Source organism: Delphinapterus leucas, chromosome 1, assembly GCF_059928025.1.
Source record: "Delphinapterus leucas isolate spDelLeu-1000000601 "Yukka" chromosome 1, BTC_Dleu_Yukka2, whole genome shotgun sequence".
NCBI classification, from domain to species: domain Eukaryota; kingdom Metazoa; phylum Chordata; class Mammalia; order Artiodactyla; family Monodontidae; genus Delphinapterus; species Delphinapterus leucas.
In genome coordinates, this window is record NC_143129.1 from 39,993,328 (window position 1) to 40,115,223 (window position 121,896).

General features: G+C 50.2%; 1 protein-coding gene across 1 annotated transcript; it reads left to right on the top strand.

The window, feature by feature from the left end:
* Window positions 1-38,250: 38,250 nt before the first annotated feature.
* Window positions 38,251-115,135, top strand: NFASC (neurofascin). The gene is made up of 30 exons (XM_089908345.1): window positions 38,251-38,450; window positions 44,544-44,561; window positions 45,178-45,283; window positions 47,001-47,197; window positions 47,660-47,782; window positions 51,094-51,264; window positions 63,132-63,243; window positions 63,686-63,870; window positions 65,199-65,330; window positions 67,799-67,942; window positions 68,603-68,714; window positions 69,010-69,176; window positions 69,673-69,820; window positions 71,104-71,228; window positions 72,121-72,165; window positions 73,413-73,514; window positions 73,805-74,002; window positions 74,822-74,892; window positions 76,238-76,460; window positions 78,444-78,559; window positions 80,182-80,386; window positions 81,561-81,683; window positions 82,791-82,964; window positions 85,401-85,415; window positions 90,855-91,076; window positions 94,578-94,694; window positions 95,875-96,027; window positions 103,529-103,660; window positions 105,930-105,999; window positions 109,468-115,135. Exons 1-30 carry the CDS (start codon window positions 38,360-38,362, stop codon window positions 109,697-109,699), a joined length of 4,029 nt encoding a protein of 1,342 aa, XP_089764471.1. The 5' UTR covers window positions 38,251-38,359; the 3' UTR covers window positions 109,700-115,135.
* Window positions 115,136-121,896: the final 6,761 nt, after the last annotated feature.

Consider the following 121,896-nt stretch of genomic DNA (forward strand, 5'->3'; position numbering starts at 1 on the left):
GCAATGTAGGAGGGTTCCAGTTTCTCCACATCCTCAATCATCAGTGTGTTTATTAGCCATCTTTCTATTGGATTGTTTATCCTCTTATTTACTTATGGAACTTATTTATATATTCTTGATAGTAATCCTTTGTCAGATGTGTATATCCAATAGCTTCTCCTAGGTTTTAATTTGTCTTTTCCCATACCTTAAGAGGTTTTTTCCCAAGTCGGGTTTATTGAGGTATAACTTAGATAGAATAAAATTCACTTTTGTTAGGTGTACAGTCCTATGAATATTACAAACACATACAATTATGTAACCACCACTGTAATCAAAATACAGAGCATTTCCATCATTCCATAAAGTTCTCATGTACCCCTTTTTGGTTAATCTTCTCCCCCTCAATCCCAGCTTCTGGTAACCACTGATCTTTATTATGTCCCTAGAGTATGCATTTCCTAAAATGTCATATAAATGAAATCATACAGTATGTAGTCTTTTGAGACTGGCTTCTTTTACTTAACAATGCACTGGGGATGCCTCTGATTTGCTGCATGTGTTAGTAGATCATTTCTTTTTATTGGTAAGTAGTATTCCATAGTATTATGTACCACAGTTTATTTATCCACTCGCCTGTTGACAGATATTTGGCTTATTTCTAGTTTTTGGCAATTATGAATAAACTTGCTATAAATATTCACATGCAGGTTTTTGTGTAGAAATATATATTCATTCCTCTTGCGTGAATACCTAGGAGTGGGATTACTGGTTTATATGGTAACTGTATGTTTCACTCTCTAAGATTCTGCCAAACTGTTTTCCAAAGTAGATGTACTATTTTTTTATTCCCACCAGCAATGTATGCAAGTTTCAGTTCACATCCTCACCAGCACATGGTATTGTAAGGTTTTTAGTTTTGGGGGTTTTTTGAGCAATTGTTCTAACAGGTATATAATGGTATCTCATGGTATCTCATTGCGGTTTTAATTTGCACTTCCCTAATGACTAAGGGTGTTGAACATCTTTTTGAGTGTTTATTTGCCAAATATATCTTCTTTGGTGAAGATCTGTTTAGATCTTTTGCTTATTTTTTATTGGGTTGTTGGTTTTCTTATTATTCAGTTGAGAATTCATTGTATATTCTGCAACCAGCCCTTTATCAGATTTATGTTTTGCAAACATTTTCTCTCAGTCTGTGGCTTGTCATTTTGTTCTCTTAGCAGTGTCTTTCCAGTGGCCATGCAGGCCCCTCTAGCCTCTCCTGGTTGTTCCTCCCCTTACTGTGCAGCAGGCAAAGCTGCAGGGGCCCACTTGATGCTGGCCTCCCCACTATCACCAGCAATCACTCTGGGCACATTTTTTAATTGAAGCATAACTGATGTACAATATTGTATAAGTTACAGGTGTACAATATAGTGGTTCACAATTTTTAAAGGTTATACTCCATTTATAGTTATTGTAAAATATTGGCTATATTCCCTGTGTTGTACAACATATCCTTGTAGCTTATTTTATACGTAATGGTTTGTATCTCTTGATCCTCTAACCCTATACCCTGGGCGCATTTTGAAGATACCGTTTCTCCACATTGTTTACTGTTCTGTTTGACTGGTCTAACTTTGCTGAAACTGTGAGTGACAGTGCTCACATCTGTCTTGAACTTTCCAGAGTGAATGCCCATCTTTCTTGCATTTAGAGAACCTCTTTTTCCTCTTGCTGATGGCTTCGGAATGCAGGTCCAGCTGTACTGAAATAACAGTGTCGGATTTTAGTGGGATTTTTTTTTTGCTCATTTGGAATCTGAGACCCAGTTAGTGAAGCAAGTTATCAAGGAAGGCTAACGAATCTCTCTTCTTGGAAATGTCATTTCTGAACACTCGTGATGCTTTTAGCGTTGGGCAGTTTGTTGTGAGGAGCAATAGCTTTTAAATACATCTAGGTTTTAGAAATACTGTCAAAATTCTGTAATCTGTGCTAGCCTGTAATGAGAATATGTTAAAAAATTATTTCCATCCAGTTTGTATTACTTTATAGGATAGCAGATTTTTCTTTCCTAATTTGTTTTCCTATGCCTAACATTAAGTTGAATCTGCCAAAAGAAAGAAATGAAGTATAAAAATTGGAAATGAGGAGATATAATCATTATTTACAGATGATATAATTATTTACATGGAATTCAAAAGGAATCAGCTGAAAACTATTTTTAATTAATTTTTAAAATTTGAGACAATTATAGATTCATATGCAGTTACAGCAAATAATACAGAGATCCCTTATACAGTTTGCCCAGGTTCCACCAGTAGTAACAACTTGCAAAACTAGGATATTGACGATATACTGTCAAGATAAAAAACACTTCCATCACTACAAAGATACCTCTTGTTGACCTTTTATAGCCATACCCACCTCCTCCCATCACCACCCCCCTTCCTTAACCCGTGGCAACCACAAATCTGTTCTGCATTTCTATAATTTTGTCATTTCCAGAATGTTATATAAATGGAATTACACACTTTAACCTTTTGGGTTGACTTTTTTCACTCAGTATAATTCTCTGGAGATTTATCTAAGTTAATGTATGTTTCAATAATGTATGTTCTTTCCTTTTTATTGCTGGGTAGTGTCCCATGATGTGGACATACTGCTGTTTGTTTAACCATTCATCCATTAAAGGATACCTGGGTTGTTTCCAGTTTTGGGCTATTATGAATAAAGCCACTATAAACATTCTTGTACAGGTTTTGGTGTGAACATAAGTCTTTATTTCTCTGGGATAAATGCCCAGAAGTGCATTTGCTGGGTTACATGATAGTTACATGTTTAATTTTTTTTATTTGAGAAACTGCTGAACTGTGTTCTAGGCTGGATGTACCATTTTACATTCCCACCAGCAATGTATGAGTGATCTAGTTTTTCCACCTCTTGTCAGCATTGCTGTTGTCACTATTTTTTATTTTAGTCATTCTGATAGATGTGTAGTCATATCTCACTGGGTTTTTCTTTTTATTGTGATTTTAATTTGCATTCCCCTGATGGTTAATGACGTTTAATATCTTTTCAAGTGCTTATTTGCCATCTGAATATCTACTTCAGTGAAGTGTCTTTACCATGACTTTGGCCATGTCCTAATTGGGTTGTTTGCATCTTTACTGCCGAGTTTTTAGGTTCTTTATTTTATATTCTAGTTATATTCTATGACAGAGAGTTAGTTCTTTGTCATATGCGTGGTTTCTCCCACTCTTATCTCCTGAAAAGCAAAGTTTTAAATTTTGAAGTCTAGTTTATCAATTTTTGCTTCTATGGATCTTGCTTTTGGCATCAAATCTAAGAACTGTTTGCCTAGATTTTCTCTTGTATTTATTCTACAAGTCTTATAGTTTTACATTTTAACTCCACCATCCATTTGGAGCCCATTTTTGTGTAAGGACTTGGGTTAAGAATTTTTTTTTTTAGCCTGTGGATCCTATGGATGTCCAATTCCTCCAACACCATTTATTGAAAAGGCTATCTTCCTCCATTGCTTTGGACTCTTTGTCAAAAATCAGTTGAGCATCTTTGTGTTGGGCTATTTCTGTGTTTTCAATTCTGTTCCATTGAACTAGGTGTCTATTCCTCCACCAATACCACATAGTTTTGATTACTGTAGCTATATAATGAGTCTTTCAATTGGGTAGCCTGATTTTTCCCATTTTTCTTCTTTTTCAAAATTATTTTAGCTATTCTAGTTCTTTTGTATTTCCATATAAATTTTAGAATAATCTGTCTATATCTACTAAAAATCTTGGGATTTTGATAAAGGTTGCTTTAAACCAGTGTATCAATTTGGGGAGAATTTGCATGTTTACTGCATTGAGTCTTCCAATCCATGAACATGATGTCTCTCCATTTATTTAGATCTTTGATTTACTTCATCAGTAGTTTTCAGCATACAAGTCCTGTACATGTTTTGTTCATTTTATACTTATTTATTTTTTTGAGGGACTGTAAGTGGTATTTTAAATTTTTTCATGGGTTCATTGCTTATTTACAGAAATACAATTGATTTTTGTATGTTTACCTTGTATCCTGAGACTTTGATGGCTCCAGTTTGAAGACAATTTTTTGTAGTTTCCTTGGGATTTTTTACATAGACCATCAGGTTATCAGTACATAGAAACAGTTTTATTTCTTCCATTCTGACTTGTACGCCCTTTATTTCCTTTTCTTGTCTTATTCCAATGGCTAAAATGTCCAGCACTGTGTTGAATAAGAGTGGCGAAAGTAGACATCCTTGCCTTGTCTCCAGTTTTAGGGGAGAAAACATTCAGTTTTTCACCATTAAGCATAATGTTAGCTGTGGATTTTTGTAGATTTTTAAAAATCAAGTTGAGGAATTTTCTCTCACTTCCTATGTTTCTGAGACTTGTTTTCTTTATCATGACTGGGTGTTGAATTTTGTCAAATGCTTTTTCTTCATTGATGGATATGGTCATGTGTTTTTCTTCTTTAGCTTGTTAATATGGTAAATTACATTGACTGATTTTACAATATTAAACCAGTCTTACATCCCTGGAATGAACCCTACTTGGTCATGGTGTATAATTCTTTTTATATATTGCTGAATTCTATTTGCTAATATTTTGTTAAGGATTTTTGTATCTATATTCATGAGAGGTATTATTGATCTGCTAATTTTTTTCCTTCCTTCCTTCCTCCCTCTTCCTTCCTTCCTTCCTTCCTTCCTTCCTTCCTTCCTCCCTTCCTTCCTTCCTTTCTTTCTCTCTGTCTCTCTTTCTCTCTGTCTCTCTTTCTCTCTCTCTCTTTCTCTCTTTCTCTCTCTCTTTCTTTCTTTCTTTCTTTCTTTCCTTCTTTCTTTCTTTCTTATACTGTCTTCATTTGATTTTGGTATCAGGATAACACTGGCTACATCAAATGAATTCGGAAGTGTCCTCTCCTCTTCTATAGTTTGGAAGAGATTTTATAGAATTGGTGTTGATTATCTTTAAGAGTTTGTTAAAATTCTGTAGTGAAAGAATCTGGGCCTGGAGGTTTCTCTTTGGGGAATTTTAAAATTATAAGTTCAATTTCTTTAATGATTATAAACCTATTCAAATTACCTAGTACCTATTGAGGACTGTGGTAGTTTGTGTTTTTCAAGGAATTGTTCCATTTCAACTACATTTTTTAATTTATGGGTGTGGAATTGTTCATAGTATTTTCTTAGTATTCTTTTGATGTCTGCAGGATCTGTAATGACATTCGCTTTTTTCATTCCTGATGTTGGCAACTGTGTCATCTCTCTTTTTTTTCTTCTTCAGTTTTGCTAGAGGTTTGTCAATCATATTAACCTTTTCAAAGAACCAGTTTATTTCATTGATTTTTTTCTATTGTTTTTGTTTTCTATTTCATTAATTTCTGCTTTTTATTTCTTTCATTCTTCTTGCTTTGGGTTTATTTCGCTCCTCTTTTTCTACTTTCTTGAAGTGGGACCTTATATTACTGATTTGAAACTTTTCCTTTTTTTTTAAATGTATGTATTTAGTGCTATAAATTTCCCTTCAGCACTGCTTTAGCTGTGTCCCACAGATTTGGATATATTGTATTTTAATTTTCCTTCAGTTCAATGTATTTTTAAAATTTCCCTTGAAGCTTTCCCTTTGAATGATGAATTATTTAGAAAATAAAATTCAAAATAGTGGAATTCAAAATTAATATAAAACAATTATTTTTTTTAAATTTTTATTTATTTATTTATTTTTTGGCTGCGTTGGGTCTTCATTGCTGTGTGCAGGCTTTCTCTAGCTGCAGCGAGTGGGGGCTACTCTTCATTGCGGTGCGCGGGCTTCTCATTGCGGTGGCTTTTCTTGTTGCAGAGCATGGGCTCTAGGCACATGGGCTTTAGTAGTTGTGGCACACGGGCTCAGTGGTTGTGGTTCGCAGGCTCTAGAGCGCGGGCTCAGTTGTTGTGGCACATGGGCTTAGTTGCTTCACGGCATGTGGGATCTTCCCGGATCAGGGATCGAACCTGTGTCCCCTGCATTGGCAGGCGGATTCTTAACCACTGTGCCACCAGGGAAGTCCTTAAAACAGTTCTTTAAAATAGCTTAATGAAAGATCAAATGCACAGTAATAAATATAACAAGAATGTATATAATCTATATGAGAAAACTTTAAAATGTAGTTGAAAAACCCCAAATAAAATTTAAACAAATTTAAGGTATGTCACATTCTTAAGTAGATTCAACAACATAAATATGTCAGTTCTAAGTTAATTTATAATTTTAATATGATTTTTATAAAATACCATCTGATTAAAAGACAAACCTAGAGAATCTGATTTTGTAGTTCATGTGGAAAAAAAAAGCAAAAATAAACAGGAAAATTCTTAAATATCAAATCAAATAAACTACAGTAATTAAAAGTGTATGGTACCTGCGTATGAAGAGATAAATAGATGAGTGGAAGAGCAAATCCAGGAATAGACCCAAACACATAAGGGGGTTTAATATATGAAAACAAAAAAGGCATTTCAAACCGAAGGGTAAAATGTGAATTCTTCAGTACATGGTGTTGGGAAAGCCATCTTATATATTTATAAAGTTATAGTCCTCCCTCCTATGATTTCCAGATGAATAGAAGATTGGAACATAAATATTAAACTATAGAAATGCTAAAGAAAACATGGGAATACTTAAAAATATTCTTGAAAGAAGAGGCCTAAGTATGACAAAAACAATGACAAAAGATCTATAACTATGAAAAAACTTTTTTTTGCGTGGCAAAAACACCATAAATAAAGTCAGGATAAAAATAATGATATGGACAGTTTGCAGCTACTCTTATAAATTAAGGGGTAATTTTCCTAAAAAATAAAGAGTTCCTTCAAACTGATAAGAATAAACCAACTACCCAGTAGAGAACTGGGCAAAGAATACAATAATTCAAAGAAAAGAAAAGTGCTCAACCTCACTATAATAAGAGAACCACAAAGGGACACCAATTTCTGTGCATCAGATGGTTAAAATTAAAAAATAATAATAGCAACAGCATGTTGGAGAAGGAAAACAGGAACTTTTATAAATTGCTGGTGGGAGTTTAAGTTGTGAAAACTTTCATGGAGAACAATTTAGCCACATTCCCTTTGACCTAAGAATTCTGCATCCAAGAATTTATCCTAAAAATAATCTTGCAAATGAGAGAAATCATATTTATCCAAAGATATGTATTGCAGCAATTTTCTACATCCAGGGATTACAAACATCCTAAATGTCTATCAGTAGAGGGTTGAGTAAATTATTATATGTTCATACAATGGAATACTATACAGCTGCTAAAAGTAATAAGGCAGTTTCATATGAACTAATATAGAAAGACATCTAAGATATTAACTGAAAAAGGCAAGTTAGGAGAAAATTTGTATAGTATGCTATAATTTTTTAAATGTATCTATGTATGCATGGACATCTCTGGAAGGATACACAGAGACTGGTAAGAGCGGCTGGTGGGGGAGAGGGGCTCAGTGGGACTAGGAAGCTGCAGGAGAAGATTGGGAGGGAAATTGACTTATATATACTCTACTTCTACTATACACGCTTGTATCTGTTGAGTTTCATATCATGTGAAGGGGTTACCTATTCAAAAAACAAATAACGTAATTTTTTAAATGTTTAAGTAAGAACCTCAAGCAAGAGACAGAGACGGAGAGAGTTCTTGTTCCCTGAGCTCAGACTAAATATCCAGAGGGAGGCAGCACATGAACCAGGACTCAGGACAAGTTTGACTTTGTACTTCTTCAGAAATAAGCATTTATAGAATCATGGAATTCCAAGGTGAAAAAGTCTTAGAGTCCCCAGACCCACTTTTCTTCTGTGGCAGAGGGAAGGACAATCTGAGAATGAACATGAGATGCCCAGCAACCTGGCCATGGTCCCCACCCAGCTGGGCCTCAGAGCTGCTCTTCTTGCAGCTTGCAGGGTATCAGGTGTCTTTCTTGATCCCTGATCGTCCCCAGAGCATCAGGTGTCCCTCCAGGAACCTTCCTATCCCTGGGTCAGCTGGAGAGCCTAGACCCTGGGTTTGAAGCCGCACTTCTCATTTAACCCTGAAGTCCTGTGAGTGATGATAGAGGTATCAGGGTAATGGCAACCTCACTCATCTTTGAGAGTTTTCTGTTTCTCTCTCTTGATATCTGTCTATCTATCTTCAAATCACAGTTCTCCGTGGATCCTCACAGCAACCGCATAGGGCATATCTGATCCCCAATTTTCAAATGACAGCAAAATATTTATACAAAGATTTGTTTTCCAAGTACGTTTCTCATTGCAGCCCCCCATTAACCTCATATAGGCAAGGAAAGTTTTATTAATGCAGATATAAAAGATGAGAATATTAAAGAGGCACCTCTGAAATAGTGAGCCTTTGGGCTAAGAACATGTGGGCTTGAATCCTGAGTCAAAGGATTCTTTACACTTATTTCCTCCAGGGTAAAGTGGGGATAATAATATCTATATCCTTGGTCACCATATAGGGTTGTTGTTAGGATTAAATGACTCTGGTTCTAAAGAGTTTCAAGACATTCTAAGATTTCTCATTTCTCAACCTGTTCTATCATTTAAAGTTTATTTTTATTTTGAAAATGTGTTACAAAGAAGAGAGAATAATGTAATGAACCTGATGTATCTATCACAGTCTTCAACAATGATCAGTACAAGGCCAGTCTTGTCTCAGCGATACCTCTACCCACTTCTCCCTCTTTTGCTTTATTGACCAGATTTTAAAATAATAAAGTGTATTCCTAACATCCCAAAAAGGTGACTCGCAGGTTATTTGGGCTTTTAAAGAATATTATTAGCGATTTATAAGATTTAAATGTTTAAACACATTTGTTATGTTTCAACCTATTGTAGTCATGATCCTTTTTAATGCTCAACTTGACCAGGGACACCTTATGCTGGGTAGCTTCCAAGTCCTTTTGGCATAACTCTAGTAATCTTTTTTTTCTTTTTTTTAACATCTTTATTGGAGTATAGTTGCTTTACAATGTTGTGTTACTTTCTGCTGTATAACAAAGTGAATTATCTATATGTATACATATATCCCCATATCCCCTCCCTCTTACGTCTCCCTCCCACCCTACCTATCCCACCCCTCTAGGTGGTCACAAAGCACCAAGCTGATCTCCCTGTGCTATGCAGCTGCTTCCCACTAGCTATCTAATTTACATTTAGTAGTGTATATATGTCAGTGCTACTCTCTCACTACGTCCCAGATTACCCTTCCGCCTCCCCGTGTCCTCAAGTCCATTCTCTACGTCTACGTCTTTATTCCTCTCCTGTCCCTATGTTCCACTAGTCTGAAGTCAGGGAGCCTGATTCCTCCAGCTCTGTTTTTCTTTCTCAAGATTGCTTTGGCTATTCGGGGTCTTTTGTGTTTCCATTCAAATTGTGAAATTTTTTGTTCTAGTTCTGTGAAGAATGCCATTGGTAATTTGATAGGGGTTGCAATGAATCTGTATGTTGCTTTGGGTAGTATAATGATTTTCACAATGTTGATTCTTCCAATCCAAGAACGTGGTATGTCTCTCCATCTGTTTGTATCGTCTTTAATTTCTTTCATCAGTGTCTTACAGTTTTCTGCATACAGGTCTTTTGTCTCCTTAGGTAGGTTTATCCCTAGGTATTTTATTCTTTTTGTTGCGATGGAAAATAGGAGTGTTTCCTTAATTTTTCTTTCAGATTTTTCATCGTTAGTGTATAGGAATGCAAGAGATTTCTGTGCATTAATTTTGTATCCTGCTACCTTACCAAATTCATTGATTAACTCTAGTAGTTTTCTGGTAGCATCTTTAGGATTCTCTATATATAGTATCATGTCATCTACAAACAGTGACAGTTTTACTTCTTTTCTGATTTGGATTCCTTTTATTTCTTTTTCTTCTCTGATTTCTTTTATTTCTTTTTCTTCTCTGATTTCTGTGGCTAAAACTTCCAAAACTATGTTAAATAATAGTGGTGAGAGTGGGCAACCTTGCTTGTTCCTGATCTTAGAGGAAATGGTTTCGGTTTTTCACCATTGAGAACAGTGTTGGCTGTGGGTTTGTCGTATGTGGCCTTTATTATGTTGAGGTAGGTTCCCTCAGTGCCTACCTTCTGGAGAGTTTTTATCATAAATGGGTGTTGAATTTTGTTGAAAGCTTTTTCTGAATCTACTGAGATGATCATATTGTTTTTATCCTTCAGTTTGTTAATATGGTGTATCACATTGATTGATTTGCGTATATTGAACAATCCTTGCATTCCTGGGATAAACCCCACTTGATCATGGTGTATGATCCTTTTAATGTGCTGTTGGTTTCTGTTTGCTAATATTTTGTTGAGGATTTTTGCATCTATGTTCATCAGTGATATTGGCCTGTAGTTTTCTTTTTTTGTGACATCTTTGTCTGGTTTTGGTATCAGGGTGACGGTGGCCTTGTAAAACGAGTTTGGGAGTGTTCCTCCCTCTGCTATATTTTGGAAGAGTTCGAGAAGGATAGGTGTTAGGTCTTCTCTAAATGTTTGATAAAATTCGCCTGTGAAGGCATCTGGTCCTGGGCTTTTGTTTGTTGGAAGATTTTTTTTTTTTTAACATCTTTATTGGGGTATAACTGCTTTACAATGGTGTGTTAGTTTCTGCTTTATAACAAAGTGAATCAGTTATACATATACATATGTTCCCATATCTCTTCCCTCTTGCGTCTCCCTCCCTCCCACCCTCCCTGTCCCACCCCTCCAGGCGGTCACAAAGCACTGAGCTGATATCCCTGTGCTATGCGGCTGCTTCCCACTAGCTATCTACCTTACGTTTGGTAGTGTATATATGTCCATGCCTCTCTCTCGCTTTGTCACAGCTCACCCTTCCCCCTCCCCATATCCTCAAGTCCGTTCTCCAGTAGGTCTGTGTCTTTATTCCTGTCTTACCCCTAGGTTCTTCATGACATTTTTTTTTCTTAAATTCCATATATATGTGTTAGCATATGGTATTTGTCTGTTGGAAGATTTTTAATCACAGTTTCAATTTCAGTGCTTGTGATTGGTCTGTTTATATTTTCTGTTTCTTCCTGGTTCAGTCTCGGAAGGTTGTGCTTTGAATTCGTCCATTTCTTCCAGGTTGTCCATTTTATTGGCATATAGTTGCTTGTAGTAATCTCTCATGATCCTTTTTGTTTCTGCAGTGTCAGCTATTACTTCTCCTTTTTCATTTCTAATTCTGTTGATTTGAGTCTTCTCCCTTCTTTTCCTGATGAGTTTGGCTAATGGTTTATCAATTTTGTTTATCTTCTCAAAGAACCAGCTTTTAGTTTTATTGATCTTTGCTATTGTTTCCTTCATTTCTTTTTCATTTATTTCCAACCTGATCTTTATGATTTCTTTCCTTCTGCTAACTTTGGGTTTTCTTTGTTCTTCTTTCTCTAATTGCTTTAGGTGTAAGGTTAGGTTGTTTATTTGAGATGTTTCTTGTTTCTTGAGGTAGGATTGTATTGCTATAAATTTCCCTCTTAGAACTGCTTTTGCTGCATCCCATAGGTTTTGGGTCATCGTGTTTTCATTGTCATTTGTTTCTAGATATTTTTTGATTTCCTCTTTGATTTCTTCAGTGATCTCTTGGTTATTTAGTAGTGTATTGTTTAGCATCCATGTGTTTGTATTTTTTACATTTTTTTTACTGTAATTGATATCTAGTCTCATAGTGTTGTGGTCGGAAAAGATACTTGATATGATTTCAATTTTCTTAAATTTACCAAGGCTTGATTTATGACCCAAGATATGATCTATTCTGGAGAATGTTCCATGAGCACTTGAAAGGAAAGTATATTCTGTTGTTTTTGGATGGAATGTCCTATGAATATCAATTAAGTCCATCTTGTCTAATGTATCATTTAAAGCTTGTGTTTCCTTATTTATTTTCATTTTGGGTGATCTGTCCATTGGTGAAAGTGGGATGTTAAAGTCCCCCACTATTATTGTGTTACTGTTGATTCCCCCCTTTTATGGCTGTTAGCATTTGCCTTATGTATTGAGGTGCTCCTATGTTGGGTGCATAAATATTTACAATTGTTATATCTTCTTCTTGGATTGATCCCTTGATCACTATGTAGTGTCCTTCTTTATCTCTTATAATAGTCTTTATTTTAAAGTCTATTTTGTCTGATATAAGAATTGCTACTCCAGCTTTCTTTTGATTCCTATTTGCAAGGAATATCTTTTTCCATCCCCTCACTTTCAGTCTGTATGTGTCCCTAAGTCTGAAATGGGTCTCTTGTAGACAGCATATATATGGGTCTTGTTTTTGTATCCATTCAGCCAGTCTATGTCTTTTTGTTGGAGCATTTAATCCATTTACATTTAAGGTAATTATCAATGTGTATGTTCCTATTACCATTTCCTTAATTGTTTTGGGTTTGTTTTTGTAGGTCTTTTCCTCCTCCTGTGTTTCCTGCCTAGATAAGTTCCTTTAGCATTTGTTGTAAAGCTGGTTTGGTGGTGCTGAATTCTCTTAACTTTTGCTTGTCTGTAAAGGTTTTAACTTCTCCATCAAAACTGAATGAGATCCTTGCTGGGTAGAGTAATCTTGGTTGTAGGTTTTCCCTTTCATCACTTTAAATATGTCCTACCACTACCTTCTGGCTTGCAGAGTTTCTGCTGAAAGATCAGCTGTTAACCTTACGGGGATTCCCTTGTTTGTTATTTGTTGCTTTTCCCTTGCTGCTTTTAATATTTTCTCTTTGCATTTAATTTTTGATAGTTTGATTAATATGTGTCTTGCCATGTTTCTCCTTGGATTTATCCTGTATGGGACTCTCTGCACTTCGTGGACTTGATTGACTATTTCCTTTCCCATGTTTGGGAAGTTTTCGACTATAATCTCTTCAAATATTTTCTCAGTCCCTTTTTTTCTTCTTCTTCTTCTGGGACCCCTATAATTCGAATGTTGGTGTATTTAATGTTGTCCCAGAGGTCCCTGAGACTGTCCTCAATTCTTTACATTCTTTTTTCTTTATTCTGCTCTGCAGTAGTTATTTCCACTATTTTATCTTCCAGGTCACTTATCCATTCTTCTGCCTCAGTTATTCTGCTACTGATTCCTTCTAGAGAATTTTTAATTTCATTTATTGTGTTGTTCATCGTTGTTTGTTTGCTCTTTATTCTTCTAAGTCCTTGTTAAACGTTTCTTGTATTTTCTCCATTCTATTTCCAAGTTTTTGGATCATCTTCACTATCATTACTCTGAATTCTTTTTCAGGTAGACTGCCTGTTTCCTCTTCATTTGTTTGGTCTGGTGGGTTTTTACCTTGCTCCTTCATCTGCTGCGTATTTCTCTGTCTTCTCATTTTGTTTAACTTGCTGTGTTTGAGGTCTCCTTTTTGCAGGCTGCAGGTTCGTAGTTCCCATTGTTTTTGGTATCTGCCCCCAGTGGGTGAGGGTGGTTCAGTGCCTTGTATAGGCTTCCTGGTGGAGGGGACTTGTGCCTGTGTTCTGGTGGGTGGGGCTGGATCTTGTCTCTCTGGTGGGCAGGGCCACGTCTGGTGGTGTGTTTTGGGGTGTCTGTGAACTTCTTATGATTTTAGGCAGCCTATCTGCTAATGGGTGGAGTTGTGTTCCTGTCTTACTAGTTGTTTGGCATGGGGCATCCAGCCCTGGAGCTTGCTAGCCGTTGGGTGGAACTGGGTCTTAGCATTGAGACAGAGATCTCTGGGAGAGCTTTCGCTGATTGATATTACATGGGGCCGGGAGGTCTCTGGTGGTCCAGTGTCATGAACTCGGCTTTCCTACCTCAGAGGCTCAGGCCTGACACCAGGCTGAGCACCAAGAGCCTGTCAGCCATACAGCTCAGAAGAAAAGGGAGGAAAAAAAATTAAAAAGAAAAATTATTAACATAAAATAATAATAATAGTTTTAAAAGAAAAGAGCAACCAAACCAATAAGCAAATCCACCAATGATAACACGCGCTAAAAACTAAACTAAGGTAAACATAAATATCAGAAACGAATCAGTTGCAGACAGCAAACCCCAAGTCTACAGTTGCTCCTAAAGTCCACCGCCTCAATTTTGGGAACATTCATTTCCTCTTCAGGTATTCCACAGATGCAGGGTACATCAAGTTGATTGTGGGGTTTAATCCGCTGCTCCTGAGGCTGCACAGAGAAATTTCCCTTTCTTTTCTTTGTTCGCAGTCCCCAGGGTTCAGCTTTGGTTTGCGCCCCACCTCTGTGTATAGGTCGCCCTCAGGCATCTTTTGGGAAGTCTGAGGTCAGTAGGTGTTCTGTAGGAGTTGTTCCACATGGAGGTGGATTTTTGATGTATTTGTGGGCAGGAAGGTGATCTCCACATCTTACTCCTCCACCATCTTGAAGGTCCCCCCAACTCTAGTAATCTTTGACGCTTTGTTTGCTTTTATGGTGTAACAAGATGCTCTAGGCTCATCTTATATATTTGCTGCTTCAGACCCTTCTCCAAGGAAGCCTGATTTCTTTGTGGGAGTTCATAATCTGATTGCTAGGGGGTACTCATTCCTTCCAGGATGATCCTTGTTTCTAGGCCTTGCTAGGTATTTTGTGTGTGTGTGTGTGTGTGTGTGTGTGCGTGTGTGTGTGTGTATGGATGGATGTAACATAAAACATATGGAGTTCATCCTGATACTCTCAGTTCACAATCAGGACTACAAAATTTTAACCTGATCTCATCGAGCTTACATTTGTATCTTCTTGCAATAGGAAACCCTTGTTTTTCAGTAATATAAATATTATTACTCATTTGGTTTATCCCACAATACACATACAAAAGTCTCAGAATAACAACAACAATAATAATACCATAACTTCATCAATAATATGATTATTGAAAACAGATTAGGATTTTGGGGTGGGGGGAATGAGGCAGTTCTTTTTATTCTTAGGATATATCCCTCCAAGGATACAGAGTCAAATTACTGTGTTTTAATTTCTCTATGTGTAGTTATGCCAACCAGCTGGACATACAGACTCATTTGCTACACTTTCATTTTAGGGATTTCTTTCAAAAATATTGTTCCTTATAATTATGTCAAATATTTACATGTTCCAAAGCAAATCCACAAAACAAGGTATATTCAATATCCCTGTTCCCGCCACCTCATTCCTCCCCCTCCCTATAAGTCCTTTAAATTTTATTTTATGCTTTATCCTTTTATTGTCTTCGCAGAATATAAGCAAATACATATATATCTTTGCATTCATTCTCCCTTTCTTAAATAAATGGTAGCATATTAAGCACACTTTTTCCTGTCGTGTTTCTTTTCACTTGACAATAATCCTGTAGGTCAGAACTTGGGCATCATATAAGATATATTTCAAAAAGATTCCTAGAACTGAGGCTACTGGGACAAAGAGTAAATGCATACTTATTTTGATAGATATTGCCGCATTCCCCTCTACAAAGGTGGATGTGACCATTTTCTGCAGACACGTTTTAATGTTAAAGCAAATGATTAAGTGAGATATGTTATCTGTAGTGAGAAAGGCTAAATGATTGCCGCAAAGGACCAGACCTGGGACTTGAACTCTTGAAATGCCACCTCAGAGTCTAGTGGTCTGACCCACTGTCCTGTACCTTCTCCCCATTTAACAGATGAAGAAAATGAGTCACATGTAGGGACGTGATCTATGCAAAATGATAAAACAAGCTAGGACCTGAAACCCATGTCTCCTAACACTAAAATTAGATCTCCTTTTAATGGGTAATTTATTTATGGTGAACTTGGTTTGATTATCTGTAGATGGGGGAGAAAAACATAACAGTTCTCCTAAGTAAAAAAATTAATGAGATAATTATGGGTAAATTCTCCCTTGGGTGTAGGAGAGATTCTTTGAGGAATGGCTTAACTCCTTCAGGTGACTAGGGATTCAGCAATTCGATTATGATGTCAGGCCACAATAATGATCTTATGAAGAGAGAGATGATCCCCGCTTCCCAAAGTCCAGCATGCTTAGGCACCTTGCAGAATCGGTCCCATTTCTTGCAGAGTGCTTTGAATTTTTGTGAACAAAGATGCTGTTATGCTATGTAAAACTGCCCAAATGGGTGTGGACAACGATGTAATTTCCCAGTGAATGAACAAGCTGCAAAGCACAAAGGCTTTTCTTTTCCTCTCCTAAAGTGACCCTGGGGTTCTTCTTTGTGCTTGCTTTGTGACAGGTTGATTGACTTATGTGCAATTTGGGACGCTGGAGTGTTCCTTCCCGCTGCAGACTGGAAGGGAGCCCCCTCTGGTGTTACAGGAAGGAGGCTGAATGAGGCAGAGACGGTGAGTGGGGCTTGGGCCTGGGCCTGGGCCCCATGTCTCAGGGGTAGGGTGGGAAGAAATTCTCACCTCCTGCCCCTTCTCTTTGATGAGAGACGTTTCAGGCCCCGGAATTTTCTGAGGGGACATCTCCTTCCTTCTCCCCAGAGTTGGCCACAGAGCCAGACCTCAAGGCTCTCCTAGGCCAGAGGCTGACTTTGGGGAAGGATTTGTTCCTTTTTCTCCAGCAGATGCAGTGAGCCGGCATTAGCCCTGCCATTGTCCCGACTGTTCAATTGAAAAATTGGGAAACAGCTGTGTTTGTGACCCTCACTCCCCCTTAGCCTGGCCTCCACAACCTGGGAGCCTCCTGAGTGACAGCCCCAGCATATGGGGGGCAGTCTGAGAACCCCTCCTCTGGGCGGAGCAGTGGGCCCTGGCAGATGGACAGCTGTCCAGGGCACCGTAAACAGCTGAAGCTGACATCCCTGAAGCCACACCCTGTGTCCAGGGTCTGCATTGTTCCATTCTGGGGTAAAATTTCCTGCTGCTCCCAGCAACTCCTGTCTTAGTCTCAAGGCAGGGATGGCAGGGGAGTACATGCAAGCAATAAGGGCTACAAATTTAACCAAGGAGTAATTGGCATTGAATCACACGCTAGCAGCCTGGAGGCTTCTGGGCTGGCGGAGTCTGACCTGGAGGCCTGAACAGAGAACGGTTTCCCTGTTCTTGAGTGTGGGCATCTCAGCCTCATTGCTCCAACTCCCTTTTCAGATGGCTTCTGTTCTCCCAGAAAGAGTTGGAGATTTAGGCTGGGAGGATGCAGGCAGGGAGGGAGTTGAAAGGTAGGAACAGAATACGCTGATGACATGGATTCTGGCTGTCCTTGCTTTGTGACTGTAGGAAAGTTTCAAACCACTCTAGGTTTATACAGTAGGGATAATAATGAACATCTTGTAAAGATTAAACACATAAAGAACCCTGCACTGTGACTGGCTTATACTAGGTATTCAGTAAATGAAATTATTTGTCATATCAACAGCGGCTCAGATATACTTGTTTTATGAAGGTAGTTTCTGTGTGGGTTCTCTTAGGTCTACGACTTGCCTTAGAACAGTGTCAGGTTTCGGGGACCACCAGGGAAATCCATCTGACCACAGGACTTTTTCACCTGTTACTAAGTATTGAACTTTAACATACTGGCAGTAGTGGGGCAGGGGGTGGGGCACCATTCTTTTGGTTTGTATTTGGAGGACTCTGCAGAAATAGGGTACAGGTTATTATAATGGGCCTGTAAATATATGTAAAACAGCATGGGAACAGATCCCCAGGTTTGTGCCAGAATCAGGGGTTAGTCCAGCTTTGTGGTCACTGTGGCCCCTCTCTTGGCACTTTTTCATGAACCCACCCTACTTTCTATCTCTGCTCCCGCTCCTAAGGCCCCTCCACACTCCTCCCTGGGCACACACACTCTGGGTTGCCTAACCAGATCCCTGCCTAAGGAACCTGGGAGCCCCCCGACCTTCTCTGATGATAGCAATGTCACTACCCAGCAGCACATCTGAGTGGCAGCCAGAGTCACACCCTACTGCATCCTGCCTGATGCAGAGCAAACCTATTCAGGCTTTGCGCCTCTGGACACTTCCAGTCTAATCCACGAGCCCTAAAATTGGAACCTAATATTGGTTCACTATAGTTTTACAGTGCATTCATTTACATTAGTTGTGTCATTTGACTTTCACGACAATTCTGTGATGTGGGCAAGGCTGGAGTCATCATTCACATTTGATTGATGAATACAATGAGGCTCAAGAAGCTACTTCTCCAACGTCCACAAAACGGACGGCAACAGAACTCAGATGTCCTGGGGCTTCCCTGGTGGCGCAGTGGTTAAGAATCCGCCCGCCAATGCAGAAGACTCGGGTTCGAGCCCTGGTCCGGGAAGATCCCACATGCCGCGGAGCAACTAAGCCCATGCACCACAACTACTGAGCCTGTGCTCCAGAGCCCACGAGCCACAACTACTGAGCCTATGTGCTACAACTACTGAAGCCCGTGTGCCTAGAGCCCGTGCTCTGCAACAAGAGAAGCCACCGCAATGAGAAGCCAGCGCACCGCAACGAAGAGTAGTAGCCCCTGCTCGCCGCAACTAGAGAAAGCCCGCGCACAGCAACAAAGACCCAACGCAGCCAAAAATAAATAAATTTTTTAAAAAAAGAAAGAACTCAGATGTCCTGAATTGTGGGCCGTTTTTCTTGCTGGGACACCACACTGCCTCCTCCAGTCTGAGGCACCCACACCTTCAGGAAGTCAAAGGATCAGAGGACCTTAAGACATACAGGGAAACTTTTAACAGAAGAAGAAAAGAGCACACACATATGGCCACATGAGGACCACTAAGCTCTGCAGGGGTCTGAGCCGGTTCTTTAGAGGTGGTAACAGCCATCCTTGCCAGAATCAGCACTGGAGGACTCCCCAGCCGCCAGCGCTGTGCATTTTCCATTTAATCCTCCTCACAGTAACCCTATGAAATAGGGCCCATTGTTACCCACATTTTACTGGTGACGGAAATACAGAGAGGTGGAGGAACATGCTCAGAGCACCACAGCTGAGAAAGCGGCAGCACCTGAATTCGAATCCCAGCAGTTCTCCAGCTCTGGGACCCACACGGTTGGCCATTTGGGCTTGGGGTTGCAGGGTTTTTTCAGGGTGGTTTGGGGCTGCATAGATGTTTCTGAGCAAGCTTCCGGCCAGGTTCCAGGTAAGAATCTGATTTTGTCTCTCCACTTGGGAAGCCTCAGAGGAGCAAGTCCTCTGTTTCTCTGTCCTCCTTCCCTCTGGCTCTTCTCCTTTTGTTCTGGGCCACTGCCATCTGGAGCGGCCCCAGGCATCTGCTCCCCAGCACAGGTCTCCTCCCTCCCCCCTCCTCCTGCAGCCCCAGCGTGAGGCACCTTCCCACACAGACTAATCTCTCCCATCCCGTGTCTCCCCTGCCCCAGTGCTTCAGCCCCTGGGCCTCGCCAGGCACTCAGAGCAGACACCTGCCCTCTGATGCAAGGCAGAAGAACCACCCAGCTCCCCCAGGCCTTCAGCTTCTCAAATGGAGTCATTTGGTTAATGGCACTCACACTCCTCAGCCCCTCTGCCTGTTGGTAAGAAGCTGGGCCTTCTCTCTCCAGAAACATTACAACAGGCTGCTGTGGCCAACGTGGGCTCAGGACACACCACTGTGGGATGATTGGGGAAGGGCCGTGGAACTGCATTAGGAACTGTTTTGCCTCCGCACTCCCTGCCCCAGGACCAATTCCGGGCCCCTGAGGCGGCATCCATGCTTAGCCACCTTCTCCTGGGTGCTGAGATCTGCAGGGCTAGGTGTGGAGCCACAGCTGGCAGCAGTGAAAGCTATTCCCCTCGATCGCGTGTGCTATCTACCTCGTTTCTGCTGAGGTGATGCAATCGCTTCTATACCCCTCTCAGCCTTCCTTGCTGCCCTACTAAACCCACCTTTTTACTGGAGGCTGGGCTGTTGGGTTTGAGACAGCATGTCACCCTGTGAGTTTCCATTTCTAATGGAGGATTATAGACTATAGCAAAGGGAGGCCTTTCTACAAGCAGGTGTATGCACTCACTCGGGGCATTAACACCAAGCTTTTCCCTACACCGCTGGAGCCAATGGTGCCTTCGGTGTGAGCATAATAGCCAGCACTTTGCACCAGACTTCTAGACAAATGCATCCTATAATGCAGGAAACAACCTTCCCCTGTCTGTTCCACCTCCTCTCCTCCACGCGCCTGTATTTTCACATCTCCTCCAGCCTGTAGAAGCCTGCCAGGATGGCAGTTGGATCCAGACCGATGTCTGTGTTGGATGTGAATGCAGAGGGCTGGAGAGAGAGGAAGAACAGATGCTGCTCCCTCCTGCTGTCTTAGTCCTTTCCTCCCTGTGCCTCCTTATCATGTCACACAGGAATCTTAAAAATGCCACCGGGGTTGTGCAATCCTTGGAATATCAGCAGCTAGACCAATATTGACAGCAGGATGGAAGCCTCAGAAGAACTGACCTGGCTCCACTGAGGTTGACTCGAGTCTGGTGCAGTTGATGTCATAGGTCATGGACCACTGGTGGAAGAAGCTGGCATGAACAAGGGCAGGACTGGGGCCGTGCAGGGTGGTCTCCAGGAGTTTGAAGCACTTTGGTTAAGGAGGCCAGGGTAAAGGCAGGAGAGAGGGCAGCGCAGAGCTGCTTTGGCTGGTCTGGAATCTTGCGGGAACCTCCCTGCTCTCTGGTCCACAGTAGACAACACTTGTGCAGATAACCGTATGTCGGCTCTAAGGGTGAATAATAACTCCTTGGCCACAGAGCTAACGTATGGTTATTAGCACAGGCATTGTGTACTTTGTACATCTACAAAATAGATCTGTAGGTTCGAAAGTCCAGCTTGTCCAAAGTCATGTAGCAAAGCATTGCACCAGCTGTAACTTGTGGGGAAGGGGAAATGACCAATAGTTTTTGAATGCTTCGTTTGGGCCAGGCCTTGTGTTAGATGCTATACATAAACGTTAGCCCATTAATTCATTTAAAATGAATTAAATCAACTCAGTTAGTAATCATCACAATAATCTTATACTAAGTGTATTACCCCGTTCAAAGACAAGAAAACTGAGGCTCTAAGAGAGAGAGTAAACAAATTGCTGGAGACCATGCAGCAGGTAAATGGCTGAGGTGGGATTGAAACAAAGGTGTGTGGCTCGCAAGTCCATGCCCCTTCCATGTGCCAGAGGGATTATACTACGTCACTTACTCTTGAAGCTGCGTCTCAGAATCCATGTCTGGTGTGTTTCCCCTGGTCTGCATCTTCTTAGCTAGCCCTGTTCTGCCTTGAGCTGGGGCTCGCTTCTATGAAGAACACAGGAAAAAGGTAGAAGCCACTGCCCTCACTCTCAAGAAGCTCCCAGTCCGGTTAAGGGGCTGGAGGTCATCTCTCTTTCCCTCAACCCAAGCTTCTTCAATAACCTTGCCCCCCCACCCGCCCCTTTTTTTTTTTCCTGCTTGAGCTCATCCTATGGTTTTCAAATGGCTTTAGAACCCTGGTCTGTTGAAACTAGGCTTGGAATCCCACAAATAGAGGGTGGAGTAAGCAGCTTAACGTGAGTGACGTTTGAGCAGATGGGTCCAGATGGTAGCTCTTCAGATGGACAGAGGCCCCGGCTCCAAATGGACACCCCACTCAGGGAGCCTGGGAACGCATTGGTCAGTGACTCGAATGAGGAGCTGGGGTTTGAAAGAAAGGTGGCTATAGGGGTTTGTACAGCTATCACCCTTCAGGAAAGACAGAGGTTGAGCTTTCGGGCTGTTCTTTCTGCAGCATTCCCTTTGTACAGCATTTTGCAGTTTACTGTGGAGATAGAGACTAGACAAACAGTGACTTGTACTGGGTGGCATCCAGGAACTTAGCCCTAGGTCTTTTTTAAAAAATCAATATTCAATATGTTAAAGTTAGGAATCCCCAAACCTAATTTTTCTTCAACTTTTCATTTCAACTGACAAATTTTACAATTCTCTTCATAGATCTCATAAATTTTAACAATCACTTGTTTGATTCCATTAATAAACTTAGTTAAATTCCTTTGAACATTTGAAACTGCATTTATAAATGTAATCATTCATTTCCCTTTTTGAAGTATCCCAGTTTTCTTACAAAGTCTTCCAAGTTCTTATGTAATTAATTCTTTTTTCTCATTGATATTTTAACTAAAAGCTTTATTGAGATATAATTCACATACCACACAATTCACCTATATAAAGTATACAACTCGTTAATCAACTATACTTCAATAAAAAATAAATTTGAAAAAAAAGTAAAGTATACAATGCATTGATTTTTAATATATTCACCAAGTTGGGCACCAATCACCATAATTAATTTTAGAACATTTTAATTACCTTCCACTTCCACCACAAAAACCCATACCCATTATCAGTCACTCCTCTTCCCACCCCCGACCCTGGTCTTCCTCTAGCCTTAGGCAATCACTAATCTATTTCCCACCTCTGTAGATTTGCCTATTCTGGACATTTCGCATAAACGGAATGGTACAGTATGTGGTCTTTTGTGTCTGGCTTCTTTTACCTAGCATGATGTTTTCAAGGTTCATCCATGTTGTAGCATGTGTCCATGTGTCATTCCCTTTTTATGGCTGAATAATATTCCTTTATATGTAGATATACCACATTTTACTTATGCATCATCGATTGATGGACATTTAGGTTGTTTCAACTTTTTGGCTATGATCAGTTATGCTACTGTGAGCGTTCATGTTTAAGTTCTGATGTGGACATACATTTTTAGTTCTCTTTGGTATATACCCAGGAGTGGATTGCTGGGTCATGTGGTAATTCTGTGTTTCATGTTTTGAGGAACCCTAGGTCTTCTCATACTAAATCCAAGCCTCCCTTTCAGGCCTTCTACCTTCAGTCTCTACCTTCTCTCCCACTCAGGTCCCTCCTTCTTACCCTTCCCAAATATTGGGCTGTACCCTTGGACACATAGGATTATGTCCATAAGATTATGATTACTTCCCCCTCCAGCCTTCCTCAGAGCAATTTCCCTTTACTAACAGGCCCAGGGGAGCCGGCTCTGCTATCCCAGGTGTCTTCTCCCCCACTTGGAGGTGGGTGGAGAGCTTCACAGCCCTCTGTCTTCTCCCTCCAGCTGTGAAGAAGATGTGTGTCTAATTGCTGTGAAACTTCCTCCCTGAGGGTAGAAAACAGGGAGATGAGTGTGAAGTTGGTTCTTAAGCTGTAGAGAGGTGGGGGCTCTTCTTCTCCTTCTTGGAGGTGGCAGAATTTCTCCCCCCACCGAGGGAAGGTTGTTTCCTGTGTCCTTAGCTGATGTCTCCAAGGTGGAGGCTGTCTGCATACCCTACATGTTAACTTTTGTTCCCTTTGCAATTTGCTTTACCTGCTAATATCTATAAGAAAACTGGTCAGAGCTCAGTTAACCCCGAGCAGGGGCAGTGAGTGGAGCCAGAATAAGGGAAATTCACAGATATCCACAAACCTTATTGAAGGCAGCCCCTGCACAGCGTGTCACATCAGCTAACAGGCAGCTATACTGACTACATTTGAGAGTCTTTTCCATTCCATGTATGTTTCCCAGTCCTGCCTCTTGGAGGATGAACGAATAAGCAATAATAATGAGGAGAAAATGGACAGCCCCAAAGAACTTCAGAAGGCTGGCTTGGCCGGATTATAGCACCAGCGATATCCCTCCCAGTGTGCCCAGCAACTGCCGGCCTGTGAGGTCGGCTGTCCAGGGCTGGGCTGTGGACCCAGCTGCCTGTATACTTTGGGCTGTCTTGCTATGCCAGGCTAAGATGTGTCAGGCTCCAGTTGGCCTGGGGTCAAAGAAACAGGATAAGGCAGCAACCCCACTTCTTCCATATATCGGATTGTATGTACAAGGGTGTTCATTGTAGCATTGTGGTGATGGAGAAAAAATAAAGAAAAATAATCTAAAGGTCCACTATAAGCAGATGGTTAAAAGATTTGTTGTAGATCCACAGAAATCAGTTATGAAAAAGTATGCAGCAGGTCTCTTATGTCCAAGCTCTATTGACTTAGTGACTCAACCAGCTCTGCCCCCACAGTGAGGTGCCTGCGCCTTTCCCCCTAGAAGGGGGGCACTTTCCTGGTGGGCGCAGCCTTCGTGTGGAGCCTGGCTGCCTGGTGGCTTTTGCACACCAAGGTGCCCTGCAAGTGCTTTGTGCCCCAGAGAGCCTGCAGTGAACACGAGAAATTCACTAGATATTTATGGTGGGCACCTCGAGGAAAAGGTCCCTTCCCCCTTTCTTCTTTCCTGACCCCTCCTTCCCTCACCCCCAACTTAATAAATAGCCAAGTGGTTCAGGTTTCAACCTATAGATTAGTTCTGGGTGTTGAGCAGGAAACAGCTGTTTTCAGCCAAATCCTTAATCCTAAACCCAGGTGTCCCCCTCCACCCCCTCCCGGCAGGAATCAGGGCCACCTGATACTGTTGTTCCCCCACCCTGCACTCCTGCTGAGACCCGGACGGCCTCTGTGAACTTAGCCCAGGCAGGGAGAGGAGGGGCCGGACCTGCTGGTGCCCCTGCTACCAAGCGGAACCCTATCAATGGTTAAACACACAGCCCCTCACTCCTCCCAGATCTCTCCCCCTGACCATGCAAGGGAGCCAAGCATGAAACACAGCCACCGAGCAGATGGAGACCACCCCCCTCCAACCCTGAGAAGGGAGGAGGGGGGAGGGGGCTTGAATCCCATAACAAGGTGTCTTTAGCTGTTGGAAAATCCTAGAAGACAACTGGTTCAACCCCACACAGGGAGGAAGCGGGGTCTCCCCTCCTGGACGGGGGAGAGGCAGATCTAGAAGCAGGCTGGTGAGTGCTTTCTTAGGCTGTCAAGTCCTTGGGCCCGGGAGGGTTTGGTGCCGTTACAGCCCCATAAACGGGAGGTGGGAGGATTGCGCGGGCAGAGAGACTCTGTAAAGATGCTGAGACTGCGGTCATTTCGTGAGCGGTGAAGGGGAGATGTGAGATACCCAGCTTGCCTGGGGCTTTCTCAAGAGGAAGGCAGGGAGCTACCCCTGCGGCTTCCCCGTCTTGTCTCATCCTCTTCCAGAGACCCCTCTATCTTCCTTCTCCCTGCTTGGCGCTCTGTCTCTTTGGGACAGGCTGATGATCACTAATAGGGGGCATTTCCAGTTTCCTAGGAAACCCCTCTGGCCTTCAGATGCCTGTGAGTGGAGGGAGTGAGTGGGCTCAGGTCACCATCTGTTGCATGGTTCCTTCCTTGGCATGAGAGATGGAAGGGAGGAGGGGACCCGAGGTAGGAGGGGAAGCAGGGAGGAGGGTCCTCCACAGTGCCCAGGGCAACAACCCTCTGCTGAAGGTGACCTCAGAACCAGGGCAGCTAAGCGGAAGCGCTCGGGATGAGGACGTGGGGAGGCTGGGAACGGAGGTGATGGCCGTTCTGGGGTTAGTGCCTGGAGCGGCTGAATCCCAAGATTCTGAGAGTCTGTCTGTGGGTTGGAGAAAGCAGGGTGGCCTGACTGCGATCAGGCAGAAATCCTGAGAGGGAGTGGGGGAGGATTTCAGGAAAAATGGAGATGAATATGTCTGCTGAGCAGGGACAGGATCTACCTACTTCTTGGGACGCTTAATAGATATTATTATTATTATTTCGCAGCTGTTATTTTTATTACTCAGGCTTATACCGTAACAACAGTTTTTATCATTTGTGATTTAATCGAGGGTTTATAATATACTAATTCATTGATGGGATGCATATCTCTCAGTAATAGGAAATATCTGATAAGATAGCTGTTCACTCGCCCCGCGAATATTTATCGTACTGTCTCACTACAAAGGGAGACAAAACATGGACTCTGACCTCAGGAAGTTCAGAGTCTGATGCAGGAGATGGATGTTGGAGCAACTATTCCCACAGGCAGGAGGAAATGACCCCTAGAACAGAGTGTGCTGGGGAGCACAGGGGAAACTGCAGCCCACTTTCAGTGGGAAAGTAGGGTCAGCATCGCGGAGAGGTTGCCACTGGGGGTCTTGTAGAGAGGTAAGGGGATAGCACTTCCAGCCTATGCAGAGTGTGGCCAAAGGTCCAGAAAGCACCTGGCCGGTCTGGGGAGTGGTGCGAGGTCTGGGCTGGACCTGCGGGAGAGGAGGCTGAGCGGGGCGGGAGTCCGGTCACGGGGGCTTGCATGGTGCACAGAGACTGTAGATATCGTCTCTTAGGCCAGTTCCTCGACTGTTTTTTCTGCCAAAACAAACGGGATAGAGGACACACACTGGCTCTTTCTCCGTTCTTCAAGAAAGAAAACAGAAAGTGAGGGAAAATGTGATTATTATAGCAGTAACCTGAGCCACTCAGATTTATATTTATGTATAAATCATTTACAACTGTTCTTGGTTTGTACTGGGAACAGATTACTTGAGAAATTCCTTATATCCTAGTCCTGAGTTCCAGCTAAGAGGGCCTGCCTGCCTGTCTACAGGGAACCCCCCGGCCCAGTCCGGAATACTTCCGAGCTCTTTTCAGACCTCACACACACGGCCCTTCCTCACTTATTTTGACGTGCCTCTGTTTCCTCTTTTGTTTCAGCTCCTCTCTCTGATTTCTGAACAGGTTGCTTCTGGGCACCTATAGTAATAAACCCTGCTGCGTGTGTGTTTGTTTGTTTTTAATCTAATGCAGAATGGCTGAGTTTTGCGTTGGCTCTGTCGGGCTTTTATTATCTCTCTGTTCCCCCACAATATCCTGTGGCAATGATGTGTGAGTGTGCTCCTTAGTTGGTTCTTGTAGAACTATTCTAGTCATTCCATTAGTTTATTCTAAGGGCTAGTTGCTGGCACGTGGCTTCACAGCACTAATCTGTTGGTGTGCGTATCCCCAGGCAGTAATTCGGGAGCACAGCCTCAGACTACCTGCAGAGCTGTTTGTTCATGACCCTGGGCATTTCGAACTGAACTTGGTTCCAAGCTCATGATCTCCCTGAGCCCCAACCACTTCCAGACTTTTCCCCTTTCTTTATTCTTTTTTTTTTTTTTTTTTTTTTGCGGTACGCGGGCCTCTCACTGTTGTGGCCTCTCCCGTTGCGGAGCACAGGCCCTGGACGCGCAGGCTCAGCGGCCATGGCTAACCCAGAGACCATCCTCAAATCTCAGGGAGGCCTTGGAGGCCATCAAGCCACTCATCTGTCGCACACACAGTCTCTTTCACACCTGCCCAGGGGCACCTGTGGAATCTGGAATCTAGGAGAAGGCAGGTGGAGTGACGGGGAGAGGAGAAGTGGTCGAGAAACCTCACCCCTGGGCTTCGCTCCCAGAGCAGGAGGATGATTTAGGGCAGAGAGTGGCCTGTGGCTAAGCCCCAGACCGGCCAGCAGATGGACAGCACGATGGGCAGATCACAGGCCCTCTCTAGGACTTAGGTTTACCTGATAAGGTCTGTGTGTCGTGGAGTCACTTGAACAGTGAAACAGCTTCCATCTGGACTGCGCTTCACATTCCTATGCATTATTCATGTGCTTCTCACGATGAGCCTCTGCAGCAGGCAAAGCGGGCATATTTATTTCCATTTTTGAGATTTTAAAAAAGGCTTAGAAAACAAGTAATTTACAAAAGATAAGTGGCAGGACTGAGATCTTTACTTGGATCTTCCTTTCCATAAATGTTTCCTGCCAGGGACGCTGCGAGACACTAGGGACACAAAAGTGATCAGGGCATTGTCTGAGCCTCACGAATTCCACAAAGAGGGGAGAAAGCGTAAGCCAGTGCTGAGCAGCCTACAGCCCTCAGGCCAATCCCAGCCCACTGCCTGTTTTGTAAATAAAGTTTTATTGGAACATAGCCATGCCCATCCGCTCACTTATTGTCTATGGCAGCCCTCACACTGTAATAGTAAAGTTCAGTACTTGTGACAGAGACCGTCTGTCTTACAAAGCCTAAAATATTTACTGTCTAGACATTTACAGAAAAGGTCTCCAACCCTTACTTTAATCACATAGTTTTGCCAGTGTGCTAAGGGCCTCAGAGAGGCAGGTTTAAGCTACAGTAGAGATGAGATGGACTCTCAGCTCTGCTTGGGAGTGGGGGACACAGGCTAAGCACAAGGAATTCTTCACTGAGCAGAAGATGTCTGAGCAGTGAGGTCTTGAAGACTGAGTAGGAATTAATCACGTGACAAGGAGGGAAGGCCTTTCCAAGCACAGGGGATGGCACGGGTGAAGTATGGAGGCTGTAAACGGTGTGGTATGCTTAGAAAATGGCACAGCATTCAGTAAGGAAGCATTTAGGGTTTGGGTGGGCTTGGAGAGGCCTCCAGGAACCTGATTTCAAAGAGCCTTATATGCTACGCTTGGGGGTTTGGATTTGATCTTATAGATTGATGGGGAGAAATGGAAAGGTTTTGCAGCAGAGCACTGATATGATCAGGTGGTGGTTTAGAAAAATCACTGTAATAGCAACACGGAGAATGGATTGGAAGGAGACCAATTGGGAGGTTATTGCAGTGGTTCATGAGACGTGATATTTACCAGAGGTAAACAGGTGGGAACATGCAGAAGGGAGGGGGGATGAGAGACACCAGGAGGGAGACAGTCCAAGGGCCTTGGTGCCTGGATGTGAGATGTGAGAAGAGGTGGGATTTAAGGGTGCTTCCAGGTGTCTAGCTTGGTGACTTAGGTGGGTACCACCAACAAAGACAGGGAATAGAGATGGAGGGTCAGGACCCTGATGGAGACACTGAGGACATCAGACAGAAGAGGATCCAGCAGTGTGATCAGTGCCGTCGTGGAGGCTAGAAGGCCCAGAGAGAAAACGAGGCCCCAGGGTGGTGTTTCAGAGGCCAAGGAGGAAAGGATGTTAGGAGGGATGTATGGGGTGGTTAACAAGTGTTAGTGCCTCCAAGAGGTCTGGCAAGATAAAGACTGAGAACACTGGTTTTGGCCATCGGGAGGCCAATGGGAGGTCCAGACAGGAGAGTTCCAGGATGTCGTTGGATGAGGAGTGAATGGGAATGAAATAAGTAAAGACAGAAGCCACTGACCACTGTAGAAAAAAAAAAAAAAAAAACAACTTGTATGAGAAGAAAAAACTTCAGGTACATATAGGGAGGCTGTGAGACGCAGAGAATGATGTTATGGTTTCGTTATGAGAGAAACTCATGAACATGTTTCTCTGCTAAGGCAGGGAGCAAGTTGAGAAGAGTTTGGAAATTCAGGAGAGAGCAAATAGTTTTGGGGGTTTTTTTCCCCCAATTTATTTTAAGATGGGGAAAAAAGCACTGATTATGACACCCTCCTGTGTCCCTCTTCACACACCCCATTAGCACGGGAGGGTTTCTTGGGGGGGTGCTTTATCTCCTTCGTTTCCAGCATAGCACACACTTTGGCTACATTTTAAGGGCCTCAGGAGATGGAAATGCCCTGAGTTTTCTTTCTTTCTTTTTTTTTTAATATCTTTATTGGAATATAATTGCTGTACATTGTTGTGTTAGTTTCTGCTGTACAACAAAGTGAATCAGCCATAAGCATACACATGTCCCCATATCCCCTCCCTCTTGAGCCTCCCTCCCATCCTCCCTATCCCACCCCTCTAGGTCGTCACAAAGCATCGAGCTGGTCTCCCTGTGCAATGCAGCGGCTTCCCACTAGCCAACCAATTGAGAGCAGAGGGTTGGGGCCGGGTTCAGGCAAAGGCAGGCAGGTAGGTGGAGGGAGGGATGCTTTTTTAATACAGAAAGTGGAGGTCACGGGAAGCTTATGTGCTCAACCAACATACTAGGGGCATTTCTGACTCTGACAGCACTGTCATTTCCAAGTGATAGAAAACTCAACTCCAGCTGGCTTAAAAGTTCAAGAGAATTTTTAATATAAACACACAAGTAATTTAAAATCCCCAAATAGGGCTTGCTTCAGGAAGCGCTCCATCAGTGACTCAGTGACGCGAAGGGTCAGGTCTTCCTGTGCCTCCTCTCTGCCTTCTGCAGTGCTGGAGTGTCCTCACATTATGCTTGGAGACCCCCCAGTCCCACTCCCTGAAGCTCCATCCTCTCCCCTTAGCGGGGTTCCTCACTGGACCTCTTTCAGAAGAAAGGGGGAAACTTGTCTTTCTCAGAGCTTTCAGCAGAAGTCTACGTGAAGCACACTGCCTCCGGCTGGATGAAGTATCCTTTCCTAAACCAACCATAGTGGTGAGGGGTAGGGAGTGCTAATTTTCTTATACTAATCACAAGCCAGCCCTGGAATTGGGGTAGGATCATGCTGCGAAAGAGGCAGAGATAAATTTGCTGAAGAAAAATGTGGGTACTATTATGGACAGAATCGTGTCCCCCCCCAAAATTCATATGTTGAAGGTCTACCCACAATGTGACTCTATTTGGAGACTGGGCCTTTAAATAAGTAATTAAGGTTAAATGATGTCATTATGATGCCCCCTAATCCAATAACGTTGGCGTCCTTATAAGAAGAGGAAGAAACACCAGAGGTGCATTTGCACAGAGGAAAGGCCGTGTGAGGACACTGCAAGAAGGCAGCCATTTGGAAGCCAAGGAGAGAGACCTTAGGAGAAACCAACCCTGCCGGCACCTTGATCTTGGACTGCCAGCTTCCAAAACTGTGAGACAGTGAATTTCCAGTCTGTGGTATTTTGTAATGGCAGTGCTAGCTGATGAACACAGGTACAGTGGATAGGAGGAGGAGAGCAAGGATGCTGGATAAACATCCGGGAAATGCCCACTAGGTTCTCTGTGTGCTTGACAGCCTCAAGGAGTTCACTGGGGAGACAACAATCTACACCAAGACCTAGCACTCGTTACAGCGAGTATATCCCAGAATTCTCTGAGAGCAAGGAGGATGAGGACTGCATCCAGCCTTGGTGGGATGGGGTGTTCCAGGGAAACCAAGGAAGGCTTCCCAGAGGTGGTGTCACCTGCGCTGAGCCTGAAAGATAACAGAAAGTTGAGTGAAAGAGCAGAAAAGGCAGACTAGGAAAAGAGAGTAATTTATGTAAAGTTAGTGTGAAAATAAATGCCACCCAAATGAGAACAAGTAGAGGCTATTTGGAGTGAGCTATAGCAAGGGAGTCAGCCACCATCAATTGCTTTGGCAGAGACTTAAAGGCAGAGAGGGGAGAGGACAGGTTTTTAGTGAAAGAAAGGGAAGACTTCCTGTATGCTCAGACTGACATGGGCACCTGGAGGCGGGCTAAGTAGAAGCAGGCATCCCATGTGATTGGTCTGAGAAGCATATTTGTCTTTCCCTGGTTGGTCTTGAGTTGGAAATACTGGTAAAAAATATCTGACAGCCTGTAGTCACTGCCCGAGTCCTGACCACTCTGGGCTGTCTGCTGCAGAGGCTGTGGGCCAGGCTCCTGCTGTCGTAGATGGTGTGGCCGTCGTCTGTGCGGTCCTCTCTCAGTGGGTGGATGAGCGAGCAAGGACTATTCATGGAACTAGGAATAATTCAGTATAACTGGGGGTGAGTGGAGGAGCGGCGGATGAGACGGGGCAGGTATGCAAGGGCCTGATCAGGGAGGGCTTTCGAAGCACGTTTTATTTTAAGAGAGACATAAAGGACAGAAGCAGCTGGGGTGGGGATGGACACAGGTTGACCAGGGGTGTCAGGGATTGTGAGGCTGTCCCGAGAAGGCACCCCAGGCCTCAGTGAGGAGATGCTAGCCACGGGAAGCCAGACGGTTTCCAGTGCAGTGCTGCGGCCCCAGCCTGGTGCGCTGTTCCTCACGCCTGCACCTGGCTGTTGCACTCACATGTTTTTGCCACTGGGCGCAGGGTTTCTGCATTTGGGAAGTTAGGCTGTTGCACAGGGGTTTTCAGTTCTTTGTTTTACTAACAGAATCCTTTCTTGAAACAAAACCTTATGCAAAAGCCCAATGTAAAACAAGGACTGTGAAGCAGCTAGCCACCCACCCTCCCCCTCGGAGAGGGCCTGAGGCACTTCCAAAGAAGCCACCCAGCTTCTCTGGACCCATCGTAAACACCCAGCACTAAAAGATTTTTGCAGAATTTTTCAGCTCTGCCCTCACCACCGGGAATAAAACTTTGTGTGATGAAGTTTCTGGGTTTGGAAGCTGAGGGGATGGCCTTGCCCCAGAGGATACAGCGCCTCCTACAAGGTCTCCCTGCTTCCAGTGTTGTCGATCTACATTCCACCCTCCACACAGCAGAGTGGTCTTTACAGACAAATCTTATCGGGTCGATTCACCACTTAGAACCCTACAATAGTTTCCTGACATGCTTAGAATATATTTTAATTCCTTACTTTGGCCTTCAGCCCTCTGGGAGTATACTCTTGTCTCCCTCTCCAACTATGACTTGTTCTGTTCCCCACGTACCCTCCAAGCTCCAGTCACACCGGCTTCTTTCAGTTTCTTGCATGTCCCCATCTGCTTCCTGCCACTGGGCCTTTGCACAGGCAGTTCTGTCTGCCTGGAATGTTTTTCTGACCCATCTTTACAAGGTTGGCTCCTTATTGCCGTTTATATCTTGGTCAAATGTCACATTTTCACAGAGACCTTCCTTGACCATTCACTTTCTTTTATCACATCACCATCACTGTAGTTTCTTTTTTCTTTTTTTTAATAGACTTCATTTTTTAGAGCACTTTTAGATTCACAGCAAAATTGAGCAGAGGGTACAGAGAGTTCCCATATGCCTCCTGCCCCCACACATGCACAGCCACCCCTGTGTCATCACCATTCCCACCAGAGTGGTACACTTGTTACAACTGATGAACCTACACTGACACATCGTTATCACCCAAAGTCCACAGTTTGCAATAGGGTTTACTCCTGGTATTGTACATTCTATGAGTTTTGACAAATTATAATGATACCATTAGAGTATCATACAGAGTAGTTTCATTGCCCTAAAAATCCTCTGTGCACCACCTATTCATCCCTCCTTCCCTCCAACCCCTGATCTTTTTATTGTCTCCATAGTTTTGCCTTTTCCAGAATGTTCCATAGTTAGAATCATACAGTAGGTAGCTTTTTCAGATTGGTTTCTTTCACTTACTAACAGGCATTTAAGTTTCTTCCATGTCTTTTCAAGGCTTGATAGCTCATTTCCTTTTAGTGCTAAAAAAATATTCCATTGTCTGGATGGACCAGTTTATTTATCTATTCACCTACTGAAGGACAACTTGGGTGCTTCCAAATTTGGCAATTATGGAAAAGGCTACTGTAAACGTTGTGTGCAGGTCAGATTGTGTTTCCTTCTTTGCACTTACTGCTGCCTGATTTTGTTGTTGTTGTTGCTGTTCAACGTTTATTTCCTGTCTTCCCCACTGAGACGTAGGCTCTGCAAGAGTAGAGAAAGCTCAGCTCTTGTCCCTGTATATTCTCTAGACTGGCGCCTGCCACCAGGTCTGGTAAGTGAACGAATGGCCGGCTGACTGCTGGCCAAAAGTCCAAGGCGGGTTCTGCTGCAGGGGCCGTGGTGCTGCCGACTGAGGCGTGTCTCCGCGCAAGCCTGTCTTTTCTCCCCATCACTTCAGATGTGTTGTGAACACCGGTGCAGCTTGCTCAGAATGGGGCTGCGGGAATGCGGGGAGCTCCTGACGGCAACAGCTTGTGGGAGCTGTGGGCCTCTCATCCATCTGCCAGGGACAGCTTGTGGAATCAACACCAGGGGCCCCCCAATCTGGGGAAAGAAAGCAAACCAGGACCCAGAAGAAAGGAAAAATAGAAAAGCACCCTGATTGCGGTTGGATAAGTAGTATTGCTCCTTGGAGCTGTTGCTGGTGGTGTCCTGGAGATAGTTCAAAGCCCGATGGATAGCACTAGCTAACATTTCTTGAGCTTGTGCCCCCATGCTTTGTTAAGTGTTTTATATAGGATTTGGGGTATCAAGTCACAGTGGCAGCCCTCTGGAATAGGTGCTTCTATTATATGCATTTTTCAGATGAGAAATACAAAGCTCCAAAGTTTCAGTACTTGCCCATGACCCCCCCCTTGTAAGTGGGGAGCGGCTTCAAACCCAGGTGGTTTTGCTGCATGGCCAATGCTCTTGAACTCACCCGAGAGAGGCTGTCAGGTCTGCTGTCCCCCACAGTGGCTGATCGTCACTCAACTCACGTGGGCTTTCCTGGGCCCCATCTTAGATATTTTGAATTCAAATCTCCCACAGGGCTTGCAAATTTAAAGTCCTTGAGTTCAAGAAGGACTAAGTGTGTGAAGCACCCCCATGTAAGATAACAGAGGCTCTAAGGGCATTCAGATTTAAAAAAATGTTTTAATCTGCAGGCTTGATTTGACACCCTACCTAGAAGTTTGAGGGTCCAAGGATTTGTGTATTTAAAGAGTACCCAGGGGGGCTTCCCTGGTGGCACGGTGGTTGAGAGTCCGCCTGCCGATGCAGGGGACGCAGGTTCGTGCCCCGGTCCGGGAAGATCCCACGTGCCGCAGAGCAGCTGGGCCCGTGAGCCATGGCCGCTGAGCCTGCGCGTCCAGAGCCTGTGCTCTGCAACGGGAAAGGCCACAGCAGTGAGAGGCCCGCGTACCGCAAAAAAAATAAATAAAATAAAGAGTACCCAGGTAATCCTGATAAGCATCCAGTTTCCCTCCTGTGGGGGCACATTGTCAGGGACACACCTGACCAAATGCCACATGGATTCTTTATGAAAAGCAGTGAGCTCAGCACATCACATGCAGAACACTTCATATTCAGGTGACTCTTCTCTTTTTCTTTTCTTTCTTCTTCTTCTTCTTTTTTTTTTTGGCTTTTCTTTTCACGCAGTGGGTTGGGTGCGGGCGCCTCAGATACACAAGCACTGAATGAATCATATGCTCTAGTTCATAGCACACCAGCAGTCCACACAAGATCTCTCCTTTGGTTTTATTTATTTTTGTTCTCTTCCTCACTCCCCATGCAGCAGGCCCCCCTTCAATGTATTTTATAGCCTTACAGTTCACCTCTTACCTGTTTGATTCTATATAAGAGGATCCTTCAGGTACATCATAGTGGTAGTGTGTGTGGGTGGTGTGTTTCATTTTCATGAATGGTTTTGTACGATGGCTGTGGATTATTCTTCCTTGCATCTCAGAGAAGCATCTGCCTCTCTGGAGCTTCCTCCCATTTGATCCTTCTTTTGCCCCCACGGAGCTAAACAGAAAAATTCCACGCCCTCTTCCGACTTTCCAAGACAGTCATCACCACCCCCTCTTCTGCAGCCTCTATCTGCCCCCTCAAGGATATGGGATTTTCCTTATTCCTCCACGGGATGCTCCACAGTTAGATAGCATTTCCCTTGAAGAGCCCTGACAACTCCACCCCCAAGCCCCGCCCCCGGCCGGATGGTCTGCTTCTCCTCTCCCAGCGATAACCTGCAATTTGTTTATTCATTTATTCTTTGATGGACATTTGGGCTCGTTCCACCTCTCAGCTATTGTGAATGATGCTGCTATGAACATGTGTGTACATGTAGTTGTTTGAGTCCCTGTTTTTAATTCTTTAGGACATATACCTAAGAGCAGAAATACGGGCTCATATGGTAATTCTTTGCTTAATTTTTTGAGGTACTGCCAAACTATACATTTCTTTTTTTAAGTTGCAACTTTGCTTAGGACCTGTCATGCATATTGAGAGACAGGGAAATAGGATGGAAAAACCCTGAGCTAGGAATCAGGAGACCTGGGTTCTTTTCCTAGCTTTGCCACTAACCTGCACAGTGACCCTGAGCACATCACTTCCCCTTTCTCCGCTCTTGTTTCCTCATCTGAGAAGTAAGGGGATTGCATAAAGCTACATGCTCTTTAAATTATCTTCCTTTTTAAAGACTTTATTGGAAAAATTGGATTCCAGGAGAAGAGAGAGAATTGTCAAACAGCTGAACGTGATTATTTCTCTGTTCTTTTCCTGCTGTGTTTTTAAATTGTGAGTTAAAGACACCCCAAATAATTGGACTTTCTTCTTGCCAGTGTGTATCTAGTTAATGAATAGCTTCTGGCTTCCCGTTTCCATCAAGATTCCCAGAATAAGATATCCTTCTCTTTCCCATCACTTCCTACCACTTGGCAGCTCCTGAACAAAACATGGCGGTCATGGAGCCAAGACTGGAGCCATCCCCACTGTCCTCCTGGAAGGAAAGCTGAACCTCCCCCCGGTGCTGGTTCCCTCAGCACTAAGGTTTCAGTTGGATAACCTGAGTCTAGTCTTTGGAAATGCAGGAGCCATGGAGAGGCATTAGCAGACTCTTTTTGAGACAGTGTGAGGATCATCTTAGGAGAAAGAACCAAAGACCTGCTGTGATGCCTTCCAGCCAGACAGTCCCCCCCTTGGGAGATTTTCTACTTTCTTAACTCTCTTACAGCTGGATGGTTCCCTGGCCAGAGAGCAGTGCCTGTGTAGGGAGGGAATTTTGTCCTCCACTGATTGGAAGCCTTCGCAGTTTGCTGCCCAGGTCCAAAGCCTGTGTTCTCCTGCGCCACCTGGTGGTTTTGTGGGGAAACAGGTTTAAAACATGTGATCCAAGTGGTTTATTATTTTATTTGCTCATTTTTCATCCATCCATCACATGGTTTTGAGTGCCTGCTATGTTTTAGGCACTATGCTGTATTCCAGGAATAACAAGACGAGGCACCTTCCCTTACAGTACCTTCCTTTCTATGGGGGTACAGACTAGTGACTTTTAGAGTACTTTTAGAATACAAAGTGACAAGTGCTATAATAGGGGGTCATGAGTGGTGTTCAGGAGCGCAGACAAGGGGGCACATAAGTCATACTTAGCATAGCCTAATGAGAGAAGGCAGGTGCAAAGAGTGTTCTAGACAGAAGTTAATCTGTGCAGAAGTCAGCACAACAGAGCATTATGCACTGAAAGACCTGGTAGAAGACAGACACAGAACACAAGGGGATGGTGATAAGAAATGACCTTGCGGACGGGGCTGCATCATGCAGGGCTTCTGAGCCATTTCACGGGCTTCAGCTTCCACTTTGGAGCAGCAGTGAGCTAGTGAATTTGACTAGGGGAGTGGCATATTTATACTTGCATTTGAGGAGTAAGCACTCTGGTTGTGGATGGAGAATGAACCAGAGAGGCAAGAGTAGAAGTGGGGAGAGACCACTTAGGAAGCTGTTGCAGTAATTGGCGTGAAACAGTGGTGCCCAAAACCAAGGAGGAAGCAATGGGAAAGGAGACCAGCAGATGGAGTCCAGAAATACACATGAGGTTGGAGGCTGGTATTGGGCCCAGCTTCCAGGAAAGAAATTGCTGAAATCTGAATCAGCATCCTCTAGTTTGCTCACATCCCGGCACAGGGCATGCCTTACACCCTCAGTCTGGAAAGCTGCGAGACGGTGGGGTTGTACAGGTGATAGAGGCTTCGTTTTGCTGCCAAATTGTTTTAAACAATGTGTCCATTTGCTAGATGGCTGTTGGTCCAGCAAAGCTGGAGGAATTGTGGGGAAATTGCCTGCCACTGTCCTCTTTGCTTTCTTTGGCCCCATGGTAGGTAGAACAGCAAAACGGACCAGTTTTTACAAATCGGTGTTTCCGAGCCTCGGGCAGTTTTATAGCTCAGTATCTGAGCCTCAGCTTAGGCCATGCTTGCTCTTCTCTCTCAGGACAAGGGGAAAAGGGTTTGTCTCTCAAGGACCTGTTCCAGGCTCCTTGGACAGCCATTTTTAACCCTTACCCCTGTAAGCCCTGGAATGATGTCTGGTGCTTGAGGATGTGAACATCGTGCTGTCATAAATGTTGCTTATTCAACCAACCTTCCTGGAGCCTCCTGTCCTGGGCCCTCATCTCAGCACTGCCTTTATCTCTTAAGGGACAACATCAGGGACCACCGCCAAATATTTAGCTGCACAAAGTATTAGCAGAAATCATTCATTTACAAAAAGTCTTTGGGGCAGCCAAGTTTTCACTTGCCAAACTTCTGGCCCACAGTGCGCTCCCGTCCCCCTCTCTCTGGGTCAAAGGACAGCACTGTGATCTTGTCTCTGTGCTGCTACCCCAGACACACTCGGCCTCGGGTCCACTCATCACACGTGGTTCATAGAGGCTGTGAGATTGGCGCATTTCCTGCTGGCTCAGTGCGTGGCACCTTCTAGGCGCTGGACCTAGGAGCCGGTGTTTGTTTTCATGACTGCTCTATGCCGAGTTGCCCTTCCTTCTAGAATACTGGTTCTCAACAGGGGGTGGTTTTGCCCTCCAGGGGACAGTGGTCAATGTCTAGAGATGTTTTTTGATTGGAGGCAGGAGTGAGCTCTACTGGCATCTAGTGTGTAGAGGCCAGGGATGCTGCTCAACATGCTACAATACCCAAGACAGTTCCCCACACAAAGAATCACTGGGTCCCCAAAGTCAATAGTGCAAGGTTAAGAAACCCTGTGTTAGAACATAGGTCTATAACCAAGGGGACCCTTGAGTCCTCGAGGCCCCGTAGGATTGCTGGAGCAAACCAGGAGTTCAAGAAAAACTCACCTGTCATCACATTTCTTTCCACAGCTGAGCTCTGTCCGGGAGGCCCAGTTACAGCGGCTGGAGGCTGTGGGCCAGGGAGCAGGGAGCGAGGCCCAGTGCTCAGGATGGCCAGGCAGCAGCCACCGCCCTGGGTCCACACAGCCTTCCTCTTCTGCCTGCTCAGCCTCACCGGGGCCATCGAGATTCCTATGGATCGTGAGTCCTGCGCTGTCCTCTTCTATTCTCCTGATTTGTGGCAGAGGGATTGGAGGGTAGGGAAGGTCAGGGGAGAGTGAAGACCATTCAAAGAAGTTTGGGGATGGGAAAGCAGTGGCTTCTGGATTCAGAGCTGGGTTTCCCTCCAAAGAATCGATGCAGGTAGCCTCATAGTTGGGGACCTGAGACCTTGAGTCGCAGTGCCGTCTCTCAGGGCCATGGCTGCGAGGATGGCTGCCTGGAGCCTGCTGAGTGGGACCGGAGCCGGCAGAGTTTGGAAGTCGGAGTGTCACTGGGAAGTTCTTCCCTCCACACCCCTCCCTCGGCCCTCCGTCGACTTGACTTACCTATCGAAGTGGAGTTTCCAGGGGCCGAGCGTGGTGGACAGCTCTTATTTGCCTTTCTCATATGTCCAGGTCCTCTTGACTGAAGTGATGAGGAGGACAGATGGCCTGGGAGGGTTGAGAAGGAGATTACTTTTGCAAAAGACTGTGACTAAATGAGACATTAAAATAGAGCCCCATTATAATGTCACCGTGGGAGAACCAGGCATGGATTCCTTCTGTTTCTTTTCAACTTTCCCATGGTAAAGTTGAAAAGTAAAATCCATGGCATCTGTTCACCATGGTGGGGGAATTATTCGGCCATCAGGATCATAAAGTAAAGCTTAAAATGCTGATCTAACAGCCATGTCTCCAGCAATCGTATCTGGTGTTGCATTCGTAAATGGCCCATTGACTGGCAGCCATGCTCCTTGGCTCTGCATTTAGTTGTGTACCACCTTTGCCACAATTCTGACACTTCTGCCAGAAAGTCTTGGCATCCCGGTGCTATGATGTAGACATACCACCTCTGTCCCCTGTTCCCTGCTTCTAGGAATAGATGGGGCCCACGTGATGCCAGCGATGACTTGGGCTCTCTCCAGGTGACAGGTGTCTGGGGAGGGGTGAGAGAGTGATATAGCCTCCAAGAAGTCCCCACTGAGCTCTCCAAAACCAGCCCCTGGGGCCTGGAATTAGCACAGCTTGGAGAAGAGTTGCAGGTATCTCTGCTCCCCGTCCCCGACTTCGCCAGTAATAGTTGCTCAGAGCAGTGGGTGCTTCTGGACGGAGAAGGCCAGGAGAAACTCTCAGTTGGACCCTGAGTAAGATGGACAAGGTCCCTACTGCCCTCCCTATGGCCCCAACGTGTGTATGTGTGTACCTGTGTACGTGTGTGTGTGTGCGCGCGCACTCGCACGCACGCACTTAGGGAGGGAGGGAGAGGGGAGTTGTAAAGGGGACTGTTCCCATGGAGACCGTCTGCGCTGCTGGCTCAAGGATAGTTTCTCATTAACAGTCCCAGGCAGATAGCCTAACAAGAAGCATGATAAGGCCTCGTCCTTGGAGAGGAGAGGGGCTGCAGAGGAAATTGCGTTATGAAGGAAGTGGTGAAGGCTCATTCCTCTTCTGCCGCTTCTCCTCACTCACTCACCTGCCACTTTGATCCCCGGGGCTGGTGGGTGAGGGGTTCCTGCAAGGTGAACCTGTAAACAGATGGCTTTGATGTCTGTGTTAGGAATCTGGAGTCCTAAAGCTCAGCCGTGCCCCGGGCAGGACCCCCGCAGTCAGTCTCTCCAGAGCACCGCCTGTGGGCCAGAGAGCTGCCAGGACCCTGAGGAGGGTCTGCAGGACCCCTTCCCATGTGTTCACGGGAACTCAGGTCCCTACTTGCTCAAGGTCACACAGCAAACGGGTGATGGACTCATGGAAAGAACCCAGGCCTCTTGGATCCCCGGTCTGGCACGACATGCCACACCCCTACCTCTGGTAATCTGCCCCCTTTTAGCTCCTCTTGGAGCCCCCATTATTCTCCCTGGAACAGCAGCTGCCGTGTGCTTAATAGAGAGCTAAGAGCTTTCCAGGCATCATCTCCCATGATTGTCACAGCGAATCCATGAAGTAGGTATTATCCTTAGCTGACAGGTTAGACATCTGAGGAGCAGAGAAACAAAGCTGTTTTCTCCTGCTCATAGTGGCGGGGCCAGTGTTCCTCTGAAGGAAGAGGTGAGTCCTTCTGCAAAGCCACTCCCAGTGCCCTGGGCTGTGCACTCCTGCTGCCGCTGCTGGAGCCTGCCTCATACATACTTGTGCCTCCCTGGTTGCTGCAGGCACAGTGGCCGTGGCGACGTCTCCAGACTGAGTCTACAAAAGCTGAATGCAAGGCAAGAGCGAGGCAAGCCCTTCAGAGAATACCCGGTTGCCATGGGAAGAAGTCCTCTTCAGCCAGGATTTTCCCTCCCCCTGGGCCCAGGATAGACGCCCCCCAGATTATCTGAGCCCATCCTTCCGTCTCACCCTGGGCTGAGCCCCAGTGGAATGGGCTGGGGAAAGATCGGGCTTTCTCCCCTCCACCCCCAGCTTTATTGAGATATTATTGACATATATGTCAATTTAAGGTGTACAGCTCGATGATTTGATGCACATATACAGTAGGAAATGGTCACCAGAATAGGGTGAGTTAACACATCCATCTCCTCACATAATTACCTTTTTGTGTGTGTGGTGATAACTTTGAAGATCTCTCATAACAATTTACAAGTATATAGTACAGTACAGTTAATTATAGTTGCCATGCTGTACATGAGATCCTCAGAACGTATCCATCTTGTAGCTGAAAGTTTGTGCCCTTTGGCCAGCATCCCCCTACTTCCCCCACCCCCGGCCCCTGGCAACCACCATCCTACTCCCTATTTCTTTCAGTTTGACTTTTTTAGATTCTACATATAAGTGAGAACACACAGCATTTGTCTTTCTCTGTCTGACTTATTTTCACTTAGCATAATGACCTCAGGGTCCATCCATGTTGTTGCAAAAGGCAGGAGAGGTACCTGCACCCCCATGTTCATGCAGCATTGCTCACAATAGCCAACGGGAACCACCTCAGATCAGGCACTCGTAACTTTCTCTGTGTGTTGGCTGGAAGGGACTGAGGGGCTCAGGCCAGAGGCTCCCCGGCCCGGCGTGCCCTCCACTCGCTTCCCCTTTGCGAGGGCGTCGTCTGTGCCTTAAGGACCAGGGCGCTGCTTCTGCCCTGGGGAGATTGGGTGCAGCAGGCTTCCTGGAACGGACCCCCGGGCTGAGGCACAATCCTTCATTGAACACTCGGCCTCCCGTTCCCACTGCTCTGCCAGCCGAGTCACATGTACCCCAACTCTCACCACCCCGAGCAGAACAGCATGACCTTTGGAAAAAGCAAAGGGTTGCCCCGTCCACCGGAGTGATTTTGCCAGAAAAGTGAGTCTGCTGGCAGCTTGCCCCTCCGTCTCTCTCCCCACATCAAAGAACTCGGCATTTTTCTCCTAGGAACCCACAGAGGAGGGCCCTGGGGTAGGAGAAACACTTCCTCCTCACTGTCATCCCGGGCAGTGAGGCTGCAGGACACCTCAGCAAAGCACACACACATACACACACACTCCATTCTCCAAGGGATGACTGCTTTGGTGGTAGATATCAGAGCCAGGGAAAGAAAAGTGGTTCATGAATAAAGAAACCTTGCAGACTGGGCAGGCATCGGCCTCACCCCCTGCAGAGACCATTGGAAGACTTTTCCTCCCCCTTGGAAGTCAAAAGAGCAAATTCATTCTCCACTTGACATCGTCATCCAGCAACTTCCATAGAAGGAGAGAGGGCAAGTGGTGTGACACGGGGGGCAAGGGCGTTCCCGGGACTAGATGGGTCGCCTTTGTCCCTAGGCAGGCTGTCCTCGCTGTCTTCTCCCTGTGGCGGCATGTCCTCTGGGTTGATTGTGTCCCTGTAATAAACGCCTTGGTAGCACCATGGTGGCTGCACATGTCATTGCCTCTTTAGGCAAGTAGTTTCTCAGGAGGCCCCCGGCCTGACTTCAGTGTGGGGCTGGGGACAGCATCCTGAGCGTCTCCCCTCCCCCAAGCTCTGTCCAAAGTGTCAAGGAGAACAGAGTGCCAAGACCCTACCAGACTAGCTCATCTCTCCGGCCAAGGATGGATTTGCAAAAAGAGCTCTCGACCAGCAGTGGGAGAGCTGATTCTCATTCCTATTCTGCAGCAAACTTCCTATGTGACCTTAACTGAGTGACTTCCCTTCCAAGAACCTGAGATTCCCTGGGCAACGTCTAGGGCTGTTTCCATTGAACTGGCCTTTATATAAAAGAGGCTGGAAGCCCATGTGGGCAAAGCAGATCCTTTGTCAGGCTTTCCATCCAGGGTGAGGCCAGAGTCCTCAAATGGATAGGAGGACCCAAGAGACGTCAACTGTGTCTTGAGTTGAAGAACCCAGGGGTCTGGGCTGGTTGTCAAAGGAGTAGGTCAGGTGTCAGCCCTGCTGCTCCGGACAATGGTCCCTTACCCCCAGCTCCCCCTCCCTGCCCAGCCCCACTGATTTTCCAGAATTACCTTTCTTGGGCCGTGGCAGGGGAATCATAGATGGGTGAAGATGCTGCAGTGGGGTGCTCCACAGAGCCTGTGTTCAGAAACCACAGATTTCTGCTGTTCCCCTGGACTTTTCTTTTCCTTTTTGTTTCCTGCCAGGGCTGCCCCAGGCACATGGTAAAGCAGATAAAATTTCTCTTCAGTGCCCGAACAGGCCACACAACCCTGGCCCAATGAAAGAATTGTTTTGAACCTCTCCATAAGCCTTACTCTCAACACTTTCACTTCCTGATAGCATGTGTAGCAGGGCCCTCATCCCTGCTACCCTCCGTCTCCCCTCTCTGTCTCCCTTCTCTCTCCTGTGGCTCCTGTTGCATCTCTTGGTCCCGTCTTAACTCTGCCTTCTCCAGGCCGCCCCCTCTCTGAGCCCCTAAACTCCCCTTGCATAGCTCACTGCGGTCAAGTCAGAAAGCTTTGAGGTCACCGTGGCTCAGCCTTCCGCCAGGAAGCGATCACTCGGAAAAGGTCAGCTCACAACACCGGCAGTGTCTGACATCCCCACCAGCGTGAAATAAGAATGGCATAAAGTAATATAATCATGTAATAATATATTATATAATTGTAAGGGAAAAAGTTATAGCAACACATGTTCTCTTTTCTGCAGACAAATTTTAACCAAGCCCTTCTCCCCCCCAAGAGTATACCCTCTAAAACCTCTGAAACCTTGCTATTCAAAGTGTGGTCCACAGACCACCAGCACCGGCATCACCTGGCTGCTTGTCAAAAAGGCAGAAGCTCAGACCCCGCCCAGACCTACTGAGTCAGAACCTGCATTTTAACCAGACCCCCCTGCAAGGTGATTCTCATGCTTCTCAAAGTGTGAGAAGCCCAAACCCCAAACATGCGCACACCTGTACATGATCACATGCACATCTCAGGTGAGCGCCGGGGGAAGTTTGTGCCACCCGCCTCTTTACCCTCTTTGTAAAAAGCACAGAAAGGAGCGGTGGGCTCTGCTTCATCCCCAGAGTCTTTCAGAAGCAGAGTTTCCATAGAACAATGTACTTCTGCCATGAGCAGACGACAGTAATTCATCCGTCCCTCGAGTTTTCCAAAGGATGGCAAAGGAGGAGACCATGAGGAGAGAAGGTGCTTTCAGGTGTGAAAGAGAAGAAGGTGTAGAGGGAGGAGTGAGGCCTGTGGACCTGGCTGGGCCCTCGGGCTTCCCCCTGTAGCGGTGGTTCAGATCCACTCCTTCCCTGGTGCCCCCAGCCTCACCCTTGCACCCTTGGCTAAGGAACCCGCTTTTCTCGGGGGCACCTGGAGATGACAGGCTGCATCTTCGGACCCCAGCCTCTTCTGAGCAACATTGCCACTCCTGATGGGAGACATCCCTGGAGACGTCATCGTTTGGTCAGAAGGTGGTCATTCTGCTCAACTGCGCAGTCTGGTCTCCTGGGGGAGGCATCACCTTCTCCGTGAAGCACTTGCCGGGTCTGTCCCCACCCCTGTTTGGCTATTCATGGAGTTCCGCAGCTGGGAGGAGACAGCCCCGCACACTGCCCTCCCCAGGCCTGCCTCGCCCTCTCCCTGTATGCTGGGGTGTGAGGCCGCCTGGGCGATCAGTCGTGTCCGACCACAGATAACCGATAACCGTTGTCTTCTTTTCTCCCCCCTCACAATGCTAACCCATCGGGAACTAACAGCAAGCATTCAGAATGAGCGTAAGTCCCCTGGGTGCCTGTCTGCACTTGTGCCTCCGGGAGTTAGGAGGGCAGCAAGGAGGGGCGGGAAAAGGCCAGGGCGGAGATCCCTGGAGAGCTTTGGAGTCCGGGACTGGGAATGAGAGGAGCTGGCTCTTTAGCTGCAGACAAGTAAGTCCCTGGGAGGGCTTCTGGGGACCGAAGCGTCTTTCAGCTCCAGCCTCACCACAGTTTGGCCAACTGTTGACCCTCCAGGGCTCAGAAGGTTCTGGAAATGGCCGCTAGGTTCTGGAAATCGAGCAGCTTTTGGTTCCTTTATTCATTCAACAAACATTTGTCAGGAACTGTTGTACGCTAGGCATTGTACTAAGCACTGGAGCACAAGAATGAGTAAAACAAAAGCCTGGCCTTCAGTTTCTCACAACGATATTATGAGATCTTAAAGGGATTCTTCTTATGCTTAGTCCTTGACACACACCCCCTTTCCTGCAGCCCCGTTTAAGGAGCTGGGTCTCTGTTCAACCCCCCCCCCCCCGCTTGCCTGCTTGTCTGTGTGGCTCCGGAAGCTCTTAATTTCAGCCGTTCCCCAAGGGCAGGTCCCTGCAGCCCTGACTGCCCACTGTGTGTGCTGTTGCAGTGTCCCAGCCCCCAACCATCACCAAGCAGTCAGTGAAGGAGCACATCGTGGATCCCCGTGATAACATCTTGATTGAGTGTGAAGCAAAAGGGAACCCTGCCCCCAGGTGAGTGTACTGGCAGGTAAATCCAAGCTGGGTGGAGGGGAAGGGGCCTGCGAACAGGGCATTTAAACCGTCCCCTTCCCCCTGGATCTGATGGTAGGTGAAGCAGCTGAGAAATTAACTGTATCCATTCAAAGAATGTCCATTAGGCACCCACGAGGTAGAAGGTACAGTCTGGATAGCCAGGAAATTGAGATGACGAGGGCGCTGGGGGCCAGGAAACTCAACTGGCTTAAGTTCACACCACAAAGCCAGGACTAGGTATTAAGTTTTCCGACTTTGGGTCAAACATTCTTCCCACTGCCTATGTTCCCAGCATCCACCCCATGCTTAGGTTATAGGAAGTTCGCCTTCAAGCTAACTTGAGTCTTTCATTCTGAGCTCGTCTCTGCTTATTTACGTGCACAGCAGGATCACATGAGATGTCAGCAGACATGAGTTGCAAGCCTGCTGTACCGGGCTCTGTGTTAGATGTTCCTCACGCTGTCTGTTCAACCACCTCACTGCCGTTTGGGGGAACGACTCATGTCCTGGTGAAGAGGCAGTAAAGTGGAGGCACAGAGATGTGAAGTACCTAATCCCAGGCCTCTGACTGCCCAGGCCAGGTTCGTTTCTACCAAGTGATAAGCATCGGTGATAAGGATGCACTACGCGTCCACCATCTTCAAAACAGCATCCACAGGCCGGAGCTTTCAGGAGCCTCATGCTGGATTCAGACCCAGACGTGACAGGCCCCCACGTAGAGTGTGTCTGTCAGCAGGAGAAATGAGGCGAGTGGAGCCTGCCTCAGGTGTGTGGCGTCCTGCTTCTGCCTCCCTCCCCGGTGTGCCTGAGATGGTCTGGCCCAGAGCTGTGAGCCTGGGAGCAAGCAGGGCCTCTCTTGCCCATGACGGGAGAAGCAGGAGTCACCCTGAAAAGTCAGGCAGGGCACTGGTGACCTTGCTCCTGAGGTTTGGTCTTTCTTCCACGGTCCTTCGCAGGAACAATGACTCTGAGACACTGAGCAGCCACTATTGCTCCTGCTTCTTTTACTTAAGTCCTGGGCAGCTGCAGACACACGTCCCCCCAGGAGAAGCAGAGGGATGTTCTAGTCTCTCCACCCCGGGGCTCAGTTTTATTAAGGCTGCCCTTTCTTTCAAAATTGCTCCTCCCGAAATGTACAGCCACCGTTTTATAATCTGCATCCACTGAGCAGCGGCATAGGTAACCCGGGCCATTTCGATTATCAAGTAAAAGACACAGGAGGAACAGGGCCGGCCCTCGCTGATGTGTTCCGGTCAGGGGGAATAGGAATTTGGGTTTGCATTCCTAGTCGGAGGTTGGGAGTGCTTGGGGGTGGAAGTAGCAGCTGACTCTGGATTTTAAAAACTCAAAATTGCTGCCTACTCCTCTAAAGAGCACAGTCCCCCAGGGGCTACTTGGTATCTATCACTTAGAGCCATGACTCCCAGCCTGGGTTGGGTAAAACTACTAATGTCAGGGACCTGCCCCAGGGGTTCACCTGGGTGGGACCCGGGTCTTGGCATTTTATCAGGCATTCTAGCAGGTCCTGCTACTCAGCCAGGGCTGGGACCCATTGGTCTGGAGGAACAGTTATGGGCCTGAGTCAGAGTCTAGGGCCCTGAGATTCTGACCTGGAGCTCAGAGCCTGGAGCCCACCCTGCTACTCTTCGCTGTCCCTGCCCACCCCCCTCCAACCCACCCCCTTCATTGTCCACAGCTTCCACTGGACTCGCAACAGTAGGTTCTTCAACATCGCCAAGGACCCCCGGGTGTCGATGAGGAGGAGGTCTGGTACCCTGGTGATCGACTTCCGCAGTGGCGGGCGGCCAGAGGAGTATGAGGGGGAATACCAGTGTTTTGCCCGCAACAAGTTTGGCACGGCCCTGTCCAATAGGATCCGCCTGCAGGTGTCCAGTGAGTGCATGGGGCGGGCCCAGGATGCCCTGGGTCAGTGGAGGGCAGGGCATGGAGGGTCATTCCAGAAGGGTTGCCCCACCCTTGTCCTGCAGGTACCTTGGTGCCCCACGTGTCCTGCTTGCTTTTCTGCCTCTGATCAGGGGTTCACCTCCCCCAACTCAAAAAGATTCCTTGGAAAAGAAGTTTCCAAACCGGTCGTGAACAACTTCACTGGCCACTCCAGGCGCAGGGCGGGGAAGGAGAAGAGGCTTTAAGGATGTGCATCCATTCAGTCAGATGAAATAGGCCTCTCCCGCCCCTCAAGGGCTGCGCCTCGCTTGGACTCACAGGACCCGTTCCTCTCTCATGCCTCCCATTTCCTCCTCTCTTTGCCCTCCTTGCGTGCCATCCTCTAACCCTGCTCCTTGCCCCAGCCAGCCATCACCCTCATCACATCCTCCTTTGTCTGTTTCTCCCTAGAATCTCCTCTGTGGCCCAAGGAAAACCTAGACCCTGTCGTCGTTCAAGAAGGTGCTCCCTTGACGCTCCAGTGCAACCCCCCACCTGGACTTCCGTCCCCAGTCATCTTCTGGATGAGCAGCTGTAAGTCTTGGGGGCCTGGTGTTTTATTTCTCTTTTAACCTTAGGGAGTGTTAAATGGGGAGGCGTCTTCCCAAGGCTAGACGACCTTGACTTGTGAGAAGCAGATATAAGGTGGCCATGTGGCAGAGGACACTGGCTTTGCAGAGAGAGGTTGCTAGGGCTCACTTTTTAGCCTGGCTGCTATTAGCTGTGTGATCTTGAACAAGCTGCTTAACATCTCTGGGCCTCAGTTTCCTCCTCTGGAAAAAATAGGCCTGGTAATCGTACTTATCTAATAGAATTATTGTAAGGATAAATGAGTTAATACATCCAAAGTGCTTAGAACAGGGCCAGACACACAATAAGTGCTCAGTAATATTTGTGAGGATTAAAAAGAGGAAGAGCAAAAGGAATGGGACGGAGGAGAAACTGGTTTTCAGTCGGCCAATTGAACGCAGGTTGAAACCAAGCCTCCTCTTTCAGTCTTTGGTGCGTCTGGATTTACTCTGATTCACTCTTCTTGTAGGACAGAAGCGGGATTCAGGAATGAAACTTCTGATAAAGGAGTGATGGGGAGACAGGATGTTTGGAGTCGGGGACAGAGTACATCATTCAGAGCTTGTCCTGGCTCAGTTTTGGACAGAGGCTCACTTAACTGCTCTGGACCGCTGTTTATTCCTGTGTTTTCAGTCAAATAAAGGGAGAGGGCATTATGAAGATGGATAGAAGACTGCTATCTATCTGAGCATCACCCTGGCTTCCTTCCTCCCTCCCTCCCTTCCTGAATACCTCCCATCCCCTCCTTCCCCTCCTTCCCCTCCTCCTTCCCTATCTATCCATCCTTTCATCAATCTATAGATACTCCTCCCTGTCACCCATCATTCTCTCCATCCCTGAATTTCTTTTTTAATATTTATTTTATTTATTTGGCTGCGCCGGGTCTTAGTTTTGCGGCATGTGGGCTCTAGTTTCCTGACCAGGGATCGAACCTGGGTCCCCTGCACTGGGAGTGTGGAGTCCTAGCCACTGGACCACCAGGGAAGTCCCCATCTCTGAATTCTTATTAGCCTGCTTCCGAAAGAGGCTGCTTTCAATTGTTTTGCGAGGTGAGGATGGCTTTGTGCTCAATCATTGTCCCTGCCTTGCCTCATCACCGTGAGTATATGTGGGCGACAGGCTGGAGGGTTGGTTTGTTAGCTAACAGTTCAGACTCTCCTCTCATCCCCCGCCATCACACCAAGTTGTGTCCGTGCTACCTCCTGAGCAAATCTCATGGGCCTCCTCTTTCCATCCTCTCTAGCATCTACCCAGCACAGGCCACCATCGGCTTTTCCCTGGGTTAAAGTAGTCATCTGTACCTGGCCTCCCCTGTCTTTCTAAAAATGTAAAACTGATTCATTCATGCTCAGAGTCCTTCACTGCCTCCTCATCACTTCCCATAAAGTCCAGACCCCTTTCCCTGGCACACGGCTCCTGATGTGGTCCCCTCTGACTCTCCAGCCCTTCCCCTACCCCCTGCCTCTCCCCACCCCCACTCCCCTGCTCAGGCTGTGGATTCTTAGCTTTAGCACACACTGTTCCTGCTGCTTAGAAACCACTTAGGTCCTTTCCCTTCTGCCTGGTAAATGTCATGCAGCCTTCAAGTGTCAGCTCAAACCCCAGAGTGGACTGGGTGCTCCTTCTCTCAGCTCATCCCCTTCTCATCTGGGGCTTCCCACGCACCACACTGCATTGCATTTATCTGCTGTCTCTTCTACTAGACCGAAGGTGCTTTGAGGGTAGGAACTGTCTTTCTTTTTTTTTTTTTTTTTTTTTTTTTTTTGCGGCACACGGGCCTCTCACTGTCGTGGCCTCTCCCGTTGCGGAGCACAGGCTCCGGACGCACAGGCTCAGCGACCATGGCTCACGGGCCCAGCCGCTCCGCAGCACGTGGGATCTTCCCGGATCGGGGCACAAACCCGTGTCGCCTGCATTGGCAGGCAGACTCTCAACCACTGCGCCACCAGGGAAGCCCGGAACTGTCTTTCTTATCTCTCTGTCTTTCAGCAGTGCCTAGCACAGTGCCTGACGCCTACAGTAAATCTTTGATAAATGAATTGAAAAGCTCAGCAGCCCATCATTGGAAAGTTGGCATCATTAACCTTTAAGAAATGCTTTAAGAAATGGTGACTTGATAAACAACAAGGTCCTACTGTATAGCACAGGGAACTATATTCAATACCTTATAATAACGTATAATGGAAAAAGAATCTGACAAAGTATTTTATATATATATATATAAATAAACGGAATCACTTTGCTGTATACCTGAAAGTAGCACAACATTGTAAAATAAATAAATAAATAAAATAGAGCCACTTTTCAAGAGAAAAAAAAAAAGAAATGGTGACTTGAGAAACAATCATCAGGGATGAGAACGAGATACCTGTGAGTCGTCAGCCTTATTAAGTATATTTTTTTTAAACCTAACAGCCTAGAAACCTGATCATTTGAGTTTACAGATGCAGTGCTTGAAAGAAACGTAGGTTATGTTGTCAGCATTCTCAGCCACTCCTGTGATGTCATTAATTCTAAAAAGCACACATTTTCATATTTGAGCATCTCTAAAATTGGAAGGTGTCCTAACACTGTTGGTATGCATCATTGATTGGTATACCTCTTACAATTATAATTGGTGGTGCTTTTTTCTTTCTTGGGGATGAGTAGACGTTTAAAAAATAAAACAGGTGAACTTGACTCCCAGTTTGGGGAGCATCTGAAGGATTGTGTTTCCTCCCTCTGGCCTCGGAGCCAGTCAGATCTTTTGTGGCATGAATAGGAGATAGAAAAGCATGGTCACGGAGCATGAGCATGGTGGGCAGGCAGGGCTGAATCGAAATCCTACTCCCCTTTCACTGCTTTCGCGACCCAGATCATGTTAAATCCTCTGCTTTCTTATCCTTAAAATGGGAATAAGCCCTGCCTCAGAGTTGAAAGGATTAAATCAAATAATGCCAAGCTCCCAGCCCCCACCTGGCCCTCTGTAGGTGCTCAATTGCCAGAACTATGATGATTTTTGTTTTGGTTTTTTTTTTTGCGGTACGCGGGCCTCTCACCGTTGTGGCCTCTCCCGTTGCAGAGCACAGACTCTGGACGCGCAGGCTCAGCGACCATGGCTCACGGGCCCAGCCGCTCCGCGGCATGTGGGATCTTCCCAGACCGGGGCATGAACCCGTGTCCCCTGCATTGGCAGGCAGACTCTCAACCACTGCGCCACCAGGGAAGCCCTATGATGATTTTTATTACTGTTATCGTTACTGCTAACCTCCCACTGTACCTCTGCTTCCTTATAGCCATGGAGCCCATCACCCAAGACAAGCGTGTCTCCCAGGGCCATAACGGAGACCTGTATTTCTCTAATGTGATGCTGCAGGACATGCAGACGGACTACAGCTGCAATGCCCGCTTCCACTTCACCCACACCATCCAGCAGAAGAACCCATTCAACCTCAAAGTCCTTACCAGTAAGTGCAGGCCCCTGCCCGGGGCTGGGAGCTGGGGGCTGGGGGCAGCAGCCCGCTGAGCCCAAGCGGCCCCTGGCACCTGGGTCTGGGAAGAGCCTTGTCCCCAATCTTGACCTAGAAATCCTTGCAGCTCATTGTGCCTGAGTGACTTTAGCTGCTGTTCAGCCACATCTCTTGATTCTGGAGCCTTGAGTTAAACTTGGTCCTACTCCACACCAGCGCTTCTCAAATTTTGGTGGAATCAGAATCACCTGGCGGGCTTCCATGGTGGCGCAGTGGTTGAGAATCTGCCTGCCAACGCAGGGGACACGGGTTCGAGCCCTGGTCTGGGAAGATCCCACATGCCGCGGAGCAACTGGGCCCATGAGCCACAATTACTGAGCCTGAGCGTCTGGAGCCTGTGTTCCGCAACAACAGAGGCCGCGATAGTGAGAGGCCCGCGCACCGCGATTAAGAGTGGCCCCCGCTTGCCACAACTAGAGAAAGCCCTCGCACAGAAACGAGGACCCAACACAGCCATAAATAAATAAATAGTTAAAAAAAAAAAAGAATCGCCTGGCAAACTTGGCACCCGTACCTAAGCCTAGCCCACTCCTGCCCGGCAGTCCGGGGCCTCTTTGGTCTTCATTAGTTCTCCAGGTGTCTAGGGACACACCACAGTTTGAGAAGTACTACTATAAGTGGTCATCCACCACGCTCTCATGCAGCCAGCTTGATTATTTCTAGTCCTTGTTTGGTGATCTTTATTTCTAGAATGAAGCAACAGTATGGAATATCCAAATTAGTGAGTACAGCAAAATGAATTGTGTTTGATTCTGTAATAAGTATATGCTGGACCATGTGGAGTCGCTGTGTTTAAAAGTTGCAGGTTTATCTTTTAGTTTTATTTGTTTTCAGTTTTATTCCCTGATTCTGTTTGGCTGGTATCAGAGTGAATCAACATTTCCTGACCCATTTTAGCATGGTGACCCTCCACCAGGGGAGAAAGAAGACAGTCAGGTCAGAGACACACTTTTTTTGCCAGGTGCCAGCCGGCCTGGAGCTTTGGCTGCAAAGTCCTCAGCCTGCTCAGGACACTGAAAGTGGCTGTGTTGGTTTATACCATGGATTTGTAACTTGCCTTCTGAAGAAAAGCCCCCCATAGACCTTCGTCTGTCTGACCCAGCTCTGAGTGTTGTTTTCAATGCCAGGGGCAGAGGCGGTCATGGGGGAGGCCAGGCAGAGGGCCCCACGTGGGCAAGGGCAGTGACCGCAGGTCGAAGGAAAGAGGCTGAGCCCTGGCTTCCCGGAGCGCCCCCCGGAAGTGGGTGGGTGGTTGACGACGCCTCCTGGGTGGGCGCAGGCGGCGGGAGAGAGGCGCGGGTGAGCTCGCCCCTCGGTCAGGACAGGTGGGCTCTTCTCTCCCCACCAGTCCCTGCTGGTGATGGGAACCCCTGGTGCTGAGAGTCAGCCCTGCCCCACGCTCCGTCTCCACCGCAGCATGGAGGGGGACCCACAAGAAGCAGCGTCCCTTCCATTCCCCTTCTCCTGTTGTGGTCCTTTTCTTTCTTCCTTTCTCTTCATGTTCTTCCCTTTTCTTTATCACTTCCTTCTTCACTGTTTCGCCTCCCTCTTTCTTTCTCTCTTCTTTTCCCCTCTCATCTTTCTCTCTTTGAACCCCGTTTCACCCTCCTCTAGTTCTCCCCTCTCCTGCCTGTACAGCTCCCCACACACTGCTCTGAGTTGCTCGTGCTCTGGTAGCCAACACGATGGCCAGCAACCCAGAGACAAGCCCCCCTTGTTCCTGGCAGGCTCGCCCAGCTCCGATCCACTTGCTACCTGTTCCCTGGTTTTCTTATTCCGGACCCAGGCCCAGAGAGGACCCCTGCAAAGAAAGTTGGGTTGTCTGAGGTGTCGCCTCAGTGCAGGGGCGATCGCCTGCCAGCTGGCTGAGCTGGGGAAGACAGTGTGGTCTGCCCAGGACCTCAGAGGGGCCTCCGGAGCCAGGACAGAGCAGGCAGCCTTGGGCAGTGGGAGAGACAGGAGTATGAAGAGCAAGATGCTCCCTGGATAGCCTTCAGTGCCATCACCTTGAAGTCTGCCTGCTGTTTGGGGACTGAGTCAGGTGACCATCTGCAGTCCTGAGCAGAGGCCCTCACTGTTACACAGGGTAGAAGCAGGGAGATAGAGGTGGGGAAGAGCCTTCCTCTGTGGAATTAAGCAGCTGGAGATTTCAACAACATTTACAAGTTGAACTTTCCAGAAACATCCTTTTCCCTACCAGAGGAGGTAAGGGATGTTTGTTTCTGCTTCATTTCTGGGTCCCCTACTCCACTGAAATCGCTTTCCCCCAAATGCTGAGAAACCCCCTGGGTGATGGGAACAGAACCCTGTAGGCTTCCTGGAGTTCTCCCAAGGGCAGCTTTGGCTGGGAGCAAGTTCTGGGCATCCGAGCCAGCCCAGAATTGGGCACAGTTGCTTAAAATAACTCAGTTGTGCTCTCTCTGCTTTCCTGCCTGGAAAGGACACAAGCTTTTTCTTGTACCTTCAGAACCAGGTCTGGGGGTGGGAGACAAAACAGACAAGTTGGGACAGCTTCAAAGACTGTTCTCACCAGGGTTTTCTTTCACAGTCTGCCCATTGGGGAAGAAATACATCTCATCACAGCCCAGTTTTTATTACCTGCATTAAAGGAAGAAGAGAAAGGGATCTAATACCAAATACTGGGCAATATAAAGTCATTTTAAAATTTTGTTTTGGGATGCAGTCAAAGACGAACAGTGAAGTCGGAGTAACAAAGAGATGCTTGTCCCACTTTGTCCACACCACACAGGCACCGGGTGCCTCCTGGGGACAAGAGGCAGCCGTGGTGAGGGAGGAGGGATGGCCCTGAGGCGAACGGTGGAGCGCTAACCCTGCTTCCTTCTAATGTCTGTCGTCTCAGGGACCTTCTTAAAGGAGTCAGAAAGTCTCCCTAAATCTCTCAGATGTGCTCCAGAATCCACAAGCCAAGAGGTCAATCCTGAGCTTGGTCACTTCTGTTTCACCTGGTGGCACTGGGAGCATGAAGCAAGGGCCCTTTCACCTGTGTGTGCCCTGTCCTCCCCAGGAGGGGAACGTTACCACCCAAGGCCAGTCGCTGCCCCTCCCGCCCCTTTGCCACCCTGTCTCTTCTTTCCACTGCAGATCAGTTCCCACCTTTAGCTCCAGATAAACCCAAGCCAACTTCCCAAACGCAGGCTAGGTCTTTTACAACTCGCTCCATTTTAAAGGATGGTTCTGAATAATGAAACTCCTTCTAGCAGGTGTTAAGCAAATTTGGGATGCAGCGCAATGCGGGTCCCAGAAAAGAGCTCGCATTGCCTCCCTGGCATGAGTTGTAACAGGATTTGATCTGTCTTCAAATATGCAAATGTTCTGGCAGCACCTCTCCCCCCTCAGGCAGCTGGGCTCAGTCCAGGCTTCTCAGGGCCGTCTGCTTGGCTTCCAGTCGGCTGTTCCACTCCCCACCCCCTGTTGGTACTGTCAAAACTTGAACCCAGTAGCTGGAAGGGGACAGTGATAGGAGAATGAAAATCTACTTAAGGATGTTGGCATGATGGTGCCCTATTCCAGAATGCCTTTTTCACTGAGGATGAAATGCCCGAAGGTTTTAATTATGTAACATTGGAGCCCACTGATGTTGTTCCTTAAGGAATGGCTTCATCCCAAGCTAGTCTAGAGAGCTCTGAACCTCCGTCTTAGTCAGCAGGCCTTTCCCTGTTCTAAGTGTAGAACTCACAGCTCGCACTCTCTCCCCTGTCCCAGGCTGCCTTTCTAATCCTAAAATCTGAACCTCAGCCTGGCCGTCCCCACCTCCCTGGACCACTCCTCACCTCCTCAGAAGGAGGCCATTCTGCCAACAGGCACATCTTGGAGACCAGGGCGGTGCCCACCTGGACAGGTTGGGGGGTGTTTGTTGCTGGTCAGCACATGATTGCTGGACAATGCCAAGGGTCTCTCTGTCCCACTCTGTTGATGATCTGTTTCTCTCTGTCTTGTCCCCTCATTTACCTCCCACCCCTTGCAAGTTAACTTCTGCTCAGGTAGGGTTTTGCTCTTGCCCCAGGGCTCACTAACACTCCTTTCTCTTCAGCGACCCCAGGAGCTGGCCTGATCCAGAGTCCTGGGAACTGAGGATTTTGGTGGGAAAGAGTTGTTCCAATTGCTGCGGGATACCACTAATTCTTATCTCATTTGTTTGAAAACATAGTAGGACCAAGCAATTAAAGGTCAAGCCTAATTTCTTTATTAAAAAAGAAACACTATTGCCTTCTTTTGCAGGATTTAACCTTTTCTTCCCTTTCGGGGGCTGTTTTGTGTTGCTTGTTCTTCACCAAGCCCATTTCCTTTCCAAATATGCTGTGTGTTTCCTTTGCAAAAGACCACTGGTGCTCCCTGGTTGTTTTGTGGCTTTGCATTTCTGTTGTTCTCTCCCGTTTATGCCTCCATGACCTCTCCGTGGTCCCTGTTTGCTCACCCTCTTTTGTTTATTGCAGACCACCCCTATAATGACTCGTCCTTAAGAAACCACCCTGACATGTACAGTGGTGAGTCGCCGTGGTAACCTTGGGAGTAACCTTGCCGGTCCTAACCCCAGTTTGCCTAACTTGACTGATACCATGCCATTAACTCACTCTGGGTACCGAGTCTGACAGTTGGCCAGGTCAGGATACCAAGGCGCCACCTCCAGAGCGCTGCTCACGGGGAGGAAGGTGGCCAGCGTGGGAGGGGAGGTGCGAACTCTTCGAATGTGCCAGCCTCCAGTCTGAGTTCTGGACAAGTTGGTCAAGCCAGGGTAGGACTTCAAAAGAGCTTCTTGGAGGGTTCAGTAGAAACTTAGGAATCAGTGGTGGATGGATGGAGAATACCTGAGGATAGGGAGTTCCCACAGTCAGGAGGAAAGGGGAGGTCTCGTTTCTATCAGTGGTTTGAAGAACACAGAAAGCTTTGTAGTGTGTGCTTAGCTAGCTCTTAAGCGTCTGGATATGATTTGCCTGCATTGGCCTCTAGCCTTAGTTACTGGGGGTACCATTTCACAGGTCCCATATCCCTTTAAAATCCATCTGGGAAATAGGAGGAAGAGCCTAGCTCTGAGTTCTCTTTCAAGGTAAGTATAAAAGAAGTTGGACCATCCACTGCAGCCTGTCACCTGGGTCTCTTCCCTGCTGTGGGAGTGCATGCAAATCCAATGCCCATCCACCCACACATTTGCGGGTCATGGAACAGTTTCCATGAGGCATATTCTACACCCACACATTTGCGGGTCATGGAACAGTTTCCATGAGGCATATTCTACACCCACACATTTGCGGGTCATGGAACAGTTTCCATGAGGCATATTCTACACCCACACATTTGCGGGTCATGGAACAGTTTCCATGAGGCATATTCTACACCCACACATTTGCGGGTCATGGAACAGTTTCCATGAGGCATATTCTACACCCACACATTTGCGGGTCATGGAACAGTTTCCATGAGGCATATTCTACACCCACACATTTGCGGGTCATGGAACAGTTTCCATGAGGCATATTCTACACCCACACATTTGCGGGTCATGGAACAGTTTCCATGAGGCATATTCTACACCCACACATTTGCGGGTCATGGAACAGTTTCCATGAGGCATATTCTACACCCACACATTTGCGGGTCATGGAACAGTTTCCATGAGGCATATTCTACACCCACACATTTGCGGGTCATGGAACAGTTTCCATGAGGCATATTCTACACCCACACATTTGCGGGTCATGGAACAGTTTCCATGAGGCATATTCTACACCCACACATTTGCGGGTCATGGAACAGTTTCCATGAGGCATTTTCTACACCCACACATTTGCGGGTCATGGAACAGTTTCCATGAGGCATATTCTACACCCACACATTTGCGGGTCATGGAACAGTTTCCATGAGGCATTTTCTACACCCACACATTTGCGGGTCATGGAACAGTTTCCATGAGGCATATTCTACACCCACACATTTGCGGGTCATGGAACAGTTTCCATGAGGCATATTCTACACCCACACATTTGCGGGTCATGGAACAGTTTCCATGAGGCATTTTCTACACCCACACATTTGCGGGTCATGGAACAGTTTCCATGAGGCATATTCTAACTCATCACACATTTGCGGGTCATGGAACAATTTCCATGAGGCATATTCTACACCCACACATTTGCGGGTCATGGAACAGTTTCCATGAGGCATATTCTACACCCACACATTTGCGGGTCATGGAACAGTTTCCATGAGGCATTTTCTACAAACTCATCACACAACTGGTTGCTCAGGTTGATTAGAAGAGTAATTGGCTGTTTCCACACCTGAGCTACCCCCAACCATGGCTCAAGAATGTCTTGTTTTCCTCGAGCAGCCAGAGGAATCCTCATTTGCTGGCTCTGGAGAGGCAGCTGGCTCCCATCGCAGTTATGCCTCGGAAGCTGAGGCTGCGGGTCCCCAGGGCGTTCATTGTGGGCTCAAATAGATAGGAAGTGTCTGTATTGTGATGTGCTAATATAAACAATGATCGGTGTCTGGACTGGGGGGGTGGGAAGAGGGAGTGAGAGCCAGCGAGAGTGGCAAAGGCTTTAACTTGGCACCGAGCAACCAGAGCCACATTGAGATCCTGCCAAAGAGATTTACTGCCCGAGGAAGCAGGGGACCTTTGTTGGATTCGGGGCATTGTTTGTTTTCAAAATAATGGGGCCAACCACCATTGTGTCAAGAGCCCCAGAGCACTGGTGTGGAATGTGCCTTTTTCTCAGTTGGACTCCGGGTAATCTGTTATGGAAGTATTCTTAAAGCTGGAGTCTATCAAAGCCAGAAGGTCTCTTAGAGGCCATCTGGTCCAAGCTCCTTGCTTTATATAAGACAAACCACTGAGGGGGACGTGCGTATAGAGTCGTTTTATCAATTATATAAGTTTAAGCGATTCCAGCCATTTAAACCAGTTTGTGACCAGTGGTAGATATTATTGTAAGTAAATAAGTAGGAGTTATAAGAATCATCCAGGGCTATGAAACCAAGCAAAACTCACAAGAGCTCAGAAGAAGATGGACCTCATCTCCTCAATCCAAGGTAGAGTGGGGCTGACCAAGTATGACCCCAGCTGGAAAGGGTATAAAGTCAAAGTGAGGTACATGTTGAACAAAGGACAGCTAACTTGAATGCTTCTAGAAAGAAACAGAAAGTGAAAAGAAAGGAAAGAAGATAAGGTCCTTCCTGAGTTCAGGGAGCTGGACAGAGAGACACAGTATGATGGACAGTGCCCAGTACACCTCTGAACTTGGCTTTGAAGCATGCCCCTTTCGTAACAGTAGGGCCAGCCCATGGCTATACTTTGTCCTAGTGATCTCTATAGTGGTTTGGTATCCTCTGAACATATGCCAGATGCCCCCTGACCTGCTAAGTAGCAGGCGGAAGCTGGTCTGAAAATTGTAACTTGCCACTTAGGATTCATCCAGGAAAGGAGAAAGGAAGATAAGGATGTGTGCTGTGAGGCAGACTGTCTTGAATTAAACTCAGCCTCCAGGACATACCATTGAGTGACCTTGGGCAAGTCACTTAGTGTGTCAGACCTTTAATCTCCTCATCTGCAAAATGGGTGCGTCACCTGCCCCAAAGGCTTGTTGTGAAGCTCAAACAGGGTAATGTGCTTATGTTCCTAGTGTGCTGTCAGACACAGCAATGATTAATAAATGGTACCATTATTGGTGTTAAAGGCTTAGTGTTGACTGTATCAAGTACAGTTGTTCTTTGCCTCTAAAATTAAGAGGGACGTGGAGAACTTGAAGAGAAGCTTAGGGGACAGAGGCAGGCACGATTATGGGAAGAAAGTACCACGGAGGGAGAAATTTTAGGGCAGACCAGCTTTCCAGAAAGCTTTTCAGATTCTCAGCTATGCTGAGAACTGGATAAGAAAAAAGCTCCAACTACAGCATGAGGGATTTGGGTTAGATTTATGGAAGAGATTTCCTTGGCAGTAGAAGGTATCAAATTTACTAGACAAAGAGTTTTTCTTGTCTTCTGGGGTGGTTTTGTCAGCCGTTTCTAGAGCCAGAGGGGTGGTGAGATGCCAGGGATCCAGGCCCATGAGTTCTCAGTTCTGAGAATCACAAGTTGCTAAAGGTAGGATCCAGCCGCCCCTAAAAACTGTTTGTGGATTTCAGATACATCTGATTCATTGAACTCTCTTCTGCTGACAGACAGAGGGGGAGCAACTCGGGTTTTCAGCAATTTTGACCCGTACTTTTGCAGGAGACAATTGAGGCATTTTTCGTGGGCCCTTTAAAGCCAAGGTGCTTGAGGCAGAGGCATCTGCTGACATCCCCCTGCTGACCAGGTTTCCCTGGAAACTAATGAGCCTGCTCTTGTACCACATCTTGTGAGAGGCAGGAGAGGATGGACTGCCCTTGGCCTAGAGGTCAGATGGGCCTGCATGGGAAGCTCTTCCCCAATCCTCACAGATGTGAGCTTTAGCATCTGGGTTCCGAGATGCTCAGATATCAGGTCCAGCCCTGAAGATATGGGAGAGTCAGGGAAGCGTCGTCAAGCTGCAGAGGCTGGGATCCCCACCTCTGAGAAGGTGGCGGGATCCTATGATGTCCTAAAAGACTCTGTCATCTTCCACCACATAGAGTCTCACAGAGAAATCAATCGCCTTTGTCTCCGACCCTCCTTCTGGGTCTACGTCTCCAGGGAAAGAAATGAGCTACCCCCCCTTGGGAGCAGTGGCTCCCAAAACCACCAGCTGGATTATCCTTTGTAAATTTTCCTGCAAATCCCTTTCATGTAAGACCACATTTTTTTCACGATCTCCCCTTTGGGTCCAGCTTTCTCATCCCTTAATGATACCATGTGTCACACTGCCTCCTCTTCAAGCTTTCTGTGGCTTTAACAATCCAGCTGAGATGTCTTTGGAGCCCCTTAGTGTCCAGCCCAGCTTCTGTTTTTCCAGTTTGGGCCTGACTTTGTTTAATAGCCATCGAGGAGAGATAGAATCTCAGCTGAGACGGTAAGAACAATATTTGAGAAAAGCATCACGGAAGAGTTTCACCAGAGCAGCTCATTAAGACAAAAATATCTTTCTCCTTTACGTCTTTGGCCCTTGAATTTTGGTATTCTTTGGTTTGAGTACAAAACATCTTCCCAAAGCTGACTGTCAGAAGTAGGAACAAGTAGGGTATCCATCTTTAAAGAGAGAGGCAATATAGAACAGATGCTAGAACACAGGCTTTGACACCAGACGGTCCACAGTCCAAAATCTAACTGGCTTGTGACCTCGGCAAGTCTGTTGACTCCACTGAGCCTCAGTTTCCTCTGTGGAAAATGGGAGTAATGCCCCCCAAGTTTGCTGAGAGGATCGAACGTGATGATGGTGATGGAGATGGAGCCCAGCCCCAGCGCTCGGCCCATAGTAAACGGCCAAGTGGCGGCCTGATTATTACCTCTGCTTTAGCATGTTCTTCCCTGTAGTTTTGAACTTTGGCTCATTTCCCAGTAGCTTCTCCTCCTTTGGAACAACTCTGTGGCTGCTAGCCCACATCCTACAAATGAAGGATTGCTGTAACCTTTTTATAGTCACAGCTGCAGTGTGTCAAGGCAGCCACAGCAGCCCTCGGTGTTCATTTCCCCCTTTCCTGTACTTAATGCTTTGCTGGTCGTGTGTACTTGCAGGGCTGCACACTGTGGTGTGAATTAAATGTCCACAGGGTCACAGATTGGTTTCTGCAGGTTTTGTTCCCATGTGGAAGGAGTATGCCGACTGAGCTTCCACGTAACCCCACGGTTCGCAGCTCTCCCAGATTCACCAAACCGGCACCAGAGCCTCCTGCCATCAAATCTTCTCCTCATGTGCCCCTGACCTTGTGTTGTCTGACCGTTTGGGTGATTCCGGGATGATGGGTGGGACGAAGCTGCTGCTTTGGTATCAGGCTTCTTCGGTACTGAGAGCTGGATGCTATAAGAGTTATAGACGGTAACCAATTAACCACATAATGGCTTAACCCCTTCAGTAGCCACTGTTGTATATGTGTGTGCTGGTGGGACAGATGAGCATATCTACAGAGAGAGAGATAACATGGGGTAAATTGTTGCCTTCTGTTTTATTCTCTTCTCCTCTTGAATTTATTCATCCCACAAACACTTACTGAACTCTCGATATGTGCCATATATTGTGCCAGTAGCCTAACTACCTCGACGTTTCATCAGTTCTTCCCCTTGACAAAAGGATAAAATAGATGCCAACTCTACGAAACGCACTCCCCTGATGGCTGATGGAGAGAAGCTGGGCGCCCCTAGAACAGGAGCCCCGCTGTTCCAGCCAGCCATTAGCTAGCTCAATAAGTCCAGCAACGTCACAGACACAGAGATCCCCCTGCCGCTCTGTCCTCATTCTGCCAGCACCCAGTAACAATACCTGACTCCTGCCGGGAAGAATGCCTCGCTCTCCCTCCAGGCATGTCTGAGGGCTCCCTGCTCCTGGCAGCCCTGCCTCCCCTCCAGCTCTCACCTCTCCAGCTGAGTTGAAGACCCATGAAACCCATGGGTAGGCCCAGCTTATATTTATATTTTTAACTCTTCTTGTTTGCAGTCATACACCTTTTGAGCAGGGGTGACTGCTCCAGTTTCCCTTTGCTTTGTGGTTCCTGGTTGCAAAATCCTTGTTCTTCTCCGTCCCATCTTATCCGCTTCCATAGAACTGTGCTCTGAGGGAGAGGTGAGGCTGAGGTAAGGTGGGGTCCACTGCGCTGGGGTGTCCCCAGACTTGCATGACCCCTTCCACAGGGAAATAGCCACCCTGACAGCGTCGCTCTCTGTGAGCCATCTGGCTTCCAAAAGCTGTGTGCATGTCATTGATTCCAGACCCCGTGGCTGCTCCAGCCTAGTTGAATTGCAGATCGCCTCTTCCATCTTGGCTGCCCCTTGCCTCTCACCCCTCCCCCAGTCTCTCACATCCAATTAACACCCTCCTCCCCAACCCCCTTCCAGAGCCATTAGTGAAGGAGCAGAATGGTCTTGGCCCCAAAGTGATTTCCTGTCATCTCTGTTCATTAAATCTCTCCATGTCTTTGCTAAACCATTAATAATACTCCCTGCATCTCTGACTGTTCACCTGAGTCTCTGTGGCTTCATCCCAGCTCCTTGTCTCAAGGGTCCCAAAGAGCAGGTTATCCTGTGGCCCCAAGATGCTCCTTGTCTCCAGGGTCCCAAAGAGCAGGTTATCCTGTGGCCCCAAGATGCTCCTTGTCTCCAGGGTCCCAAAGAGCAGGTTATCCTGTGGCCCCAAGATGCTCCTTGTCTCCAGGGTCCCAAAGAGCAGGTTATCCTGTGGCCCCAAGATGCTCCTTGTCTCCAGGGTCCCAAAGAGCAGGTTATCCTGTGGCCCCAAGATGTTCCTTCTCTTTCTTCCACTGCTGCTGAGATGGCCTCCCTGGGGGCCACCGTGCTGGCCTCTGGGTCCCAACACGAGATGCTCGGGGAGTAGACTACTCGCTGCTCAGGCAACTCCTCCCCTGTTCCAGGGCCAGAGAGGCTTACTGAACTGGGAGGGAAGCTGGGCTCCTCTTGGCAGATCCTGTCAGAACGTAGAGCTGCTCACACACATGTGCTGGTGGGGCCGAGGAGCCCTGCGCTTCCTAACACACCTCTCTTAATGATGTCCCGGCCCTTGGGGTGGTCTCAGCGGGGAGGGTCTGGGGCTTGGTGCCTCTGAGGGTAAGGGGGTAAGCAGGAGGGCATGATAACCTTTCTCTCTAGCCCGACAGCTCTGGCCTAGCTGGGTCAGCCCTCTGGGCAATAAGCTCACGAGAGCTTATTCCATCCTGTTTCAGCCCGAGGAGTTGCAGAAAGAACACCCAGCTTCATGTATCCCCAGGGCACTGCAAGCAGTCAGATGGTGCTGCGTGGCATGGACCTCCTGCTGGAGTGCATTGCCTCCGGGGTGTACGTACAGTTTGCACCCCGACTTCTGGTCACCCTCCGGGAGGCTGGGCTGGGGGTTTGTGCATGCTCTGTTCTTGCCACATTTTGGGGGGGCGGGCGTTGTGGCAGTGCAAAAAGCGAGGCGAACAGCTCCTAGTGAGGACGATGCAAATCATAGTCATCTCTATCCCACTGGCCGCCTCTCTTTTTTAGATAATGAGGAAAGGAGGTGACTAGGCTTCCTGTATGTGTGTTAGACCGTCTTGTGACCTTAGATAAGTCCTGTGGCTGAGCATCCCTGTGCTGAGCATCCCCTCTGCATAGGAGGCATCAGCTCTCAGAGGACATGCATCCTCCTGGGCCCGAGTCCACTTTAAGGATACCTGGGTGTCCCGGGCTCCATACAATAATAGCAGAGCCACATTTCATGATAAGTCCCTGTTTCTCGCCTGGTCCCTCTTAGCCCAACACCAGACATCGCATGGTACAAGAAAGGTGGGGACCTCCCGTCTGACAAAGCCAAGTTTGAGAACTTTAACAAGGCCCTGCGTATCACCAACGTGTCCGAGGAAGACTCCGGGGAGTATTTCTGCCTGGCCTCCAACAAGATGGGCAGCATCCGGCACACGATCTCGGTGAGAGTAAAGGGTACGTTGTGTGTATTTCTCATTACGATGATTTTGCCAGCCCTACACTCCGTGGCCACCCTTCCGTCTCAGGGTGGTTGGTGGGCAGGGTGAGTGGGGAAAACGTCCAACACACTGATTAGTGGCAATAGTGTCCTGCAGGAATGGTGTCACCCCCAGGGGTGTGTGTGTGTGTGTGTGTGTGTGTGTGTGTGTGTGTGTAAAAGGGCAGGGGGAAAGAGGGAGGTGTTAAGGGAGGGAATCTGCCCTGACCATTGCCCAACTCCTCTTTGTGCCTGGGGCTCCCTCAGCAGGTGCACTTTCTCCTGTGGCCTATCTGGATCACCCAGAACCTTTCTGTCTTTCGTTTCGCAGTCCTGTTCACGGTGTGTTGTCTTAGGCCTGTGCTATCTGTGTACTTGTGTGTGGTTCTCTTTTAAAAATGGGGAGTCATCATGGCCCAAATTATTTTTCAAAAAATCACTTCCCTCCCCACAAAGCATAGATGGGCCACCTGAGCTGTTGTAGGCAACAGAGCACATGCCTCTATGGGGGTCCCAGCCACGAGTTGTGGGGGCGGGGTGCACTAGTCACTTCTCAGTCTGAATGGTGGGCTGAATGGATGATTGGGGTGATGAGGTCTGAAACCACAGTGCAAGAACTTTCCTAGTACATGCTCAGGTTGACTTGTGACCTTGGTTTCAGCACCACGCTCGAACCAGGGGCTCTTAACCCTTATTGGGGTTTCAAGATCTTTGGGACTCTGATCCAAAGGACCCTCTTCTCAAAAAAGTCCATATCCACATATTCACAGAAATTTCCAGAAAATTGGAAGGGGTGGCCGGCTAAGAGCATCTGCTCTAACCGAAGCTTAGTGTCTAAAAGAATGAATATCAGGCCTTTCCTAAATGGTCTGATCCTGCAGCAACAACAGCAGGAATCCACAGGGCCGAGCCCTGCTACTTGACCACCCTCCCTGGCTCAAGCCCTTGGGTGCACACCACGAGTGCCTGGGGAGCTCTCAACGCGTTGGCTGCCCAGTCGTCCCCCGAGGATTCCGATTAGTAGGTTGACGATGGGCCCTGGCACCCACGTTTGTTAACAGCTCTTCAGGGAGCCCCAGTTTAGAACTCTTGTTCTGTGAACTTGAAATAAATCAGTCAGCATCTGTAGTGCCAAGCTGACCAAAGGCAGCCTAGACTGTCACCCTATCGGGATGAGCCCTGGGCAGGTGGCGGGGGCCTGGGGCTGGCACTCGGGGGCTCCTGCCTTCCTAGAGGGGGCCCACTGGTTCCTTCTGGCTGCTCCTGTCATCTGACACCCCTGCCTATGCCTGTCCTTGTCTTCCAGCTGCTCCCTACTGGCTGGACGAACCCAAGAACCTTATCCTGGCTCCTGGCGAGGACGGGAGACTGGTGTGTCGAGCCAACGGGAACCCCAAGCCCACCGTCCAGTGGATGGTGAATGGGGAACCTTTGCAATGTGAGTAACGCACTGTTCTCCCTCCTGCCTCTGCTCCGTCTCCTGCCGGAGGATCCAGCTCACCATCCCTGCGGGCCAGCCCTGTTGCAGCAGAAGGGAGGGAGTAGCCATCTCTTTGGACATCTCAGGAGGCAGGAAACCTGCCTCATTTGTGTGTGAGAGAGCACAGAAGGCCTGTGGTTATGTTCCCATGTTTAGGGGATTTCTGCTCCCTGGGGTTTTTTCATAAATTTCTGCTTTCTGCCCTTTACAACTACAGAGCCCAGTTCAAGGGCTAGAGACCTCAGCCTGTATCTCCTGAGAGTATAGGCTCTGAGCGATGGCTGGGGCTCAGGAGGTAGAGGAGAGCTCGGTAACTCATTTCCATCATTTACCCAAGTCCCTCTCTATGCCGAGGGCAAAATAAGAGGCAGGGTTACGCGACAACATGAAAGATGTGGTCAGAAATGAGGGAAAACTTCCCTACGAGAGCAGAGGTGCACAGTGCAGTTACTGAGTACGCACAGACGTCAGGAAGGTTTAGTCCTGCCCAGATACCGGAATGGGTGACTCCAGGGATCCTTCCAGCCAGAGGTCAACTTTTCACATCATATTCACTCCAGTCGCATTTACTTTTTAAGTGTCCTGTCCTTACTTTCTCTAAGGGGTCAGAGGAAATGCAAACAGTGTTATCAACCCGATGGGGCAAAAAATAGATGGCAAGACCTCAGAGCCTAACTCACAAGCAACAGCTGATAGAAACAGGTGGAGCGGCAGGGAGACAGGTACAGGAGAATGCACCTTTCTAGACATTTATTGTGTGCCAGGCACTGTGCATTCCTCTTATCTCTTTAACCTCAAACATTAAAGATGAGGAAATGAGGCTCTGATGGTGCAGGGAATTGCCCGAGGTCGCATGGCTAGTGAGTGGGGAAGCTGTGGGCTGCTGTGATGGTGCAATATGCCTACCCTGTCTAGTACTGAGCATCTAGTTATCCCAGGAAATATTCTGCCTCTGGATACGAGCGACACACGGACACGGCCTGCCCTCTGCCCTTCTCCCTGTCCTGGTAGCAGTGTGGGGACAAAGCAAACAAAGGCTCTAGACGTCACAGCACCATTAAATGAATGCAAAGTTCAGGATTTACAGCTGAGCCTTGGCCCAGGGAAAGGTCCCCCGTCACTCAAGGGAGTGACCGGGAGGAAAGCTGGTCTGTGGGAATTGCCGGGCAAGGAGACTTAAAGTTGCTGGCATAGGCTTCCTTTGTGCTTTTTTGCTGAGTGGAGACTCCGGAAAGATGATAAGGATGCTGAGCTCGGCTTTGTTCACCTGCTGATTCCCTAGTTCCGGGCTCAGACTTGCTATCTGTGGGGTGGAGCCCACGGGGCCAGACCCTGGGTTCCTCTCTGCCGACTTCTGTGGTAGGTCTGAGAGATCCTGGATGAGTTCCTAGATCACGCACACCAAGTCATCTGGCTCAGTCCCGAAATCTTACAGAGGAAAGGCACCTTCTGGTGGTGAAAGATGAGAAAAGTAGGGATTCTTTACACTTCTAAAAAACTTTTATTTGTACAGCTCATTATCTCATTATCATTCTCTTATCTTAACCTTCCTCAAGAGTAGGGGAAAGATGGGAGTAATGCTTCCGCGTTTGACAGGTGAAGGAAATGAGGCCCAGAGGAGTTGTTGATTTGCCCCAGGTCTTGGAGTGATAATGGGGACAGGTGTGAGACCCCACGGCCACTCCCCAGCCTCTGCTCTCTGCATCCCCAGCCAGTGGTACCAGCAGAACTGCAGCAGGGGTTGTCCTCTCAGTGTGCACTCGTCTTGGGAAGATCAGGTAGCTTTGGCAAACGCAGGGACTCATTCAGCTTTCAGCAGGCATCGACTTCCGGATTTAACTTTGTGAATGTCTACAGAGTGCTCTGCTCAGAGGATGGGAAGGTGGTAGGTCCCATCTAGTTGGATATTGCTTTATCCTTTTCAAAACACGTTTGAGTATATGCACATTAAATTAAAACAGTAACAACGATGATAATCAGTATGTGCTGAGCCCTCTGCTAATGACATGCAGAGAATCTCCGGTCATCCTCATAAGAGCCCCACAGGGTGATATGTTAGCCCCATTCAGTTGACAAGGAGACTGAAGTGCAGAGCCATTGAAGAGTGCCGGCAGGTAGTGTGGTTAGAATTCACACCCCTCCTGTTTCCAAAGCTTACGCTGTCAACCACAGCTGCCCAGCTGCTGTGTAGGTTTGACCGGGATTCCTATTCCCATCGGATGGATTGAGAAATAAACTCCAGTGGGCTCAGTGATGGACCCAGGCCACACAGCTAGGCAGTGGTGGGCCGGAAGCTGGGTCTGAGCTGGCCCAGTGCTACTGCCTCCACAGCACCCCAGTCCTACCAGGGAGTCCTGGCCAGAGTCCCAAGTGCCCTTCGCCCTGCCCTCCCCCTTTCTCACAAGGAGTGTCTTTTCTGACTGTAGCGGCACCACCCAACCCAAACCGTGAGGTGGCCGGGGACACCATCATCTTCCGGGACACCCAGATCAGCAGCAGGGCCGTGTACCAGTGCAACACCTCCAACGAGCACGGCTACCTGCTGGCCAACGCCTTCGTCAGCGTGCTGGGTGAGTGCACCCCTCCCTCCGCTCGCCTGCCTGGACCTTTCTCCCCTCATGGGTACACTTTCTTCTCCAGTGATTGGCCAGGCTGGTGGGGTGTGAGGGCGGCAGGATGGGGGAAGCACGGAGACCCAGAATGACATTTGCGGGGAGGGTGGAGGACTTAAAATCCGTAGAGCTGGGTGTGCAGACAGAGTTCATTCCATGCGAAAAGTCAGTCTCAGTCCCCTTCCTCCCCTGATGAGAGGAGGGACCGTCTCGTCTCCTTGGTGTGTCCATGTTGACTCTCCCTGGGTTCTCCATGGTGTCGGTGGGAAATAGTTCTGAATATGTTTGTGGCATTCCCAGAGCAGGGAGAGGGCAGTGGGCAGGTGCAGCTAGGAGAAGCCTTGGGGCTGTGGAGGGGCAGGTAGAGAAGCTGCTGGAAAACTGGGGGAAACCCTTTACAAAAGCTGGACTGGATGTAGGGTAGGTGAAGGACAAATGGATAAGCTTCCTCCTTCCTCACCTAATTCTCAGAGGCTTCTTAAAGGAGGGAGGTTGATGGGGGAAGGTACACTGGTGCTGAGAAAGCTGCTGTGAGGAGAAGGAGCAGAGAGATAAGACTGGTCCACAAAGAGGAAGAGGAAGACTCCCCACCCAAGGTCAGTTCTCTGGGAATTGCAGACGTGCCGCCTCGGATGCTGTCACCCCGGAACCAGCTCATCAGGGTGATCCTGTACAACCGGACGCGGCTGGACTGCCCGTTCTTTGGGTCTCCCATCCCCACACTCCGATGGTAAGTTCCAGGAGACCAGGCCTCCACCACGGGGTCATCTTTCTCGCCTTTCTCATTCCATCTGGCCCATGAGAGGTATTCAGCAAGTCCTGGGAGCCTTAAAGGGTTGAAGCTGGGAGGAGTTGGCAGATCAGCTGGGTCAACCCTCTTATTGTGCAAAGAAAGAAACCGAGGCCCAGAGACTTGCCAAGGCCACCCAGTGGTCGGAGGCAAGACCCACAAGGCTCGGGGCTCCTCCCGCCCCCCGGGCTGGTCCCTTCTCAGTATGCTGTGTGTCGTGCTGCTCTGTTGTGAGGTTTAAGAATGGGCAAGGAAGCAACCTGGATGGTGGCAACTACCATGTCTACGAGAACGGCAGTCTGGAAATCAAGATGATCCGCAAAGAGGACCAAGGCATCTACACCTGTGTTGCCACCAACATCCTGGGCAAAGCTGAGAACCAGGTCCGCCTGGAGGTCAAAGGTAAAGGAGAGAGTTGCTAGCTAGAGGGAGGGGTGGGGAGGGCAAGGAAGCCATCTCCTCAAGGTTATCCATGTGTGTCACTCACTTTGACAATGTGCCACACCTAATGTTTAATACCTAGTGGGACCTCCCTCCAGGTCTGTGTGTCCTCTCCGTGGAAGTTTCGTGGCCAGGGCCTCTGGCTGGCCTGGTGTTGCGAGCACTGAGTCATTACCAGCCTGGTCCAAATAGACGTAGGCAGGGACGCCTGTTACCCACACCAGCTCCCCACTACCACCCCAGAAAATACGTCCTATGTTCCTGAGCCGGAGAGAAAGGATTTGGGGATTGGCTACTGTTTGGGATCCCCCCATACCAGGCGTCCCCTACCATTCATGTAACCGAATCCTATTTCTGCCACTTCCGTGGTCCGTCTAACCTGGAGGTCATGCATGTCACACTGTGTGGCCACACGGGCGTGGGGTGGCAGAGACGAGCTCCGGGGGCTTCCCCACAGACCCCACCAGGATCTACCGGATGCCTGAGGACCAGGTCGCCAAAAGGGGCACCACGGTGCAGCTGGAGTGTCGCGTGAAGCACGACCCCTCCCTGAAGCTCACAGTGTACTGGCTGAAGGACGACGAGCCCCTCTACGTCGGGAACAGGTTTCTGCTCCTCCCTCCTTTCTTCCTGCTGCTCCTCTGGGGCGTTTTCTTTTCCCTTGCTCTTGGGGATGCATTGAAGAACGCAGGGAACCTGTGTCATGTGTGTCACTGGGGAACTGCTGAGGAGGGTGTGACAGCCTCAGCGACTCCCTCCACATCAGGCGAGACCCCCCTCCCACTGCAGCTTCCCCCCCTCCCCCATCAGGGCTCTGCTCCTCTCTCCTCCTCCTCCCTCCCTCGTCTCCTCTCCTTCCCACTCCTTCCTGTCTTCACTTCTCTCCCTCTCTTCCCTCACTTCTTCCCTTGTCCTCCTCCCTTTATTTTGATCCTTTCCCTTCCTCCTTTTCACAGCCAGGACGCCCTCCCCATCCTCTCAGCCCTGCCTGCAGCGCTCCTGTTCTCCAGCAGAGGGCACGGTTGGCCGAGCAGACTCAAACCCTTGTGGTTAATGGGGCTCTCCGCCCTTAACGCACCTGGGACCGCTTACCAGGCTCAGGCCTGCCCCATCCATCCATCATCCCAGATTCGGATTTAATTGGAGTTGACGGGGGGCCCAGGCATAGATAGTGTTTAAAAGTCCCCCCAGGTGTTTGTAACGTGCAGCTAGGGTTAAGAACAGCTGATCCGAGCCTCCCCTCAGGACTCCGTCCGTCTCGGGGCAGGTTGAGCATCGGTACCAGCTGTTTCCAGCGATGATCTGGTTTTCTGCAGGGGCGTAGCCTGCGGGTGGGTGCAGGCATTCTGGCCCTCAGCCATGCTCACAGTCAGCCCTGCTCTTTGGTGCGCTCCTCCCTCTGTGGGAGACAGTACAGAGGAGCCCGGGGCACCTGGGCTGAGCCTGGGCGTCAATCTGGGCTGAAGACAGAGCTGGAAGTACGAGAAGACCTGCCTTTTGGGCGTGGGCCTAACTGTGCCCTAATTCGGGAGGGGAGCACAGCACAGGAAAGGCACAGAGAGCAGACCCAGTGTGGGAACTGAGGACAGTGAACATGGGCCAGGGCCGCTTTGGCTCCACCCACTCTCCTGTCTCCTCCCGCAAGCACCATAAGTGCTCAAGGTGACATGAAGACCCTGCCTCTCTCGAGCACTGAGGTGGAGCCTCACGTCCCCTAGGAGGGGCTGTGGCGGCCCAGCCCAGACTACAGCACCGCCTCCTCCCTTCTGACCCACCGTCCCCACTTCAGGGAGAAAGCAGCCGGGCAGTGCCCAGCATTCCCGCTGCCTGCCCCCTTCACTGTCACCCTCCTCGCCTTCCTCCCAACCCCTCCCCGATACCTTTGCAGGATGAAGAAAGAAGAGGACTCCCTGACCATCTTTGGTGTGGCCGAGCGGGACCAGGGTAGCTACACATGCGTTGCCAGCACCGAGCTGGACCAAGACCTGGCCAAGGCCTACCTGACCGTGCTAGGTAACTGCCGCTGCCCACACTGGCGCTGATCCCCACCCCCTATTTCCCGAGGCCAGAGAAGCGGAGGACGGTTCCAAGGGCAGAGCCCGTGGTCAGCGAGCCAGCCAGGCCTGGTGATCCTCCTGCCAGGCCTGGTGATCCTCCTGCCTTCTGGTTTAAGGGTTGGGAAGCTGCTCCTTTCCGAACGAGCTGTGCTGGATGCCTTACCTCCTGAATGGAACCATTAACTTGCCCAAATCCTCACCTGAAGGGTGCCTGAAGGAGAGAGGGAAATGGACAGGGGGTTCTCATTGGGATCATTTTTACCAACTTTACAGCTAACTCTAAACCACTAAGTCAATTAAAACAGTCCATCCTTGAAGCAAGACTGAACTTTGTGTTTGTCCTTCCAACACCCTCTGCTAGCCTTCCTCTCTGCACCCCTTTCCTGATGGGATTTCACAGGGTGCTGTGCATTTCGGGTGATCCTGTCTTGGCCTGCCCTCGTGTCCAGGCCAGACTGTAAATACTAAGCCATCCCAGACCTGGGGACGTAGCCTCTCCCGTCCGGGGAAGCAAATCACCTCCTCATCTCTGCTGTCTCTGGGCCCCCTATTGCCATAACTCTCAGTGCACTCCTGCCCCTCAGCAGTGTCCCTGCATGGTCGCAGGGAACAGTGGGCCCAGGCACAGTCGTAGCATTGGGACAGGAGGGACCCAGGGTGTCTGCCCCCAGCTGTGGAGGGAGCACAGGAAGGCCTTTGTGAGGGTGGGGCACTCTCCATGGAAGTGGGGGAGGGGTGAAGCTGTGCAGGGGCAGCTGTTCAGGCCTTGGCTACCTATTCCCACCCTTCGAGGACACCTTTATCCCCACATAACCTGCTAACCTGGATAACCCATCTTACCTTTGCAGCTGATCAGGCCACTCCAACTAACCGTTTGGCTGCCCTGCCCAAAGGTAATTCATACTAATCCCGGGGACCGTCGCCGAGCACTCGAGGTGTCTGGGAGGGAGGAGTCCAGGAGGAGGAAAGCACTGCTGGACAGGAGTGCTGTGTACAGGCAAGGGGCGGCCTGCCCCGCTCCCTGCCAAATCTGACTCCTCTGAAGAGGCCCACGTCACCTACCTTAGCCCATCACAGCCCGACTCCCGGCTTCCTGCTCCTTTCACAGACTGAGCTCCAAAGTCCGGCTGTCGCTCCCCGCGTCCCCAGCCCCTGACCTCTGGCCACGCCCACCACTCCCTGGGGGTGGCCTGTTCTCTTCCCCCAGCTTAGCCTCTGAAGTGTATTCAGTCAGGAAACCCACTTGCTTTGAGTTATCTGTAGGCCCATCTTTTTTGCAGCCTTTCACATCTACTATACACCCATTTCCAATCCGCACACATTCGTGTGCAACACACATGAATGTGGGCTCCAGTGACTCACCTTCCAGATCCTTCCAGTAACCAGCCAAAATGTGGAAATAGCTGGCTCAAGGAGCCAGGATAGGAGAAAAAAACCACGCCTACCCTCACCAGTCAGTGGCCAGATGCCTTTATCCCCAGGCCGGGAGGGCACTTAACACACACTTAGGAAATCCAGTGAGACTGGAGCCCCAAAGAGGTGCTGCCCCCACCCTTGTTAGGGCCTCTGTCCTGCTGTCCATCACTGAAACTTCTAGACTGAGTCCCTGTCTCCTCCCTGGCCTGGTCCTCCGTCTTTGTCCCCTCTATTCCCTTAACTGGTCTGCCCTGCTCAGCCCTCCGAACACCCCCTGGGCTCCTGCCCCCTCAGAGCCTCGGTACACTGAGTAGAAGTTAATTATGAGAAAATGAGACAAAATCCCAAACTTCTTCACCAGTTTTCCTAAAGGTTGTGAACATGGGTCTAATGCAAAGGGCAGCATTTCCCAAATGCTTGCACTCCGAGAACATCCACAGCAATGGGGTGGGTTGGCCCCAGCTCTCCCTGTGCCCTGCATTCCTTGATATTTTGGGGGTGGGGGTGGAATTCAGGGTTCTCTCTTTGTTCTTCCTTGAACCCTGAGGGAAGGGGGCGGTCCCTGTGCTGACCCTCCGGCACAGGCTGGGGTTGGTTCCTGCAGTGGTGTCCCCAGCCCGCCAGAGTCCTGTCCGTGGGACAGTGTTCAGGGCTGAGGCCAGCACAGGGACGGGCCGGCTCTAACTCGGGAGGCCTGCGTGGTGTCTTCTCCCTCTGCTGCCAGGACGGCCAGACCGACCCCGGGACCTGGAGCTCACTGACCTGGCCGAGAGGAGCGTGAGACTGACCTGGATCCCGGGGGACGATAACAACAGCCCCATCACAGGTCAGCCGAGGCCCTGCACTACTGTCCAGAAAAGGGGGACGGCAGCCCGGGAGCCGGAGGCCTGGCCCTGGTTTCTGGTCCCACTTCGGCCTCACTTGACGTGTGTCCTGGCCTGTTGACAGAACGCGTGGAGGCCTTGGTTTCCCTTTCTGGGTTTGGGGAAATATACCAGTGCCTTTGTCTACCCAAGGGAGATTATAAAGACTAATGGAAACCATGAAGGAGTGCTCTTGAGAAAAAACTCACTAACTCAGCTCCCCAAACAGCCCTGTCTTCCTTTGCCCCCTCAGACTACGTTGTCCAGTTTGAAGAGGACCAGTTCCAGCCAGGGGTCTGGCATGACCATTCCAAGTTCCCAGGCAGTGTCAACTCAGCCATCCTCCAGCTGTCCCCCTATGTCAACTACCAGTTCCGGGTCATTGCCATCAATGAGGTGGGCAGCAGCCATCCCAGCCTCCCGTCCGAGCGCTACCGAACCAGTGGAGCACGTGAGTGCTTGAGAGCTAACGGGAGGTGCTGAAGCCAGGTACCCCAAGTTCAGACTGAGTTCCCCCGGTCCCCAGCCACATGAATCTGGGCAAGTTACTTAACCTCTCCAAGGCTCAGCTTCTTCATCTGTGAAACAGGGAATAATAACACCATCTCCGTCGCGGGGCTGGTGTGAGGATTACGTTCGAAAACGGGAGTCGGGTACTCACCGTGATGTGCGTATAGCAAGCACACAATAAAAGTTAACTGTCATTTTTACTATTACTAACATTATGAATAATTCTTGATGCTCTGCTTTAAAGGGAAGAGCTATGGCAAAGATTTGCAGTAGAAATATATAATCTGGGGTTGCACCAGGTTTCTTAACACACTTGGGTAATGAAATGTTTAGATTTCTAAAATCATGCTGGTTCGTTGAGGGTGGAGATGCTCCCCAAAAATGTTGAAGGCCAGGGTAAACCAGTCTGGTATTAAACATACTTAGCGGATAATCCACAAAGGGGATAATCCACATTGAGTTGTCTGTACTGATCATCTAAAGTGTGGAAGGCCTTATGATAAATGCTGTCTTGTAAGGGATTAAAATTCAAAAGAAATTATCCCTGCTTTGGGGGGTTTAACTCTTAGCTAGGAAGGCACGTCAGCCATATGAGAAAGTGGCAGAGCGAGTTCAGCTGCTTATGGGACAGAGTGTGTTGAGAGACGCTGAGAAAAGACAGAGCGTAGAAGGGACCAGTCAGGCCGGGGGAGAGAGGTTGCTTACTGTGCCCTGGTAATGCACAGACTGGACTTGAACTTTGCATCCATTTGGATTCCAGCCCCTGAGTCCAACCCCTCTGATGTGAAGGGAGAGGGGACCAGAAAAAACAACATGGAGATCACGTGGACGGTAAGAGCCCCTCGCAGCCCATCCACGATGGGCTTGCTCGCCTCGCAGCCTGGGAGCCCTCGCCCTTTACACCCCTGTGACTCCAAGGCTGCAGGGTAGCTCAGACTACCTGGCTGGTGCGGGGGCTACTCGTCTCTGCACTGAGCATCCAGAAACCAAACAGGAGAACGTCTAAGAGCAACATTTAAGACGGGAGACAGGAGCAGAGATGACCAAGGAACAGAGACTGTCAGTCTGGAAAAATCAGACAGAGTCCTGCAGGATCAATGGGCTTCTTCAGAAGAGGGAGAAATTTAGATTAGTCTGTAGGAAAGATTTAGCCCAAACACCAGTACCTCGCTTTGGTGTGTTCTGGGGGCCCATCACTGGAGATTGCTGGGAGTGGGGAGAGACCAGCCTCTGAGTGGTCCTCCAGTATCAGCCATCTGTAAGTCCAGGATGGACAAGGTGACTCAAAAGATGTCCTCCGGGCCAGGATTGAAAAAGCTCATCTTCATGTCGGCTCACTGACCCACGTTTTCCAAACCAAAACTGGGATATGTGGCCTCAAAATGACTTTTTTCCAAACCCCTTCCAAGTCTAAGAGATGCAAATTCAGCCACCGAAATATTAACATTTTTGTGCTGTTGACGTGAGTAGTAGAAACAGGGAGATAACAGAGTTTGGAATCACGACCATCCCCGTCTTCGGAGAGCCTGGTTTCACAGCAGCCTTGGCAACTGGGCGGAGCCCAGACTTAAGACACCGGGACTCGTCTTGCAGGACCTTGCAAGGGTCGGTTCTTGGTCTACGGCTCTGTATTCCGGGGTCCCGGGGGACTGCTTCCTGGACCAGGCCCTTAGGGAACAAAAACAAGAGTTATGCTCACTCCCAGCTCCGGCCTTTGGGGAGGACAGGGCAGACGTGCAAGGGTTAGGTAGGACTGAAATCTGGAATTTTGAGTTCATTGGCAGCAGGCATGCTGTGGCTGAACCAAACTCACCCCTTTCTGACTTTGGAGACATTATATCACTGTCCATATTTTGTTTTCTGGTTGCTCCATCACAGGAAAGAGTCCTGTCGACAATAAAGCTTTCTCTCCCTGTGCACCTGCCAGGGGGGCTGGCTGTGGAATCAGAGGGACTAGGGCTTGGGTGGAGAATCTGCACGCTGCTGGCTTCACAGGACTCCAGGCTCCGGGGGGGGACTCAGAGTGGGGGCCATGGTCTCCCCAGCTCTGCCAGGGGGCTGGCCGCTGTTGGGCACTTTGGGGCAGGGTGCCTGGCACAGAAAGAGTGCGAGCCGTGGGTGGCCTGGGCTCCTCGCCTGCACCCTCTCCACTCCTGCCATCTCTCTCCCTGCTCAGCCGATGAACGCCACCTCCGCCTTTGGCCCCAACCTGCGCTACATCGTCAAGTGGCGGCGGAGAGAGACCCGAGAGACCTGGAACAATGTCACTGTGTGGGGCTCCCGCTATGTGGTGGGGCAGACCCCTGTCTACGTGCCCTATGAGATCCGAGTCCAGGCAGAAAATGACTTTGGGAAGGGCCCTGAACCAGACACTGTCATCGGTTACTCCGGAGAAGATTGTGAGTACCCGCCCCTGTCCCCACCCAGGACCCTGACGGCTGGGCTGCACAGGCCCCCCTCACAGACCAGGAACCTCAGGGTGGGTCGGGGGTCTTCCGAGAGCATCCCGGGAGGACAGCCAGTTCCCAGGGAAGAGAAATCCCCTACAGTGACCTAGAGCAGACAGGCCCCAGGTAATGCCGGGAGCAGAGATGGTATGATCCGAACACTAGTTAGTATTCTTGAACGTCGTCACCTAGTCCAATACTCTCACTTTATCGACATGAAAACTGAGGCCCTGCAAGGGAAACCCCTGCCAATACTGCACAATAGTAAATGTCAGGCTTGAAAATAGAACCCAGGCCTTCTGATCTACCTTACTGCCAGGGCTTGCTAGCACCACGGACCATCCGTCCCGACGGGCCATAATTAGACACCTCCACCGGAAGCAGGGCCACAGGCCAGACTCCTCCCTGGGCTCCCCAGGGGAATCCTTGAGGAAGCAAGGTCCACAGAGCCCCAGACTGGAACCCTCCAGACCAGGCACTGCAACATTCCCAGTGTCGCTCTTAGCCCTTGGAATTGAACATAAAAAGAGAAGTTCTTTGGAGGCTGTCACTGAGTAAATCAACATAATTCTGGGCATATATGTAGAAGTATGTGCCTGGCTTTCCAGATGGTGGTAGCCTCTCTGCCCCCAGCACATCAATCCTGTAAGCTTTTGAGCAAAGCAACAGGGTCGGTGACGCCCCTCCTGGTCAGGGCAATCCATGTCCTGGTGTGTTTGGGTCTGATCCAAGAAGAAATCATGTAGGTGGATGAGGTGACCAGAGGGAAGGGAGGAGAGAGTCTTGGGGAGGAGCAGAGTCACAAGGGCCAATGCTGGGGTCAGGAGTAGGGCCAGTGGGGTTCATAACGGTGAGATGGGAGTAAGTGAGGGTTGGGCGCTTCCCTGGAAGTGATTATGCATTGGACCCACTTGGGAGATAAGTAGGCGGGATCAGCAGGCCCTCCGTCCGTCCCACGCCTCATCTGCGTGGTGGCAGACACTTCCGGACAGAAGACGGTAGGGACTACTGGAGGGTAAGTATGGAAAAGGCAGCATCTAGCCATGGACTTCCCGGACCACCTCACGGCTTCCATCGCATCCGGGCACCCCTGCGGCAGATGCGTTAGAGAGGATGGGGCACAGCTGCTTTTGCAGAGTAGAGGAAACGGGGTGAGAACCAGTTACGGGGGAGGGAGGAGCGGCCCTCCCTTTGCAAGTAGTCACGGGATCAGGATCCTTTCCTGAACTTGGTTAGGGTGTCTTTAGTCTGTAGGTAACGTTTCCTGCAGGGCCCTGGCAGAAAATAAATGCCACTCAAAGGGGACTATTTCTAATGTGAGGACAGGGTTAAGAGGGACAGCAGCAAGGTACAGCAAACCAGCTGGAGCGCCAGCAACAGCAGGAAGCTGTTATACCGCTCCGGCCCTGAGGGGCTGGCGGCGGGCGAGTCACCATGGCCAGCGAGGGCTGCCCTTGTGTAGAATACACTACTGTCATCCTGCCTCCCCGCAAACAGGCAGCTACGGGGATAGATACCGTCTTCCCTCTCCTGCCCTGGGAGCTCCTGTTGCTACCTCCTGTTGGGCAGACCCATCTGGAAGCCTGAGAACAGGGGAGCCCCGCTGACACGGTCCAGAGAGGACAAGCCTCCCGGGACCCAAAGCAGGGTGGGGAAGGGTGGCCAATGGGATGGAGGGGCAAACAGAGACTCTGTGTGACGGTTGCACATAATTGCCCTCTAAACGTGTAGGCAGAGCCCTCCACCTGTGCTGAGCCTCCCCACACTCTTTCAAGTCCAGGCTGGTGGAGGAGGCATGGCCCCTGCCCTCAGGGAGTACCCAGTGTCCAGAGTGGGCTGGAGGTGCAGGCCAGCAGAGGACAAGTCGGAGGGGACTCCGGAGTCGGGGGCCCAGCCCCGCCTGCATAACCAGCTCTCTGTCCCAACACATTGCAGATCCCAGGGCTGCACCCACTGATGTTAAAATCCGAGTCCTGAACAGCACAGCCATCAGCCTTCAGTGGAACCGCGTCTACTCCGACACGGTCCAGGGCCAGCTCAGAGAGTACCGCGTGAGGAAGCCAGCTCCAAGCCCTGTCTAACCACCCAGCTCGCTAACCAGGGCAAGGGGGTAGCAGATGCGGGCCGTAAGATATTTGGAAGGGGTCCCTTGGGATAGCTGTTGGATCCAGAGTTGGTTCAAGAAGATGATGTCTAGGGTTAGCTGTTCAAAAATATACCCAGAAAAAAATATATACACACCCAGATGTATCCTGCACCGGGTATGCTGAGAGATTCTGCTCAGCAGAAAATCATGTGAAGGGTGTTGGGTTCGGGTTGACCATACGTAGCACATTATGCTTGTAATCCATGTGTGTGGACACACGTGTATCTTCAGAAGCAGTGTTGAGGCACCGCTGAGCTACACCCCTCCCCTCTCCTAATGGCCCCCGCTGGGCTGCTTGCCTCACCCAGTCTGATTTCATGAAGCCCCAACTAACCGGAAGAGCCACTAGAAGGGTACAAACCCTTCCCTGTTGTCACAGCCAACTCCGATTATCGAGGCCCTTGGCTTCCCCTGGCCACCTCTTCCGTCCCTGACGTCTCTCTCTCTGAAAGGGAAGGGAGAGAAAACCCAGGGTATGCAAGGCTCTCCCTGATGAGTAGCTCTTTTTAAAGCTTCCTGGGGAGGCTGTAGCCCCGGGGTAACACAGGCTTACGGGTCATCGAGAGTTGGCTGACGGACAGTTGGGGGCACACAGAGGGAGTCAGTGTCTTCTCGGGAAATGGATTTGGTAGGTAGGGGAAGGAAGGCAAGGTGATATATATGCTTAAATGAGCTCTTCCCCAACTTGCACCCTTAACCTACTTGCCTAGAGATTTTTTTGGCTAAAGCTCCCTTTGGGTCCCCCTCTTAAGTCTGGACTTCCTCCTTGCCTTGCCCTTGGAGGCCCCGGGTGATGCTCGTGTGACAGCTGACCTGGGGCTTCTCCTCCACTGCTCATCAGACCCCGTGTCTCAGACTCTCTCGACTGTACCTGTGACACTACCGCCTTGCACAGGCCGTCCCATCCCATCCGAGCTCTTGCCACCCCACAGCCCGGTCTCCCATTGGCTTGGACATGTCACTATCCTAAAGGTCTTTAAACAGTATTAAAAGGAACCATTTGACTTCAATGGATTAAATCAACCCTTTCTTATATTCAGACTTCCGGGGGTAACCTGCTGCTTTTCAACTCCTGCCCGCTGCCAATCTAAACCATACTAAATCTAACTCAAGGTGGTGCGGTCTTTGAGCACGGAAAAGAGCTTTCCGTGCCTGGACCCTTGGCTCAAATTTGTGGTTCTGGCACGGACTCCCTGAGCGACCTATTCCCAGCTTGGAAAGAAGTCTCAAGACGGAGCCGCTCAGCTGTAAGTTGGGCTGACTTGCCTGTTCCCCAGAGAGGCGACATGGCTCAGAAAATGATTGAAACCAAAAACTCTCATTTTGTTTGACATCAGTTCCCACTCACTAGTGGCTAATGTATGGGGACTGTCAGGACACCCCCAGCCCTCTGTGGGCCGGACGAGGTCGTTGGGGATTTGGAGCCTGTGGCCAGCAAAGGGAACACCGGTCACCACGAGCACCACCACTAACAACTAACCTGGCCCTGCCTGGCCGAACCCTTACCGGCCTGCCTCTGTCCTGAAGGCCTACTACTGGAGGGAGAGCAGCTTGCTGAAGAACCTGTGGGTGTCTCAGAAGAGGCAGCAAGCCGGCTTCCCCGGCGACCGCCTCCGTGGCGTGGTGTCCCGCCTCTTCCCCTACAGTAACTACAAGCTGGAGATGGCTGTGGTCAATGGGCGAGGCGATGGGCCTCGCAGTGAAACCAAGGAGTTCACCACCCCGGAAGGAGGTAGGTCCGGCCGCAGCTCCCTGGGTAGGGCAGGACGAGGGTGGCGCGGCCAGGTGGCCCTGAGCGGCTCCAGCGTGGCTCGGCCTGGACCACACAAATTGACCTCTGCCTGACCTCAAGGAGGGATGACCTGCGAGCTGAGCAGCTCCGGCCGTGCTCATGGAGCACCGTCACCAAGGCGGCCGCCCTGACGGGAGATTGTACATCAAGACGAGACTGTGCTGGCTGCTGACATGATTCCAGACGGGATGTGCACACGGACTCCCGAGGGCACTGCGGGAGCCGGGGCTGCCTGCCTACCACCTCCTGAGGGAGCTCAGGCACCTTGACCCCAAGAGGCACCTGGTTGGTTTGCCATACCCGAGGACCTTCACTCTTGTTACACCACTGTAGTCAAGAGACTGCCCCACAGTGGGTGGCCCGGTCCTGGGAGGCAGACACCTGCCGAGGTCCCGGCGCATCTCCTGTTCCTGCCAGCCCTCTTGAACCAGCTGGGCAGTGGCTTTGCCCTCTCCTGTTTCTCCTTTCTCCCTTCTTAACTATTATTTTCCCCATTCTTCTTCTCTTCCTCCTTTGTCCTCTCCTCTGTTCCCCCCTCTTGTTTCTTTATTCCTGTGTTCCCTCCTCGTCTGGCTTTCATCACCAGCCTCTCCCCATTGCTCATGCTCTTGGCACCATCCACATGTTCCATCATGGGTTTCTCTCTCTTCACCCCTGAACCCGGCGTTCTCAGCCCAGAGGCCAGGGCCTGATGCTTGGACCCAGCGGTGAGAACCCTTGTCTGAGGATTGGGAACTGCAGCCTCTATTACCAAACGGCTAAGACTGGTTCCCTGCCTGGGAATGACTGCCCACCTTGGAGGTTTCTTTGCAGGATCAGAGCCTAACGTGTGTTGAATCCAGGCTAGTTGCTAAAGGAGAACTTGACTGACTTCTTCCCCATGTAAACCGAGCCTGAGCCGTGCTTGTCCTAGATCTGGGGAAATGCCATCCCGGATGGGGCGATGGGCGCTGGCCACCTCGTAGTTCTCTGGGTTCTGGCTTAACAGTGATCCAGCACGGGGGTTGCCCAGAGGTCAATGCCTTCATACTTGTGCTTTGTTTTTTGTGTTTTCTTCATCTTGCCCGCCCCTCTTCTCTCCCCCATCTCCCCCACTCTCTCCTCCTTCCCCAAGTACCCAGTGCCCCCAGGCGTTTCCGAGTCCGGCAGCCCAACCTGGAGACAATCAACCTGGAATGGGATCATCCAGAACACCCCAATGGGATCCTGATTGGATACACTCTCAAATACGTGGCCTGTACGTTCTGCCCTTCTTTCTCTTGGATAACCTGAGAATCAGAAACCCCATTCTCAACACTTTTCCTAAGGAATCAAGGTAGAAAGCCTATGGGTACAGAGGTCATTGTGGAGGGATAGAGGGGCCAGGGAAAAAGTTTCCCGTAGGGTTAGGGGAGGCAAGTGAGACCCAATCCCTGCTCTTCTGACACACCTCCTCCTGCAGGGAGCTTCCAGTCGGCCCGGTGAGACAAAGGGGACTTCTGGTTTGATGAGGGATTCAACCCCTGCCCTCAGGAATCTTAGAGTCTCTAACACCTACAAGTCTAGGAGAGAAGTTTCCTTACCTGATGGACCTTCCATCCGATGGGACAGATAGTACGTGCATAGGAATCCACACGACACTGACACTCGGGGACACCTTAATAAGATGCCATTTATGGTAAGGCAGCTGTATGTAGAGCTGCCATGGAACTGGGAGTGGCTCAGTCAGGAGCCTGGGTCTGGGCGACCTCACCTAAAGAGTTCAGCATCACCAGGCAGGGACAGGAGTGTCATTCATTTGAAAAACTTCAAGTCTCCTAAAGTGGGTGATGATGTGCCTCAATGTGAAGCTCAAAGGACAGGTGCTGTGCTGTTGAGGATTTTAATAGCCAACTGTGTGCGTGGTCCTGAATCCACCTCTGGACCTGACCTTCCCCCTTTGAGGTATTTGACAAAGGAGGCCTTTTACAAAGGAGGCATTAACAATGAAAAGCTCTAGTGGTTTTGCCCTAGTTCTGTTTGAAAGGAAAAAAAGGAACTTCAAGTTCTGTTCTTGTTGAAAAGGCTCGAGGATTAAAGATTGAATCTTTCCGAATCAGCCGCATAACTTTGCACTGAGCCGGCGATAACGAGATCAGTGAAAAAGTGTTACCCTGGTGCGTCATCAAAGAGCCGGAAAGGAGTTCTTGCGCAGCCCTCGGCCTTTGAATCACCTCCCTCCCCTGAGTCCTTAAGATCACGGGCAGGTTCCACGGGTTCCCCTCCCAGCAGAGTCGGGAAGGCTTCGTCCTTCCAGCTGCAGATCATATAGCCCATCATGGTCAATGCTGCTAAAGTTCAATTCCACTTACCTGTCTCTCCCCAGTTAATGGAACCAAAGTAGGAAAGCAGATAGCGGAAAACTTCTCTCCCAATCAGACCAAGTTCACGATGCAAAGAGCAGACCCCGTGTCGCGCTACCGCTTTTCCCTCAGTGCCAGGACGCAGGTGGGCTCTGGGGAAGCAGTCACAGAGGAGTCACCAGCACCCCCGAATGAAGGTAGGTGCACTGCGGCAGCCTCGGGGCGAATGGTCCCGGGGAATTCGGATGCCTAGAGAAACACTCACTCGGCCTCTGGCCTCCCCGGCCTCCTGGGATGGAGAGGCTGCAGGCCCTCGAGCCCTCCAGAGGAGGGAGCCACCCTGTGTGCTGAGAGGTAGGTACCGGCGATGTATCTGGAAAACACATCTTCTTACTGATGCAGTCAGACCTGGATCCCAACTTGGCCTTAACTTACTCAGCTACTTAACATCTGTGATCTTTCCTTCTGGTGGGGGAATAGGGAAGAGAGTGTGAATCGTAGCTGAGTTGAGGGGATGAGAGAAAGCGTACTGGAAGTAAATGTGCTCACGAAAATCCAAAGAGCAGGGAAGATGCTCGCCTAGTGAGGGAGGCAGCAGTACAATGGAGACCGCCCCGTGAGGGATCTGGGGGTGCCCCTTCTTCTCTCGAGGATGCGTGGCGCCGGGAAGAGAGGGGAACAGCTGTGACTGAAGCTAATTGCCGGGATCATGAGTAGAGCAGGAGGTGTAGTCCCTCCTTGCCGCCTGAATTGAGGGAGTTGTCAGGCTGAGGAGAGGAAAGGGGGTTTGGAAACAGCCATTTGCCAAACCAGCTCCACAGAGAGCACGTGAGTTCCTCTCCTGGGTTCTGGCATCTAGCAGCGTCGCACCCCGCCCCAGAGCTGCGCCTGCCTGAGAAGTCCACTAGAGGGGGCTCCAGGCCCATCTGCACACGTTCTGGCTTCCAGGAACCTCTCGGGCAGACGAGCCACTAGAAGCCTCGATATTGGCAGATCCCCTATGACAGCGGGTGGAGGCTCTGCCTCTCCAGAGGTACCATGGTCTCTTCAAAGGCCATTTCTTGAGCACCCACAACATGAGGTGCCAGACGCTGTACCCAAAACAAGGGATGTAAAGCTAATAAGCTCACACAGTCTAGAAGGGGGGACATCCACAGGAATATCTAATTGTAATTCACCATGAGCTGTGTATGTCTAGATGGCAGAAGTGCAGTGGCTGTGCAGGGGAGGGGGGTTGATTCTACAAGGGAAGACTTCAAAGAAGGGGTGATGTGATTAGGAATCCTTGAAGCTGACAACAGGTTATCCTGTCTAGTGCTTTCCCCAGAAGGCTGAGGTCCGGTGGCCTGACCCTGGCCTGATTGGACCTGCTGAGCACCGGTACCCCCAACCCAGGAGAGGAGCAGTGCTTCCAGGCCCTGCTGCCTCTGCTGCCTTACCCCAGGCTCCCAGTGCAGCTTCATAAGCAGCCCTGCATCCCTCCCCAGGCCCCACTTCCCTGGCCAGTAGGCCAGCACTGAAGCAGAGAGGAGAGGGGGCAGGCAGAATGTAGAGAAAGGCTGACAGTGCTTTGTCTCTACCTCTCTGCTCTTGTAAACCAGGAGTGAGCTACACAAGAAGCTCCCCTCCTAGTGTACCCTTCCAGTCTCCTGGGAACTTGGGCAATTTATTAGGGCTGGGGGACTTTGGGTAAGTGGTTAATATATGCCTATTACCAAAGGCCAGGCCAGGGATGATGCACTTTCTTGATTACTTAATTCTATAAGGAGATACATAAAGAGAGCCTCTTCTCCCTCCGCATCTCCCCCCCCCCCCATTACAGAACATCAGATGAACAAAGCCCCGTTGCCTGGCCCCAGTGACCACCCCAGGGAAGGATCTTCAGCTCCAGGGGACAGGAGAACAAAGAGAGACTCTCTTCTCAACCTAGGGGTTTGCGGCAAATTCAGGAATTCCTTTTAGGGCTCTCAGTCCCCAGTTGAGTTTCTTACTTCATACAATACAACGGGGCAGCAGGACAGTGGCTCCGGGCTCCAGTCCATCACATGCCCCAGCCTTCCGAGGCTGAGCTGGTGTGGGGAGCGTTCAGCCAAATGTGCTCCCTCTCACCCACCCCCCCACCCCAGCACTATTCAACGCGTGCCCCTGGGGCTGAAGGAACCATCCTTTTGACCAGCGTTGATGTCCTCCTAAACCACCTGTACTTTATGCCTTCAATTCCCGGCGTCACTGAGGGTTACCCAGATTCCTTCACCCCAGCCCAGCTAGGAAAGGACACACCCTTTGAGAAAGACCTGGGAACATAGCACTCGAGGTAGACTGTTTCTGCTGCCACCTCTTAGATGTCCTTGAGTAGAGGCAGAAGCGAGTATATTAGAAAGGTTTCCAAGACCCAGGAAAGTTTTCCGTAGGAACGTGCCAGACCCCAGTGGAGTTGAACATGATCCCCGAACACCAGGTGGCATTCTCAGGGCCGTGACCAGCACTTGGCCACACCGTCTGGGTCAGATTAGAGCCAGAACCTTCTCTGTCCTGTGATTGCTTGTCTTGTGGTTTCACCTGTGCTGTTTTCTCTTCCCTCTCGTTCTTTCGCCCTCTCCCTCTCTGGCTATCTTGGGCGCTGTGTTCTGAAGCTGCTCCAACCGCAGGTACCGTACCAGCAGCGGAGGTAATGGGCATGGCATGGGGCAATTCAGGTGGAGTCCAGCCCAGCCAGAGCGGAGAAGGAGGGAGAGGCTTGGGGTGAAAGCATGCTCCGGACTCACCCTTTCAGTGGTTGGGAAGCCAGACTCTCCAGGAGGATGTATGTGGAGGATGGGACCAGAGGAGATCAAACACATCCTCCTCCCTTCGCTAGAGAAGGAGGTTGGCTGAGAAGGGGCCCCACATGCATAGGCTGCAGACCTGTTCTCTGGAGCTGCAGCTTTCTCTGAAGCTGAGTGATTACTTCCCCTGAGCCACCTGGGGCCTTGCCCAGGCTTGACATCTCAGAGCACAGAGAAAGGGTCCACAGCCTTTGGGTGGCCAGCTGCGCCCTAGAAGGAGTGGGGGCAGCTGGCTCCTGTCTCCTGGTCAGGCTGCCATCCCCTGAAAGGGTGACCTGTGGGTGAGCACGCCGTGCATGCTGGCCTTGCATGCTGCATGGGGCCTGGCACCAGCTCTGCCATCCACCATGGCTTCTAGTCAGTGAGAACGAGTCTGCATGTCCCAGGATGGGGCCAGGTGCCCCAGGACCTGGAGTCTCAGTGGACACCATGCACTGATGGCCCACTCACCCCTCAGAAACCCAGCTTCTCAGAGTCTTGGGTGTTAAGAACAGTCTCCACTCTTGGGGTCTGGGAGGTGGACGCACAGTGAGGAGTTGGGCAGGCAAGTCTGGAGCAGGAGATGACCTGCTAGCCAAGGTCCTTGTCTCAAGTCCTCATGTTGTGGGTTTGAGGAACATCACCACCGAAGGCCGGTCCTCAAGCTGGAGGAACTAGGCAGGGGCCTCAGGGTGCCTTCCGCTGCCCTCCTTTGAGGCAGAACCAAGGCTATAGGGCAAGGGTTTGCCAGAGCCTTTCAGGCTCTAGGCAGCAGGGAGAGCCGAGAGCCAGGTGAGGAACTGGAGGGTTGGCTTAGGCAGAGGACGCCACCCTACCCAGCTTGGTTCCCCTCCACCTTCTCTCATTTACCGCCCCCTGCCCCGCTATTTTAGGTTGATTCTGTTTCTGTTGCGCACCCTGCTTCCTTTGTTTGCGTTTGCTCCGCCAGTCAGATCTGGGTGGTGTGCTGCCATCATCCTTCCCACCCCCAGTCCTCTCCACCTCCCCCGCCCCCAAATAACCCAGGCCTGCAGGGGCCAGTGCCTCCCCACCTCTGCTGGGATGTGAGGCAGAGAGGTGTCCTGGGCCTGGAGACTGGGAGAAAGCCATCCTTGCAGTCTGGGAGTGGCCCTAACTTTCTGATTCAAGTTTGCATAAGGGTTTCCCCTGGGACTATTATAGCAGGTGCTCAGGGCAGCCGAAGCGACTTAGTGGAGATAGAAGGGGAGATGCAGGGAGGGTACCACGTGAATCACCTAGACGCTCTTTGGTCAAGCGGCTTGCAGTCCACCTTCCCCATTCTGGTACCCAGGACCCAAAGCAAGTGGATCCGGTCACGGGGAGTATGCTTTGCTCAGTGGGCATCCGTGCCAGTCTGCTGCCCCTCTCATGTGTGGCAGGTGTGAGGGGGATGCATGTAATTCCAAACACCCCACTTCCTACTTCTCGTTTAGGAAAGATCCAAGCTCACCCTGGTGTGCAGAGGCTGCCAGGGCCTCTGTCCATCGGTCAGATGTGTTTCCTAGGCTCCAGCTTCCACGTGACATGGTGGTAGAGGCACAACGCACATCTTGGTAAATGAGCTGTGCTGGGAACATCAGCCGTTCCCAGCCTCAGATGCAGAAGAGCCTCCTGCACAGTCTGCGGGTGCGAGGTGATGGCGCTCAGGTTCTCTACGGGTGACGCGGGCCTGGAGTCCAGCCCGCTGCTCCCTTCCCTCTCATCTTCTCCAAACGTGGGCATTCTCCCCCCCAGACTGATCTGTTCCTATCTCACCCGGTAAAGATAATCCCTCTCATGCACCCCATCTGCAGTCTCTTAGGGTTGCTGCCCATCTGTCCTGGCCATCTGTGATTTGGCCAGGGTAATCCGTGCACCAGGTGGACATGTTTGGACTGAACCCTCCACCTTGGAATGTCTGGAAACTGCTGTCCTTGTCTTTGACTCGGCTCAGATCTGCCAGTGTTTGGTGGGCAGCTCCAGGGCAGGCTCTGGGCAACGAAAAATGAATAAGAGACATGTTGTCTTAATTTTCTCCATCTCCTGCGTGGTGTCGCCCAAAACTCTGGTGGAAAACCCTGGGCCATAGCTGGGGTGCCTTCCAGTGTGCATTAGGTAAGCCATTAGGTTGACACTGCCTTCAGGTAGGGGTCCTGTGCTTCCAGCTCCAGGCCCACTGTGGCTCCCCATTACTCTCGGTCTCCGGGCTGGTGGTCTCCACTGGGCAGTGACCAGGGTGGTTCTCCAGCCCATAGTTCCTGCTGTGGCTGAAGATGACACCCTAGCCCAGCAACGAGTCTGTCCAGCCTGTGGGCCACTCTGACTGTAAGCCCCGCTTCTGGTCCTTATTCCCCGTTTATCTGCTACCCCCACCCCGCCCCAGGGGTTGAAATCATCTGAATCCCCTTAGACCTGAGCGCTGGACAGTTTCCCATGGAAAACCTGCCCTCCCCTCCCACCTATAACAACTCACTCACCTGACCCTTCTGTCCCTTCCCTCAGAGCCTTGCCTTCTTACCTCTGACCTCCCAGTCTCTCTGGCCCTGTCCAACCCTGGGACAATAGACACAGCTAATGAGTAGGCCAGAGAGGATGCTGATTTACCAGCTGGGACCTCAGCCAGCCCAGAAGGTGTCTTCTCCACTGTGCCTCCAGTGCCGGGGACCCTCTGGGAGGATGCCTGGGAAGTGCCTCCTTTCCTCCCACCCCCTTCTGGTCCCGTCTCGCTAATACCTGATTGTTGCTGCTGAGCTGAAGGATAAGCATCTAGGTAGCCATCATCAAAGAAAACCCTTCCTCCTGTCACACTTGGCAGAGGGAGGGGAGGAGAGTGTGGAAGCATCCTCAGTCATTGCTCATTCTTGTCTCTGCCCAGCAGGGCCCAGGAAGAAACTCGCTCTAGCCTAGCCTCTCTCAGCATCTCTGTTTCTAGGGCTGCTCGCTGGAGCGCCCGAGGAAGCGTGTGGGCCTGGCTGTAGGCCCTGTGTGAGCATGAGTGTGTGTACCTGTTTGTATGAGGACCAGGGCCCACGTGAGAGTGTGAATAGCTTCCGGGGGCTGGGAAATGCAGCACCGCTGTGCACATAAGAAGGGAAGCCCACGTCTCTGCACTGCACAGGGTGGGATGATTTAACTTTAAAGGCATTTTCAGTTTTTTGATGATGCCTTTTAAATAGTCATAGCAAAGGGGAACCTTGTGAACATTGCAGTTGCCAGAAATTATTCGAAAATACACTATTGATAAGGAACCAGAGCAGAGCAGTCCCATCCAGATGGACGAAATAGCTTCTCAGGGTTCCTTCCGGCAGCTCAGAACAGCAGGAAAAGCCAATGTGTGTTCCGTGGCCACGGGAGCTGCCAGGCATCAGGCCTGAGAGGGAGCTCACCTTTGCCTTGAGATCTCTCAGGCCCTTATACGTGTGTGTGTGTGTGTGTGTGTGTGTGTGTGTGTGTGTGTGTGTGTGTGTGTCTTGGTGGGTGGGATAGGCGAATTCCCGCAGGCTGAGCTCTTACAGCACTGAGCTTGCATTCCAGGCCTGGGGCCACCTTGGACTGAAATACATCCTTGAATACTGACTGTGAGAGGGAGAGTTTTTCCCACCGCACGTTCCCCTCCCCCCACCCCTTCCTGATGTCTGCGAGTTGACTGGGGTTTGGGGAATATAGCGCAGTCTGCCTTCACCTTGCCCAGGAATCTCTGGAATGCATGGGGCAGAGTCAGCTACCCAGTGTGACTTCTGTGGTCAGCACCCTCAGGCCCAATAATGCCTCTGATCTTACAAATAGGGAAGCGACTGGGATCCCGGGAACAGTCCCTCCTTCTCTACGGAGGACTTGTAATATTGGAGTCCCCGGGGGGGAATGAAAGGGCTTTTGTTGGTCAGGCTCTTGTTGAGAAGACTTAGGATCTCTTGATTCTTTCTTGAGAAAGCCTTTCTGGCAATTTTCTCTCTGGTTCCCTCGCTGCCCTGGCTCCCTTCTGGAGAGCGGGGATAGTATTTCCTGATCTTCTGCAGATTTGAGATAAGGTAGGAGGTCAGTCACTCTTCCTTGAAAGTTAGAGTTACCTACTTCTGTCTTAACATCACTGCCTTCTGCCCCGTCAGCAGTGACACTAGAAAGTAAACTGTGGTCAGATCACAGGAGATAGTGGGCAAGGAGGAGAGGCAGCTCTGTCTCTCTCTGATTTGCCCATCATTCTTCTCATACCCTAAGCTTTAGCAATACTGGAACTAAAGAGTAATAGGCCAGCCCTTTGTTAGTGTCCACAACCCTTCTGTAGAAGGAAAGACGGTCTATGGAAATGTTGTCATGATAGACTTAGCCCCTTAGGGCTGACCGACGGCAAAGGGTAGCTTTGGATGGGAGATGAGGAAGTAAGAGGTAGTGCAGATTTGAACTTCTCTGAAGATTTATGCTCTTCTGCATTTATGCTCTTTGGGGGATTTCTACATCTACTGTGGGCTGGGAAGATGGTGCTACTGAGCGCAGGCCACACTGTGAGTCCATCAGTGTCCTTTTCCCACAATCTAATCAAAGGGAAAGGGCTTCCGGTGCCCAGACCCCAGATGCCCTAGAGAGAAAGGCAGTTACTACAAGTCAGGGTGGATTGGGGTAATCTGGGACCGTCGCTGGACAGAGAAGAAGGGAGGAGAGGCCAGAGAATGAACAAGAGCTGAGAGCCTGGGGAGGGGCTGGCAGTGGAGGTAGGAAAGACGAACCAAGGTGCAAGTCTTGCCCACAGAGTGGGGATCGTTCTCTCTCTCTGTCACTGGGTTTGGGTGGTGGTAGAACTCAAGCAGGCAGGAGAGGGGGTGATTTTGGCGTGAATGGGTGGGAATGGCAGGCTTCCCGGTGCTCCTGCAGGACAGGGCCCCGCAACCTGCCCACCTCCGAGGCCGGGGCTCCAGGCCTGGACCCAAGTGGTGCTGCTTGGCCTGTGCTGGGTGGTGCTTGACCTGGGACTCCATGTCATCCCTGGGGTCTGAGTGATTTGGTGTGTGTCCCGTCTTCATCACCGCCCTTGGCTGTGTGCATGCTGGTGCTTTGAGCCACACAGACCATGAGAAGAAAATGAAACACACAGGCTTCATTCTCTTTCCTTGCCATGGTCCTGTTCTCTTTCATGGCGACCCGTCTGACCCAGTCCATCCTGCTCGGGGAGGCTTCTGGTCCCTAAGCTCCATCTCTTCTGCGGGCTGCCTGCCTTGCACGTGGGGCCGTGTGTCCAGGCTGGGGACGGCCACACCGACCAGACTTGGCTGTTTTACATTTCCCCCTTAGCTCCTCCCACGTCGCCCCCGACCACGGTGGGTGTGACGGGCACGGTGGGCAGTACTGATGCCACTGCTGCCACCACCGAAGCCACAACAGTCCCCACCATCCCAACTGTCGCACCCTCCACCGTCGCCACCACCACCGTCGCCACAACTACTACAACCACTGCCGCCGCCACCGCCACGGAGGGTCCTCCCACCACCACCAGGACTGAGATTCAAGAATCCGGTACTGCCCGTCATCCGTGCTCCTGTCCCTCCAACCACAGGCTTCCTCAGATGGGGGGGGGGGGGTCTGAGATGGTGCTGGTCAACACCTCCCTTTGTTTCTGCTTTGAAAGCACAAGAGACTAGATTCTCTGTCTGGTGGCCTAGAGGTACAGAGCACCCGCCCCTATGGTGGCCTCCACTGCTCAGAGCCCCTGTCCTAACCTCGGATCCCTGTTCTTTAACAGAGGGCCCCCAGGCCCCAGACTGTAGGGCTGCCTCCAACCACATGCTGAGGGATCAGCTTAGGGCTGAGCACTCCAGAAGGCAGAGAGTGGGGAAGGAAAGGGCCTGACACTGGCCAACCAGCCTGAGAAGGCTTCCTGTCTCCGCCATGATGCCCCAGCCTTGCAGCAGAGGGCTGAGGAGTGGGGAGTGGCCAGCCATGCCAGGTTCTGTCCCCAGAGCCGTGCGCCTCCCTTGCACCTCTCCCCGAAAGGCGCACTTATAGACTTTTCTAGTCAGAGCTTGCAGGAAATGACATTACCAAGGAGTCCTGTAATGCCAGAGAGTGCTCTGTGGCTCTCCCCACTCATATTCCCCACACCCCCAGATATACACATGGAGGGGAAATCGCAGCCTTTCTAGGGGCCCGTGGTAAGAGTCTATCCCGGGGCTGGCCTGCTGAGCCCAGAGAGTGTGCTGTTCCTGCATCATGCAGCCAGGCCAGGAAGCTCTGTTCTTCCAGCATGAGGAGACCCCCTCGGGAATCCAGCAGTACTTCTAAGAACTGACATCAAACACTCTTATTACCGCGGAGGGGAGGGCCTCTAGCTTGTGGAGCCACAGGCCAGCTGTAAAGCACGATGCAGCCGGCAGGGCTGGCAGGAAGCACCCGGAACCCTCTTCCAGCAGCTGTAGAACTGTAGGCCCCCTCTGTTTCCTGGGCAAGCCCCTTCGCCTTCCGAGGCCTCGCTGTCACCCATCCCACCCCTCTTCTCTCAGCACTTGAATGAGGATAGAAGCTTAATGCATGTGTGAGTATCTTCTTCAATCCAATTACATGGAGTTGTGTGAGCCGTAAGGGGAGACACGTGATACGTAGCTGACATTATGCTCCTCAGACCTTGAAAACACTGATTTGCCTTAAAGCTGCAATAACGAGAATTTAAACAGCGTGCTCTGTAGGGAAGAGTTGGCTGAGAGAAACCTGCTAGGCTGTGAGAAGCTGCCATTGGCAGTTTGGTGACGGGTGTTCTTTGGGTCCACAGTGAGGCTTCTTTTGCATTCAGGTGGGCCTCCGTGCCCCACTTTAATGCTCCGAGTTCACAGAAGAGATGTACCAAGGATGAAGACAGGGAGTGGGTCTTGCCCGTTCTGGAAGGATTGGCCTCGCTGTCACAGAGGAGTAGCCTATGGACTCTCACATCCCAACTGCTAACTGAGCCTGAGATGCTGCGGGGGCCCGGCCACACTCTGACCTTATCCTTAGAGCTCGGGGGCTCCCCTCAACATTCTCATCTCCCTCAACGCAGCAGAGTGGCTCTGTTGTCCAGGATTTTCAAAATGAAAGTTCATCTTTATCGTGTCTTACAACTTAGGACAAAATGTTTCCTAAGTTGACTCTTTTGGGTGGTGAAATGGGACTTTTTCTTTGTCCTTAACTTGTCTTTTTCAGATTTCAAGGGATACGCCTTAAGTCTCACATCCCAGGAGCTGACAGGACAATCCCTGTTTCCCCTCACTTCTTCCTCTTGTTTTTATAGTAATTGATAGCTTTCCTTCTCGGAGCCTTTCTTTGAGCTTTTCTGTTCTTTAGTGATCGTCATCTTGGTCTCTCTAGATGCCAGTGCCTTCTTCCAGCTCCCACCTCTAAATCATTTTGGTTTCCCATTGCTTGACCGTGTCTAATAATGCCCCAATCTCCATTACCTTTAAGACGGTCAGATTTAGGCCAGGGTTGTATTGGTGGTCAGACTGTCTAAACCCAAATTCTTTGGCTATTTCCAGGGCCCAGGGCTGAGGAGGAAAAATCTCAAGTTCCCAAATCATAACTGATCATAATTCATTCCCACTAGAAAGAGCCATGAGATTCTAAGGAGCTGGGATTTGGGCTGAGTTAAAGCAGCCAATACAGCGGAAACCTTTGGCAGATCAGTAAAGAAGGCTGCCTTCTGCCCTCCCCACGGAGAATGCCTCGTGCCATCAATGGAATCTCTTTCTAAAATGAATCATATTCACCTGGGGCGACTGACAACTGACAAGGTTGTAGTAGAGAAGGTGCTTCTTTGAAGTGGAGACCAGGAGATCTTTTATCACTTCCCCAGCCCTGCAGACTCAGTCACATGTCAAATAGATAATGAATAAATGCATCACCAAGGTACTCTATTCATTTATTTTTGACAGGTGAGTCGGTGACAGTGCCCCCTTGCATGCTAATAAACTATAGAGGAGCCACACTTGTAAAGTCTTTGAAATATAAGGCTTCATGCTAGTATTCCACTATTAAATCTTTGCTGGGAAATGGGGTAATCAGACCGCTGGGATGCTTGAAAAATGATTACGTTTGAAGATTAGTGCCATTCTCCTGTCCACAGGCTGTAGTTTCAGACAGGGTGATGGCTTTGATAAAGTAGCTCCCAGCTCATAGGAACTAGGTAATTAATGTCTTCTGTGTTACGTAGAGATCAGGCCTCAAAGATACAGTGCTGAGAAGGCAACAGAGCAGGAGTCTTCTGGTGTCTGGACCACTGAACGTTGGGTGTCAAGAAGGAGTTATCTTCTCTGCTCCCCTCTAGCCCATGAAAGGGAGAGGAAGGATTCGTACTGTCTCTGCTTGGGGCCCTGGGGTTTTAGGCCCCAAGTCCCCTTAGAGAATCTGAGGCCATTTTTCAATAATTCAGCATCTTGTTGACCAAGAATGACCCCAGGGGCTCCTCAGACCAGAGTCACCCTTGTAGGTTGCCATTCTCCACCTCCAGTTTCAGGATCCCATTAAGGCTTTCCCCTGTTTGGTCCTGTCCTTTCTGCAAATCTGAACATGACTCTCGAGTGGCTTTTCAAGATACCCTCTCTCCTTCCTGTAGAATGTCTATAGTTGAGGGGAAAGAGGCTGGCACACCTCTCCCGCCCCGTCTGCATCCTAGTTAATGGGGCTTTTCACTGGCCCCTTTGGCTGCACTGTTCACATCCACGACAAGGGACCTAAAAAGGGAATAAACCCAGGTTAGAGCCTCCAATGGCCTGGATCAAACCCACTCTCATTCCTACTCCCACCTATGTGGACACAGAGTTTCCGGCTCTCCCTCACATACGGGTCCTCCTGACTGTACTTGCTCATACCTAGCCTGGCTACCAAGGCTGCAGCTTGGAGCTCTGTCGGGCCCTGTGCACAGCCACTTCCTACTCTCCCCTTTCCTAGCTGCCCGCGTGTGTGTGTGTGTGTGTGTGTGTGTGTGTGTGTGTGTGTCCACAGTGCTGCCTCCCTCCTCACCACTAACTCCTCTTCTAACCCCCCTACCAGCCCCCGATGAGCAATCCATCTGGAACGTCACAGTGCTCCCCAACAGTAAATGGGCCAACATCACCTGGAAGCACAATTTCGGGCCCGGAACTGACTTTGTGGTTGAGTACATCGACAGTAAGCATTCTGTACGGGTGGCGGAGACGCCATTAAAAAGATCCCATGCGCTCCCCCAGGCTCAGGGAGGCCTTCCAGCCGTTTCGTTGTGGCTTAATGAAGTCGACATGTGCTCAGGTGGCAGCGAGGTAGGAAGAGCAGACTCGAGGAGGAGGAAGGGGTTTCTGCGGCCGTTAGTGAAGGTCCAGGGGTGCCTTGCGGTGGGGGCGGCCTGGGTGAGGGGCCCTTCGTCCATTTCCTGCCCAGGATGACGGTTCTGGTGGCCCCCAGATGAGCCAGATCTCACCTTTGCTTGGATCTCCTTAATTCAGGATCCAGATTCTCAGCTGTCTCCCCTAGACAGGCTGGGCCAGTCCAGACTTGGGGGTCAACCGTGCTTTACTCACAGAGGGACACTAGCTGCTCACAGGTCAGAGACGCTGTCCAGGGTCACGCGACTCAGCTGGTGGCTTGAGCTGAGCTGTTCATTCTTCACTGGACCTGGGGAGCAAGCGTCGAGATTTGTGAGGCTGTAAAGTGTGGTCAGGCTATCTGCCTTCTCTGAGTGAAGGCCCCTGTTCCTGAGGGCTCAGACCCACCATGCTGGCCTATTTGGCTTGTGCTGGAAATCCACCCAAAGCTCTCTGAGGGAGAACAAAGCCAACTCTTAGTTCTCTGCGGTTGGAGAGATATTCACATCCACAGAATACAGAATTCCTAGTTTGGTCCGCACTTCTTCAGACACCCAGGCACTCGCTTCTCCTGATGTGTGAATTCACCACGCAGCGAGAAATGAGAGGGGAAACCAGGAGTGAGAGCTGAGAAGCAGAGGCCGTCTCACCTCCGGTTACCGTGAGGGATGCTGACTGGCTCTCTGACCCTCTCCAGGGTAACGGAGCGCTGGCTGACACCCTGAGAGCTTAAGGAAGCAGGTCATGATGTGCTAAGTGCTTAAGACTGGGGTGAGGACAGAAAACTTTAGGAGAGGGAACAGTGTCCTAGGCTGCAGGGCCATCGTGTAGGAGAGTCAGCATGTGAGAAAGCTGGTGGAGCTGCCCGGTGACCTCCAGGTCTGCAAGACAGCCTGGCCCCTTCCCCCACCCTCCATGCTTCTACCTTTGACAGGTGCCCAGGAGCCTAAGCACTGCCTCTCCAGCTCATCATGCCCAGCCTTAGGCTGACTGAGGTTTCTGTTCCCCAGGCAACCATACGAAAAAAACTGTCCCTGTTAAGGCCCAGGCCCAGCCCATACAGCTGACAGACCTCTATCCCGGTATGACATACACGTTGCGAGTTTATTCCCGGGACAACGAGGGCATCAGCAGTACCGTCATCACCTTTATGACCAGTACAGGTGAGAGGGGATCTGGCCTGACCCGGCCGCCCCTACAAGCATGGGGCATGTTGTTCTCATCGTCGGCTTCCTGCTTGCCTCTTCTCGGAAAGAAGACTCGTCCTCCCATTTCCTCACCTTGCATGGCGTGGCTCGGCTCTCCTTATGTCAGCCTGCAGCTCCCCGGAAGACAAAACGAGCCAAAAGTGCATGCCAGTAGATAGGAAACCATGCTTCTGACCCTGTGGGGATGAGTGGGATGTCGGAGGAGCGGAGGCGTTGTAGAATGAGGGCAGGGGAGACCACCTGGCCTCCACTGTGCTTGAGCCACCCCAGGGCTTGGTGTATATGCAGACATGGTCCCCGTGTGTGGGTCTGGGGGCAGTGTGTCCCGGAGGCACAGGGGCTTGCTTCTCGCACGTGGGGTTAGGGGATAGGCCATCCAAGGGTCTTGACCCCAAAATCCTCCCAGGAACCAAACCAAGGATCAGCATGTATGTCACTGCCTTGCCACTGTCACCTGTTGTTTAAAAATCCGAAAGTGTGTTACACAAGTTGTTTTGGTTTAATTTTGCCCCAAGTTTGTCGCGGCTTAAATGTAGTTGACCTTTGGTCGTACTGGGGAGGGGAAGAAGCTTTCTAATCCTGAAAGAGCTCTGGATCTATCAGGGCTGTGGATAGAGAAGCTTCTTCACTTGTACCAACTGGGGCTCAGTAAAAGGTACAAGGTTCAGAAATCTCTCTGTTGATCAGGGTGGCTGGCAGTCTGGAGACCGTGAGGACACTTGCTTCTCTGTCTGTGTGTCTCTTTAAAATCATCCAGGCAAGCTAGCCAAGTGGCCAGTTTGCTGAGCCCTGGGGTAAGGATGAGTGTGGGGAAAGAGACTGAGAGAGGAAAGCACCAGTCCCTGCCTCAAGGCACATCCTAATCGCGTGCAGGTTACTAGACACAGGATTAAGGAGAAAACACACAACTGTTTATATGAACTTCTGAATGTGCACTTAAGTACGGATTACTCTCCCTGCGCCCGGCTTGACGAGGCTGATCTTGGTAGCTTGCATCTTGAGAGTCACTGCCCATGTGTATAAGGGCCTCACTCCACCCCTGCTAGCCTGGTGCCTCCTGGTCTGGGTGTCCCGGCCTCCTCCCTGTGTCTCTTGCCTGTCCTGTGCATGCCCATGCCATCAAGTCTCGGGGAGTCTGAGAGTCCTGCTGCCTGCTTGAGGCTAACCCGGCCAACTCAGGCAGGATGTCCGTGAGCAGCCAGGTCATCCTGGGAGCCAGGCCAGGGGACTGGACAGTTGACCAAGCAGAGCAGGTGGCTGGATTCTGTCTGACCCCGTCGAGGTCCCAAGCTGTTGCTCACCAGTGCGTGCATTTGATTTTGCTCATTACAAACTTGAGTCCAGCACAGGGGCAGAAAGCGAAGATGAGATTTGAGGATAGCGCTCCATCCTAGGGATTGCAGCGAAAGCCATCTCAGCCTGCTTTCAGACTTTGACTTCTCCCAGAGCTGAGCCCTGGGACTGTGGGTGAGGGTTGGGGAGAAAGAGCCAGAGCAAAAAGGACCAGCCCCTGCCCTGGGGTATGTCCCAATCTGCTTTGAGATATGAAACGTGCAATACAGAAAAATAATAATAATGATTGGTAATACACTTCTGAATATTGACTCAGGTGTTCATCTCTCTTTTCCTGTGGTTGCTATGGAGAAACTGATCCCATAACTTGCTTTCAGAGTGACTGAGGCCTTAAGCACTTGCATGTTTCCCCAGTTCCTCCCAGTGCAAGCTGGAGAGGGCAGGTATGACCCTCGCCCTGAGCACATACAGCTCACTTACCTCACTGGCTGGCTGGAAATGACTATGTGCAAACCACATAGAGAAGGAAAATATTTCCACTTTCTGAAGTTCATGTGTGTCTGTGAGTGTGTGTTCAGATCCTTTGAAAACACACAAAGGAGTGGCTGGACTCCAGAGTCAAGTTCACACAATGTCCCAGGTCCCTGTGTCTCATCAAAGTAAGTGATCATCTCTGGGCCCAACCACTAGTCATTTAGGCAACCACAGGCCATCACTGTAGTCTATAGGCTCAAACATGCTACAGTGGTTCAGGAAGGAAATGGAAGAAAACCACAAGGAATGCTAACAAGCTCCCTGACTCTCACCGGAAAGATCTCACATGGGAAGTTAATCACCAATTCTTGAAGCTTTTGAAGCCAAAGAGACCCGAGGGACCACAAACACATAACCCTGGACTCCAGGAGGCCTGCCAGCTCTTACCTCCTGGGGCAGGTGGGATGGGGGGCTGACGGGGGCCAGCGAGACAGACAGCAAACTGCCTTAGACCTCAGGGACTCCGGGAGGAGGGACATTAGGGGACCTACTTGTATTTGGCCTCTTTCTGCTGTGTTTGGGAGAAACCCAGGATGGAGCGAGGTGAAGATGGAAAGGTGTAAAATGATGCTTAAGTGAGAGCAGCCAAGCTAAACTGCATGTGAAGAAGCCCAGGGGCTTCCCTGGTGGCGCAGTGGTTGAGAGTCCGCCTGCCGATGCAGGGGACACGGGTTTGTGCCCCAGTCTGGGAAGATCCCACATGCCACGTAGCGGCTGGGCCCGTGAGCCATGGCCGCTGAGCCTGCACGTCCGGAGCCTGTGCTCCGCAGCGGGAGAGGCCACAACAGTGAGAGGCCCGTGTACTGCAAAAACAAACAAACAAACAAAAAAGCCCATCCCTGTCATACTTGTTCATCTGCCGTATTTCTGAAATATCATTTTTTTGCTGACTTTGAGTGACTGGCCTCTCTCCAATGGCCAAACCAATTTCCTCCTGATTAGAGTTCGGAGTTATGGGAACTGTCTGCCTTGCAGGTGAATTGCCCGTTTCTGAGCAGGATTGTAGGGTGCGGTGTGGAAGGCACACAAAATATGGCCTCTAGGCCAGAGTAAGAGTTATTAGGACCTATGTGTCCCCAGTGGACGGGTGCTGATCTGGCTTCCGTTAGCTACAGCAAAGGTGGTGAGTGTAAATATACCCTGGTCTTGGGATGTTGCTATTACTGTGTCCGTTAGGAATCTGGAAACATGTTGAACGGATCGATTAAGAGTGGTGTTAGCAGACAAATGTAACTGCCTTGCAAAAACGCCTTATTCCTCTCAGAGTCTGTGTGTGGGGTCACATTGTGAGTGAGATCACGTCCTAAATTTCTTTTGGTTCTTGAGAAACAGAGTCATTTTGATGGGGTCTGGTTGAGCCCACCTCACCCCAGATCCCACTGGGTTTTTGGTTTCTTTGTTTGTTTTTGTGCCTCATTGACACTGATTAGTTCTAGGTGTACAACATAATGATTTGACCTATGTATATACTGTAGAATGATTATCACTATAGGTTTAGTTAACGTCTATCACCAAGCACAGTTACAAAATCTACTTGGTTTTGAACAGCCTTCTGTGTCCAAACTTCACAGCAATTTCTTTGATCTTTTCAGTGAGGATTGAAGGTAACATTTGAACTTTACGTGGTGCTGTCAGGCATGGAAAGCTACATTTAATTTCTAAATTGCCCATATGGCCACTTTCCCTGGAATTGTGACTTTCTCTCCCAAGAGAAAGGAGTCTCGTGGGAGATGGCTATCAGCAAGATGGTGGAGCAAACAGGTCACTGCAGACATTCAGACCAACTTCTCCGCAAAAGGTGGTGACCACCATCCAAACACAAGTTGAAGTGGCTCCTTCATCCCAGTGCCCAGGTGGCACGTGGTCAAGCCAATATCCATGTGACCCTCCAGCTGGTATCAGGAAAAAATGAGAGAGATACCCCAGGTTAACCATAGCATATTAGGATTTAATTGGTCATTAATCAGTAAGTAGTCAATGACTGCTTGTTAGGAGATCAACATCGTGCTAAGTACGGGGGGGCCCAAGGAATCCCCTTTTCTCAAGCCTTAATAGTATCACCGGACATCAGAACACAGGAAACAGAGCAATTAAATGTTGCATTGTGCAGAGTAAATAGGGGTGAAGTGGGGGTTCAGAGATCGGTGTGAGCTGGAGGAATGGGAGATTCAGGAAGGAGAGGGTACAATGTGGAAAGGTGGAGGGCAAGAAGGGTGGCAATCCAGGCTCTCTGGGGCAGGATGGGAAGGATGCAGGGAGGGGAAGACCAGAGCACCTGGCATGATGGAAGTGTTCGGGAACATGATAACATGATGTGTCATTGTATCCTTGGGATCTGATGGACACTGGGGTGAGGGGACTCCTTTAGAATGGTGCAGTGACGTGAATATGAGAGACATTTTGGAAGGAGTAAAATGATAGCCCTTAGAGATGAGTCGTGAAGCCACTGGCAGAAGCATGGGGGCAGGAAGGGGGCAGAGGGACCGTCCAAGGAGGTGTCAGGAGCAAGCCCTGGGCTTACAGTGTGGGACAGGCTGGAAGGACAATGAGAGATGAAAAAAGGATCACCAGTTGGAAGGGCAGGACTGGAGGGCAGGTGAGAGTAAGAGTCAAGGGTGTCGAGGTAAGTCTGGGAAAGATGCCCTCAGTGATGGTGGATGAGCGCTGAGTACAGAGGGGCTCGAGGTTAGCGTCTTGGGGACAGAGAAAGGAGTTGGCAGGAACTGGAGATGATGGAAGATCAAAGAGTTTACCTATAAGAGGACAGTGCATGCACTAGAGCCAAAAAGTCTGCCAGGTTCCTCAAGGGTTTTTTGTTTTAAGATACAAGGAGCTTCAACGTGCTTAACAGCAGAAGGGAGGAGATAGCACAGAGGAAGAAATTGAAAATGCTAGAGTTTTCAGAGATCCTTACAGGATTGAGCCACCAAGGAGGTGAGGCATTGGGTCCCTTCAGATGGGAGAGAGGAGAGCCCTACTGGACACAGAAGGAAGGGACAGTCATGGAGGCTGTGAGGTTTCAGTGGTCTCCAGAGTGGAACAGGTGAGCTCGGCACCGAGACACTGACTCAGAGAGGGGGTCACGTGGGGGCAGCGAGAGGGGGAGGGGGAGCAGTTGGGAGGGGCAGTGAGAAAGGAGTGGAAGGGTGGCCAGGCTGCAGAGAAGGTCCAGTTGAAGTATGACTTAGTGAATCTGTGAGGGGCCTGGGTCTTCATCTTCCTCCAGCAAAGCTCAAGGCAAGCACAAAAAGATGCGATAACTGCCAAGGGGACCCACAGCGGGCGACTGAGTCGCATGCTGGAGTGGGTGATGCAGAAGGGAGGGCAAGCGTGGAGTTTGAGGGAAGCAGAGACCCCATCAGGCCAAGAGGATGAGTGGACTGAGCGAAGGGAAGGAAGTCAGGAAGCAGATCAAGTGCCTCTATGTTCCAGGCTGTGTCCCAGCACTGGGGGGATGACAGTAACCCTGACGGTCCCTCCTTCAGGGAGCTTACTTCTGGGTGGAGAGATGAGAGCAGAGTAGTGAAGAGCACAGACTCGAGCTGTGACGGCCAAGGGTCACAGCTCAGCTCTACCACTTACCAGCTCTGGGCCCCTAAGCAAATCACTAACCTCAGTGCCTCAGTTTCCCCACCTGTGAAATAGGCGTAATAGTAAAAATCCACCTGATGGGGTTGTTGTGAGGATTAAATTAGATAATCATGGGAATGCACGTGGAGTCGTGCCAGCCCATAGGAAGTGCTTACAGGTGTAAACTGTTAGTAAGATAGCAAATGGTTATAAGTGCTATGAAGAGGACAAATTCGAGCCCCCGGATAGAGAGTGGCTGGGTGGGGGAGAGGGCTTTTGCCTTAGCTGGGAAGTTCCAGGAAGGCCTTTCCGAAGAGATGACATTTGCTGAGGGAGCCATCTGAAAAAAAGAGCAGCAGATGCAAAGGCCCTGAGGCAGGAGTGGGAGTGGCCAGTGTGGCTGGAGTGTCCAGGGTGGTGGGAGATGGGACTGATGGAGCCCAGCAGACCAGGATAAGGAATGGACGGTTTTTCCTAACAGTAATGAGAAGCATTGGAGGTTGAAGTGAGGAAGTGATCTGATCCTGCATGGGGTTTAGGAAGACCTCTCTGACCCTGTGCAGGAAATGGCCTTCAGAAGCGGGAGTGGAAGCAGGGATGGGATTTGCCCCACAGCGTACCTGGATCAGGATAGTCACAGCCATGTTCCCATGGGACTCAGCTGCTTTCCATCCCGGGCTGCCTGGGCAGCCGGAGCACAGAGAGCGTGGAAGGTCTTGTTCATCGGTCTTCATTGTTTATTGAGACCCATCTTGGTGCAATACCCTTGGCTAGAGGCTGAGAACGCTGTAAAGACAGTTTCTCTGCCCAAGAAGAGCAAAGGGTAGACTGCACCCAGATACATGCCCCACAAAATGGTGTGTGGTGCAGACCCTAGAGTACGGCACGGGCCCAGGGTCCATCCTCTGTGCCTGTGCTTCTCCCCCAAGGAGGCCCTGAGCTTCGGTTCTGGCTGCGTGGCTCTCAGCACTCCCGATGTTGTCTGGCTCTCCCAGAGGCCACTCCGCTCGCTCTGCTGGCCCCAGGGTTACCCAGGGTCTGTTCTACCCCTGTGATCCTTCCTGTCCTCCACGTCGTGGTTTCCGTGGAAGGCAGCTTCTTTTGTTCTCCAGTCCATAGAAAGGAAGAGGGCAAGTGACTCCTACCCACCCCACCCCTTCTGATCTCTAACCTTAGCCATTGGTCCTCCAGGACAGCGTCAGATCTGCTTCTGGTCTCCAGGCCCGCCCATCCGCCCCTCGCGTCATGAAGGTGTCTGCCCACTTTGAGACAGGTCTCCACATGTCCAGGCAGGGACAGCGAGGGACCCGCTGTCACAGGGGTCTCCACGTACGGAAGTGGTCTGGGAGAGGCAGCATGGGGTGTGCTGAATGCACAGCCCTGGCCCTAACCTCGCCACCGGCCCGTCTGGGCTACCCACACAGGGGCTGTCTTTGCTGTCAGGGAGCCCACAGTGCAGCTGGGGAGACACAAGGAAGCACGGGGCATCCTGGAACTGTACCCCACCTGCGACCCACTGCCGGGAAGCCCAATCGGCTCCAGGGCCGTGCTGGTGGGACAGGCCGCCGCTCTGTGCCTGTGCAGGCCTGCGAAGGCGTTCGTTCTTCCAGGGGTTTTGCCATGTGACCGCTGACCTTGTTCCCTGACGGGTAGCGTGCCGGCTCACCCCTGTGGCTCATTCGTGGGAAATCATAGTCAACCCCTGGCCTTCCCTCATTCCCCACCAGGCTGTGCCCAGCCATCGGCTTTGCAAGAATGCCACGCCTCATGCTTAGGAAACTTCCCTTCCTAAAGGGCCTGTTCAGCCTCCTGCTGCTTATTCTGCTTCCTGTACCCCTGTCCTGTGCCTCTTTTCTGACCTCTTGACCTTGACTTTTACATTATTTTCTCTTTGTCCCTGTAGTAGGGTAGGGTGGTTTGGGCCAGAGAGCTGCTGGGTGGTACCGTTAGGCTGCAGGAGGAACCTGGACATGAAATAACTGAAGTTCTTCCCTCCCCTCCTCACCTTCTCCCACGTGAATCATTCACCACGTGTTTGCTTCTGGCCCTCCCCCGCCAGCCTACACCAACAACCAGGCGGACATCGCCACCCAGGGCTGGTTCATTGGGCTCATGTGTGCCGTCGCCCTCCTGGTGCTGACCCTGCTCATCGTCTGTTTCATCAAGAGGAGTCGAGGCGGCAAGTACCCAGGTAAGATGTGTCAGAGGAGTGGGCTTGGGGGACAGGGCCAGCGGGCTTTCCTGTGAGTCACCAGGTCCCCTGCCAGCTCCAGGAGGCTCCGCCCTCTCAGTGAGCACAATCCTTGCCAAGCTTGGACGTACAGTCCTCTTGCCTGTTCTGTGCATCTCAGAGTTGCCAGAAAGCACTTGAGTTAATTAAGTTCGCCTGAGGTGGGGGGATGGAACAGTCCAGGCAGCCAGAGAGGAGATGGAAAGAACCCTGGCTCCCATTAAGAATGACCTTCCCTCCCCTTGACTCACCACCCATCTGCTCAGTAATTGACTTTTTTCAGCCTGAATCTCATTAGGATCCTATGTCCCAGTGAAGTGGGAAGGAGAGATGCATTTTCTGGAACTGTAAGAGAGAGGCCGGAGTGAAGAGAGGTTTGGATGGAAGAAGCACATGCATGAGAGAGGCCACAGAGCTGGGCTCTCAGCATGGCTGGGTTGAAATCACAGATATACCAATAGAGGGTCAGATGCTCCTACATGAGGAGCTGGCAGAGGCTGAGGGGTGGGTTGCACTGAGAGGGACCCCCGGTCCTTAAAGGGCTTTGAGCTTTTCTTGAGTCCCAGAGCAGTATTTCTCTTCAGTGGCCTGAAGATCCTCCAGCCCAGACAAACCAAGGTCAAGGACAAGGACCTCTGGCTTTTTTGTTTCTGGAAATATTGACTGTTTTTCAAACAGGGATGAGGAAGCCATCTGTCTGTGATGGAGTGGGTAGGGTGACAGGAGACAGGATAATGGATGACCCTGAGAGTGAAAATCCAGCTGGATTGCACAATGAAATTGCTCCCTGCCCCCAAAGCCATCGCCAGACACACCCCATGCTCCCCAAGTGCCGGCTTCTGCGCATCTCTGTGAACACATCCTCCTCCACGATCCCCTAAAACTCAACTCAAAGAGAGAGGAGATTCTGTTTTATTTTCTTCCCCTGGCCCGTGTGCCCTCAGACCCTAGGATTCTAAAGAGTTATGCCTCTCCTTCAAGTCAGGGAGGGCAGGAAATTATACTTCTTTATTGGTGAATGATGTTTTCTTTCACTTTGTTGTGCTGTGTTGGGGCTGGTTTTCTTCTGTAAGACAGAAAGGCAGAGTTAGGAGAAGGGCAGCCTTTCTGAGCTTACCCTCTGTTCCAGGTGGAACTGATGCACCTGAGAACTGATCAGATAAACTCAGCCTTCCTCTGCCCGTTCCAGAAAGTTCTTCTTACGGCTAATCTCCTTTCCTCCAGCTCCAAGGGAAGCCCCCCATCCATTAGGAAGATGAGTGAACCAGGAGCCTTGAGGCCAGGGCTCCAGTCTCCACCTTAAACTTTAGTTGCTAATTAGTTACGTGACATCTTCAAGGCCTCAGCTTCCCTCCCCTAAAATAGGGGTGATTATCCTGCCTCATACCTCAGGAAGAAACGAAGTCACTCACCTCAGTGTCTGCTGTGTGCCAGGCTCTGTGCTGGGTGCTAAGGATACTAGAAGGAGAGGTGACCTCTCCCTCAAGGACAGTGCAGCTGGCATAGTAGGAGGGTCACAGCACAAGACAGGGCCTGGGAGGGACGCTGACACGTCACAGAGGAGGTGTGGGAAGAGGGAGTCGCACAGACAAGTGAGGTCACAGTTAAGAGAGCACCTTCCATTCCAGAGGTGTGTGTGGCGTGTCCTGTCTGCCCAGGGCACTCTCTTAGGAGCTTTGAAGAAACACACAGTCCCCACCCTCGAGAAAAGAACTGGCATTCTGTTACAGGCAAAATAAATGTGCACACATAATTATAACATGGAACCAGATTAAGAAAGGTGCCAAGGAATTCCCTGGTGGTCCAGTGGTTAGGACTCGGCGCTTCCACTGCAGGGGGCATGGGTTCGATCCCTGGTCAGGGAACTAAGATCTAGTATGCCGAGTGCCGCAGCCAAAAGAAAAAAGAAAAAAAGAAAGGTGCCAAGGATCGCATCCATTTGGTGTTTGGAGAAGACCTCATGGAGCGGTGGTGGGGAGCCGGGTCGGGGGAGATTTCAGTTGTCAGTGGAGATGTAAGAAAAGCCCCAGTGACGGGGAGGAGGAAGCAGAATTCACTTGGCACCCGATCAACCGTGGGAGGCAAGAACAAGGGGGGCATGGATGGGGCCTTGTTAAGAGGGAGAGTCATGGAACCCAGAGGCGGCTTCTTTGGCTGTACTTTGGGGCCCCGCAGAGCTCGAGCACGCTCAATCATGACGTCTGTGTCTTTGCTTCCCCTACTGACCAAGTGCGAGAAAAGAAGGATGTTCCCCTTGGCCCTGAAGACCCCAAAGAAGAGGATGGCTCCTTTGATTACAGGTGCGCGATCTCCTTGACTCCTGTTCACACAGAGCACCCCTTGTCAGGTGGGTTCTCCTCACCCCCCCTGAGGCAGCCCCCTTCCCTCAGAGCTGCTCAGCTGGGCTGAGACGCTACTGCACGGATGTCCTCACCCATCAGGCTGTCACCTCCGCCTCTGTCACAGCACCCCCCCCCCCATACCCCCGGGGATGGCGCGCACTGCCCAACACACTTACACTCATTCGATGAACAGCATTTCATTCATTCAACTGCACAACTCAGATTTATTGCATCTTTGTACGTGTGTTTCCACCTTTTTGCTCTGAAAGCGCACCCAGGCCCCCCCTTGCTGTGAAATGAGCTCTGCTCTCAGCTTGCTCTCTGCCTACACCCCACCTTAACTCTGAAGATGATGACCTGGGGAAGTTGTAACGTCTTTAAAACTCAACTAGGTGAGGGATGAAGGGGGCATGGGGAGGTGTTCTAGGCCTTTTCCTCAGGAACTAGAATGACTTCTCTGGGCTGCAGCTTGGAATAGGCCTTGGAGAGGCATTTGGTCCAGTGCCTGTGTCCCAGATGAGAAGACCAAGGCCCAGGCTGGGAAGTGACCTGGAAGATTCCTGTGCTGTCCACTCAGTGAGCTAGTGCAGAACTGGAGAGCCCAGGGGCCCAACGTCCAGCTACCGGCGTCCAGCTACTGCCACTGTCCTATGCCCATGCTCCCTCTCAGATCTGGACAGGCCTTTGTATCTGGCTTAACAAAAGTTGTAATCTGTCCATTTTATTGGCAAGTACGCTTTGAGTAAAGGAATGGTGCAGGGTGAGTCATGGAGGTCTCGTTCCCAGGCCAAGTGCAAAGGGAGGAAATGTTCTGATTGGAGCCCTCCTTCCCCACCCCCACCAAGTCACTCTCTGGGGCCAGGTCACCCCATCCTCCTCTGACCTCTCCTTATCCTGTCTTGGGCCTCCGCCACTCTGCCCATCTGCAGCCTCTCAAACAGGATCAGATCGATGGGCGGCAGAGCCTCTGCCCACACAGGAGCCCGTCTGGCAGCTTATAGACCCTGTCTATCCATCCAATTCATGCATCCCCAGGAGCCTCCCAAAGAACAAGCACGAGAGACACACACCCCCCCCCGCCCCAGGCTGTCCTCAGCACCCTTGGTGGGGCCCAGCTTCCCCATGGGCCAGGAGCTATCCTCTGGCCATCAGTTCCAAAGGCCCTGGGCCTTCTCTCCCCAGGCCCTCAGTGCAGCGTGAGGAAGGGTGAGGACCTCCTCAAATACAGGGCCAGGTAACCTGCGCTATGAGAAGCCACTTCCTCAGGTACCTCTCCTCCACCAGACACCAAAGCTGTTGGGCGAAAACACCTGCCTCACCACCCCAACCCCCTGACCCACCGACACTGAGGCTGGATACACATATACTGGTGCAGCACGCACGGGCTTCCACACCACGCACACACATGTACACACACACGCGCACGCACATACACACCCCTTGGCTTCGGCTCTGGGGAGGCCTGCGGCATCCATCCTAGAGCCCCCACTTGGATGAGTCCAAGAGTCCGAAACTGGGAAAGGGGAGAAATTAATACATTAGAGGAAAAACCAAGTTTCTGGGTGGGACAGGCTGGGGGTCTGGCTCACCCTGCTCATCTGGGACCTCGCTGCCCAGGCACCTCTCTGGTGTGTCTCTCTCTGCTTCTCTCTCCCTTGTCTGTCCACCTGGTCCTCGAAGGTCTCCTGGAAGGTAGGCTAACAGGTGGCTGGACCAGGGGGCCACAGTCATTGGGTTTCTTTCAGGCTTCCCTTAGGAGGGAAGACCTAGATCCTCTTTCCCCACAAGAACCTGACACACTAAGGACCCCTCCCACCCCCACTGGGCCACCCTGTTCAGTGATTGCATTTAGCTTGGGGGCCTGGAATTCCCGAGAACCACATAGACACAATTGTCACTCCCTTGCAGGGGGAATGGAGGGCACTGGGGAGAGGGTGCCTGTGAAAAACACTGGCAAGTAGGGTAAGGAGCCTGGTCATTAGAATCTGCTGGTTCTCAAAACGTGAATTCCACCCCCTGAACAAATACAGCATAACCCCAGACACCCACTTCCCTCACTCAGCTGCCCCTCACACAGCACTGCCGTCAGAGAACACAGTTAAGCAGGGTAACGGGCCGCATTCACTCAGCTCATGGGGGCAGTGGGCTAATAGCTCTCCATCTCCTGACGCCTAGCTCCTCTGGCTCGCGGCCCTCCCCCGACAGCTGTCTTTGACCTGCACTGCGGTTAGAAGTGAGAACTCACGGCCCACTCTAATGGCAACTCAGCCGGTGGTTTGCCACAAGCCCAGGAAGGGCTAAGTGTGGCCTGGGGCAGGGGAGTGGGGGCGGGGGGTGTCTGCTCAGACTGCCTGGCACCGCTGTGGTCGTGCCTGCCGCGACCCAGATGCCCACTGCTGGTCCGGCTGCCCCCTGCCGGGACCTCGTCTCTCCTCTGAAGTGCAGCCAGCAGCACCTGGTCCCCGCCTCTGAGCCTAGAAGAGCCAGGGGAAGGGATGTGGTGCCTGAGCAGATGCCGGCCCACTCGGGGTATCTCACTTCCTGGGGGCACAGCAGGCACCCCAGTGGGTAGATGCCACTTTAACTACCAGCTCTCCTTGCATGAGAGGAGCTTGAGGGCAGGACCTGGGGCCTCAGAGGGGGGCTAAGCTGGATCCTCTGAGCCTTGCTGGTTTTGTCTCAAGTTGCTGGCCCCTCCTATCTCATTTGCATGTCCCCCCCTCCTCCCTCCATCACTTGCTAGCCCTGAAACAACAGCATCTGTTTGTGGATAAGCCAGAACTGAGAGGAACACCACCAAGACAAAGAAAGGGAAAGGCAGGGAGAGGTTTGTCCCTTTAAGGCCCAGACCCTTGCTTTTTGTCAAGAGCAGAGTCTTTCCAGAGACAGTCACAGATCACAGACAGTCAAAGCTAGTTGAACCCTCCTGATGGAGGAACTAAGGCCCAGTAAGAGGGAAGGGCTTTCCCAAGGCTGCAGAACCACACAGTGACACACGTGGGACCAGAGCTCCAAGTCCTTGACTCCCCTTCTTTGACCCTTCCTGTCCCCCTGGTCTACAAGCGGCTGGCTCTGCCTCACCATGGGGTGGCGTCCTCTGCCTGCTTCCATCCCGGAGAGTCACCCAGCTTCCCGGAGAGGACCCCAGACCCAGCGTCCAGGAGTGTGGGTCCATCCCAGCTCTGCACCAGCTTGCCCCTCGCCTGGGAGACGATGCTGTCCTCTCGAGGCCTCAGCTTCCCTTCTGCAGAACTGGCCGGACGGGGAGGGGAGTGAGGGCTGATCTGGGTCATCCCTGAGGTCCCGTCCTCTCTGAGCTGTGTGGTACGCATGCCTGGCAAGAGGCTGGAGGCCCTCCTCCGCCCGGCCCGGGTTTGGGCTGCGCTGGGTGGGCCAGCCCTGACTCTCTGTCCTCTCTCCATCCAGTGACGAGGACAACAAGCCCTTGCAGGGCAGCCAGACGTCCCTGGATGGCACCATCAAGCAGCAGGAGAGTGATGACAGCCTGGTGGACTATGGCGAGGGCGGCGAGGGACAGTTCAATGAGGACGGCTCCTTCATCGGCCAGTACACAGTCAAAAAGGACAAGGAAGAGACAGAGGGCAACGAAAGCTCAGAGGCCACATCTCCTGTCAACGCCATCTATTCTCTGGCCTAACAGAGCCCCCCAGGCACAGCCACTACCTTGCAAGTAGAAGGAGGGGAGAGGGGGAGACGAGCCACTGCAGACCTACCACAAAGCCGCCACCACCTTCAGGGACAAGGGTACAACATGGGAGTCTGCCAAGCTGTGAGGACCAGTGACCACCCAGCCAACCGCAAGCCCCCTCCCGATGACCCCCCCGGGGTGCCACCGGTGGGCGAGCTGGAGCCATGGCTAAGCTCAGCTGGAGGGAGCCCAGGTCCCTTGCTCAGCCTCACAGCCACCCCCAGCCTCTACCCACACTGCCTGCCCTTGACCTCAACACACACACTCACCAGTTTCTGTTGGTTACGGTACTTACTCATTGTCTTTATTTTTGCTTTGTGGGTCTTCTCCTCCAGACCCAACATCTCCATTTTCTTTTCCTTTTGAAGAAATGTCCCTGGAAAAAAAGAAAGAATAGGTGGATTCTCCCCCAGGAAATTCAGAGATAGATAGGCAAAAAAAGGATTGATCCGTAAACGAACATATAGAAAAGCTATAGTATTCAAACCGCAGCTGGGCCAACGTATTTCCGAAGGATGCCTTTCTCGCCAGATGCCTCCCCTGGCCCCCAACCCATCCACCTCAGCCTTGTCAGTTGCTGAGCTGGGCTTGGCTCCTTTCTGGAAAATGACAGTATTTTTGGCAGGGAGAGGGTAAGCAGGCCTCCTTGCCTTGCTCTGGTGCAGTTGGGAGGTGGGCTTACCTCTTGCTCCTGGCTCTTACCCTGCCCCTGCCTCTGGAGTGTCTGAGACGAAAGCTGCAATGACTGAAGGAGTTTAAGGAACAGGAGCGGGAAGGACTTCAGCTCCAGTGACTGTGTACCTCAAGCAGAGGAAAACCAGGCGTCCGTCCCTAGGGAGCTTTGCCCACCTCGAGAGAGAAGGAAAGGGCTAGGTTTGGACTTCCTGCCTCCCCATCAGTGAAACTCAGGATGTGGGAGAGAGGACCACACCCACTGCATCCAGAGTAGAGGGTGCCTCCCACCTGGTCAGGGTCTGTGCTGCTGCCCTCCAGGAGATGGACCCCTGCGATGTGAAGGCTGTGCCGGTGTGCTTGGGGGTGGAAAGCACTGCTCCCCCTTTCGTCTCTAGCAGATAGCAGCTCCTGTATGATGTTGAAACTGGTGTTTTATGGCGTGTGGATGGGGCCCTGCTGCCCCCAAGACTGAGCCGGTGTGTCCTTTCCTTAGGGTATTTACCTATCAGGAGACCCTCCCCCCCCCCCCAGCAGTGCTGTAAAGCCTGGCCTGGGAGTGCTCTTCGTATGCCTTATGCAGCTCTGACCTGTCCCTGCAGTTCCCAGGTTCCCAGCCCCTCCCTGCAAGCCTTGAAGCCTCCAGTGACATCAGTCTCAAGGAGAATGGGGCGGCCTATGCAAGCATCACAGCAGAACCAGAAGCAGCCACTCAAAATGTGTCCTGCAGCCCGTTGCCCCAGATGGAGACACTCGCAGACCTGCAGTTCTCTGAGACCCAAGGCACTGCCTTCACGCTCCCCACCTATTCCATTTTGAAACCAAAGGTACCTAGCCTCAGAGAGAAAGAGAGAGATCTAGAGCCTAAGAGTAACCCTTCAGCTGTTGCTGCAGCTAAAGTCGGTTTCAGGAGGGTGAAGCTGACCCCCAGTAGTGGACCACCTGCCACAGACACAGCCTCTGATTGGAGCCTCCAGCTTCTTGCCAGGCGACCTGGGCAGGAGCAAGGCTGTGTCCTTCAGAGACATTATTAAAGCATCGTTTGCCACCTGTTTAAGCCGCAAAGGTATTAGCAATGCTTGCATCACTTAATAATCAGTCAGTTGAAGGTCAAGCCCATAGGCACAACTACTCTGTCTGCAGGTGAGAAAATGTAGCCCAGAGCTGAGCCAGTTATGTTGTCTGAACCTGAGCGAGTAACTGTCCTTTGGTCCAAGCCGTAGCCAGGTGTGCTGCCCGGAAGCCTGGGGGGAAGCTCTCTCGTGATGATGGGGGACAGGGCGAATAGTAGGGGACTAGGGAGCCAGCTCAGGGGTCCCCTCCCCTGCCTTTCCTCCTCCACCTGCCTGGATACTGCTGGGCATTCCTGTAGCCTAGGGAATGTCAGGGAAGTGTGCCTGTGAGCTGAATTAAAGGACCGGCCTTTCCAGAAAACACTCTGGATCTGAGCAGAGCAGTCAGCCTCTCAGGCCCTCACTCCATATTGCACAGGACGCACTAGTAAGCTCAGTGCACCGGAAGTAAGCTCTTTGGGCAGGATGGACTGTAAGATGTCACACCCGTCCCTCTGCCTCAGGAAAGTCCTCCACACAACTGATGATGGGGGAAGGGCTGACAGTCGTGGAACTGAGTCTTGGGACAGAGTGGCATCGGTTGGCATTGGTTGGCACTGAGTGCTTAAGCCGCCAGTGGCTCCAGGCTCAAAGGGAAGAGCTTTGGAGCGGGAACTTGGTCCTGAAGACTGGTCAAGACAGGGGCAGTCCTGCTGCCTGAGCCTCTCTTCTCTGCCCCTTGGGCCAAGTTGCTGAACTTGTCTGTATTTTGGTGCCTCTGTCTCCCCTAGTCAGTCCCTCCTTTGAAAACCTGTCCCCACGGAGGGGCATGGGCCCAGCTAAAGGAGCGGGGAGGCCAGTGTCTGGGGAGGGCACCACTGCAGGGCCGGGGGACAGCTGCCTCTCACCTTGCCTGGGTCGTTGTGAATGGGACCCTTCTTTCCTTACCTTGCTTTTGGGGAGATGGTTGAGTTTCAGCTGAAAAGTAGCCACTTCCCTCGTCCGTTGCCTTCGCCCTGAGGGGTCAGAGGCATTTGGTCTACCCCCTCCCTGGCAGGTCCCAAGGTCTCAGTCCCAAGGTCCGAGAGGCTGCTGGTGCCAGTACTAATCACCCTGCAAGGGGACCGCTGCCTGGGCCCAGACAGTGCTTTCATGGTTTCCGTGCACGCAGTTAGCCCTGGAAAAGGGGTGGGAACAGACCCACAGATATCTGTGGCTTTTCCAGCCGCTGGACTGCCTCCCTGCACACAGCCGGCAGCCACACCGGCACACTCACAGCAGACCTAGTGGCAGGCGCCTTTGCGGGGCGGCACTTTCGGGGGAGCAATCCAGATTACGACCTTGTCTTGAAGAGGATGAGTCCATAGCCAGGCCCGCTGGAGATGAAATGTGAAGGGCTGTGTGGGGTGCCGTGCACAACTCAGGGCAGGGGAAGGAGGCTGCCCACGCTGGGCCCCACTTGGGCAATTCTTGGAGGCAAAACCAAGAGAGACAGAGTCTGATCCGAAGGAGAGCGAATTTTCCCCAGGAACAGCACGGGCAGCGGCTTTTTAAGGCTCCTGGGGCTCTTTGCAGTATCAGAGCCAAGTCACAGAGCATCCCAAACAGCCCGTGTGACGAGAGCCGTGGGGATTTCACACACCCTTGCCTCAGTCTTTGCAAGGCTGCTCCACTAACACGCTGAAAAGGCGAGGCTTCCTGGGCGCTCAGCTGGTGGGGCAGGTGTCAGGAATCACTTCTCAGCGGGAGGGCACAGAGCACACTCCCCGCCCGTGATACCTCGATCACCACTGCACCAGCCCCTGCCACACACACACAAGCCCGTGTTGTAATTCGTTCCACCCAGCTAGGTCCACTGGAAAGAAATCACCCTGTGGATCCTAGTTGATCTTTACATGGTGGCTTAAGAGTAGCATATAGGGAGATCCCTGATTAAAATAGAAAATCAGAGGAGTCAAACGAATGAAACAAAGAGCTTGAAATGTCAGGAGGACACTCAGTGCCCCGGGCAGAGCCCAAATCCTGGGCAGCCCCTCCTTGAAACCAGGCAGGGGCCACCCCATGGGAGTTCAAGTCAACCTTGTGGCTGTCCCCAGCCTGCCCAGCCCAAGCCAGGGCAGTGCCCTTTCCTTCCCTCCCCTACTAAGAACGGGTTCTGAGAAGGAACAGAGGGAAAGGAGGACAGCTGTCCAGGGAAGCCACCAGACCCCACCACCCAGTATCTCAAGCCACACCCAAAACCAGTGCCCCTCTAGCAGTACATTAGTATTAAATGGATGTTTTGTAACGATAAGGATGGAAGTGAAACAGGTACAAAGCTGTCTAGCTTAAGACAGGATCAGATCTCAGCATGCAGAAGGATCACAGAGCTGATCTGATTGAAAGTACTCATCGTAAGCTAACATCCAGGGAGGTAAAGGGACTTGCCCAAGGTCACACAGCTAGTAAATCAAGGTGAGGTAGGGCTTGAGCTCAGGCCTTCTGACTCCTTGTTCAGTGTTCTTTCATCTCACTGCAGCTGCCGCCTTGGGAGCAGTGGTGTTACTTAAGATCTGGCCTGCTGGTTCACTGTCTCCCACGTCTCTTTCCACGTCTCCCACATCCCCATACACCTCCACAGATGAAATCAGCGGATTTTTCTGAGTCCCAGATCAGCCAGTCTGTGCCAGCCTGTGGTGAACCAGCCGTGCTGTTCAGGGGAGACCCAAGCCAGGAGAAGAGAGTGACGAGCTGATTGGTGTTTGTCACCATGAAGCCTAGAGTATCCCCTAGGGTGGTGTCTCTCGCTTCGTAATGCATCGCGCCCCCAGCATACTGTGTCCCTCGGAAGAGCGACGGCCGCAGGGTGCCGAGGGGCAGCAGGGCCCATGGAAGCTCCCCAACCCCCCCGGGATTTGCTGGGCTGGAGGTCAGCACGTGTAAAGACTTCAGTGAAGCAATAAATACAAAAATCTGGGAGAAGAAATCCAGAATTTTGTGCACTTCTCTGTTTCTTTTTCAAAAAGGATGCAGATCAGGTGACCCTGCCCTGCTCTCCTTTCTGATTCCCAAATTCGACGTCCTCAGTCAGTGTTGTCCCTCTGCCCAGCTCTCAGCTCTTTGCCAACCTCACATCCTCCTGCACTGAGCATCAGTTGTCTGTGGCATGGCCACCTTCTGTCCTGGTCCCACCCTCACCCATGCTGGGCCCTGGAGGACCTCTTGCCCTTCACCTCCCTTCAACACACACATTTTCCAGTTTGTTCCTTTCAGTGGGGAAATCTTTTCCGAATGTCTCCATCCCTTCCCACCTACCCACACACCCACCTACCCACACACCCACAAATTGGTCTGATCTTTTCTTCCATTGGTTAAATATTTAACTCACCATGGCACACCTTGTTTTAACCCCTCTCACATCGTGTTCTTTCCTTTTTGCGAGTTGTTTTGCATTAACCAACGTTGTCAGTGACAGATGCATATCTGAGGGTGTCACGCTCGACCTTCAGCAGGGAAGGCTTCTGGGTCGTGAGGACCATCTAATATGTGGACTTATAAACGACTGCATGAGCAATGAAAAGGCCAAATTATTCAGAATTTTTTTTGAATCACTGTAAAAAGAAAAACTGATTTCTTTTGTATAGAGAACACTAAACGTATAATAAAAGTTGTTCAAAATGGACTCTGGCCATGTAATTTGTTCATTTTCCTTAGTGGGTAGAAGAGGGATGTCTGGGGATTAATGACAGAAATGAATCATGGGGTTTTTCATGGGCACCAGACAGCATACCCAGAAATTCCGCGATACCAGCCCCCATCTTGAAGTTGGTGTTATCTTGGAAAACTCATTGGCACAGTTAGTGTTTTCAAGGTAGAACGAGTGGTATAGGAATGTGCTCAGCCATGGAGACACCCCTGATTCAATGCAACTGACGTGTGCTTGTGCACAACCACCTGTTAAGAAGGGCCGTGTTGGGATGTTGGGAGAAGGAAAGGAATGTGCAGTGAAGCTCTGCCTCCTAGCCGCTCCTCCTTTGCAGCCCTGCCTGCCCTGAGATGTGAGAACACTGGCATATGCCCTGCCTTGTGCCTGACACAGAACAGACATTTCATATCGTTGAAAGGATGAATAAAACTGCTTACAACAAACCAAACCCCCCTCTTAATAGACTCAAAGGAATCTCAATCAACAAGCGAGTAGAGAAGGGAAGGAAACAGAGAGGGCTGTGTTGGTTAGGGACACCGCTTAAGTTTCACCACGCCGCCTTTCTTGATACTTTGGCCTGTAGTTGTGCACATTTCCCCTGAGGAGTGGCTGAAGACCGTCACCCAGGCAGCGTGAGGATGCACCCAGACACTGTAAGCCCCCTCCCTTTCCTCAGGTTAGTGTGGGGAGTAGAGTGGTTCTGCTTGTGTAGAAAGATAACTAGTGGCTTGTAGGCAGTAATGGGAAATAAGGGCAAAAAGATTCCCCCGCAAATGTAGACCCAAATCTCTCGGACAAAGAACTGCAAAGTAACTATCCAAGCCACCTGTGTTTATTCTTCCTTCAGAAAAGGTCATTGACTTGAGGGGTTATTGCTTCATTAGATTAAAATAAGACCTTATTTCCAGGTCTGGCTCCTTCTGAATAACTCGTTGGGTTTATCACATACCACCTCTGAACCTCCCTATTCACTTATTGGAATATGAGAAAGACCTTATCATTCTCAAGTTCACAGATTGTCTCAGAAATTTGCTCCTTGTGTCCACTTGCACTGTCCCTCCATTAGTCCAAGGCCTCATCCTGAATTGACAGTGTCCTTGCCTCCTGTGTTGCCTACTCCCCCTTGAAACTGTAGCCAAAAGGGTCTTCTAAAATACAAATCTGATCATGTCACTCCTTTACTGGAAAACTTTAAGTTTGCTACAATAACCTTGTTTGCTATAATAACCTTGTTTGCTATAATAGGATAAAATCTAAACTCCATGGTTTGACATGTTAGACCTTACATCTGCAGCCTCATTTTTTTTTTTTTACTACTCCTCACATATACCCTAAATTCTAGCCATTTCAAGCTATTTCCAGCTCCCTTGACATGCAATGGTTTCTCAGACTCCTCAACTTCGGAAATTCAATTGAGCTCAAAAAGCACCTATTAATAACCTACTCTGGGCCAATTAATGACATAAAGTAAGTAGGATAGAATTCCAGTCCTCAGGAAATTCAGACTGTCATGGGCGACAGTCAGGTAACAAAAGCAATGTGATAGTGTCCAGGACAGCAGGCTCAACACTGTGGGTTCAACAAATGAATTATGGCCCAAAGGTGAGTCCGCTTGGAATATTCTCCTCTCAACCTTCCAGACCCCCCTCCCTCTGGATAATTCATAATCCCTGGAGTTGATGCTCACAACCAAGACTTGTAAGTCCTGATTCCAGGCTCTCATACCTCTGTAATCACCTTTCTCCTTACAGATCATCTCTCTGGGCTCCTGGAAGGCAGGCTGTGGCCTCCGTGCTGGGTCACACATCTTTAACAGGAAGTGCAGGTGACACTGTCTCAGGAAGTCCTCCCTGATCCTGATATGACCGCACAAGTACACACGTACACACACACACACACACACACACACACACACACACCAGCACGGTCTGGTTGAGATCCCCTCGCTATGCCCCCAGAACACCTATTTTCTATCTCTCACTGGGGCTTGTCATATGACATTTACTGTCTGTTTCTTTCACTAAATTGTGACCATCCTAAGTGTAAGAGACCATTTTTTCACCTCTATCTACAGGCCAGTCTGGCACAGAGCAAGGACAAAATGAAAGAATATGAGTGAATAAGTGGATGAATGAATGACAGAGACAGCTTGTGGCTTTGAAGGAAAGAAGTGGCCAGGTGAATTCGAGACTTTTGTGTCATCCTCTTTGGATATTTGGATTTTGGACTTGGATATGACATTTGGGGGGTCCACTGGCCCATTTTTAGAGCAGGAGCCCTCTCTCAAGGGGACAGAAGTGGAGAGATGAAGCGACCACCTTATTCGAAGAACATCGACCTCAATTTAACTGAGGCCAAACAAAGAGAGGCCCGCCTCCCTTCAGAGCCCCGGGAAACCCCAGAATATCTGTCATCCCTCATCCCTGTCTTCTGAAGGCTGCGCCTCCCAGCCCATTAGAAATGCTAATCTCCAGCGTGCAGTTGGATTAACTGACCCAGTGGGAGGGGACAAGTCATCTTCCAGTCTTTATTAAGAGTGAAGGCTATACCCGCTCTTGCCCAGCTGCCCCCAAAGGGATGGAATCTGAGGATTCGTTATGGCTCCTCTCATCAAGTCAGCCTCTACTGCTCAACACCGTATTAGATGGATGCGGGTGGGGGAGGGCCCATTTCAGCCACCCTCTCCCCACTTAATGCATCAGAGCCCATTTGTTTGATGCTGGTTCCTGCTGGAGCACGGACCAGGCAGTGGGCCTCAGAGCAATTTGGAGCCACAGCTGCGGCTCAGCGGCGCAGCTCCCCACCCCCACTCCCACCCCCCCTCCCCAGAACTTGCTGCTGACTAGCCCCAGACCCCACGATAGAGAAGCACAGCTTTGTGTAGACAGGGAACAGTCTGGCAGGGTCCACAAACAGACTCTCAGTCCTGGCTCAGGCTCCGCAGGAACTCATCTTACCCACCCTAAACAGGAACTCTGACCCCTCAGGCCCAAGTAAGAGACCACAGCAGAGGGCGAGCTGTGTCTGGAGGGCAGGGGAGTAGTTCACTCTGAAACAGACAAACAAAATTACTTAGTATATATTTAAAATCACAGTTGCCCTCTAACAGGGCTGAATCCTATTAAATGGAGGGTCCAGGATTGGTCTGGGTAGGGAGTTTGCAGATAGCAGCAAGAGAATCCTGCATAACAGAGGGGAGAGATTTGAGAACTCTGCAGCAATCCAGGGCAAAAGGCAGCTGAGGCGCAGAGACAGGCAGAAGGAAGGTTAGAGTAGTGGTTTCCAAGTATGGTCCCTAGACCAGCAGCATCAGAATCACCAGGGAATTTATTAAAATGCAGATTCTCAGGCCCCACCCTGATCTACCGTCTCAGAAACTCTGAAATCTGTGTTTTGACAAACCCTCTAGGTGATTCTGAGGCAGACTGAAGTTTGAGGACCCCTAGACTAGAGGGCCACAAGGAGAAGGCTGGGCACTCTGGGATGTGGCCCTACCTGGTGCCCCCAAATTGTCACTCAAATCTACCCAATTGATGAGTTAGCTTCGTGTGAGTAGACGTTTTATAAAAACTAGCAAAGTTGGCGAATTCTACATCCAAATTGACACAGGATGAAGCAGGGACCACAGGAGAATGTAGAGGTCAGAGCACAAGACCTCAGGAATTAGCAAAAATTACGGGAGAGACTTTGACTTCCACAGACCATGGAATTGGCAGGCAACTAAGCCATTTATATGTAGATGTCAAAGAGGCAAGAGGGCACCAGCTGGTATTTGGGTCACCGTGCATTTACATCAAGTGACTTAGGAGAAGAGTAACTAATAATGTTGACGCCGGCCAACTGTGCAAAGCAGAGGGCTGCGCACTTTATGCAAATGTTCTCTTAACCTCACACCAGCCGTCTGAGGCAGGTAGCTTTCTATCCTGTTACTCATGAGGAAACTGTGGCTCCACATGGCTGAATAACTTGCCCAAGGTAGGTGACAAAGCCAGAACCAGCTGTCAGGTCCGTCTGACTCTGAAACCTCAGCTTTCACTGCCACACTTGGGTATGAATGGGCATCATTGTGAAGAATTAGCCCTGGCGACGTGCTTCAAAGGCTTCATGCCAGAGCAGCCCCTGCCAGCTCTTCACAGGACCCGGCAACGGTTTTTCCCTTCCTGCTCTGCGCTGCTGTAGCGGGACATGTGGGCTCCTGACTCCACCCCAAGAGAGCCCAGGAGAGCTCAGGAGAGGGTTGGGGTGCCATGCAGCCGCTGGTCATGTGATGAGGGGCAGGGAAGCCATAGGCGCTAATCCTTCTGCAAGTCGGCCTTGAGTACCAAGAAAGAGCCAGGGCTGGGCAGACAGGGCAGTAAGGTCCTAGTTGTGTGACCTTGGGCAAGTTACCTAACCTTGCTTTCCTCAGCTTCTTCATCTATAAGTCAGGGGTTATAATTGTAGCTACCATTTAGGTTGTTGTAAGGGTCAAATTAGTTAAAATATGAAAAATGCCTGATGCATAGTAAGCACTATATAATAATTTGTTAAATTTAGATAAATGAATGAATCCCCTTCTCCTGCCTTCTAGAATGTTCACCCTGACCTTGACTCCTTCCTTCAAAAGTCCTTCCCATCCTTCCAGCCAGGCTCAAACCCCTCCTTTCGTAAGTACCTTGGCCCACAGGTCTGTCTCTCTCCAAGGAGCTTCTCTTGAACTTCCTGCCTCCCCTTCCCCTTGGCCTTCAGCATAAGTGCCCAACTTGTCCCCCCTAGGCCTGGCCAGTCTACAGGCCTCTAGAGGGCACGACAGCAACTCATGACCTGGGGTCATTTCCCCTGAGATTCAGGAGCCCAATGCCCAAGCTCAGCACAGGAGAAACCACCTCTTGTAGGCCACAGGTATAAGACTCAGGGCTCCTTCCTGCTCAACACTGACACACCTCTCCCCAAGGAAGGGGAGTTTGGCAAAGACCATCATTGATGCAATCAGCTCTTAGGTCCAGAGAAGCTAAAATCTGCCATCCTTCTCCCTCCCAAGGTCCAGCAACAACCTCCATGGGAAGCCAAAAACAAAAGGTCCTTCTTCCTGAACCACATGGGCGTCCTTCCCAAGTTTTCCCCAGGGCTGTGCCCTGGTGTGGCTGAGGTAGTCAAGGCCACAGGCTAACTGCAGGGGAGAGAATATGGGCCAGACTGGGTGTGCACAGGGGCCACTGGGGCAGTCTTTAGTTGTCAGGGTCCTTGGAGTCACCCCAGCCCCTCTCAGTTATGTGCATGCAGCTTGGACCCACAGGATGTGAGGGCTGGTGTGAGCCCTGGTCCATCCCCTCATCCCATGGATTCCCCACATCAAACGCTAAATCCAAATTGGCTCTGCCACACCCCCCCGTGAATGACCCGCCCTTGCCTTCCACATTAGCTGAGGCCTCCTTGGGGAAAGCAGGCTCACATTTCAAATTATGGCCAACCAGACTGCATTTGAAAAGGCTGAAGGTTTTTCGAGGGGAAAAAAAGAAAAAATATATATATACATATATATATATATATATATATATATATACACACACAAACATAAATAGACTCATTCTAAAGACAGGTAGAAATAGTTTGGGATTTTTAGCTGCCCTAGACTCCCCCTGGCCCTCTATCTCCCACCAAAGCAGACAGCTGGAAGCTGTGCTGAGTTTGGGAAAGTTGGGGGCAGAAGAGACAATACGATAATTCTCAGGAAACTCGTCTTATCCTAAACTGAGGAATATGTAGGTATAACTTTCATTCCCAGGAGCAGGTAGGCCCCAGACCAGGGCAGAGCCTCTTTAGCCCTTTCCTCCCACCCCCAGTCCCCCCACAACATCCACCCCTTTCCATTTCTGATTGTCCAGCCCCTCTTCAGAGCTGTCAGGCACACTCTCGCGGGTCCATCAGTGGCTTTTAAGGGAGCCTCTGGCTTTCATCCTATTAGTGAGGCCGGGAGTAATTACGACTTCATTAGCCAAATAGGTTCTTGGTTCAGAGACCCCACCACCACAGAACAAAATACACACCCGCTTCCCTGCATCTGAAGTCCGTCCCCTGGGGTGCCAGCTAACAATGTAGCAGGCTCCAGGGAAACAGGGAAGGGGGAAGAAGCCAGGGACGGCTGGCCAACGGGGAGGAGGCCGGCAGCCCCCCCTCCTCCGAGGCGCATCTGTCAGCTGGCTGGCCCCCCGGAAAGATTTTTGACAAGGAAAGGGATGGCACTCCAGCAAATGAGGAGCATGACCCCTTGCATCTGTCTGCTGCCCCTTGCCCTCTGGCCCTGCTCGCCTCCCAGTCATGACTGGCCATCGGTTGATGGCCAGTTCACTTCTCCGATGGACAGACGGGCAACTGCCTCCTCTCGGGGGCTCCCTGGCCGATGCCCAGGGCCTCCAAAGACTCGGAGTCCCCAGACCCCCCACCCCCAGTCTCCCGTCTATACTTCAGCTGCTGCAGCTCCAGGAACAAGGAAGCAGAGGGTCTCCCAGGCAAGGACAAAGCTGTGCCCCAGGACCATCTGTCCGGGGACCTTTAGCCAGGTCTGGCCACCAGAGCAGGCAGGCAGGTCCCTGACACCTGAGATGGATTCCACCGCTCCCCTGTCACTTGTCTGACATCCCAGTGTTAGAAAGTTTTTTGGGGATGGATGGACCTAGAGAATATCATACTAAGTGAAGTCAGAAAGTCAGAGAAAGGCAAATATGACGTGATATCACTTATATGTGGAAGCTAAAAAA

Bases quoted from the DNA above. Each gene is read 5' to 3' on its own strand.
- NFASC (XM_089908345.1), top strand. From the start codon at position 38,360: ATGGCCAGGCAGCAGCCACCGCCCTGGGTCCACACAGCCTTCCTCTTC. The intron at 47,198-47,659 runs GTGAGTGCATGG...GTTTCTCCCTAG, and splicing joins GATCCGCCTGCAGGTGTCCA to AATCTCCTCTGTGGCCCAAG. The intron at 67,943-68,602 runs GTGAGTGCACCC...TGGGAATTGCAG, and splicing joins CGCCTTCGTCAGCGTGCTGG to ACGTGCCGCCTCGGATGCTG.